A 144,179-nucleotide genomic window follows, 5' to 3' on the forward strand; every position below is an offset into this window, starting at 1 on the left:
GGGTTGAAGTTCAATCACAAGTTGCACTTGATTGATAAATCCTCGAAACTTGGATCTGGTGCAATCAAACTTCTCGGGTAGGGCAATTCGTGGTTCTCTAACATTTGAAGGGCGTTCCATCATAGGAGAAAGGACATGATTTGGTGCAGATGTTGAAGCAGCTCCAACCATTTCTATATCTTCACTTTCTGCCAATTTTGTTGCTCCTTGTGGTGGTAAATTGAGTTGATGCATTGCACGCATTAACTCCCTCAATTGCTCTTGCATTTGTGCCATTGCACACTTCATTTCAAGAAGTTCTGCCATGATAACTCTTAGAAGAGAGAAGATGTCTAATATCACTCAAGACAACTAGAAGAGAGGGCTTGCGGACAAAGAAAATACTAAGGACAATATCAGTTTAGAAGAGGGTAATCCGTAACTTCTAATACGCTTATATCTTATCACGAAAAAGGGGTAATCCACTCTTAATCAAGATTAGACAAAGCTCTGATATTGTAGGTGTACTCTTGTCAATCTGTCAAGGATATAAACTCGATGAAAAAAAAATTCAGATAAGTGAGCCTTCACTCAAAGAAAGGTAACAAAATATAAATAAACAAGTATGTATATTGAAATTGAAACTTGAATGGCTATTGCCAAAAGACAAGAAAACTAGAGACCCTTGAAACTAGACTAGAAGCAAGAAAGGAGTTGACAAGAGTGAAGAAGCCTTCACTCTTGTTTCTATATATACTATTTAACTAGGGGCTACGTGGCGACGTTCTATAGGACCTCCAATATGTGTTGACTTTGTAGGACACATGCCTTGACTTACAAGGCAAGTTTTTCTACGTGTGAGCCACATAGTTAGCTTGATCTTCAAGCTAACAATATGTGTGGCACATGGCCAACTCGTTGACCACGTTTCTAATCCAAAAAGTCAATTAAAGACACCTATGAAGTCAAAGCAGCGTCTAGGAAGTTTCTAAGAAGCTTCCATATTAAATATTATAGAATTAACTTACTTTTACCTACTTTTACTTACTTCTACCTATTTCTATATGTAATTATTAGCTTACATGATTATGGCCGTGACAAATATTTATATTAAAAAAAAAAACCAACTTGCACAAAATCTTTAAAGTCATAGAAATTGGCTATTGTAATGAGTTCTTTGGTATAAAATTTTGTTTATAAATTGAAATATTTGTCAATTATATTCTTGAATATAATTTCTTTGCAATATGCAAGTATTATAGCTTGGTGGTCGTTCTCAATATCTACAATCGATTGATCATTCAATTTAATTGATTCCAACTATATTTTGTGCTAATAGATGAAAATGTATAATAGAGATATTTATAGCCTCCAAAAATTATAGAGTAGGACATTCAAAATATTATTATCACTAACATCATTGTTATAATTGTATTGAATAATAATAGATGTATTGTTAATAAGACCAATAAACAAAGCCACTATCAAACAAACCACAACTTCAACTTTAGTTATAAGTAGTGATGCTAAGATGCTCATCATGAAAGTATCTTGATTTTAAATAAAAGCCTTTATAATTATAAAAGCCATATAATAAGATCAATAGATGACTAAGTTTGAAATGCTATAAATCATGGTTAGACTTTTTGCATTGTACAAACCTTTAATTTTATATATTAAAATTAATAACTAAATTAAGCCTTTGAATTGGACTTTTTATTGATTTAGGAGAATATTGAGCCCTTGCAACCATATCACAATAGTAGAGATTACTTTTTCAATATTGTTGTGAATAAGAAATATTATCTATTAAGAAGTCGAAGAGATATATGTAGGCTAGTTTTGTATAAGATACATATAAATTATTGTATACCTTTATTTCAAAAAATCAAATAATTTCTTCATGAACGACCATTGTATGTCTATAAATTTTAATCATATACAAGCTATCTTCTCGATGAAATTGAACTATTAATAAAAATAAAAATGATGTCTGTCAAGATATTAATGAATTAGTTGTTATATAACTTAATATATTTAGCTTGAACCACAAGGCCAAATTGATGTAGAGCATATCACATCTATAAACCTCAATTAGTAGCTACCTTCACCATCTTTGTTGCAATGCCATAAATCCACCTTATCATCATTTGCTTCCCATTTGTGTTTATTCCAACAACTTATATCCTCCATTTTAGAAGAATAAAATCTAAAAGTTTCTAATTTACAACAAAATTTGCTTTAATTGTCTTACAATCAAAAAGAAGAATATCAAGAAGATGGAGGTTGTGCAACTTAAATTGATACTTGAATCAAATTCAAAAGTCAATGTACAAGATGCTTTATTTTGAGCTGACGTCAAAAGTATGTAAAAATATGTATTAAATGTGGAAGATCTCTATGATCTTTTATAAGCTCATAATACAAATCATTCTTATAAATAAAATCCCATGTTATTCTTTGCACTCATTAAAATAATTCATATACAATATAAGGTCATAGTAGAGAGAACTTGCCTCAAGAAAGGACTAGAACTCTAGTTGCTACTAATTGCTCAAACAAGTTGTAAGTTTATAAAATATAAATATTATTTATAGCTTATCTTCAAAAAGACAATTATATCAAATATATAAACATAGGTGTCATAAATATATACATGTAAATCAATAATTACCTATATGATTAGATAAAAGTAGATAAAAATAGATTAATTCTATAATATCTTCTACAGAAGCTTCTTAGAAGCTTCACAGATGCTACTTTGACTTTATAGGTATCTATAACTGACTTTTTAGATTAAAAACATGATCAATAAGTTGCTACACATGTTGGTAGTTTGAAAAACAAGCTAATTATGTGACCCACATGTAGAAAACTTACCTTGTAAGCTAAGGTATGTAAGCTGCAAAGTCAACACATATTAGAGGTCCTATAGAACATTGCCACATAGCTTCTACTTAGATAATATATATAGAGGCAAGAATGAAGCCTTCTTCACTCTTATCAATTCTTTTCTTGCTTGAAGTTTAGATTTAAGAGTCTCTAGTTTTCTTATCTTTTGGCAATAGATATTCTAATTTCTTTTTAATATACATATTATTTTATTGCTAATTTGTCACTTCTCTTTTAATACAAGTTTTTTAGGTTTATGCATCTTCTTTCGATTTATGTCTTTAACACATTGACCATAATACACTTGCAATATTAGAGCTTTTTCTTTTCTTGATTAAAAGTGGATTGTCTTTTTTTCTTGATAAAATATAAACATATTAGAAGTTGTAGATACTCTCTTTTAAACTAATATTATTCTTAATACCTTCTTTATTCTTAAATCTTCTCTTCTACTTATCTTAAGTAATATTAGATATTTATTTTCTAAATATTATCATGGAAAAGCATATTGAAATGAAGAGTGCAATGACACAAATGGAAGATCAATTGAGGAAGTTAATCCTTGCAATGCATCAACTTAGTTTACTACCACAAAGAACAACAAGAATGGTAGAAAATGAAGATATAGATATGATTGAAGCTGCTTCAATATTTGTAACCAATCATGTTCCTTTTTTAATGAAAGAACATCCTTCCAATACTAAAGAACTAAAAATTATCTTGTTTGAGAAGTTTGATGGCATAAGATCTAAGTTTCAAAGATTTATCAATCAAATACAACTTAATATTGAATTTCAACTCCAAAGCTATCTAATTCTAAGATCACAAGTTAGATTCATTGTTACACTTCTTTTAGATTCAATATTACCATGCTTTTTATTTTTTCTTCAATGACGAGATCCAATATTGGATAATTTAGATTTTTTTAAAGTAGAGTTTCAATCCATGTATAAAAAACATGATGCAACTTGTGTTACAATCAATAAGATTTATATTTTACAACAAGACAATCAATCCATATTATTATATACTTCAAAATTTTGACAACTTGCAAGTGATATTAAGTGGGATGATGTTGTACTTATAAGCAAATTTTTCTAGAGATTATAATGAGGTAAAAAATTGATGCTCAACTTACATGATCTTCAAATATTGAGTCAAGCAATTGACTTTGCTATAAAGTGTGATAATCAACTTTTCAAATTTTGATGTGAGAGTCAAATAAGTAGACCTCAATATTATTATAATTTAATGGCAACACCAATACCTCCTTAATACATACATTTAAAAGTAGAGGATATGAAAATTGATGTGATACATTTCAAACTTCTTACTAAATAAGAAAAGACTCATTGTCATGAAGGATTGTGCTTATATTGTGAAGAACCTAAGCACACTATTCAACATTGTCCAAAAAAATCACACAATTATAAAATGAGGAGAACGAATGTCAAAGAAGATAATATGCCAAAAAATGAGTTTGTCCAATTATAATATGGACCATTATCGTATTAAGTGTTGGTTTACTTAGGAATGCATCAGGCACTTAGCTGTGGAAGTTGAGATTATGTTTCTTAAGTAGCCAAGAAATCCTAATAGGTTTCACCCATACGAGAAGAATATAATCTGAATTTCAATTCAAAAGTGCTTAAAACACTCTTCTTAGTAGTCTTAACCATACATAAATCTCAATTACTTTTTATTTTCATATTTAAGAAATTTAGATTTTTCTTGTAAGCCCCAACCTAATCAATGAGCTTTAACAAGCTGTAACATCCAATCCAACCATCTACTTGATGTGAAATTTTGCATGCAATTGTCAATGTAAGTCTTCTATATGCTCAAGAAATTTTAGCCCAATCCAACTCATAGGTTGTGAGATAACCTCCAAAAATTGCACTAATGTCACTCGGCCGGCAACTTAAAAAGTGAAGCAAAAATCCCAGCAATGATTTCTTCCTTTTCAACTATTAACTTTATCTCAAAATTGGTGTATAGCTTGATCTTCAAGTCTTCTAATACCATGCCAATTTTCACCTTAATTTGACTGATAGATATTTAGATATCATAGAAATCCTATCCAACCTTAAACTACCACCTTATGAAATCCTCTTGTGCTAAAAACTAGATATCTCTAAACCATATTGTTAGATTATCACAAACTTTTGTATAGACTTTGCACACCCATTAATCCAAATAGTACCAAATTTTCAACTATAAATGTGATACCAATTGCACGAACTAGTCAAAATTGCTATTTCTAATTATATTATATAAAATCCAAATCACTAATACAAACCCTGACTTTGAACAACTATTGCTAAGTCCTTTGAAACCCTCTCAAAATAATTCTTATGTTTCTAGAAAGAACTTCAAGCTAGCTCACAAATTCTAACCTTCGATCTTCAAATAAAATCCTATTTTTCCCTAGGTCATTGTTTTAGTGGCCAAAGGTATGATTTCGACCTTGTCTCACAAACAGTCGATCCCTGGGTATCAATCTATCCTATCCTAAGGATTTTTTAGTCCAACCCTATTTTCAACTTAACCCTAGTATCAACTATACTAATTATTTACCTCTTTTAATCTAATTTCATCAATTTATGGTCTTTCTAAGGAAGTAGAAGAGTCTCTACAATCTAGAAGATAAAATTACTAATTAATCTTCAACCTATTAATTATTAAGATAAAAAAATAACCTAAGAGGCTTTTATAAAAGCCATGATTAGATACCTCAAATTATAATTGAATTAAGATAATTAGATATTAATTAGAAATTTAATTTTGATTATAATTTCACTATATAGTCATATTACATTACAACACTATGTAGTTGGAACCTTATATAATACCTAATAAAGGTCCTATTCTCTCTTTAGAATCCTCTCTTTGTTTTACATTAAACATTATTTTAGGACCTATACATTACAAAGACTTTGCCTTGTTAGATTTAGGAGTCTCAAAATGTTTCTTAGATGAAGAATTTACTAAAAGAATGAACATATCTTTAATAAGAAAAACTAAACCTATTCATATAGAAGTCAAAGATGGTCGTCTATTGTCTTCTAGAGATGTTACTTACAAAATCCTTCCTATAAAAGTAATAATTAATGGTCATAATAGCTTTGTTGTATTTAATATCATTAGATCTTTCTATAATCTAATCATTTTAGGTTTGTCATGGATAAAAAAATATAACACTTGAGTAGATTGGATTTCTAATACTCTCAATTTTTCTAAAAATATAACTAAGAGTATAGTTAATTAAGTAAAAAATTACAATCTAATATAATTAAACCTATGTTTACAGATGCAAGAGCTTTTTTTTCATGTTGTAAAAGAAGGGTCATCTTATGTCATCTATGCCACATCCATTTCTAATGATACAAAGACTTCAAGTGGCATTCTAAGCCAATATTAAGAATTTTAAGATGTATTTGAGAAAAAAAAATACAAATACTGTTCTAAAACATCATCTCTATGACTGCTCAATTGACCTTTAAGAAGGAGCAAAACAACCATTTGGATCAATCTACGATTTATCAAAAAATGATTTGGCCAAAATCAAGGAGTATATTGAAGAAAATCTAGCAAAGAACTTTATACATCATTCCAAATCTCCAACAAGAGCCTCAATTCTATTTATGAAGAAAAAAGATAGATCATTGCAAATGTGTGTTGATCATCAAAGACTCAATAAGATCACCATGAAAAATAGCTATCCCCTATTTTTAATATTTAGACTTCTTGATCAGTTGAATGAAACTAAGATCTATAGAAAAATAGATCTACGAGGAACATACAATCTAGTATTCATCAAAAAAAGAGATGAATGGAAGATTGCATTTCAAAATAGATATAGTGTCGTGTTGTAATACAACTATATGGTAAAAGAAGATAATATGGATCTTATTATAGAGAGCCAAATTAAAAAATAAAGTAGAAAAATATGGATAAAAAGATAGTAAGGTAGTAAAACTTTTAGTAGTGGTATTGTCTTTTTATAAAAGTGACTTCTATTTACTTTATAGGACCATAAATAAGACAAAATAAGATAGATTAGAAAAATAAATGATATAAGTATCTTTAAGAAGAATTCAAGAGTAAATTCTTAAAAAATTACCTAAAAAAACTAGATATTGATATCCAAGGAGGGTTGGTTATCAACTTGGGTCGAAATCACACCTTGAGGCACAAAACTGAGGACCTATAATAACTCGGAGGTTCTTTTGTAGATCAAAGAGTGGGATTTGATAGAAAAATAAATAAAATTTCCATGAGCATTAATTTTGGATAATTTGGATTTGTAATGACTTTGTAAGAACTTTACAAAATTAAGTTTGTTTTCAAATGACTTGTATTTTATGAAATAAAATTGGATTGACATTTTTAGTGATTTAAAGTATTTTGTAATAGATTTACAAGTGAAATTTTGTGGATTAATGGTCATAGTTGTGCTTAATATGTGTTGTGAATCTTAACTAGATCTAACAGTTGAATTGAGGATTATTGAGGTTTAAGTGGGTCAAGATCTCAAAAAGTAGAAATTTAGGTCTAGTAAGGATTTTTAAGATTTCTTGCTATCTATTGGTTGGATTGAAAAGAAATTTACGTGTAAGGATATTAGACTTGTTTTCCTATGTATAAGAAAATTTTGAGATCAATCGAATGGTGAAAAGGAGAGATATTGGCTCTAGAAGATCAACATCAAGGTTGGAGAAGGATGCCAACCAATATCCAAACACGTTTTTGAGGCTATCATCTATTTAGTAATCTTGATCCTTTTCAAATTTTTTTTACTTGTTTTTAACTTAATTTTTAAGAAGTATGAAAAATTTGAGTTAAAATCGATGATTCATTTATTAGTAATTGAGGTTTAAATCTATTGTAAGAATTACTAGGATTTAATTTAGGATTTAGGATTTGGTTTAGGATTTGATTTAAGATTTGATTAGAGATTGATTTAGGATTTAGGATTTAGTTAGGATTTTATTTAGGATTTAGGATTTGATTAGGATTTGATTTAGAATTTTATTAGGATTTGATTAAGGTTTGATTTAGGATTTAGGGTTTGATTAAGATTTTATTTAGGATTTAGGATTTGATTAGGATTTGATTTAGAATTTGATTTTGAATTTAGAATTTTATTAGGATTTATTTAGGGTTTAAGATTTAATTAATTTTTGGCCTAAAATTTGAATGAAGTCCAATAGGATTTTAACTAGGATTAAATTAAGATTGAATTGAGATGTATTTGAGATATATTTGTGATCATTCTAATATTTCTTTAATATTTTTTATTATTTCTTTATAATTTCTTTGAGGTTTCTTTGAATTTGATTAAAGCTTTTTTAATATTATTATAGTATAATTAGATTTTAGTTAGTATTTTATTAGAGTTAGGATTTTATTATTGCAATTTCCATTCTACCTTCCATAGCCAAGTGCACGGAGCATTCTCAAGCAAAACTTCACGTATTACAATAATGGACATTTTGAATATAATGTCATGCCTTTTGGACTTATAAATGCACTAGTAGCTTTTCAACATCTAATGATTGATAATTTTTAAAAGTTTTTTGATAATTTTATTGTTTATTATCTAGGCAATATTTTGATTTATTGTAAAAATATAAAAAAACATGAATTTCATGTTCATCATGTATTACAAAAATTAAGAAATGAGGGATTCTATGCCAAGATAAAAATATATATATTCCACACTACTCAAGTTAACTTTTTAGGTTACATCATTTCAAATAATAGACTTATGATAGATCCTAAGAAAGTTCAAACTATTATGGATTGGAAGATTCCAAAAATGGTCCTAGATATCCAATGTTTTTTTGGGATTTACCAACTACTATTGGATCTTTATTAAAGACTTATCTTAAATTGTAGCTTCACTTACACGTTTGACTTGTAAAGACAAACTTCAATGGAATCAATAAATAGAAACAACATTTGAAGCTTTAAAGATAGCCTCTATTTCTACACCAATTTTTTATCGTGTTGATTTTTCTAAGACATTCTTTATAGAAACAAATGCATCAGACTTTACTTTTGATGCCGTATTATTACAGATAGAAATAGATGATGAACTTCACCTAGTAGCTTTTTATTCCAAAAAAAAATTTAACAACTGAGATTAACTATAAGATCCATGATAAAGAGCTTTTTGCAATTGTAGATTCTTTTCAAGAATAGCATCATTATCTAGAAGGTGCTTCTAGTCCAATTACTATGAATATGGATCAAAAGAACCTTGAGTATTTCATGTCAACTCATATTTTGAATCATCACTAGGCTCATGAGAGTATATCTTTGTCTAGATTTGAGTTTAATATTACTTATTGCCCAAGAAAAAAATAAGGTTTGTCCAGTGTCCTTTCTAGACATTCTTATCTTGTACCTATAAAAACAGATGCACCTTTCGATCAACAAAGGATAATTTTATTGAAGCCAAAATAATTTCATCTTCAAGTAGTGAAATCAACATTGACTATTAATTCAACTTTTTTTAAACAAATTCAATCAAGTATGTCCTTTGATCCTCTTGTTCATGATATTAAGAATACTTCTTTTAAGTCTTGAGATGTTTCTAAGTTCAAGATTAAAAAAAATCTACTTTATTTTGAATGATGCCTATATTTGTTAGAAGGAGAAGTAAGTTTATATGTTCTTTGAGCATATCATGACTTTCTAGCAATATGATATTTTAGATACAATAAGACTTTGGAGCAAATATCTAGAAATTTTTGATGGCTACAAATGTAGAAGGTTGTAAAAGAGTTAATTCCATCATATGATATTTATTCAAGGTCAAAAACTCTTCATTATTGAACTTATGGACTTCTTCAGTCATTACCTATTCCACAACAACTATTGTCTTCTATTTCTATGGATTTTATTATGGATCTTTCAGACTCTAGATCTAATAATTCTACAACCAAGTTTTAGAGCAATACGTAAGGCGTACCATCAATTATCAACAAGACAATTGGAGAACCCTCTTGCCATTGACAAAGTTTGCTTATAATAATATGATGTATTCTTCTATGCAATAAACACCTTTCTTTACAAATTATGGTTATCATCCATGACTTGATACTTTTGACTTTTTAAAAATTGATAATCCTATAGCGGAAGGTTTGATAAATTCTTTATCTAAGCTACATGTAACAATGAAGGTGCAATTAAAGGTAGTTCAAGAATGACAAAAGATCAATGTGAATGCCTATCAAAAGGAACAACCACAATTCTATGTAGGTAATAAGGTATGGTTACTTCATCATAATATCAAGACTACTCGTCCTTGTGATAAGTTGGACCACCGCAAGCTTAGACTTTTTTTATTTATAGACAAATCAATCTAGTTGCTTATTGATTATATCTACCAGAGTCAATGAAGATCTATCTTTTCTTCTATGTCTCTCTTCTTAAACCATACAAGACTGTGAACATACCAAGAAGAAGATAAGTTCTACCTCCCTCTATAGAAGTAGACAAAAATTAAGAGTTCAAAATGGAAGAAGTTCTAAAGTCAAGGCACCGTCAAAATAAATTAGAATATCTTGTCTATTAGTACAAATATGATATTAGTGAATTCACATAGGAGCTAATAAAAAATCTTGTAAATACAAAAAAGATGATAGAAGCTTTTATTGACGACATCCATCAAAACCAAGATGAAGAATAGTAAGTCTTTGCTATAAAAGAAACAAGGTCCAAAGAAGATTGTATTCTACCTTCTATCTTTGTTTGTGATTTTTGTATATTTGTGACACCAAGAAAATAAAAAACCAACAACCAACATATTTGGCTCAAAAACCTTCGTTAGCTAACTTGTCGATGAAGACATTATGATTGTCACAACCTTCAAGATGACACAATCAAAATGAAGATCCTCAAGAACAACATGTTCTTCCTTGAATAGATGGCGAGATACAATACGTTTAGTATTACAACCTTGGAAGGAACTTTACTAGAAGTAAGAACAATTCTTGACGGTGTTTTAAATATTTTATTTGAAGAAAGTTATGAAGGCCTCAAAAACAATCAAATAACTAGATGATCTTTCTACATTGGTATGGGATACTATTAATGGTTGAAAAGTCCTATCAACCATCTTTTAAGAGAATAAAGATTAGAGTATGTGGCAAATACCATTTGCCGCATCTTAGATTTTTTTAACATATGATGACTACTCCTTGTGGAACTTATGCATAGAAGGGAAGGTAATATCACGGACATACACATGTAAACCAATAATCATCTATATGATTAGATAAAAATACGTAAAAATAGATTAATTCCATAATATGTTCTATAGAAGCTTCTTAGAACTTTCATAGACATTGTTGTATTATGTGGCATTTGGCTTGAAAATGCACTGCGCACTTGGTTGTAGAAGATAAAAGAAAAATTACAAAAACAAGTCTTAACAACTCTAATAGATTCTTAAATTAATTATAACTAAAGATTAGTAAATATAATCAAACATCAATAAAATTTAATTAAAATTTCAAAGAAATTATATAAGAAATACAAAGAATTCCTAGAAACCTTTTAAAGAAATCATAAAGGAATAACATAGAAATTCAAAAAAATATATATTAAAATAAAAAAATAATGAAATATTAAAATAAAAACCTTAATTAAATTCAGTCAAAATCTAGTCAAATCTTGGTCGAATCCTTATGAAATCCTAATCAACTCCTAAACAAGCTTTAACCAAATCTTAAAAAAATCCTAACCAAATCTTAATCAAATCCTAAACAAATCTTAACCAAACTTTAATCAAATTCTAAATAAATTCTAAACAAGTCCTAAATAAATCCTAGTCAAATCCTAGACAAATCCTAGACAAATCCTAAATAAATCCTAATCAAATCATAGTCAAATCTTAGTCAAATCCTAATCAAATCTTAATCAAATTCTAATCAAAATCTAATAAAATCTTAGTTAAATTCTAATCAAACTCTAAATAAATCTTAATCAAATCTTAAACAAATCTTAGTCAAATCTTAGACAAATTCTAACCAAATCCTAATCTAAATCAAATCCTAACCCTAATTAAATCTTAAATCAAATCTAAAACCTTAATTTTAATCCTAATCAATTTTTAATCCTAATCAAACTTTAAATCAACTCAAAATCCTAATCCTAACTCTAAATAGAACCTTAATCAATCTCAAGTAATTCCTATAGCAGATTTAAACCTCAATAACTAATGAATGAATTGTTTATTTTAACTCAAATTTTGCACACCTCTTAACAATTAAGTTGACAACAAGTACAATATTTTTTAAAAAGGATCAAAATCACCAAATAGACGATAACTTCAAAAATGTGCTTAGATATCACCCGGCCTCCTTCTCCAACCTTCATGCCAATCTCTCAGGGCCAATTACTCCCGATTGAACTGTTATTTTGATTCAAAACTTTACATACTTATTAGAAATCAAGTTGACTACCTTTATAAAAACTTTATACTCCAATCTAACTAGTAGATTGATAGAAATCTAAGAAAAGCTCACTCGTCCTTAAAACTCTAAATTTTGAGACCATAATCCACAAAACCTTCATGCTTTTCAATCTAACTATTTGAACAAATCCAAATTCATAGCATACATCAAACACAACTATATCTACAATCCCAACAAATTTTACTTATAGATCTATTGTCAAACTTACAAAATTCTCTTAAAAGTATCACCCATTTTATTTTTCAAATCCAGAGTCACCCAAAAGAAATCTCAACTTTGCAAAGCTCCTACAAAGTCAATACACACTCAAATCACTCTAAATTAATGCTTTAAGAAATCATATTAAGTCAACTCCTAAATCCTAATCTTTGATTTCCAAAAGAACCCAGAATCGTCATTGAGGCTTGATTTTGTACCTCTAGGTCTGATTTCGATCCTAGTTCATAACTAGCCTTCTTTAGATATCAACCCTTGGATTCTTAAGGTAATTTTTACCACAAACTACTCTTAACTTCTTTCCAAAGATACCTATATTTTTTATTTTTCAAATCACCTTATTTTTTTCTTTTTGTGGTCCTACAAAGTGAATAGAAGTCTATTTTGCAAAAAGATACCATTAGTACTTTTAATTTTTCTACCCCTTGACTATTATCTATTTTTTTAAGATAATTTGTTACAATATTTTTGAAATAAGATCTTCAAAAATATGATATTTTCTTCACCATTTCACCTATTAGCTGTTTTACATCACAACAATGCTGCTTTGACTTTATAGGTGTCTATAATTGAATTTTTAGGTTAGAAACGTTGTTAACAAATTGGCTATGTGCCACACATATTTATTGGTAGCTTGAAGAACAAGCTAACCATAAGGCCCATACATAGAAAACTTACCTTGTAAATTAAGGCATGTATGTTGTAAAGTCAACACATATTAGAGGTCCTATAGAACATGGTCCTATAGCTCTTACTTATATAGTATATATAGAGGTAAGAATGAAGCCTTCTTCATTTTTATCAACTTCTTTCTTGCTTTAAGTTTAGATTTAAGAGTTTCTAGTTTCTTTGTTTTTTGTTAATAGCTATTCTAGTTTCTTTTTAATATACATACTATTTTATTACTATTTTGTCACTTTTCTTTTAACACAAAATTTTCAGATTTTTGCATCTTCTCCCAATTCATGTCCTCGACAATAGGATGCACAAAAGTACCTAAGATGTGATTAGATATTCTAAAATCACTTTTACTCATGTAATGATTCTTTTCATATTTGTATCACTCAATAACTTTGAATCTAACCATCCAATTGGATTCAAAATTTATTACAAATTAACTTATATTTTTAACTAAATCCACACAAAATATCAACCGTAAATTCATTATAAGTCTTTAGATATTGCCTAATTTCTAACAAGTACTAAACATATCAATTTTTAAGCATCCATGCATTAATTCTATTATATTTCAAAAATCCAATGTTTAAATATCATGAATTTTTATAAAAAACTTATTAATATAATTATATAAATATGAAGAAATTTTTAGCCAAAAATTCGTCCAAAAACTCAAGATATGGTCCAAACCAAAACCTCTATTAAAAAAAACTCACTTATAAATCCTAGTTTTGAAGCACTGATTTCCAATAGCTCTTTTTTATTTATTTTAAATTTAAATATATTAATTTCTTTGCATAAAATATAGCTCTTCAAGTTAGCTTTTGAATTTTATTTATTTTTATTCTTGAATATCTTTCTACAATTCTTTATATACTTAAAAGAGTAACAGTAAGTATCAAATTCACATCTTTACTTCAAAGAATCCTATCTTATTCATCAAAACTCCAAATTATACATCTTTATTATATATTAATAAATATTATAACTTCTAAATTCAATTATAAAAATTAAATAAATTAGATAAGTATTTTATTTTATTTTATTTTATTTTATTTATTTTATTATATTTTTAATTATAATCCAAAATTTTATAATATTTTATGTTATTTTTACATGTTATATAACTTTCTAATATGATAGTCTTGATAATATTGATAAGATGTGCAACCATTTGAAATAAAGCTCCACATTAAACAAAATTAATGAAAAGATAAAAAAAATACAAAGATTTAATCTTCGCTTTGTATGCTTTGCAGTTTAGATTCTACTTTCTACCTACTTTAACTTGACCGTTGTTTGTATCTTTGAATAGCTTAAAAATCAATAATACCTATTCATGTATTAATGCAGATTCTTTATTATTGGCATTGAATAACATGTCACTAATAACTATGTCTACAATGTTTTAATTGATTGTAAACATGAATGTTCTTTTAGTGTCAAAATAAGCTACAATGATATTCTTTTAACTACTTGAGGCATCAAGAAGGGCATTGTACTTTGTCCATGCCTTGACACGTTGCAACTTCATGTGCTCTATGATGTTGTTAGTATAGAAAGGAATTGTAAAAAAATTCTCATTCATCCTTTACTTCCACTTACACCTTGTAAGATTGATATCTTTGTGATCAAGTTTCTCATAAAAGAAATAGTACATTATTATGTAATAACACAACAATATGATAAAAGAAAAAAATGAAAGATTATATTATAGAGGAACTTTAAAAATAATACTTTAGCAAATTATCTTAAAAATTTAGATAATAGACAAGGACGTAATAAAAATTAATAAATGTTAATACTACCTTCTTAAAGAAGGATTTTTTTTTTTTACTTTATAGAGGCATAATTGAGCCAAATCCAAATAAATGAGATAAATAATTAATATAATTATTTTTAGAAAAAAAATAAGAATAGGTTTTAATACAAATCACCTCAAAATATGAAGAATTGATACTTGAAGAGGACCAGTTATGAACTAAGATTAAAATTAGATCCTAAGGCATAAAACCATGCACCTATGGCAAATGTAGGGTATTTTGATTGATCAAAGAATAAAATTTGAAAGTAAATTAGTAACAAGATTTTTGAGAATTAATTTTATGTGATTTGAAGGCACATTGAGGTTTTGAAGGCTTTTCAAAGAAAGAGACTATTTAGTGGATTTGGATTTTGAGAAATAAAAAGAAATTCACACATTTGAGGATTTTGTGAATGTCATAGCATATTTGTGGGTGAAATTTTGTCAACCTTTCATTGTATTTATGTTAAATATATTTTAAAAATTCGATATTAATTGAATGGTTAGGTTAATGGTTATGAGAGTTTTTGTGGGTTATGGTCTTAGATAATTGAAATTTAGGGTCACTGAGGGTTTTGCAATTTTACAACATTTGTCAATTTGATTGAAGTACAAATCAATGAGAGCAATTTAGATTTAAAAATCTACACACTAATCAATTTCTAAAATAATTTAATAATTTAACAAGAAGAAATTAGTATTAGAAGATCAACATTTAAGTTAGAGAAGAAAGGCATATAATATTTGAGAGATTTTTGTAGCTATTCTTTTAATTCTTTTATTAAGGTTGTTAAAAATTATTTAGAATTTAATTGAGATTTTATTAGACTTGGTAGAATTTTGTTATTGCATTTTTTTATTTATCTTCCACAACTAGGTGCTTGGTACATTTTCAAGGAAGAATTTATATTATACAATAGCATTGAGACAACTTGATCCATGTTTTCATCTTACGAGTTTGACGTGAGTTCAAACTTTGTCCCTATAAAGGATTTTTAGGAAATTTGCAGCTCTTCTATTATTCTGAATTCAATGTACATACCTCCATGTGATTGCTGTGACTACAAATTGCATCATGAAGTGCCTCATAAATTGTGCAAAGGAATATTGTTCGTGCCTTATTTTAGGGCATCTCTTAAATCTTATTCTAGGAAAATTAGGATTTTTTGCCAAAAAGCCCTAATCTAAAGTAGACTAATATTCATTTCTTAAATACATTATACCTTGTGATGTTAATATACTTCACAAGTTCTAATAATGAAGGTTAATTCATACCACCATGTTTGTTTACAATATCTAGTCAAAACTATTTACAAAGTTTCAGGTGAGGTATAATCAATGAATTCTTTTTGGTCACATATAGCATTCTCTCAATGAATTTAGCCAAATTGATTGCAATATGCAATGTAGATTTTAGTGTAGGTTGTACATGTTGCTATCATTGTTACATTTAAAATTTTAAAAATAAAAATTGTTATATGTTCAAACAAGTACAAAAGTTTACAATTCAAAAGAGATTTTTGTGAATTTCATAGGCTAAGTTGTAAAGTTTACTATCATAATTAAAAAATAGGTTCAATTATGACTTTTTATGGATAAAGTGATTTGGTAGTACATCAAATGATTTAAACTTTGGCAATAAAATAAATTACTATATGTGTATTCATATATATATATATATATATATATAAAATTTATATTCTTGATTCAATGTTATATGTAAAATTGTATTTAAAAAATAAATATCCATAAATAATTTGCTTTGTTAGTAACTTGTATAGAAAAAGAAATGTCTTCAATGAATGCGTATATATATATATATATATATACATGATATTAAAGAAAAAAATTATAAAAAAAAATGATAAGAGAATAGTGAAAGAAAGAGCTATGTCAAAAAGTTAGTTCTTATATCAAATATGTAGATAATCTTCTTATTGATTTTTGTGATTGTTTTCTACTCATGGAGTAGACATGGAACTCTTAATGGCAATGACCAATTCAAATTATTACAGAGATAATAAATTCTATGAAATATATAATCTAGTGACATTATGTTTTTAATTAGTTGTGAAATAAAATAATAAAAATATTTAAAGTTTTTTATTAATCATATATATTAATACATTTTCTACAATATACTTGGATGATGCACAAAACATACATATGCACAATTATCTATAAATCATGTATGTAATGAAATTTTAATTTTATATTTGGAATACAATTTTAGCACTCTGAAATCTTTAATTTTATTTCCATACTAAAGTAAAACTTCATTTTTTTTTATCATCTGTTATTTATTGTTCATATAGTTTTATGGAAAATAGTTTTAATTGGGATTGTATTTTCCACAAGACCAAAACAAAACAGAACAAATATGAATTGCAAATTTCATCTTAATGAGCTGGTAACTACTTGAGTTTGAGTTAAAGTTATAAGTGTATGTATGTATGGTATGATATTATGATCCACAATTCATATATTATTCAAACTACATTGGCTTGTGTATGTATGTATGTATGTATGCATAACTTTGTACCTGAGAAGAAAAATGAAAAAAAGAAAAAAAGAAGTGAAAAGTAGCAGCAATTGTGACTAGTATTTTATGTATCTAACAATACTCATTGTAAATAACATCAGAGCAAATAAGTTTTTTTCATTTATTTATTTATTTATTTTAACAATGCGCCCTCCCCCAAAAACAATAACAGCAACAATATTTTGTTACTCATCATCCATTTTTTTTTATTGTTATTATTATTATTATTATTATTCATATAAACATTTTTTTACATAATTTTGACAAATTGCACTATGTTGATGGGAAGGTTTTATTGTAAAATTATGTGTTGAATAGATTTACAAGCTTCTAACCATTTATTGAAGGCTATTCCTAATGCCATCACAATTTTTGTTGTTGTCAACACAATGCACCACATATTTGTCATATTTTCATAGTTTTAGTTTTTGGTTTTTTAATTTTTAATTTTTTTTTGGTTGATTCTACTAATGTTGTTAAATTTTGTCAATTTCAACAAAAAAAAAAAAAAAAAAAAAAAAAAAAACATTAGTGATCATTATTTTTATTAAAGCCAAGTTTACTTTCTGTACAATTTGATAAAATATCATTAACAATACTTTTTCATGGGAATGGGAAAAAAAAAAACTAAAACTAAAACTAAATAAATATATTGAGTGGATTGCAAGTTGCGGTGGCAGCAGCAAAAAGTGTGGTAGCATTAACAATACCCTATGTTGAATTGGGTTGCAATCAAGTTTTTGCAAAAACGGTTTGTTTGTTTGTTGGTTGTTTTTTTCTGGTGAGCTCTATTTCCCATATCTTAGAAATAAATAGAAACAGATATTGAAACTGCTGAGTTGGAGATGCCTTCTGAACCCTAAATTTAGTTCAGCTGCCTTTCTTTAACCCCTCCCCCTTTTTATCTGCTCATTTTTTTTTATTAATATTACTATTAATGTGTGTATGTGTGTTTGTTCGTTTGCTTGCTGCTGGAATAGTACCCCCCGTGGAAGGGACAGAGTCAGAGAGCACGGACTGCAACGTGCGACCAGCCATGCCGTGATGGGGTCATCCTTCATCCTTCCTTGGCCACGTTCCTCCTATTTTTTTGTTTTTTCATCCCTCTGAAATTATACAAATATTAAAGTTAGAAAAAAGATAAAAGGAAGCACCAATACCCCTTCAGGGTGGTGGTTAATAGTGGTTGGTTGGTTGAAATAGAGACTGCCCTTCCCTCCCATTTGCTCCTCTCTCCTCCTCCTGCTCTGTCTATCTGTCAGTCAGTCGCTCCACCACCATCCGTTCCCTTGGTCCCCATTGGATGGATAAACTTTACTCCTTGCTTTTTTGCCCTCCTTTTCCTTTCCATCGTCCGTTGGCCGTTTGTTGATGTTAGCACTAATTCGTAAGCTGATTAATGGATGTTCCAAAACATCCTTCCATCCATCTGTCTATCCATCCTCGTATACTCATCCATCCGACTTCGGAGGGAGGCCACGCTGAGTGTGGAGCCATGGAACTAGTCGTCTCGTCTTTTGCAAAAGTGGAAAGAGAGTCGGCATTTCTATTCCAGAGTGGCTGAGTCACCCTAACGGTCCCTCCCTCCATATTTCATTCCAAGTTCCTATCCTTCTTTCGTTCTTTCTATCATATGTATGTATGTATGTATGTACGTATCTATGTATGTATACACATGACAAATGAACCTTCCTTCCTTGTATGTACAGTATATTATACGGCATATGCATACATGAGCTCCTTCTGGGTGAGGTGGGGGGAGCAGGAGGAGGGAGGAGCATTATCCCATCTGGACCCATGATTGATCGGCTCCTCTACCCCCCCCCCCCGAATCCCGAGGAATTCCCATTGCCAGCCTGGCCCGGCCCCACCCGCGCCATTCCCCAGCCTCTACCACAATACATGGAGAGAGAGAGAGAGAGAGAGATGGGTGGGTATCTTCATTTCTAATAAAAGTATATGTGTATTTTACCTATACATCTCGTATATTTTCATACTTATGAAAATTGTTCCAATTATGACTAGTTTCCACTCTTTCATTGGCGGAGAATAAGAAGAACAAGAACAAGGAGAATAGAAAAAAAGAATATTTTGATTGAAATTACATTTCTAATATTATCAATGTAATTCCTGCCCTAATATATGACAGAGATCAAATGACAAGGGGCTTTAAAAAGAAAACAAAATAGGGCAGAAGGTAGGACATTCCCCCCACAAACACCTACACACCTTGTGATTGTGATTGTGTGTCCACATGGAGGGGTCCTCAACCTCATCCTCCTCGACCTTGTCCTCGTGGGTTTGGGTGGAGGATGTCTCTGAGCATCATCCATTTTCCATCTGGTGAGCAGCAAGTTTGTTGTTGTTGCCACTCAACTCAGTCTTGGCTTGGCTTGCCCTGCTACCCAAACATATATATGTATGTATATATATATATATATATATATGTGTTTGTTTTGCCCCTTACCCAGCCTGCCATGTTTGCCTCTTCCATCTATGCTATTTATACAACTCTATGTAACAGTTCAAAATATGTACTATATGTTATGTAATGGAAAGCATGTGTAAGTATTTACAGAGTTTATATTTAACACACCTACATACACATATGCAGATTTAAAATTCAATACAGTTATTTATTTGAGTTCACAAAATTAAATTTACAGTGCTGTTGTAATGTATTTTCAATTATTGGTTGTAACTATCAATCTTTGGAATGAATTTTTGTACATAGGTTCAATTTCATTTAAATAGTATATATATATGATTTTGAAGGTGAGTTTTTTATCTCTCAAAATGTTCATATGTATATTTTTTAATTAAAACAGTTAATAATGAAAAATAAAATTTAAATTACTATAAATTATTATATAAACCTAATTCATACAAATCATTAATAATATCCTTTAATCTTTTTCAATGGAAATAATAGAATTGTTTTATTTTGTTTTGTTTTCCCTTCTTCTGATTTACATTTGATCATTGTGTTTATTTATGTTTATTTTCATTTTGTTATTTTAGAGACAACAAAGAGGATCTGAAACATAAAAAATGGCTTCACGAAATGTAAACTATTTCTAAGAAAAAAAAATTGTAAAATATGTTATATAAAATATGGTGCAAATTTACATTATAAAAGAAAACTAAAAAATATTCAAAGTCGATCAAAAATATTGAAATAAAAAATTAATAATTATCATTATTTATTAAACTGTGTATTTTATGAGTTAAAATAATAATGTTATTGAAAGCTGAGTTAATATTGTTTTTGACCAATATTTTTCTGGAGTCTTCTAAGAAAAAATTGAATTTTTTAAAGGTTAAGTCCAAAAGTTTTTATTTTATTTCAAACCCAAAAATAAATAACTCACATGCAATATTTAAAATTATATATTACATGTAAAAATGAAAAGCAACAATAATAGAATGTATTCCAGAAACAAACATTAGAACTTAAAATTCTAGAGCCTATCATATGATTTTGAATAAAACATCCACATGAAATCTAACCAATACAAATTCTTAACGAATTAACACACTAGAATGTAATTGTATAAAATAAAAAGAATCCAAAAATAGTACATATGATATTCAGTTGAAGCATATGTCAAAATGTAAGTGCATTCGTAATTTAGGCTATCAACAAGAATGTACAACAAGAACCATTGTAGATTTATGTACGTATTTATTTATTTTTGTGTATTGTAATTAATCAAAATATTAATATGTTAACAAGGAAGGAATGATGATCAAAGAACTTGTTTACCCATTATCCATTAAACAACAATCTTTATTTTAACTCGAGCACATTCCTCCTACAAAACGTTGAGTAGCATACACAACTGGTTAAATTTTTTCTTGCAACTTCTTTGAATACAACTAGTTTTTCATTGGATATCTTTCATTATTGGTTCAACGTTCCAAACTCGAATTTTACGAAAACATGTGCTGTCTGCTCAGAACATGAAGGTTTTCTCAACATCCTTTATGAGTGAGGAGCTTCGGAATCAAGTTGTCAACAGTGAGTGGTGTGCAAGATCAGTAGCATCCTCTGGTGCATGTTGAAAGCCAAAATCCATCGACATGCAGCATGGGCACGGTTTGCGAGCAGCCCGCAAGGATGAAGACTTTCGGTTGAAACAAGTAAGGCCACGACAGTGTTAGCCATGGGCCAAGGTGAGGAAACAGAGGAAATAGATGACGCCTGCATCCTTAAATCCAAGGCTATCGTGAGCAATACGCTAGAAGACAGCATCGCCAGGAGGAACATGAATGGTAAGTGACCATCGCTTGAGCCAATAGGCATGCCGACAACAGGTATGCTTCCCAGGATTTTACTTGCAAGTGAAACGCAAGCCGTAAAAAGATCGCTGTTCTACTCTGAAGGAAATCTCAATCTAAGATGGTCTTGACATGGCCTCTTCAGACGACTGAAACTTCAATCCTTTCTTTTACCACTTGATCCGTGTAATGGGAATTCTACAAAGGAGAGAAAACAGCCTCAGATTGCCAACTTGTTGTCGATCACCAGATTAGGCTCATGTAGTGCTCAAAGTTCCTTTCCTGTCTGCTTCATGAATGCGCTCTCGAGCTCAATTTCCGGAAGAAGTTGATGGAGGAAGAGATTGGGTTGCACCGTCCATGTTTTCTGCTAATGTGATTTTAAATCATGGTGGACTTCGCAGTTACAATCTTATCCAAGTCAGGTATGATATCAATTTTGTCATAGTCAATAAGAAATGACACACCGGCCCTCAGGAGACGGGATCGAATGTGAGATGATAACTTTCGAAATAGTTGGAGCAGTGCAAAGATCCTTCTGCCTCATAACTTGTAAGTGTACATTCCATCACTCATTTCCTGATGAATTAATCCTTCAGCTTTGCAGTTTGATGCTGATTGTTGGTTTCCTTGTCCTGAAATTCGAATGCCTGTTATGGAAAACTGCCACCCTTTTTAATGCCCAAATTAGAGCCACTCATCGAACCAACAGTGCCTTCAGATGCCTGAGGTCATTTGTTTTGATTAACGGCAAAATATCGAAGTGGTCGGAAATCAAAGAAATAGAAGTGGAAGGAGCTTCCATGACAGAACTTGAACGCAGGCGACCGCCAAGGAAAAATGAGGGGCATGGACAGAGGGAGTTCAGCTGGATCGTGAGAAGGGGACGTTCTAACATCGCAGGCGCATATCCTACGCATCGAAAAGGACTAGCAGCACAATGTGGCTATTGGGAAGCCAGTCTGCCCTTTTCTGTGCCACTGTGTGGGTGCTACTGAATACTGCTTAATGGGTTAGTGTCCTTGAAGTCAGACCAACCACCATCTACGCTCCGACCACGCGTACGTACTGTAGGAATGATGTCAGCCTTCTGTTATGGGATTGAGGGACTTAACAAATAGTCCGTGGTCTAGGGAAGAACAAGACCACATTCCTCACCGTCCAGATACAGGAGATTGCTATCGTGTATGCCTACCAAATAATGCGTGGAGCATCGCCTAGGAATGGATCCCCTCCCGACACCAATTTAGCAAGACAACTATCATACATAAAATCTGAATCCAGATCAGGTCCACACGACGAAAGGATCTATCGGGAGTTCGGAGGACTTCAACGAAGTTCGAGTGCCGTTTCAGAATTGATGGTGCAAAAGAGGTATTGCAGACAAATCGTTTCCTGTGCTTCCATGGCTGCGGATTCAGCGTCAGGATTTTGCAAGAATAAGTGGTTTTCATTTGCGCGTTACGATTCTCGCTGGAGGATCTGGCATGAAAAATGATTTCTATCCGGCTACACCACACACTTCGTCCTGACAGCAGGGCTTTGGCAATCCTTTACGATGCCCAGAGTAAAGGCCTAAATTCTCATGGCCAGGTAAAATATTGCCATATTTACAATCTCAACCAGGTGCTGTAATACCGTCAGGTTGTTTGTCGCGTACTCAAGAAGATCCAATGCGGAGTCCACACATTTCACCAGCAATCAGCGATCCATGGTCCATTAATCTCAGAGTAGTATACAAAATACATATAGATTTTAAGAACGATGGTCGTATGAAAGATTATCTACAAACTCCGCTAATGGGTAACTAAGGCTATCATAAACCTCGTTGCCGAGTTATTTATGGAAAACATCGCTTTCCTCCAAGTACACACTTTTGATTTGCGACACTGACCATGTCTACCGAATTGCACACAATGAGACTGAAAGTGAGATTTCAGTACAGGAGCGATACTGCTCTTTCGAACGCGATACGGAGACTTCCCATGCGAGCTCCTTGAACAGGGGCAGGGGATTACTCAAACTCGCAGAATACTCGGAGGAGGTGACATTCATTCCACGAGTCTTTGATGTGCGTGTAATCTCACGCTCAGCAATCTATGGTCTGAAAGGAGATAAGCGAGAACATCGATGATCCACTTTGTGCAACGGTAATGAGCTCCGGTAGCAGACAGTGAGTGAGTGCAGCTTGTTTGGCGTGTTGTCAAATGCGCGGGGAAAGGTTGGTGCCAGCTCAATTTGGAAGACTGCGCGGTAACAAGACTAACACTAGCCGTTCAAGTAGTTCAGTATTTTTTTTTATTGCTACTTCTACTTTGTTTGTGATGTCTTTGTTTGTTAGTCGTTAGTATAAAAGAATCCAACATATAAGAGATCAAGAGCTTATTGTAAACTTTTCAAAGATATGTAAAAACATTAATACATACGATTGATTAATGCTCATTAAATTCTCAAATGAGAATGCTATCATTATTGCTATCTGGTTTGTTGATTATTTTTTAAAACATATTATTTTAACATATTATTTTATTTTAAAAATGATATAGTAATATAATATTTTAATTTTTTCCCTTCTTTTTTATTTTATTTTATTACAAGTCTATTTAAGATATTTTTATTTTTTTAGAAAAATAAAAAATTTCTAGATGTCATAAAATATTTTTAGTATAAAAAATTAATTTTTTTTATATAAAACTTATAGATAGATTACTTTTATTTTTTAGGAATGTAACTATCAAAAATTTAAATCTAGAAAAAACTTAAAAGACAAAATATTCATGTGTTAATAAAAAAAAGAAGAAAGTAAAAGAAAAAGAGAAATTTTAGAAATAAATTTGAATAACTATTATCAAATATAAAAAGACTATAAAGACTATAATCAAGATTGAAATATAAAATGGTATCAATAAGGTTGAAAATTACCCCATTCTTATCTCTATGTATATTTGATATTTAAAAAACCTTATAGATGCTTCTTAAGAACCACAAGACTTATGGCCCAAATATTAAGTTTTAGGTTACTTCTAAGGTAGTATTTTAAAAGTAAGAAACTTATAGAGCAAGTTTTAATAGACACATGGCATATGTTTAATAATGCAAAGACCTAATTTATGTCTAATAACTTTTCTTGATATTTCTTAAAAAATATATTATCTACTTAATATGCTTTGTTTAATTATAATTACTTCTATTTACTTCTATTTACTTAAATAATATTGAAATCCATTGTTGTATTATTACATGACTATTAAAGAAAAGAGTACATAAAGACCAACATTATAAAAAGACTTTATTGAAAATATAATAGAAATCTACTTTAGAAATTATAAATAAAAATTATAAAGGTAGTAGAAATTTTAGAGCTAATGTTATCGTTGTTGTTGTTGTTGTTGTTGCTATTTTTATTTATTATTTATTATTTTATTTTCTAAAAGAATTTGTATTTACTTTTTAAGGCTACAAATAAGACAAGATAAGATATATTAGATATAAAACTACCATAGATATATTTAAGTAAAAATAAAAGATAATTTTTAGAAAAATTTATCAAAGAGAAGCTTAAGTTGATACTTGAGACAGATTACTTGTGAATTTGGATTGAAATCAAACTCTAAGACATAAAATTGAATGTCTTTGGAATATATAGTTTTTTTTTTTTTTTTTTTTTTTTTTTTTTTTTTAAATTTTTATTGAAGAATAAAGTTAGAAAGAAAATTAGAGACATATTCTAATTCCATTAATTTTGAGCACTTTGAGTTGCCAATGAAATAATAAGACTTATAATTGTATTACATGTATGTTATGAATTTGGGCTTAAGTAGATGGTTAAACTAAAATTTATTGGAAATCAAGTGGCTCAAGATAATGAAAAATAGAGGTTTATAAGCCATTAAGGATTTATAAGATTTGCAACAATTTTCTAATTTCATTCTAATAAAAATTAATAAACTAATAATTGACATAAAAACCAACATCTATTCAAATTTTAGGAAAAAATTCATAATGCAAGGAAGAGATCTTAAAATTGTGAGCTCAATTTTAAGGTTCAAGATGAAAAGTGCTTAATATTTGAATAAATTATTTATCTTTCTTCTCAATTAATAGGTGCAATTTTTATCAAATTTCTTGTACTTGTTGTCAATAAGAAGTTTGAAAATTGAGAAATTTTAAAAGTAAAATAAAAAATCAATTAGAAATTTATAGATATTTTAATCTATTGTAGCATCTATTTATAATTAAATAGGATTTTTTAGGATAAGATTAAATTTTGTATTAGGTTTTTTTTGAATTTTTTTGAATTTGATTAGGATTTCTTAAAGATTTTTTAAAGTGTGATTAAGATTTGATAAGTTATATTTTGAATTTTTTTAACTCAATAATATTTAATCCTAAAATATATCAAATAGAGGTCATAATTTATGATCTTGAAAGAGGTTTAAATAATGATCAAGTAAGGAGATATTAAAAATATCAATAAGAAACTATTATAGTGGATCAAGAAGTATTAGTAGAGGTCATATATATAAGCTTGAAGGACACTCAACCATAATAGAGATGAATAAAAGGCATCTAAATAACTTCAAAAATTATATAATTAATTTAATTTAAAGAAAATATTAGATCTTACTATATTATTTTCTATATATTATTATTAATTTTATAAAATTTTAAAATAACTTAAGTACTTTATTTAGAATTTTTATAAATGATAACTCTCAAAATGAATCTATTGGATATTAATTCTTTATCTTACTAAGAAGTTCTAAAATTTATATCTTAGACCAAATATTTTTTGTATTATATTATATTATTTTTAATTATTGGTCATTATTTTGATGGATATTTTCAATGAAAAAAAAAATAACACATTTGTAAAATTTTCACATTGCTCTTGTATACATTCACTAATATCATATATGTACTAATATACAAGATATTCTAATTTATTTTGGCATTATCTTGAATTTAAGACTTCTTTTATTTTAAGCTCTTAGATATTATTTATTTTACTAAGTTGTATTGGTAATTTTTTTTCTTCTAATATATTAATTATAATATAATATTCAATAAGAAATACATAGAATAAAAGATAAATCTTCAATAAATATAGTAATTACAACTAACATGCAACTAGACTTATTTATTTTTTAATAAAACATGAATGAAGTCTATGAAAATCTAACTTGTTATAATAGAAATCACATTATAATAAAATCATCATATCTTATTAATAAGTTTATTATCATCATATCTTATTAAATAAAGATTATTTTTTGTTTTTTTTTGTTTAAAAATGAATAAAATTATATTATCTTTTTATAGTTTTATTTCTTAAGCTAGTGAGATAATTAATATATATGAGGCAGATTTTTGTAAAAAGTCTAGTACTAGTAACACTTACACTAATTATGAGTAATAAACTTTGTTTAATGCATATACTCAAAATACATAGCCTTTGATCCAATGCTATTTTAATAAAAGCTGACTTTGTTTATTTCCAACTTACATTTTATAATAGTTCACAATTGCTAATGCAATGACTAATCTATCCTTATGTACATTGTCTTTCCTAGTCCAAATTCAAGTTGTCCCTCTAAGTTTACTGAGGGCATTGTAAGTGTCTCTCCTATTTTTTCTCAATCATTGCTCTTGTGCTTCTACTGACCTTGTGCTATCTTTGATAGAAAACATATTCTAACATATTTATTAATTATATCTTTAATTCTTTTATGTAAAGGTAAAATTCATCTATAAATCCAAATTAAAAAATAGGTTTAATTAAGAGTATCTTGTAATTAGTAGTATAAAGTGAGAGATAAAATTAATAAGAAATTAAAAAAAATACAAAAAAAAAATGAAATGCAATTAAATAATTATACATTCTAAAAATTAAGCACAATTTGATTATCAATTTTTTTTCAAATAAAAAATTAAAATAAATTAAAATAAATAATATATTTAAGATAGGTAGTTTTTTTTTAATCTTTTTAATAATGTAAAAAATATGAAAATTTAAGTTATTATGAATAAGTAGCAAGAATAAGAACTCAAAAAATGTTGATAATTAAGTGAGATATTTTTCAAAAAAAGATGATAAAAAAATAAAAAATAATAATAAAATATATGAAAAAAAAATTAAATGGCTATTGTTAAAGACTATAAAACTAGAGACACCTGAAATTAAATTAGAAGCATTTTTTTTATGAGAGTGAAAAAAACCTTATTTTTATCTATATTTATATTATTTAATTAAAATATATATAGCAATATTTTATAGAATCTCTAAAATATGTCTAAATATTAAGGACATGAATCTTGAAGAAAGAAATCCTCAATACACTCTTATGCCATTGAAAAGAATTAGAAATTCACTCAAAGATGATACAATATTGAATTAGAATGGCTATTGCCAAAAACAAAAAGGCTAAAAAGTCTTGAAACAAGACTAAGGACTAAAAAGGCATTGACAAGAATAAAGAAGGCTTTACTTTTGTCTTCATATGTACTTTTAACTACAAGCTATGTGGTGATATCTTATAAGACCTTCAAAACATGTTGACTCTGTAAGACACATATCTTAACTTGCAAGGCAAGTTTTTTATATGTATGCCATATAATTAGCTTGTTTTACAAGCTACCAATACATGGTTAGTTTGTTGACTAAGTTTCTAATCTAGCAATCAGCTACAAAGACATATAAAATCAAAACAATATCTATAAAGCTTCTTTAAAAAATATTATAAAATAACTCTATTTTTACTTACTTTTACTTAATCATATAATTAAAAATTAGAATAAATATATATGTCTGTGATATTATTCCCTCTTTTAGGAAGAAGTTCCATGAAGAGCAGTCATCATATATTGAGAAAATCTAAGATGCGGCAAATTGTGTTTGCCACATACTCTGATCTTTATTCTCTTCAAAGATGGTTGATAAGTCCTCTCAGCCATTGATAGTATGCCATAGTAGAGAAGAAAGACCACCCTATTATTTGGTTATTGTTGAGGCCTTTGTAACTTCTTTCAAATAAAATATTTAGAATAGTATCAAAAATCGTTCTTATCTCTAGTAAAATCACCAAATATCTGGAGTCTTTTTTTAAGTTGTGATATCAAACACATTGTATCTTGCCATCTATTCAAGAAAAGATATATCATTCTTAAAGTTCTTCATCTCGATTACATTGTCTTTAAGGTTGTAACAATTATAATGTCTCATTTGATAAATTAACAAGTGTTAGCTTTTGAGTTGAATCTACTGGTTGTTGGTTCTCCATCTCCTTAGCATCACAAATACACAATAGTTATAAACATGAGTAGAAGGTAGAGTGTTATCTTCTCTAGATCTTGTTTCTTTTATAGCAAAGATTTGCTATTCTTTATCTTGGTTTTGATGGATGTTGTCAATGAAAAGCCTCAACTCTCTTTATTACATTTTCAAGATTTTTTACTAGCTCTTATGTACATTTAGTAATATCATATCTATTATCATGTGGTGTAATTCTCTATCTTGGAATACAATAGCTATCCAACTATAGAAAGTTTAACTTTAACTTATTAAACAAGTTCTAATAAATAATACTTTTTTATTATAAAGGCCAAAGAAATATAATAGTATTTAAAGATATTCTATTAATAAAATCCTTTTATATTTAAGAATTTTTATATATAAATCTTTTTGAAGGATTTAAAAATTTCCTAACATCCTTTGCTATACCAAATCATAACTAACTATTTGCCGATAAGTTTGATTTTCCATAAGTTTAAAGAAAATCCATAATCCTCTTTCAAATATCTATCTTTATATCATAATTATTTCATAGCTCTATATCTCCATCTTTAACATATATATAAAGTCTTGGCTTTCAAATATTCCTTTATTTTGCATAAAATATCCAAATTGTAGTAAAAACCCTTTAAATCATTTTTTTCCAGTAAAAGATTTTTTCTTTTCAAACTTTAGAAATTCATAGTTCTTTATCCAATCGTTTAATTTTTCTCAAATTTTTAGACAATATAGGCTATATCCTTAAGTTTTATAAAAAATCAAACTATAGATCTAATACAAATTTTTTGGTATCTTAAGAATCCTATCACGTACTTTAAACCCTAATTTACAAGCATCCAAACACTATTTTATCCATATTTCAAATATTCAAACTTCAAATGCCACAAAACTTAAGTATAAAGTTTTTTAACATAATAACACACATTCTTGGAATTTTTTAGCTAAAATCTTGTCAAATTACTTAAGATATGGCTTAAAACACAACTACTAGTAAATTAGGTGACTTACTACCCTTAGATTGTAAGTATTGACTTCAACTTCATATAGCTCTCTTATTTTAGCTTAGAATTCTTCAAGCTACAAATAAAAAGTGTAGAAAAAAAGTGCTCTCTCTAATCCTAGTCGTTGATCCTTCATTGCATTCCAAACATGCATGTTATGTCGACAAGAATGATAGTAGATATAAAATCCACACCCTAACTTTGAATACCTATATCTTTCTAATATAAACTCCAAATCATCTAAAATTTTTACCAAAACCATAGCCAAAAAACTTAACTTCCTGATTCTAGTCTCTTAAGTTCAAATGACCTTGAAAGAATAACCCTAATTCTTAGTAAGGCCTCGGATAGCCTCCTTGAAGTCCATTGCGCATGCCTTTTGGTCAATAGCAATGGAGATTTTTATCATCCATCTTCATTCATCCATATGGATGTCTTAACTATTTTTTTTGCTATCAAAACCTCTCTCTAACCATTTTTCTTATAAGATTTATATAATATATGCCTTAAACACCAAATAAAAGAAATAAAATATGATTTCAAGAATCACAAATGCCTAACAAAGGTGGCTCTAAATATATAAAACTATTATTAATATAAAACCAACTTCAATAATAGTCCCTTCAAACAACCACTTTAAAATAGTAATCTAACCATATTTTATAATTAATTAAAATCTAATAATATGGTTCTTACTATATTATATAATAAATTATACATTAAATATTTATGTGCATTATTTTCACATAGTAGCCAAACCACAATACAACACGACATCAATGAATAAGTTATTCTAATCTATTTTGGTATTGCCTTTATTTTAAGACTTCTTCAACTTTAAACGCTTAATTATTATAAACTTCTATGGAAAAAAGTGGCATTTGTCTTCTTCTTGAAATGTTGATTATTTTATATGGCTCAAAAAGAGACATGTGAAATATAAAGTGGATCTTCATAAACTCTAATAGATGTAATTGATAAGTAATAGGATTGGCTTATTTATAGATAGAAAAAAGATTATCAACTTTTAAAAAGTAAAAAGTATTAAGTTATAGATGATAACCATAATTGGAAAAAAAAGATATTTGTTAAGTAGAAGAATTTATAAAATTATTGTACACAAATTTTGTCAATGGTAAAAGAGTTATCCAATCATCTTGATGATAGTTGATAGTAAACCTCAAGTATTGCTCCAAAACTCAATTCATCCATTTCATTTACTCATTAGTTTAAAGATGAAAAGTCAAAGACAACTTTATATCCACCTTTAATATCTTAAAAATATTTCTTCAAAATCTTCATATAAATTGAATTCTACTATCCGATATAATGTCTTTAGGCAATCTGTAATAACAATAGATGTTGTTAAAAAAAAACTTATCTATTTTTTCACTTATGATAGATTTTATATATAGTATAAAATATGCCATCTTAATAAAATGATCTACTATCACAAATATAGAATCATTCAAAATTAAGACTAGAAGATCTATCATAAAATCTATAGAATTGAAGGATCATAATTATTCTAGAGTAGATAATGCCTAAAGAAGTCTATAAGATTGATGGCAAGGAGTTTTAGATCTTGAATAAATACCACATGATTGTACAAAGTCTTTGAGTGCCTTTCATATTTCAAGCCACCAAAAATCTTTCAATATTAGTTCTAAACTCTTATTGTATTTAAAATGTCCAATTACTTGAAAGTCATAATGAGTTTGAAGAACATATAATTGTACTCCACATTCTGAAATATATAATTATCCCTCAAAATAGAATAGGTTGTTCTTGAACTTAAATTTGGAAGTATGATGAGACTTAAAAGAATTATTCTTGATATCATGGATAAGAGGATGTGAAGACATATTTGATTGAACTTGTTTGTCAAAAGTTGAATCAATAATCAATGTTGATTTTATTGTTCAAAGATAAAAATGCTTCAACCTAAAAAAAATTATTCTTTCTTGATTAAAAGATGCATATTTTTTTTGGTACAAGATAAGAATGTCTAGAATGAGTTTCCAATAAACCTTGTTGTTTTCTAGATTGATAATTGATCTTGAAATCAAATCTTGATAAAAATATACTCCAATGAACTTGGTGAGGATTCAAAATATATGCCAACATGAAGTATTTGAGGTTCTTATGATCTATATACATAGTGATTGGACTGAAAGTGCTTTCTAGATAATAACACCATTCTTGAAATGAATCCATGATTACAAAAAGCTCTTTATTATAAATCTTATAATTAATCTTGGTTGTTAAATTTTTTTTGGAATAAAAAGCTACTAGATGTAATTTGATATTTGTTCCCATTTGTGATAATACTGCATCTAAAGCAAATTTTGATTCATTTCTTTTTATAAAAAATGCGTTAAAGAAGTCAATATGATATAAGATTAGTACAAAAATAAACTCATTTTTTAAAGCATCAAAAAATAATTTGGCTTCTTTACTCTACTCAAGTTTGTCTTTATAAGTCAAATATGTAAGTAAAGCTACAACTTAAAAATAATTATTGATGAAAATTTGATAGTAATTGGTAAAGCTTAGAAAGTATTGCACATCTCTTATTGTTCTTGGAATATTTCAATCTATGATAGTTTGGACTTTTTTCAGATCTATCATTAGTCCTTTGTTGGAAATGATGTATTTTAGGAAGTCAACTTGAGTAGTGTGGAATACACACTTTACTTACTTGGCATATAATCTTCCATCTTTAAATTTTTGTAATATATGAAAAATAATAATTTTATGCTTTTTTATATTTTTAGAATAGATTAAAATATCATCTAAATAATTGATGATAAAATCATCAAAAAACTCATTAAAGACATCATTCATTAAATATTGAAAAGCAGTTGGTACATTTGTGAATCCAAAATATATGACATTATATTCAAAATATTCATACTTAGTTTAAAATATAATTTTCTATTCATCTTAATCTTTTATGTATACTAGATTATATATTCATAGTAGATCTATTTTTGTATATATCTTTACTTAATTCAATTAATTAAAAAGTCTTAAAATCAAGAGTAGAAGATATCTATTCTTGATGGTGAACTTGTTGAGTCTTCAATAATCCATATACATTTGCAAAGATCCATCTTTTTTCTTCACAAATAAGATAGGAGCCTTGACTAGAGATTTAGAATGGCATATGAAATTTTTAGCCAAGTTTTTATGAATATATTTCTTGAATGCAACCAATTCATTTTGTAACAGGCTATAGATTGGTCCAAAATGATGGTTAAGCTCCTTTGTGAAGATTGATGGAACAATCATAAAGACAATACTCTACAAGAATATCTGTATTTTTTTTTCAAAATCATCCTAGAAATCTTGATATTGGCTAAGAATATCACTTGACATCTTTTCACCATCAGAAATGGGCATGGTATATATAACAAAAGATGACTCTTCTTTTGCAGTATGCATGAAGGCTCTTCTATCTACTAGTAAGGATTTGGATATATAGACTTATGTATTTCTACTTCACTAATAGGATTTTGGATTTAACTATCAAAAAATTAAGGTTACAAGAAATCCAATTTATTCAAAATTTATATTTTTTTAACCAAGATAATCTTAAAATAACTAGCTAAGACAGAGATTTTATTACATTAAATATTACTATACTATTATAATCTTTAATTGTTACATCTAAAAGAATAGTCTCATGCATAACATCTCCAAAAGATATCAAATGACTATCTATGACTTCTATATGTACATTTTTAGTTTTCTTAATTAATGATACCTCTTATTTTTTGATAAAATCTTCATCTATAAAATAAGCTGAGGTTTTTGAATCTAACAAAGCTAAAACTTTTTGATTTTTTGGTCTTAAATAAATTTTTCTTATAAAACAAGGTAAGAGGTCTAAGAAGAGAATAGAACCTTTACTAAGAGTTATGTAAGATTCTAGCTGTACAATCTCTATTATAGCTAAAAAAACTTATTTTTTAACATATCATCTTCTTTGGTAACCATGTTTTTCATTTTGTAGTTGTATTGTTTCTTTGAAAAATATTGAGTAGTATGTTTAGCTTCTCTACAATATAAGTATAAGCCTTCTTGAGATTGTCAAGTCTTTTCATACTCTGTAAGAAATTTAAAACATAATGTATCAATTTGCATTGATTTTGGCCTTGATGAATAAATTTTTGAAAACTTATAAGCTACTATCATTATTGATTTATTTCTCTCTAATCAAGTCTTTGTTCTTGATATCTTTCAAAGAATTGATTGTTGCATACAATGGCTTAAACAATAAATTATTTTAAAGATTTTACCTTTGGTATTGTTAATAATAAATTTTTAATATTATTCTTCAACTCATATTTAAATTAATTGATAAGGGCTTTGTCATTTGAGTCTACATTGCAAGCAAGGTTTTGGAATTTAACAATATATATGGTAGTTGACTATGATCATTGCTGTAAAGATAAGAGCTTGATCTCTACTATTCTTTCTCAATCACTTTTTTTGAATATGGCCATAAATACTTCTAAGATTTAATTCAAATCATAAAAGAATTGTGAATCTTTTCCCATTAAAGGTACAAATCAAGAAAGATCACTTCTTTATAGAAGTGCACCTATGAATTTGACTTAAGTAAATCCATCAAAATATTCAAAGAAATGCAATCTTAGATAGAACTTGATTTGTTATAGAAATCTTCAAAATTTTGATCTTATTCCATCAAACTTCTCAAGCGTACTAATCCTTATCCTTGTTATACTTGTAGAAGCAAAACTTCATAGATTTGGTTGTGAGATTAATCTATTTGCTTCTTTCAACTGTACAACTTCTTGACGTAAACTCTAAACTTTTTTCATATGAGTAGGAATAGTATTTATATGATTCATGTTGGAAACACATGAAATTTCTACTCTTAGAGTGTTGACAAATTCATGAAGATTTGTAATAGTTGCAAATCTATTCTCACTTCCATTGACAGTAGTATCCATAATTTTTCTTTTCACAAACAACTCAAACGAATTCAAAAAATTAAATTAGAGGAAGATAATTTGCAACCTCTAATATCAAATAAAAATTTCCATAAAAAAGATAATCTATTCTTTTTAAGAAAAAAATAGTTTTAAAAAATAAGATTTTTTATTTAAAGATAGGTAATTTGTAACTTTTAAAGCACAACAATAGAAGTGGGGTAATCTACTCACTTTTAGAATAAGATAAAAAATATTATGAAATAAATCTACTTTTATCAACTTCTACTTAATCATATAAATAAAAATTAGGATAAATATGTATGTCCATGATATCAACTTGCAAAAAATATATCTAATTTATAAAACAAGCTTTTTATATGTGTGCCACATATTCAACTTGTACAAAAAATGGCCAACATGTACAATATATGGCTAATTTATTGGCCAAATTTTTAACCTATCAATCACCTATAGACATGGATAAAGACAAAATCATATCTATGAAGCTTCTAAAAAGCTTCTCTATAAGTTATTATCAAATTAATATATTTTTATATACTTCTATTTATTCATAATATTTAAATAATTATTGAAATAAATCTGTATGTGACATTACTCCTTCTTTTAGATACAATTTTCATGATGTGTATTAATCATATACTCTAATTTTTGTTTTCTTCAAAAATAGTTAATAGATTCTCTTAGCTATCAATAATGTCTAATATTGAAGTGCATAGATTACTTCAATATTTGATCATTGTTGAGGTCTTCATAACTTTCTTCAAATAAAATATTTAGAATACCATCAAGAATAGTTCTTAATTACAATAACATCAAACATCAATACTTTTTTTGAATTTTGTGATATCAAATATATTGTATTTATTCATCTATTTGAAAAAAAGCATGTTGTTTTTGAGGATCTTCATTTCTATTAGATACAAATAAAGATTTGATTGTACTAGACTTATGACTCTCTATTTGATTAATAAAAATCTTAGTTGTACTTTGGAAAAAAATTAAGACTACTAAAAATCTAATTTAAATAAAAAATTTAATTTATAGCCACAATGAATCTAAAATTGCTAGATTAGATGAGTATATAATGATATTTAATATCACAAAGCTATTATGAGTACATGCTGCTATTTCTATAAAAAAAATTATAAATAATATCTTCAAAAGACAATAGATAACTATCTATGATTTCTATATATGTTTAGTTTAATTTACTAAAAATATAAAATATCTTTTAACAAACTCTTAATTTAAAAAAAATTCAAGCTTTTGAATCTAATATGATATTCTATTACAAGAAGACTTACTTGAAAATGTATCGAGCACCTGGCTATAGAAGATAAAAAGTGTATTGAAAAAAAAGATTTTAATTCTAATAAGATCGTAAATAATTTCAATTAAATCTTAAAAATGTTAATCAAGCTTTAATCAATTCAAAGAAACCTCAAATAAATTACAAAAGAAGTATGAAGAAAACTTAAAGAATTTCAAAAAAAGTATTGTCACGGACATACATATAATTACCTATATGAATAGATAAAAGTATGTAAAAGTAGATAAAAGTAGGTTAATTGTGTAATATCTTCTAGAGAAGCTTCTTAGAAGCTTCATAGACGCTGCTTTGACTTTATAGGAGTCTATAGTTGACTTTTAGGCTAAAAACTTGGTCAACAAGTTAGCCATGTGCCAGACATGTTGGAAGCTTAAAGAACAAGCTAACTACGTGGTCCATCCATAGAAAACTTGCCTTGTAAGCAAAGGCATGTGGCCTAGAAAGTCAACATATATTGGAGGTCTTATAGAACATCGCCATGTGGCTTCTAGTTAGATAGTATATATAGAGGCAAGAGTGAAGCCCTCTTCACTCTTGTCAACTCCTTTCTTGCTTCTAGTCTAGTTTCAAGGGTCTCTAGTTTTCTTGTATTTTGGCAATAGCCATTCTAATTTCTTTCTTAATATACATATTTCTATTTTGTCCTATTTCTTTGAGAAAAGTCTCACTTACTCTTTAGCTTTCATCGAGTTCTTGTCCTTGACAGATTGACAAGAGTACACTTACAATATCAGAGCTTTGTCTTTTCTTGATTAAGAGTGGATTACCCCTTTTTCTTGATAAGACATAAGCGCATTAGAAGTTGCGGATTACCCTCTTTTAAACTGATATTGTTCTTAGTATTTTCTTTGTTATCAATTCCTCTCTTCTATTTGTTTTGAGCGTTATTAGACATCTTCTCTTTTCTAAGTGCTACTATGGCAGAGCTTGTTGAAATGAAGAGTGCAATGGCACAGATGCAAGAACAATTGAGGGAGTTAATGCTTGCGATGCATCAACTCAATTTACCACCACAAGGAGCAACAAGAATGGTAGGAAGTGAAGATATAGAGATGATTGGGGCTGCTTCAACATTTGCACCAAACCATGTCCCTTCTCCCAGAATGGAACACCCTTCGAGTGTTAGAGAACCGAGAGTGGCCTTGCCCGAGAAGTTTGATGGTACCAGATCCAAGTTTCGAGGATTCATCAATCAGGTCCAATTAGTGATTGAACTTCAACCCCAGAGCTATCCAACTCCAGGGTCACAAGTTAGATTCATTGGTACACTTCTTTCAGGTTCAGCATTGTCATGGTTTTCATCTTTTCTTGAACGACGAGATCCAATATTGGATAATCCGGAGGCTTTTTTGGCGGAGTTTCGATCCATGTTTGGAGAACATGATGCAATTCGTGTTGCAACCAACAAGATCCGTATTTTGCGACAAGGCAATCGATCAGTAACATTATATGCTTCGCAATTTCGACAACTTACAACTGATATCAAGTGGGATGATGCCGCACTTGTGAGTCAATTTCTCTACGGATTACAATATGAGGTAAAGAAATTGATGCTTAATTTACCTGATCCTCAAACATTGAGTCAAGCAATTGACTTTGCTGTGAAGTGCGACAATCGACTTTTTGAATTTCGATCCGAGAGTCGCACAAGTAGGCCTCAACGTTACTACAATTCAATGGCAACACCGACGTCTCCTCAACACATACCTTCAGAAGTAGAGGATATGCAAATTGATGCAGTACGTTTCAAACCTCTTACTGAGCAAGAAAAGTCTCGTCGTCGACAAGAAGGATTGTGCTTATATTGTGGAGAACCTAAGCACACTGCTCAACATTGTCCAAAGAAGCGACGTAACTACAAAATGAGGAGTACGGCTGTCAAAGAAGACAGTATGTCGGAAAACGAGTACGTCCAGCTACAATAGGGACCGTGCGGCTGGAATCTTGTACAACTTCTAATGAAGGTCCTATCCTCTCCTCAAAACCATCTCCTTGTTTTATAATAGATGTGCGTTTAGGACCTAATAATTACAAAGCCTCTGCCTTGGTAGATTCAGGAGCCTCATCTTGTTTTTTAGATGAAGAATTTGCTAGATGTCATAGAATATCATTAATACAAAAAACTAAACCTGTACACGTAGAAGTCATAGATGGTCGTCCGTTGTCTTCTGGAGATGTAACTCACGAAACACTTCCTGTAGATGTAGTAATAGATGGTCATAGTAGTTGCGTAATTTTTAATATAATTAGATCTCCCCTTAATCCAGTAATTTTAGGCTTATCATGGTTAGAAAAGTATAATCCTCGAATAGATTGGATTTCTCGTAAACTTGATTTTCCTCAGAGGATTAGTAACAGTTCTATTAATCAAGTAAAAAACCATGAGTCTAGTATAGTAAAACCCGCACTTATAGGTGCAAAAGCATTTATACACGCAGCAAAAGAAGGATCAACTTTTGCTATTTATGCTGCACCTATTTCTGAAAGCGTAAAGACTTCAAGTGACATTCCAAGTCAATATCAGGATTATCAAGACGTTTTTGAGAAAAAGAATGCAGATATTCTTCCTGAGCATCGCCCATACGATTGTTCAATCGATCTCAAGGAAGGAACTCAGCCACCATTTGGACCAATTTACAGTTTATCGCAAGATGAGTTGGCTGAACTCAAGACATATATTGACGAGAATTTAGCGAAGAATTTCATACGCCATTCAAAATCTCCAGCAGGAGCTCCAATTTTATTCGTAAAGAAAAAAGATGGATCTTTACGAATGTGTGTTGACTATCGAGGACTCAACAAGATCACAATCAAGAACAGGTATCCATTACCTTTGATATCAGGACTCCTTGACCAGTTAAATGAAGCTAAGATCTATACAAAAATAGATCTAAGAGGAGCATATAATCTAGTACGGATCAAAGAAGGAGATGAATGGAAGACTGCGTTTCGAACCAGGTACGGGCATTTTGAATATAATGTCATGCCTTTTGGACTCACGAATGCACCAGCTGCTTTTCAACATCTCATGAATGATGTATTTCGTGAATTCTTAGACAATTTTGTCGTCTGCTACCTAGACGATATCCTGATTTATTCTAAGAATGTTGAAGAACATGAAATACATGTTCGTCAAGTATTACAAAAACTTAGAGATGCAGGATTGTACGCCAAGATGGAAAAGTGTGTATTTCACACTACTCAAGTTGACTTTTTAGGATACATCATTTCAAATGATGGTCTTATGATGGATTCTAAGAAAGTCCAAACAATCATGGATTGGAAGATTCCAAAGACTGTAAGAGATGTCCAATGTTTCTTGGGATTTGCCAATTACTATCGGATCTTCATCAAAGACTTCTCACGAGTTGCAGCTCCACTTACACGCTTGACTAGTAAAGATAAATTCCAATGGAATCAAGAAGCGGAAGCAGCATTTGAAGCCTTGAAGACATCGTTTGTCTCTGCACCAGTCTTATATCGTGTTGACTTTTCCAAGGTATTTTTTATGGAAACAGACGCATCGGATTTTGCCTTGGGTGCAGTTTTATCACAAATGGGAACAGATGACAAACTTCATCCGATAGCTTTTCATTCAAGAAAATTCTCAGCAGCCGAGATCAATTATGAGATCCACGATAAAGAACTTCTTGCAATCGTGGATTCCTTTCAAGAATGGCGTCATTATCTAGAAGGTGCTTCTAGTCCAGTCACTGTGTATACAGATCACAAGAACCTTGAGTATTTCATGTCAGCACGCGTGTTGAATCGTCGTCAAGCTCGTTGGAGTATGTCTTTGTCAAGATTCGAGTTCATTATCACTTATCGACCAGGAAAACAACAAGGTTTGTCCGATGCCCTGTCTAGACGTTCTTATTTTGCACCAAAAGAAGGAGATGCAGCTTTTGAGTAACAAAGAACGGTCCTCTTGAAACCGGAGCAATTTCATCTCCGAGCAGTGAAATCAACATTGACTGTTGATTCAACTTTTCTCAAGCAAATCCAGTCCAGTATGTCCTCAGACCCTCTTGTTCATGATATCGAGAATAATTCTTCCAAGTCTCATGATTCTTCTAAGTTCGAGTTCAAGAATAATCTATTATATTTTGAAGGACGCCTATATGTTCCAGAAGGAAAAGCACGTTTGCGTGTTCTTCAAGCACGTCATGACTTTCCAGCAGCAGGGCACTTTGGATATAATAAGACTCTGGAACTCATATCAAGAGATTTTTGGTGGCCACAAATGTGGAAGTCAGTCAAAGACTTTGTACAATCATGTGATATTTGTTCAAGATCAAAAATTCCTCGACATCGACCTTACGGACTTCTTCAGCCATTACCTATACCAGAACAACCATGGTCTTCTGTTTCTATGGATTTCATCACAGATCTTCCAAACTCAAGATCTTATGATTCTATATTTGTGATAGTAGATCGTTTCACCAAGATGGCACATTTTATGCCATGTACAAAATCTATCACAGGTGAAGAAACAGCTAAGCTTTTCATTGATAATATCTATCGCTATCATGGATTACCTAAAGATATCATATCGGATAGGGGAACTCAATTTGTGTCGAGATTTTGGAGGACTCTTTTCAAGATTTTAAAAGTGGACATAAAGCTATCTTCAGCTTTCCATCCTCAAACTGATGGACAAACAGAGCGCGTAAACCAAGTCTTGGAACAGTATTTAAGGTGTACCATCAACTACCAACAAGATGATTGGACAAACCTTCTGCCATTGGCAGAGTTTGCTTATAATAATACGGTACATTCCTCCACGCAACAAACACCTTTCTTTGCCAATTATGGCTATCATCCACGACTTGATACTTTTGATTTTTCAAAAGTTGATAATCCTGCAGCAGAAGATATGGCAAATCGATTGTCAGAGTTACATGCAATAATGAAGGCGCAGTTGAAGAAAGCTCAAGAACGACAAAAGATAAATGCAGATGTATATCGTAAAGAGCAACCACAACTCAACGTGGGTGATAAGGTATGGCTACTTCGTCGCAATATCAAGACTACTCGACCTTGTGACAAGTTGGACTATCGTAGGCTTGGCCCCTTTTCTGTTTCTGAACAGATCAACCCAGTTGCATATCGGTTACATCTACCGGAGTCAATGAAGATCCATCCTGTATTCCACGTGTCTCTTCTTGAATCATATAAGACAGTGGATATACAAGGAAGAAGACAAATGCCACCGCCTCCTATAGAAGTAGATAATAATGAAAAATTTGAGGTGGAAGAGATATTAGACTCAAGGCGGCGCCGAAATAAGCTGGAATATCTTGTTCATTGGCGCGGATATGATATTAGTGAGCGCACATGGGAGCCATCCAGGAATCTAGCAAATGCATCAGCTAAAGTCAAAGTTTTTCATCAACGACATCCATCAAAACCAAGATGAAAACCTCTCTTATAAAAGAGACAAGATTGAGGCAAGATAACATTCAATACCCTATCCTTATTTGTAACTTCTTTGCATTTTGTGACGCTAATTAGATGGAGAGCCAACAACCAGCGGATTCAACTCAAGAACCTTCGTTTGCTGACTTACCGGATGAGACATTGCAATTGTCACAACCTTCAAGACGACACAACCGAGATGAAGACCCTCAAGAACGACATGTTCTTCCTCGAATAGATGGTGAGATACAACGCGTTTGGTATCACGACCTTGGAAGAGATTCTCGATGTTTGGTGATATTATTGGAAATAGGAACGACTCCTGATGGTGTTTCAAATGTATTATTTGAAGGAAGTTATGAAGGCCTCAACAGTGATCAAATAACAGGGTGGTCTTCTCGCCCTGGAATGGGACACTATCGATGGCTAAGAGGACCCATCAACTATCTTCGAAGAGAACAAAGATCAGAGTATGTAGCAAATACAATTCGCCGCATATTAGATTTTCTCAATATATAATCACCGCTCCTCGTGGAACTCGTCCCTAGAAGGGGGGGTAATGTCACGGACATACATATAATTACCTATATGAATAGATAAAAGTATGTAAAAGTAGATAAAAGTAGGTTAATTGTGTAATATCTTCTAGAGAAGCTTCTTAGAAGCTTCATAGACGCTGCTTTGACTTTATAGGAGTCTATAGTTGACTTTTAGGCTAAAAACTTGGTCAACAAGTTAGCCATGTGCCACACATGTTGGAAGCTTAAAGAACAAGCTAACTACGTGGTCCATCCATAGAAAACTTGCCTTGTAAGCAAAGGCATGTGGCCTAGAAAGTCAACATATATTGGAGGTCTTATAGAACATCGCCATGTGGCTTCTAGTTAGATAGTATATATAGAGGCAAGAGTGAAGCCCTCTTCACTCTTGTCAACTCCTTTCTTGCTTCTAGTCTAGTTTCAAGGGTCTCTAGTTTTCTTGTATTTTGGCAATAGCCATTCTAATTTCTTTCTTAATATACATATTTCTATTTTGTCCTATTTCTTTGAGAAAAGTCTCACTTACTCTTTAGCTTTCATCGAGTTCTTGTCCTTGACAAGTATTAAAATAAAATCTAAAATATATCTTAAATAAATTCCAACCAAATCTTACTTTGATCCTAGTTAAAATCCTACTAGTACTTACTTAAATTCTAAGTCAAATCTTAACTAAATTCTAAATAAATCCTAATTCCTAACCAATTCCTAAATCCTAAATCGATCTTAATCAAATTAACCTAATTATGGGGTAGTTTAGAACTTCAATATGTAATAATTATACTATTGATCTTGCTTAAGATTTTATACACCTTTCAATAACTAAGTAAGAAACAAGCACACAAAATTTGAAGAAGATCGAACTTACCAAATAAAAGATTAATCTTAAATTCCACTCAGATATTGGTTGGCCTCCTACTCCAATCTAAATGTCAAACTTCCAATGCCAATATCTCCTTCTTGAACCATTGGATTGCATCTAAAATATACTTAAACTTTGGAAAATCAAGTCTAATCTCTATTTAAAAAAAAACACTTCAATCCAATTAACAAATTGCTAAAGATCTAAAAAATTTGCACTAACCCTCAAATTCCAATTTTTGAGACCTTGATCCATAAAGACCTTCATACACTTTGATCTAACCATTTAATTGACTCCAAAATTTTCACACACACTAAAAACTAAGAACACCAACATATTGCCTAAAATTCACTTATACACTGTGCAAAATTCAAAAAACCCTTAATTTTTTAAACATAATTTTATTTTTCAAAATCTAATCCAACCAAGAACATCACTAATTTTGAAACTCTCTTCAAAACTGAATATTAACTTGATTGACATAAAACTAATGCTATAAAATTTCTTTTCTAGTTTTCTCTCAAATTCTACTTTCTAATTTATAAAAGAATCACTGTAGGTATATGGTTTTGTGCATCACGATCTAATTTTGATCCAAATTGACAACTAGTCCTCTCTGGGAATCAATATTTGATAAATTGAAGTAATTTTTGCTTTAAGCTATTGGTAAGTTCTTTCTAAACATATTTATATCAATTACTTATCTCATTTACTTTGATTTGAGGTATTTTATGCTCCTATAAAGTAAATACAAGCTCTTTTCTTAAAATACAATATTAACACTAAATTTTTTAGTACCTTCTTATTATTTATCTTTGTCTTTCTATCACATCTTTTTACTAGGATCTTCTATAACAACATCCATGTTATTATTTTTTATCATATAGTCGTGTGATTTTTAGGTCCTATATAAACATCTATTGTAAAAAAAAGAAAAGATTCTAAAGAAGAAATAAGACCTTTACAAATAATTAAACAAGATTTAAGCCATATAGTCTTTATTATAATTGAATAAACTCATTTTTTGACATATTATCTTCTTAGATAGCCATATTCTTTATTTTATAGTTATATCATTTTTTTGAAAAATATTGAGTAGTGTGCTTAAGTATTCTACAATATAAGCACAATCTTTCTTAACAATTTTGATTCTTTTCTTATTTGATAAGGAATCTAAAACTTATGGCAATAATTTGCATATTTTCTACTTTTAGATATATATTTTTAAAAAAACTTAGGTTTTATTATTGAATTATAAAATTATTGAGGCCTATTTATGCAACTCTCATATTAAAATTCAAAAAGTCAATTGTCACACTTTTCAACAAAGTTAATTACTTGATTCAATGTTTGAGGATTAAATAAGTTCAATATCAATTTTTTTTTACCTCATATTATAATCTATAAAAAAATTGACTAATAAATGTAGTTTTATCTCACTTGATATTAATTCGAAGTTGTTGGAATTATAAAACATATAATGTTATCAATTTTTATATTACAAAATATAAATCTTATTAGTTGTTATACAAATTGCAGCATATTTATCATACATAGATAAAAACTTTGTCAAATAAGCCTATAAATTATTTAATATTTGATCACATTGTTCAAAAAAAGATAAAAACTATAATAAAGTATAACTTGAAAGTAGTGTTTTAATAAATATGACTTGTGAATTTAAAATTTGATAGCTTTAGAATTGAAGTTTAATTACTAGTTTTCCTTGATTGATGAATCTTCAAAACTTTGATCTTATGCCATCAAACTTCTCAAATAAGAAAATTATTTTTTCTCTAAAGCTTGAATAATATACAATCCTGAGAGAAGTAATATAATTTGGTGTAGATGTTGAAGCAACTCTAATTATTTCAATATCTTTATTTCTTACAAATCTTATTGATCTTTGTGATAATAAATTGAATTAATATATTTTAAGGATTCACTTCTTCATTTTTTCTTGTATTTGTGCTATTGCACTTTTTACTTCAAAAGAATTTACTATGATAACATGATAAAAAAATAATATCTAATATTATTTAAGATAAATAAAGAAAAAAGCTTGAAAAAAAATTAAGAAAAATATTAGTTTTAGAGTAGGTAATCCACAACTTCTAATAAGCTTATATCTTATCAAGAAAGAAGAACAATCCACTCTTAATTAAAAAAATACAAAGCTCTTGTATTATAAGTATATTTTTGTTAATCTATTAAAGACAAGAATTCAAAAAATATAATTAATCCAATGAGTTTTTTTTCTAAGAAAGATGATAAAAAAGAAAATTAGTAAATATATATATTAAAAAGAAATTAAAATAACTATTGCCAAAAAGTTAAAAAAACAAGAGTAGAAGCAAGAAATGAATTGATAGGAGTGAGAAAGGCCTCACTTTTGCTACATTATATACTATCTAACTAAGAGTTATATAGCAATGTATCAAAGACAAGAACATGATAAAAACAAATAAACAAGTGAGACTTTTCTCAAAGAAAGATGAAAAAATAGAAATAACTTGATATATATATATATATATATATATATATATATATATATATATATATATATATATTAAAAAAAAAATAGAATGGCTATTGCCAAAAGCTAAAAAAAATAGAGACCCTTGAAACTAGACTGGAAGCAAGAAAGGAGTTGACAAGAGTGAAGAAGGCTTCACTCTTGTCTCTATATATACTATCTAATTAGGAGCTACATGGCGATATTCTATAGGACCTCTAATATGTGTTGACTTTATAAGATACATGCCTTGACTTACAAGGCAAGTTTTTCTACGTGTGGGCCACATAGTTAGCTTAGTCTTTAAGCTCACAACATGTGTGGTACATGGCCAACTTGTTGACCACGTTTCTAATCCAAAAAGTCAATTAAAGACACCTATAAAGTCAAAGCAATATCTATGAAGCTTTTAGGAAGCTTCCATAATAAATATTATAGAATTAACTTACTTTTACTTATTTTTATTTACTTCTATCTATTTATTTGATCATTATTGAGGCCTTCATAATTTCTTTCGAATAAAACATTTGGAACATCGTCATGAGTTTTTCCTATCTCTAGTAAAATCACTAAACATCGGGAGTCCCTTCCAAGGTCGTGATACCAATCGTGTTGTATCTCGCCATCTATTCAAGAAAGAACATGTTATTCTTAAAGATCTTCATCTCGATTGCGTCGTCTTGAAGGTTGTAACAACCATAATGTCTCGTCTGGCAAGTCAATAAACAAAGGCTCTTGAGTTGAATCCGTTGGTTGTTGGTTCTCCATCTTCTTAATGTCACAACTACAAAGAAGCTATAAACAAGGATTGAAAGTAGAATGTTATTTTGTTTAGATCTTGTTTCTTTTGTAAGGAAGGTTTTCATCTTGATTTTGATGGATGTCATCGATGAAAAGCCTCCATTGCCTTTGTTGCATTTATAAGATTCTTTACTGGCTTCTATATGTATTTATTAATATTTTATCCATACCAATGGTTAAGATATTCTAATTTATTTTGGTGCCACCTTGAATCTAAGACTTCTTTTTCTTCAAATTCTTTATTATTGTCCACTTCTATGGGAGGAGGTAGAGCTTGTCTTTTTCTTGGTATGTCCACTATCTTGTATGATTCAAGAAGAAACACGTGGAATACTAGATGGATTTTTATTGACTTTGATAGGTATAAACGATATATAATTGGATCGATTTGTGCAGAAATAAAAAAATGGTCCAAGCCTTCGATAGTCCAACTTGTCACAAGGACGAGTGGTCTTGATATTACAATATAATAACCATAATTTATCACCCATGTGGAATGGTGGTTGTTCCTTTCAATAGACATCCGCATTGACCTTCTGTTATTCTTGAGCTTCTTTTAACTGCACCTTCATCTTTGCATATAGCTCTGACAAATGAATTGCCAAATCTTATGCAATAGGATTATCAACTTTTGAAAAGTCAAAAGTATCAAGTTGTGGATGATAACCATAATTGGCAAAGAAAGGTGTTTGTTTTGTAGAAGAATGTATCGTGTTATTGTAAGTAAACTTTGCCAATGTCAAAAGAGTTGTTCAATCATCTTGTTGATAGTTAATGGTATATCTTAAATACTGCTCCAATACTTGATTAACATGCTCTATTTGTCCATGAGTTTGAGGATGGAATGCCGAAGATAGTTTTATATCTACATTTAAAATCTTGAAAAGAGTCCGCCAAAATCTTGATACAAATTGAATTCCCCTATCTAATATAATATCCTTAGATAATCCATGATAGCGATAGATATTGTCAAAAAAGAACTTAGTTGTTTCTTCACTTGTGATAGATTTTGTATAAAATATGCCATCTTGATAAAACAAACTACTATCACAAATATAAAGTCATAAGAACCTGAGATTGGAAGATCCGTGATGAAATCCATAGAAACAAAAGACCATGGTTGTTCTGGAATGGGTAATGACTGAAGAAGTCCGTAAGGTCGATAACGAGGAGTTTTTGATCTCAAGCAAACATCACAAGCTTGTACAAAATCTTTGACTACTTTTCACATTTGGGGCCACCAAAAGTCCCTAGATATTAGTTCCAAAGTTATATTAAACCCAAAATGTCCTGCTGCTAAAAAGTCATGACGAGCTTGAACAACACATAATCAAGCTTCACCTTCTCGAACATATAGGTGTCCCTCAAAATATAGTAGATTCTTCTTAAATTCAAACTTAAAAGTATCATGAGAATTTGAAGGATTTCTCTTAATATTACGAATAAGAAGATCAGAAGACATACTTAACTGAACTTGCTTAATGAAAGTTGAATCAATAATTAATATTGATTTCATTGCTCAAAGATGTAGATGCTCTAGCTTCAAGAGAATTGTCCGTTGTTAACCAAAAGTAGCATCTCTTTCCTTTGGTGCAAGGTAAGATCATCTAGAGAGTGCATCTGATAAATCTTATTGTTTTTTTAGTTGATAAATGATCTTGAATTCAAATCTTGACAAAAACATACTCTAACGGGCTTGGCGACGATTCAAAACACCTGCTGATATAAAATATTCAAGGTTCTTGTGATCTATATATATTATGACTGGACTAAAAGCACCTTCTAAATAATGGTGCCATTCTTGAAATGAATCCACGATTGGAAGAAGTTCTTTGTCATGGATCTCGTAATTGATCTCGGCTACTGAAAATTTTTTGGAATGAAAAGCTATTAGATGAAGTTTATCATCTGTTTCCATTTGTGACAATACGGCACCTAAAGCAAAGTCTGATACATCTGTTTCCATAAAAAATGGCTTAGAAAAATCAACGCGATACAAGATTGATGCAAAAATAAAGCTTGTCTTCAAAGCTTCATATGCTACTTCAGCTTCTTGATTCTATTGAAGTTTGTCTTTACAAGTCAAATGTGTAAGTGGAGCTACAACTTAAGAAAAATCTTTGATGAAGATCCGATAGTAGTTGACAAATCTCAAAAAATATTGGACATCTCTTACCGTTTTTGGGATCTTCCAATCCATAATAGTTTGAACCTTCTTAGAATCCATCATAAGTCCATCATTTGAAATGATGTATCCTAAGAAGTCGACTTAAGTAGTGTAAAATATACACTTTTCTATCTTGTCATAGAGACCTGCATCTTTTAGTTTTTTTAATACATTATAAACATGAAGTTCATATTTTTTTATGTTCTTAGAATAGATTAAGATGTCGTCTAAGTAACAGACAATAAAATCATCTAAAAACTCCCAAAAGACATCATTCATTAGATATTGGAATGCTGTTGGTACATTTGTAAGTCCAAAAGGCATGATATTGTATTCGAAATGTCCATACCTTGTTCAAAATGCAGTCTTCCATTCATCTTTTTTTTTTGATAAGTACTAAATTGTATGCTCCTCGTAGATCTATTTTTGTATAGATCTTAGCTTGATTCAATTGATCAAGGAATCCAGATATCAAAGGTAGTGGGTATTTATTTTTTATAGTGATTTTGTTGAATCCTCAATAATTGACACACATCCACAATGATCCGTCTTTTTTCTTCACAAATTAAATTGGAGCTCCTACTGGAGATTTGAAATGGTGTATGAAGTTCTTGGCCAGATTCTCTTCAATATACTCCTTGAGTTCAGCCAACTCATTTTGAGATAAATTGTAGATTGGTCCAAATGGCAGTTGTGCTCTTTCTTGAAGGTCAATTGAACAGTCATAGGAACGATGTTCTGAAAGAGTATTTACATTCTTCTTTTCAAATAGATCTTGAAAATCTTAATATTGGCTTGGAATGTCACTTGAAGTCTTTCTACTAGTAGAAACAAGTGTGGTATAAATGACACAAGGTGATTATTCTTTTGCAGCATACAAGAAAGGTCTTACATCTATAAATATAGGTTTAATTATATTAGACTTATGACTTTCTATTTGATTAACTACACTCTTAGTTATACTTTTAGAAAAGTCAAGACTACAAGAAGTCTAATCTATTTTTGGATTATATTTTTTTAGCCATGATAAACCTAAAATGACTGGATTAAAAGGAGATCTAATGATATTAAATATTACAAAGCTACTATGACCATTTGTTGCTATTTCTATAAGAAGGTTTTTATGAGTAACATCTTCTAAAGACAACGGATGACCATCTATGACTTCTACATAAACAAGTTTAGTTTTCTTTTTTAGAAATAGGCTATGTCTTTTAGCAAATTCTTCATCTAAAAAATATGCTGAGACTCTTGAATCTAGCAAGGCAGAGGCTTTGCAATGTTTAGGTCCTAGAATAATATTTATTATAAAATATGGAAAGGGTTCTGAGGAGAGGATAGGATCTTCACTAGGCATTGTATAAGGTTTCAGCCACACTATCCCTATTGTAGCTGGACAAATTCATTTTCTGACATGTAATCTTCTTTGATCGCTGTACTCCTCATTTTATGGTTGCACTGCTTCTTTGGACAATGTTGATCAGTGTGCTTAGCTTCTCCACAATATAAGTACAATCCTTCTTGACGATAACAAGTCTTTTTTTGCTTAGTAAGAAGTTTGAAACGTACCGCATCAATTTACATATCCTCTACTTCTGAATGTATGTGTTGAAGAGATATTGGTGTTGCCATTGAATTATAGTAATGTTGAGGTCTACTTATACGGTTCTCACATCAGAATTCAAAAAGATGATTGTCGCACTTCACAACAAAGTCAATTTCTTGAGTCAATATTTGAGGATCAAGTAAGTTGAGCATTAATTTTTTTACTTCATATTGTAATCCATAGAGAAATTGGCTAATAAGTGCAACATCATCTCACTTGATATCAATTGCAAGTTGTCAAAATTGTGAAGCATATAATGTTATTGATCGATTACCTTGTCATAAAATACATATCTTATTGGTTGCAACACAAATTGCATTATGTTTTTCATACATCGATCAAAATTTTGCTAAAAAAAACCTCTAGATTATCCAATATTAGATCTCGTCATTCAAGAAAAGATGAAAATCATGATAATACTGAACCTGAAAGAAGCGTACCAATGAATCTAACTTGTGATCCTGGAGTTGGATAGCTTTGCGGTTGAAGTTCAATCATAAGTTGTACTTCATTGATAAATCATCTAAACTTTGATCTGGTGCCATTAAACTTCTTAGGTAGGATAATTCTTGATTCTCTAATAGTAGAAGGGCGTTCCACCATATGAGAAGGGACATAATTTGGTGGAGATGTTGAAGCAGCTCAACATTTCTATATCTTCACTTCTTACCAATCTTGTTGCTCCTTGTAGTGGTAAATTGAGTTGATGCATTACAAGCATTAATTCTCTCAATTGCTCTTGCATTTGTACCATTGCACTCTTCATTTCAACAAGTTCTATAGTGATAACACTCAGAAAAGAGAAGATGTCTAATATTGCTCAAGAAAAACAGAAGAGAGGACTTGAGAACAAAGAAAATACTAACGACAATATCAGTTTAGAAGAAGGTAATCTGCAACTTCTAATATGCTTATGTCTTATTAAGAGAAAGGAGTAATCTACTCTTAATCAAGATTAGACAAAGCTATGATATTGTAAGTGTACTCTTGTCAATATATCAAGGACAAGAACATTATAAAAACAAATAAACAAGTGAGACTTCTCTCAAAGAAAGATGATAAAATAGAAATAACTTGATATGCAGATTAAGAAAGAAACTGGAATAGCTATTGCAAAAAGCCAAGAAAACTAGAGATCCTTGAAACTAGACTGGAAGCAAGAAAGGAGTTGACAAGAGTGAAGTAGGCTTCACTCTTGTCTCTATATATACTATCTAACTAGGGGCTACGTGGTGATGTTCTATAGGACCTCCAATATATGTTGACTTTATAGGATTCATGCCTTGACTTACAAGGCAAGTTTTTCTACGTGTGGGCCACATAGTTAGCTTAGTATTCAAGCTAACAACATGTGTGGCACATGGCTAATTTGTTGACCACGTTTCTAATCCAAAAAGTCAATTAAAGACACCTATAAAGTTAAAGCAGTGTCTATAAAGCTTCTAGGAAGCTTCCATAATAAATATTATAGAATTAACTTATTTTTATATATTTTTATTTACTTCTACATATTTATACGTGTAATTATTGGCTTACATGCGTATGGCCATGACACAATGTTTTATAGAACCTCCAACACGTGTTAAACTTACAAGATACTTATCTAACTTGTAAGATAAGTTTTTTATATAAGTGCCATATATCCAACTTATACTATAAGTGATTAACATGTGTGAAATGTAACCAATTTGCTAACCAAGTTTTTAACTTATCAATTATTCATAGACACGTATAAAAGCAAAGTCATATCTATGAAGTTGTTAAAAAAAATTCTATGAGATATTATTAAATTTATTTACTTTTACACATTTCTATATATTCATATTATTTAAGTTATTATTAGAATAAATATGGATATTTGTGATACTAGATGAGAAGTACTTATTTTTAAATATTACTATTATTTATCAAAATTTTATAACTATAAAAAGTTATTTATTATAAACTTTATAATTAATATTACTTACTCAAAAATATTCTTAAATAAAATTATATTCAATGCTAAAATAATTTGTATCTATTTCTATATATAATTTTTTTTTTAAAAAACTTGACAATATTTAATTGGTGCCAAAAAGAGAAGAAAAAAATATTTAAGAATTATTTTTGTACCTAATTATGTTTAAATTTATCATTGCTAATTAATTTTCTAAGTTAAAAAGTAATTTAAGAGAAATTCTTGAAAAATATTTTATAATAGTTTTTAATTATAAAAAATATTTTATAATAGTTTTTAATTATAAAAAATATTTTATAATAGTTTTTAATTATAAAAAATATTATACATTAGATATTATTATTATATTATAGAAATCATAGCTTATAAATGTATTATTCATTTAATTATAGAGGAGATTTATTAAAATCCTAAAATAATTTTTATAATCCAAAAAGATAAATGAGGTGTTTAAATTTTTTTTTAAATATCCTTGATTTTGCTTTAAATTCTAAACTCAAAATATTCTAAATACATTCAATTTCAAATCCAAATCCAAGTAATCTTTTTATTTATTTTATTAATTATAAATTTTAAATCCTTTCAATAATAAATATCAATCTAAAAACTTCTAAAAGATCTCAAGTATACATCTTAAACAAATTCTATAAAATCCAAAAAAAATCTTATTAGATCTTAAAAAAATCTAAGACAATCCTATCAAATTATAAGAGAATATTTAACATCAAGCAACAACTTCAATAAGTTATAACTTTTGATTTTTATTGATTGAATCTTCAAATTTTACGTCCTTCTAAATGTTATAATTCTTATAAAATATCTCTTTTCTATAAGCATGATATTTTTTTCAACCATCAATATACCAACTATCACTATTTTATTACACTTAATTTTTAATGACTATTGAAAAAATTAATATATACATGTCCAAAGACTTAAACAAAAATTCTTTTATATCTAAAAATAATTTAAAAAAACAATTAAAAATTTAAATTCTAATTTTATTATTCAAAAAATATTTTTGTATTTTATAAAAATCAGCATGGGAATGTAAAAGGCATGTGGTTGTGGAGTGATTTGATCTTACCTTGAAGTTGGATTTGAAAAATAAAAAAAAATGCATAAGGTGTTTAAAAAAAAACCTTTTCACGAATTATAAACAACCTAAGTAAGCTTCTAATACTGCCAAATAACCTTTGCCAATCTTATAAAAATCCTAGCTTTTTTTATCACATTCTAATTAGTTCTAAAATAATCTTAAAAAATCTTTAATAATAATAGATAAATCCTAAAGAAATCATAAAGAAATAATAATGAAAACTTAAAAAAAAAAACCTTAAATAAAAAAATTTCCAATTTTAAAGAAATCCTAAATAAATTATAATTAAAACCAATTTTTTAAAATAAAATACTAATAAAATTTTAAATAAATTCTAAAAAATCATAATAAAAAATTATAAAAAAGAATCCTAAAAATATCTAATTAAATACTAATTAAATCATAAATAAACTCTAATAATTTATAATTAAATTCTATATAAACTTAATATCAAATTTAAAATCTTAGTAATTATAAATTCAATTATTTATCTTGATTTAAAACTTTTATTCTATTAAATCTAATATTAAAAAACAAAAAAATAAAATTTGAAGAAAATTATCTTACAAATATAAAACAAAATATTCCTAATTTACTTAGATATTGGAAATTTTTATTTTACAATCTTGAATTTAATCTTCCATCATTATTAGTTATATTTTACACCATTTATTAGCTCTAAAAATTTATATAAATTTTTGAAACTAATTCAAATATTAGCTCACAATAAATTATTTCAATCCAATTGGTAGATTACTCAAAATTATAGAAATTATTACTAACATTTAAGATCCAATTTTTGATACACTTATCTACTTGAATTTTAATAATCTTTGCTTTTATTGTTCAATTGAACTATGAAGGACATGAATCTTAAAAATAAAAAAAATAAAATCTCAATATACTCTTATGTCAATTGAAAAGATTAAAAAATCATTCAAAGATGGTAATATTTTGAACTAGAATGGCTATTGCCATGGACAAGAAGATTAAAAAGTCTCAAAACAAGACTAAAGACTAGAAAGGTATTGACAAGAGTGAAGAAGACTTCACACTTGCTTCCATATATACTATCCAACTAGAAGCTACATGACAACTTCCTATATGACTTCCAATATGTGTTCAATTTGTAAGATATGTGTCTTAACTTACAAGGCAAGTTTCCTATATGTATGCCACATCATTAACTTGTACCACAAGCTATCTACATGTGCAACACATGGCTATCTTGTTGGCCAAGTTTTTAACTTACCAATCAACTATAAACATGTATAAAGTCTAATATGCATCTATATAGCTTCTAAGAAGCTTTGCCACAAAATAATATCAAATCTACCTACATTTACTTTCTACCTAGCACTTCTTATTTAGATAAATGTTTATGTCTATAACATGAGCCCAATTTCACAATGTATATTTAATGTAACTATATTCACAAAGCTACAAATTTTAACTATATATTTGATGTAAAACTTATATAATTGACCAAAATACTATTTTATATATTTTATAAAAAAAAATATCATCTAAAACAATCATGAATTTGAAAAGTTCTTATAAAGTCATTATCATTTTTAGTTCCTAAAAATAACATCTAAAGATATTTTTTTATCAAGTTTTCTTCAAATTTTGCTTTTTAATCAAATACAAAACTTAAAATTTGTTGTAGATATGTTGTTTTGTACATCTAAGTTTGGATTTGATCTTAATTCAAAACCAATCTTCTCCTAGTATTAATATAAGATTTTATTAGATAATTTTTAAGACTATAAGATTTTAGTATAGATCTATTTTAGTATCTTGGCTTTACTTAGTAGATCAAGAAGTCCTAACATCAAATATAAAGAATAAAATTCTTAATGGTTAATTTATTGAATTTGTAATAACTTACATATATTTGAAAAGATCCATATTTTTTCTTCACAAAAAAGATTGATCTACTTGTATAAAATTTTGAATGTGAAGTAAAATTATTTGCATGATTTTTTTTAATAATATGTTATTAAAATATAAAAAATTATTTTATAAATGTTATAAATTTATTAAAAAGATAATAAATTTTTTTGAAGGTTAATCATGCAATTATGAGATTATTATTTTTGCAATATATCAACATTTTTTTCTTTTCAAATACATCTTGATATTCTTTACATTGGTTTCACATTTTGTTATAACTTCTACTTGAATGGAAATTTGATATTGTATAAATAGTAAATGGATCTATTTCTTATATAGCTTGTATAAATTTTCTAGCTTCTACAAATAAAGCTTTTACTTTTTAAGACATAAGATATATTTTTTTATTTTGAGGTTTTTTTAGAAAAGGCAAGAGCAAACTTAACACTACAAGATATTCAATGTGTCTATGGATTATATTTTTCTAATCATAATAATTCTAAAACAATAAAATTATTTGCAGATTTTATTATATTCGATATTACTAGACCTTGATAAACTTTTATAATTACTTCTAATAATAGGATTTATGGATAACATCTCTTAATGATAAAGGTTATCTATATAGAAAGTCTACATATATGGATTTGGCTTTTTGTACCAATAATATCTTAAGATATTTTTTAAAAAAACTCATTAATATTAGATTCTGAGTAGTCTTATATTAAAAATGTTTAGAAGGTACTATAAGGCCTATACAAGATAATGTGGTACAGGAATTCAACTTCTACTTCCTTATTTTATCAATCAAACGTGTTTTTTGATATATTATCATTTTTTAGACTTGTACTCTATGTCTTGTGAGTTTTCCACTTTCTAAATAAATATTGAGCAATATTTTTTATTTTCTATAATAGAAGAAGAATACTTCTTAATAGTGTTAATTTTTAAATTTAATTTATCTAATTTAAAAAAATTATAAAAGATCTAAAACATACAACATCAATTTGCATGTTTATTGTGTTTTTTTTATAGATCATTAGTAGTAGAAGTATTTACAACAAAATTATAGAAGCTATGAGGTGCTAACACACAACTTTGTAATTGAAATTCAAAAATTAGTTATGGTGTATAACAAAAAATCAATAACTAGATTTAAAATTTAAAAATAAAAGAATTTGAGCAATATTCTCTTTACATGTTCTAACTTATTTACACACACCCACATATATATATATATATATATATATATAACTTGTTATAACATGTAAAGAAATTATAACATGTAATAAGCTTTAAGATATAATTAGTCCAAATGGTTATCTTAAAAAATTTTAAAATCTAACTATTGAGAACAAAAAATCTTGTTTCTTTCCAAGACATGTTTATATTTCTAAATATTATTTATACTAGACTTATTAAATTAAAGAGGAATAGCTCTCAAAGAAAATTGCAAATTTTGTAACTTTTCATTGTTTAATAATTGTAGTAATTGAAACAATTTTAATTTTTTTAAAATTATAGAAACGATTGTTGTGTTGTCTTTATTGATTATTTCATTATTATTAGTTCTTTGATTTATAGATATTTTGATAGATGCAATTAATTTATGAAAATAAAATAAAAATAGTAATAGAGAAACAGTACTAATATAAAAAAGGGTACATCTAAACTTTTTTATTTATTTGTTTACTTATTATTGCTATTATGGTTTGAAAAAAATAAAAAATAAAATGAGCTATCTACTAGTTAAAAAATAATTTTAGAGATTATATATTTTTTTTAATATTAATTCAGAGTAATACAATCTATAACAACAACATTATTTAGATAGAGTTGGAAGAAAGAAAAAAAGGTAAAATTTATTATTTGTCAAAAATAGGTCAAACTTTTGATAGTATGGTCGTTGGACTTGTCAAACTATTAGAAATATGATTCTGTGCAAATATGTTAAAAGTCAGTTAATATATGTGAAATTAAAAATAAATTATTCAATTAAGATTTTGGTTGTCAAAAAGTCTGAAACCAAGAATAGTAAATAATTGAATTTTTACCAAGCATATATATATATATATATATATATGTGTGTGTGTGTGTGTATGTGTGTGTGTGTGTATGTGTGTGTGTGTGTATGTGTGTGTGTGTGTGTATATGTATGTATTTGTATATACATAATATCTAATAGGATGATGAATAAGCTCAAAAAGACTTCAGAGATAATGGGAAATTAAGAAATCGGTAGTAAGTTTTAAATGATTTTTTTTTTTTTTTTGATAAAAACATTTTAGTTGCATTTATGAACCTTAATAGATCTAATGCTCATCTATAGAGCTTCTAAGATATGTTACAAAGAAGATATTTCTAATCTAACTTAGTTCTGTAAATTTTCAATTACTCATATTTTTTAAATTATATACACACATATATATATTTATAATTGAATGTACTTCATTACACATGTTTTTATTATTATTTATTATTTTATTCTTTTCATAATCACCCTCAAAATTCGAGAAATAAATCAATAGCTACAAACATTTTAAATTTTATTAAGGAGGAAAAGAAAAGTAACATGGTTGAATGATACAAAAAATTGATTATTTTTGTGAATTGTGTCAGAATCCTAAACAAAATGTCTTAATTTAGAACACGCTTTCTCTTCTGCTCTTGTCGAGTCAAAATTAATAGGATAAACAATATATTGCAAGAACATGTTTTTATATATTTTACCACATCTTGAAAAAACGTGCATCCCTCGCATTCCAAGTGCCATGCCAGTGACGTGGCACGCGGGTGATGGAACAACCCGATCTCGGTATAGTCAGCAAGCACCGTGGACCCTAAACCCTAGAGCAGAGCAAAGCAGATGCTGAATGAGCGAAGAAGAAGCCCTAAATAAGACTAAGCAAACGCAGCGAAGGTCGTTGTTGTCCTCGCACCGTCTTTGTCCATGCTCCAATTGTCGTAGTTCTGCTGGCGGGTGGAGATTCCTCGCGTCGTTTGTCACTCTTGCAGGCTCAGTTGCAGGCTTCCCCCATGGCGGACGAGGAAGCTGCAGCGCGGGCGGCTGCAGCTCACCACGCGAAACAGAAAGCTGAGGCCGGTGAACTTACCATCTTCGACAAGATTATTTCGAAGGAGATTCCTTCCAAAATCGTCTATGAGGATGACGATGTGCTCGCATTCCGTGACGTATCACCGCAAGGTCCCGTGCACATTATCCTCATTCCCAAGGATCGCGACGGTCTCACTCAGCTTTCCAAGGCAGAGGACCGTCACGAGAAGATTCTCGGTCACCTTATGGTGACGGCTGCCAAGGTCGCTCGCCAGGAGAAGCTGGACAAAGGATTCCGTCTTGTTGTCAACGATGGCCCGGATGGCTGCCAGTCGGTGTATCATATTCATCTGCACCTCATCGGAGGCCGCCAGATGAAGTGGCCTCCCGGCTAATTTCCGCCTCTTGGTTTCTGCAATCTATCTTGAGGTGATCGATTCTGGTACGTAGTCAGTGTGCTATCAGGTTGGGTTACTTTTGAACTACTCGTCGTCTGGCTTTGTACTGCGATACGCACGGCTGCACCTAATTTGGTTGTTTGATGGCCAATCATGCAGTGCGATGAAGGGTTCCGATGAATTTGTGTTAGCGATGTGAGAAATGAACGTGGTTTTTTGCAATGCTGGACCTTGAGTATCTCAAGGTTTTGGTGTATGCATGTAATTAAGTGCTGTGTATCAAAATAAGCTTAACATGCATTCATATGGTTCACATAGCTCGATCCCATGCTGTAAAGGAGAGTGTCTCATTTTGCAAGGATTACCTTGTCTGATTTGAATGTGGCAATATTTACTACGTGAAATTCAGTTTGAGCTATTTTATGAAGTGCATTGATCTCGGGATCGAGTGCATACTGTAGGGATGTTGATACTTCAGAATTATTCCGTGAATCAACTTTTGTACTTTGTTGCCCTTAGAGTGCGAACTTACGTTGATTTCCTCGTTTCTGAGGTTGAAGGAACAGATTTTGCATATTAGTTGACTGAATTTTCTTAGTATCCAAATAGTAGGAACTTCAGATGATCTATTTCCACCATTGAAATGTTTGTGAGTTAATCCAACATCATATGGTAGCCTTGGAATAAAGTTCTAACAGAATTTTCTAGCGTTACTTATCTGCCGGTCTTTTAAAGAGATTGTGCTGCTTTCACCGTTGTAGATACTGCGTCTATTGATGAGCTGTGTCTTTTTTGAACCGTGACCGCGTTATTTCAGTGCGCACATGTATTATCCTTATTTCTCAGCAATACAGTACTTCATAGCCAATGTTATGACACTATTCAGTCTAGGGTAAGTTCATAGTCACACTCTGCTTTTCATTGAATTTCGGGCAGCAGAACCTGTCATTAGCTCCAATCGGAAGATCTTATGCACAAGTCTTTCAAGGTTTTGAACATGTGGTGGGGACGTGCGTGTGGCTCTTATTGTTATATTCACCAGCTAATAGATTTTTATTTTTCGTTTCAGACCCGGACCCTCCTTCTATGCAGGGGTGCTGTGATGCGAAATCTCTGTTAAAAGCGCAACATTCATGATCCTTCGTTTAATAGTGTCTTCAGCATCGAAATGCTGCAACAACGTATTTAGGACACCCCACACCTTCAAATCTTTTGGGATACTTCCCAACTCTCTCCTCTCCTATCCGAATTCCCACGTTCAGCATTATGCTCGACTGAGGAGATCGATGTCTTACAGCCCATGATTCGACTTTGTTGTAATTGCTGGTCTAGATATCATCGCCACACATGTTGCCCGTGAGGTGGTTGTCTAGGTTGCCCATTTCTCAAGGCTGCAGGTGGTGTTCTCAAGTCACAATTGGATTCACTTCTGCCCATGGTTCGCTTTTCTGTTTCTAGACGTAAGTCAGCATCAACTGTGGGGTAGCTTCGGGGAGTGGAGTTGTTTCTCCTCTCTGTAGGCCTTGGCACCTGCGTTTCAGAGTGCTGGTGGAGTTACGGTTCTTCAAGCTCACACAGAGAGAACGTTGGTTGCAGGGATGATCGAGTTCGTGCACACACAAAAGTTTATCTGATCGTTCACTCGAGCACCGCTGACGGACTGTCATGCTTTCATGGTACTCACCGAATGGCAGCGTCAGGATAGATTTTATTTATTTTTTATTTTGTATTTTGTAGAGAAAAGAGAAGTCAATTGGAGAATGTAGCTTGATAATAGGAAAGGAGGAAGATTTACTTATTTGGAGGAGAATTCGTCTTATAGCATTGTAGGGGCATGGGCTCCATCCGGTTTACTTCGTCCTTTTGTAGTAAAAAATAGGTTTTATGAAAACTTGTTATTGGAGGTATTAATGCTGGCGATGGTCATTATTGATTAGAATTTTACCAAGTTTTCGTTTTTTGTGGCAAAACTTACATGTTGCTTACAGTTCTCATGTTTGTGTGGTTTAGTTTTCTATAATAGATTGTAGTGACCATTGTTTGTGGGGTGGCAATTTTGCTTACATCTATTGGTTGTTGATCAGCTAATCTATACATTCTTAAAACATTATATTTTGGAATATAATAATTTTAGTTGTAGCAAATCTTTGATTGAGGTATGAAATTTTTAATATATATTAATTAATAATAGATAAATAAAACACATTTTGTAGTGGATCTTTTATTCTAAAGTTATGTAATGTTAAAATTACAGAAAAAACATTAATCTTAGTATAGATAATTTTAAAATTTATAAATCAATACATTAAAGCTTATAAAATAAAACCAACACAAATAATTTTGAATCCTCTTTAATTTAAATATTTAACATTAAGTTATGGAAACCATTAGGTGGACACCTCCTTTTTACTATGTTGACACCTCCCAATGCTACACCAACAATATACCATTGCTACAAGTTTTTCGATAAGCTAGACACTAATAAGACTGAAAGGTATAAAAACAATAATAAAAAACAACAACTCTCAACACAAAAATATAAGCAAAACAAAAACTAATGAAATAAAAAAAAAAATAGTAAAAAGAGGGTGTCTACGTAGCAAAATTGCTATATAGACACCCTTCTTTGATTATTTTTTTTAATCTTGTTTGGCTTTTATATTGTATTAGGGACATAGTCCTTAGAACCTTCTAGAGACAAGTTTCTAGAACCTTCTAGAAGCAAGTCTTTGGAATCTTCTAGAAGCTTCTTAGTTGATGGAAATTACTTGGGAAACTTCCTAGTTGGTAGAAGATGTTAGGGACATAGTCTTTAGAACCTTTTAGAGACAAGTTTCTAGAACCTCCTAGAAGCAAGTCTCTAGAACCTTCTAGAAGCTTCCTAGTTGGTAGAAGTTGTTTGAGGAGCTTCCTAAATAGGAGTATATATTGGAATCGAGGCTGAAGAGTTCTTCAGTCTCAACAACACATCTCTTGGAGCTCTAGTTCACCTCTCTGGTGTTGTTCTTGTATTCATCTGATTAATCTAATTCTTACCAATTCTTCTTGAACTTCTTGTTAGATCTCGAGTCTGTGTTTTTGTGTCCGTGACAGTTTGTCAAGACTTCACTCACCTCAGATATCAGAGCTAGTTTCTTCCTCATTAGAGTGTGGATTATCCCTCTGCTTAGAAGTGTATTAGCATTTTAGAGGTTGCAGATTATCCTCCTCTAAACTGATACTTCTTTTGTTACAATATTAGAGTCTTATTCTTCTTGGAGAGAGTGGATTATCCCTTTTCTTGAAGCTCTTAAGGCATTTTAGAGGTTGCAGAGTACCCTCCTTTAAACCAATATTGTCTTCTTGTAGAGTCATTTTTGTCCTTCTCTTAGAATGGCCGGAGGCCAAGACATTAGTATGACGAAAAGTTCGGAGTCCAAGTTGGATGCTATCATGAATGCCCTTGCTACGTTATCACAAAGAACTGCAGAGATTGAAGGAGTCGTGGCAAGGCTTCATAATGATGGAGCATCTGGTATGGCACAATCTAGGTTATACCAGCCTCAAACTTCTGCACTTGGAGAAGCAACTTTGCCTCAGGTTTGACAAGCACCGCTGGTTCTACAACATAAGGAGCCCCAAGTTAGCCTTCCGGATAAGTTCAATGGTACGCATTTCAAGTTTTGAGGATTCGTCAACGAAATCAGGTTGATAACAGTTTTACAGTCCAAATACTATCCAATGGAGGAGTCATGTGTTGGGCTTGTTGGAACCTTACTTACAGGGCAAGCTCTATCATGGTTTGCTTCTTTGTTTGAAAAATGATCGTCCATACTAAACAACTTTGAAACCTTTTTGGAGGCATTTGCGGAAGTATTTGGTGAACACGACAAGGTTCGATGGGCTACAACAAAGATCTGGTCACTACGACAAGGAATGCGCTCTACATCAGTCCATGCATCGGACTTCAGGCAATTAGCATGCGACATCAATTGAGACGAAGAAGCGTTGATGAATCAATTCTATTGGGATTTAAGGGATGATGTGAAGGATTTGCTATTAACTCTTCCTGATCCGCAAACGCTCAATGAAGCTATTAGCCAAGTTGTGAAGTGCGATAACCGCCTATTCCAACGCCGTCGAGACCAACGTTCAAGACAACATATGGTTCGCCACATCCCAACTATGTCGGCAAGCAGCATGAATTCATATTCAGAGGTAGAGGACATGCAAATTGATGCGGTACGTGTCAAATCCCTTACTCTAGAAGAAAAAAAGCGGCATATGGAGGATGGTCTATGTTTGTATTGCGGTGAAGAAGGCCACAAAGTTGGAAACTGCCCTAAAAAGTAAAATCGACGTATTGTCAGGACTAGGGGCGTGTTTCTTTAGGAAAACGAGGATGCCCAGCCACAATAGGAACCGTGCGGCTAAATAGTGAAATATCGCAACAACAACTAGGTTCTTTTCTTTCCGCTCAACCTGCCCTTTGCTTTACAATCCCTTTGTTTATTGGCCCTCAGAAACTGAGAACCTTAGCATTATTAGATTCAAGAGCATCTGTTTGTTTTTTAGATGAAGAATTTGCGAAGCGTCATAAGATCCCTTTAGTACAAAAATCCAAACTTGTTCACCTTGAGGTCATAGATGGGCAACCTTTATTGTCTAATAGTGTCACCCATGAATCAGAACCTATAGAAGTGACGTTTAAGGGCCATAGTAATCATATTATTTTCAATATTATTAGAATCCCATCAAATCCTGTTATTCTTAGTCTTTCTTGGTTAGAAAAGCATAACCCATCTGTAGATTGGAAGTTGCGGAAGATGACCTTTCCCACAAAACCACCCAAGAGCAAGCCTAGTAGAAAACCCCGAATAGAGAAATCCTTATTCATTGGAGCAAGAGCGTTTATAAGATCGTCCAAGGAAGGCACACCGTTTGACATTTATGCGGCTCTAACTATCGGAGAGAAGATCTCGACAACAAGGTGTCACGGACATACATATAATTACCTATATGAATAGATAAAAGTATGTAAAAGTAGATAAAAGTAGGTTAATTGTGTAATATCTTCTAGAGAAGCTTCTTAGAAGCTTCATAGACGCTGCTTTGACTTTATAGGAGTCTATAGTTGACTTTTAGGTTAGAAACTTGGTCAACAAGTTAGCCATGTGCCACACATGTTGGAAGCTTAAAGAACAAGCTAACTACGTGGTCCATCCATAGAAAACTTGCCTTGCAAGCAAAGGCATGTGGCCTAGAAAGTCAACATATATTGAAGGTCATATAGAACATCGCCACGTGGCTTCTAGTTAGATAGTATATATAGAGGCAAGAGTGAAGCCCTCTTCACTCTTGTCAACTCCTTTCTTGCTTCTAGTCTAGTTTCAAGGGTCTCTAGTTTTCTTGTATTTTGGCAATAGCCATTCCAGTTTCTTTCTTAATATACATATTTCTATTTTGTCCTATTTCTTTTTGAGAAAAGTCTCACTTACTCTTTAGCTTTCATCGAGTTCTTGTCCTTGACAGATTGACAAGAGTACACTTACAATATCAGAGCTTTGTCTTTTCTTGATTAAGAGTGGATTACCCCTTTTTCTTGATAAGACATAAGCGCATTAGAAGTTGCGGATTACCCTCTTTTAAACTGATATTGTTCTTAGTATTTTCTTTGTTATCAATTCCTCTCTTCTATTTGTTTTGAGCGTTATTAGACATCTTTTCTTTTCTAAGTGCTACTATGGCAGAGCTTGTTGAAATGAAGAGTGCAATGGCACAGATGCAAGAACAATTGAGGGAGTTAATGCTTGCGATGCATCAACTCAATTTACCACCACAAGGAGCAACAAGAATGGTAGGAAGTGAAGATATAGAGATGATTGGGGCTGCTTCAACATCTGCACCAAACCATGTCCCTTCTCCCAGAATGGAACATCCTTCGAGTGTTAGAGAACCGAGAGTTGCCTTGCCCGAGAAGTTTGATGGTACCAGATCCAAGTTTCGAGGATTCATCAATCAGGACCAACTAGTGATTGAACTTCAACCCCAGAGCTATCCAACTCCAGGGTCACAAGTTAGATTCATTGGTACACTTCTTTCAGGTTCAGCATTGTCATGGTTTTCATCTTTTCTTGAATGACGAGATCCAATATTGGATAATCTGGAGGCTTTTTTGGCGGAGTTTCGATCCATGTTTGGAGAACATGATGCAATTCGTGTTGCAACCAACAAGATCCATATTTTGCGACAAGGCAATCGATCAGTAACATTATATGCTTCGTAATTTTGACAACTTGCAACTGATATCAAGTGGGATGATGCCGCACTTGTGAGTCAATTTCTCTACGGATTACAATATGAGGTAAAGAAATTGATGCTTAATTTACCTGATCCTCAAACATTGAGTCAAGCAATTGACTTTGCTGTGAAGTGCGACAATCGACTTTTTGAATTTCGATCCGAGAGTCGCACAAGTAGGCCTCAACGTTACTACAATTCAATGGCAACACCGACGTCTCCTCAACACATACCTTCAGAAGTAGAGGATATGCAAATTGATGCAGTACGTTTCAAACCTCTTACTGAGCAAGAAAAGTCTCGTCGTCGACAAGAAGGATTGTGCTTATATTGTGGAGAACCTAAGCACACTGCTCAACATTGTCCAAAGAAGCGACGTAACTACAAAATGAGGAGTACGGCTGTCAAAGAAGACAGTATGTCGGAAAACGAATACGTCCAGCTACAATAGGGACCGTGCGGCTGGAATCTTGTACAACTTCTAATGAAGGTCCTATCCTCTCCTCAGAACCATCTCCTTGTTTTATAATAGATGTGCGTTTAGGACCTAATAATTACAAAGCCTCTGCCTTGGTAGATTCAAGAGCCTCATCTTGTTTTTTAGATGAAGAATTTGCTAGATGTCATAGAATATCATTAATACAAAAAACTAAACCTGTACACGTAGAAGTCATAGATGGTCGTCCGTTGTCTTCTGGAGATGTAACTCACGAAACACTTCCTGTAGATGTAGTAATAGATGGTCATAGTAGTTGCGTAATTTTTAATATAATTAGATCTCCCTCTAATCCAGTAATTTTAGGCTTATCATGGTTAGAAAAGTATAATCCTCGAATAGATTGGATTTCTCGTAAACTTGATTTTCCTCAGAGGATTAGTAACAGTTCTATTAATCAAGTAAAAAACCATGAGTCTAGTATAGTAAAACCCGCACTTATAGGTGCAAAAGCATTTATACACGCAGCAAAAGAAGGATCAACTTTTGCTATTTATGCTGCACCTATTTCTGAAAGCGTAAAGACTTCAAGTGACATTCCAAGTCAATATCAGGATTATCAAGACGTTTTTGAGAAAAAGAATGCAGATATTCTTCCTAAGCATCGCCCATACGATTGTTCAATCGATCTCAAGGAAGGAACTCAGCCACCATTTGGACCAATTTACAGTTTATCGCAAGATGAGTTGGCTGAACTCAAGACATATATTGACGAGAATTTAGCGAAGAATTTCATACGCCATTCAAAATCTCCAGCAGGAGCTCCAATTTTATTCGTAAAGAAAAAAGATGGATCTTTACGAATGTGTGTTGACTATCGAGGACTCAACAAGATCACAATCAAGAACAGGTATCCATTACCTTTGATATCAGGACTCCTTGACCAGTTAAATGAAGCTAAGATCTATACAAAAATAGATCTAAGAGGAGCATATAATCTAGTACGGATCAAAGAAGGAGATGAATGGAAGACTGCGTTTCGAACCAGGTACGGGCATTTTGAATATAATGTCATGCCTTTTGGACTCACGAATGCACCAGCTGCTTTTCAACATCTCATGAATGATGTATTTCGTGAATTCTTAGACAATTTTGTCGTCTGCTACCTAGACGATATCCTGATTTATTCTAAGAATGTTGAAGAACATGAAATACATGTTCGTCAAGTATTACAAAAACTTAGAGATGCAGGATTGTACGCCAAGATGGAAAAGTGTGTATTTCACACTACTCAAGTTGACTTTTTAGGATACATCATTTCAAATGATGGTCTTATGATGGATTCTAAGAAAGTCCAAACAATCATGGATTGGAAGATTCCAAAGACTGTAAGAGATGTCCAATGTTTCTTGGGATTTGCCAATTACTATCGGATCTTCATCAAAGACTTCTCACGAGTTGCAGCTCCACTTACACGCTTGACTAGTAAAGATAAATTCCAATGGAATCAAGAAGCGGAAGCAGCATTTGAAGCCTTGAAGACATCGTTTGTCTCTGCACCAGTCTTATATCGTGTTGACTTTTCCAAGGTATTTTTTATGGAAACAGACGCATCGGATTTTGCCTTGGGTGCAGTTTTATCACAAATGGGAACAGATGACAAACTTCATCCGATAGCTTTTCATTCAAGAAAATTCTCAGCAGCCGAGATCAATTATGAGATCCACGATAAAGAACTTCTTGCAATCGTGGATTCTTTTCAAGAATGGCGTCATTATCTAGAAGGTGCTTCTAGTCCAGTCACTGTATATACAGATCACAAGAACCTCGAGTATTTCATGTCAGCACACGTGTTGAATCGTCGTCAAGCTCGTTGGAGTATGTCTTTGTCAAGATTCGACTTCATTATCACTTATCGACCAAGAAAACAACAAGGTTTGTCCGATGCCCTGTCTAGATGTTCTTATTTTGCACCAAAAGAAGGAGATGCAGCTTTTGAGCAACAAAGAACGGTCCTCTTGAAACCGGAGCAATTTCATCTCCGAGCAGTGAAATCAACATTGACTGTTGATTCAACTTTTCTCAAGCAAATCCAGTCCAGTATGTCCTCAGACCCTCTTGTTCATGATATCGAGAATAATTCTTCCAAGTCTCATGATTCTTCTAAGTTCGAGTTCAAGAATAATCTATTATATTTTGAAGGACGCCTATATGTTCCAGAAGGAAAAGCACGTTTGCGTGTTCTTCAAGCACGTCATGACTTTCCAGCAGCAGGGCACTTTGGATATAATAAGACTCTGGAACTCATATCAAGAGATTTTTGGTGGCCACAAATGTGGAAGTCAGTCAAAGACTTTGTACAATCATGTGATATTTGTTCAAGATCAAAAATTCCTCGACATCGACCTTACGGACTTCTTCAGCCATTACCTATACCAGAACAACCATGGTCTTCTGTTTCTATGGATTTCATCACAGATCTTCCAAACTCAAGATCTTATGATTCTATATTTGTGATAGTAGATCGTTTCACCAAGATGGCACATTTTATGCCATGTACAAAATCTATCACAGGTGAAGAAACAGCTAAGCTTTTCATTGATAATATCTATCGCTATCATGGATTACCTAAAGATATCATATCGGATAGGGGAACTCAATTTGTGTCGAGATTTTGGAGGACTCTTTTCAAGATTTTAAAAGTGGACATAAAGCTATCTTCAGCTTTCCATCCTCAAACTGATGGACAAACAGAGCGCGTAAACCAAGTCTTGGAACAGTATTTAAGGTGTACCATCAACTACCAACAAGATGATTGGACAAACCTTCTGCCATTGGCAGAGTTTGCTTATAATAATACGGTACATTCCTCCACGCAACAAACACCTTTCTTTGCCAATTATGGCTATCATCCACGACTTGATACTTTTGATTTTTCAAAAGTTGATAATCCTGCAGCAGAAGATATGGCAAATCGATTGTCAGAGTTACATGCAATAATGAAGGCGCAATTGAAGAAAGCTCAAGAACGACAAAAGATAAATGCAGATGTATATCGTAAAGAGCAACCACAACTCAACGTGGGTGATAAGGTATGGCTACTTCGTCGCAATATCAAGACTACTCGACCTTGTGACAAGTTGGACTATCGTAGGCTTGGTCCCTTTTCTGTTTCTGAACAGATCAACCCAGTTGCATATCGGTTACATCTACCGGAGTCAATGAAGATCCATCCTGTATTCCACGTGTCTCTTCTTGAATCATATAAGACAGTGGATATACAAGGAAGAAGACAAATGCCACCGCCTCCTATAGAAGTAGATAATAATGAAGAATTTGAGGTGGAAGAGATATTAGACTCAAGGCGGCGCCGAAATAAGCTGGAATATCTTGTTCATTGGCGCGGATATGATATTAGTGAGCGCACATGGGAGCCATCCAGGAATCTAGCAAATGCATCAGCTAAAGTCAAAGTTTTTCATCAACGACATCCATCAAAACCAAGATGAAAACCTCTCTTATAAAAGAGACAAGATTGAGGCAAGATAACATTCAATACCCTATCCTTATTTGTATCTTCTTTGCATTTTGTGACGCTAATTAGATGGAGAGCCAACAACCAGCGGATTCAACTCAAGAACCTTCGTTTGCTGACTTACCGGATGAGACATTGCAATTGTCACAACCTTCAAGACGACACAACCGAGATGAAGACCCTCAAGAACGACATGTTCTTCCTCGAATAGATGGTGAGATACAACGCGTTTGGTATCACGACCTTGGAAGAGATTCTCGATGTTTGGTGATATTATTGGAAATAGGAACGACTCCTGATGGTGTTTCAAATGTATTATTTGAAGGAAGTTATGAAGGCCTCAACAGTGATCAAATAACAGGGTGGTCTTCTCGCCCTGGAATGGGACACTATCGATGGCTAAGAGGACCCATCAACTATCTTCGAAGAGAACAAAGATCAGAGTATGTAGCAAATACAATTCGCCGCATATTAGATTTTCTCAATATATAATCACCGCTCCTCGTGGAACTCGTCCCTAGAAGGGGGGGTAATGTCACGGACATACATATAATTACCTATATGAATAGATAAAAGTATGTAAAAGTAGATAAAAGTAGGTTAATTGTGTAATATCTTCTAGAGAAGCTTCTTAGAAGCTTCATAGACGCTGCTTTGACTTTATAGGAGTCTATAGTTGACTTTTAGGTTAGAAACTTGGTCAACAAGTTAGCCATGTGCCACACATGTTGGAAGCTTAAAGAACAAGCTAACTACGTGGTCCATCCATAGAAAACTTGCCTTGCAAGCAAAAGCATGTGGCCTAGAAAGTCAACATATATTGGAGGTCTTATAGAACATCGCCACGTGGCTTGTAGTTAGATAGTATATATAGAGGCAAGAGTGAAGCCCTCTTCACTCTTGTCAACTCCTTTCTTGCTTCTAGTCTAGTTTCAAGGGTCTCTAGTTTTCTTGTATTTTGGCAATAGCCATTCCAGTTTCTTTCTTAATATACATATTTCTATTTTGTCCTATTTCTTTTTGAGAAAAGTCTCACTTACTCTTTAGCTTTCATCGAGTTCTTGTCCTTGACACAAGGATACCTGAGCAATATAAGGATTTTAAAGACGTGTTTCAAAAGAAGAATGCCGACATGCTACCGGAACATTGACCATATGATTGTGCCATAGACTTGCAAGAAGGAGCACAACCGCCTTTTGGCCGAATCTACAATCTATCGCAGACAGAATTGGTGGAGTTGTAGAAGTACATCGACGAGAATCTAGCCAAGAACTTCATCTGTCATTCAAAATCGTCAGCTGGAGCACTCATCTTATTTGTGAAGAAGAAAGATGGCTCGTTGCAGATGTGCGTGGACTATCGAGGCCTCAACAAGATAACAAAGAAGAATCGTTATCCGTTACCTTTGATTTCTGGTCTCTTAGAACAACTTGGACGTGCCAGGATCTTTACAAAAATTGATCTAAGGAGAGCTTACAACCTCATACGAATCAAGGAAGGAGATGAGTGGAAGACAGCGTTCCGTACAAGGTATGGCCATTTTGAGTATAATGTCATGCCCTTTGGTCTTATCAATGCTCCAACGATCTTTCAACATATGATGAATGACATTTTTTGGAAGCACCTTGACGATTTTGTTGTCATCTACTTGGATGTTATTTTGATATTCTCCAAAAATGAGGAAGAGCATGAAAAGCACGTTCGTTTGGTCTTGGAGAAACTACGTGAGTGAGGACTATATGTCAAGTTGGAGAAGTGTTTGTTTCACCAAATAGAGATGGAATTTTTGGGATTCGTTGCGACTACGGAAGGCTTGAAGATGGACCCCAAGAAGGTGGAAGCAATCGTATCTTGGGAGGTTCCGAAGACGATTAGAGACGTATAATGCTTTCTTGGTTTTGCCAACTTCTATCATATCTTCATCAAGAATTACTCTCAAGTTGCTGGTCCTCTCACTCGGTTGACATGTGAGGATAAGCTAGAATGGGGACCTCTAGCAGAGAAGGCGTTTCAAGACCTAAAGACCGCATTTACTACGGCTCCAATCTTGGTACATCTAGACTTTACAAAGGTCTTTTATTTAGAAACTGATACTTCGGATTTTGCTTTGGGAGCTATACTTTCACAAATGGGAGAAGAGAAGAAGCTCCATCCGGTTGCATTCTATTCTCGAAAGTTCTATGCTGCTGAAATCAATTATGAGATCCACGATAAAGAACTTCTTACTATAGTGGATTCTTTCCAAGAATGGCATCATTTTCTTGAAGGAGTTGCACATCCAATGATCGTATACACAGATCACAAGAATTTGGAATATTTCATGTCAGCTCGAGTTCTAAATCAATGTCAAGTTCGATGGAGTATGTCACTATCTAGGTTCGATTTTGTTATTACTTATTGACTTGGAAAGCGGCAAGGACTATCTGATGTCTTATTGAGGAGATTGTATCTTGTACCAAAGGCTGGAGAAGCAGCGTTTGATCAATAATGTACAACGTTGTTGAAGCAAGAACATTTTCGGCTTTGCGCTACTATTGTGCCAATTGATGTTGACTTCCTGAATCAGGTACATGCCGTGACCATTGAAGATTCAGTAGCCATTGATATCAAGCAACGTGCCAATGACGACAAGTTCAAGGTGGAAGGAGATCTTTTATACTTTGAAGAACGGTTGTATATCCCAAAAGGACCAGCACGACTCTAAGTTCTTCAATCTCGCCACGATTTTCCAACTGTAGGACATTTTGGATTCAACAAGATCTTAGAGCTTATTTCTTGAGATTTTTGGTGGCCTCAAATAGAGAAGGATGTGAAAGATTTTGTCCTCTCTTGTAACATTTGTTCAAGATCTAAGAATCCTCGGCATTGCCCTTATCGACTCCTTTAGCCATTACCGATTCTACGTCCACCATGGTCTTCAGTTTCCATGGACTTCATCACGGACCTGCCATCATCGAACTCATTTGATAGCATCTTTGTCGTGGTAGATCGGCTTACAAAGATGGCGCACTTTGTCCCTTGCAAGAAGACATCATCCAGTAAAGTCACAACAAGGCTCTTTCTCGATAATGTGTATCGATATCATGGACTACCAGATGATATCGTATCAGATCGAGGAACCCAGTTCGTATCAAAGTTTTGGAGATCTCTCTTTGAGATACTGAAGGTGAATATCAAGCTTTCTTTGGCTTTTCATCCTCAAATTGACGGCCAAACGAAATGGGTGAACCAAGTCTTGGAACAGTACTTATGATGTAGCATCAACTATCAGCAAGACAATTGGACCACATATCTGCCGATAGCCGAGTTTGCATATAACAACACCCTCCATACGTCGACTCAATACACACCATTCTTTTCCAACTATGGATATCATCCGAAGCTTGATTTATTGAGTCCGTCAACAAATAACAATCCAGCAGCTGAAGGATTTGCAAAACAACTATCAGAGCTTCAAAATATGTTGAAGCTTCAATTACAATCCGCTAAAGAATCCTACAAGGCGTCTATAGATAGATTTCGGAATCAAGTACCTACTTTCAAAATTGGAGATAAAGCATGGCTTCTTCAACAGAATATCAAGACCAAGCAACCATGTGATAAGTTGGACTATCGAAGATTGGGACCATTTATCATTCAGAAGCAAATCAATCCAATGGCGTACCGTCTGGAATTACCAGCTTCTATGAAGATACATTCAGTCTTTCATGTTTCTTTGTTGGAGCCTTATCGAGAGTCGTCTTTTCCTAGAAGAGTGCAATGTCCACCACCTAGTATTGAGATCGAGAACCACAAGGAATATGAGGTTGAAAAGGTGTTGGATTCACGACGAAGGTGGGGCAAGTTGGAGTATCTTGTTCATTGGTGCCGCTACGACATTAATGAGCGAACGTAGGAACCAACTGAAAATCTCGCCAATGCGCCATAAAAGGTACAGGAGTTTCATCAACAACATCCTCATAAACCTAAGCCGGTTCGACGATAGCTTCCTTCTGAAGCTTGTTCACCCAAGAATATAAGAAAGGAGAAGAGCACCACCAAAATTCGTAGTTGATGTAGTTATTTTTTCCAAAATAAAGTAGAATTTTTTCAATAGCCATAGTTTGGTCTTCTGATATGGATAGCCAAGAGATAGATACTATGCCAGTCAGATTATCTCAACCAACTAGCTCACGAAGGCGACCCCGAGATGAAGAACTGCCTACACCACGATGATGACAGAGGATACCGAGTAACCGATCATTGGTGATTGTATTTGAGTTCGAGCCTGCTTACGATGGTCAGCCAAAAGGCATGTTTGCAGGACAATTTCACAATGAGGATATGAAAGTTCATGCTTGGTCAGAAGTCAAAGGCGTGGGCCACTACCGTTGGCTTCAAGGGCGAATGAATCACTTGCCTTGTAAACAACAATTGGAGTTCATAACAGACGTTATGCGACATATCTTCATTTTTTTGCATTGGTACTGATTAACAACAACATTGCTTATCAGAGACCTCGAAGCTAAACGAGGGGGTGATGTTAGGAACATAGTCCTTAGAATCTTCTAGAGACAAGTTTCTAAAACCTTCTAGAAGCAAGTCTCTGAAACCTTCTAGAAGCTTCTTAGTTGATGGAAATTGCTTAGGAAGCTTCCTAATTGGTAGAAGATGTTAGGGACATAGTCCTTAAAATCTTCTAGAGACAAGTTTCTAGAACCTTCTAGAAGCTTCCTAGTTGGTAGAAGTTGCTTGAAGAGCTTCCTAAATAAGAGTATATATTGGAATCGAGGCTGAAGAGTTCTTTAGTCTCGACAACACATCGCTTGGAGCTCTAGCTCACCTCTCTGGTATTGTTCTTGTATTCATCTGATTAATCTAGTTCTTGCCAGTTCTTCTTGAACTTCTTGTTAGATCTCGAGTCTGTATTTTTGTGTCCGTGACATATTGCTAATGTTTTTGTAGTGTAGATTGTTTTTTTTTTTTTTTTCATTTATGTTTTTAAATACCTTTTAGCTTTATTAGCATCCAACTTGTTGAAAAACTTATGGTGGTCATATATTGTTGTCATCACATCCAAAGTGTCTATACAGTAAAGGGGAGGTGTTCATCTAGCAATTTCCTAAATTATATGAATAATATTGTTATTAATTGTAACACTTGTATTCTTGAATATAGCTCAAAATATGAAGTAATTATATATTAATATTTTGATAATTGGAAAATAATTGAAATGGCTACTATCTTATACAACCAATTATAAAAGACTATAAAAGTGTATATATATATATATATTATTTAAGATAAATCATAAGAATAATAAATAAAGATATCAATAAATATAATAATACTTTTAGTACAAAAATCTTTTGAAAAAATTTCTTGCAAGGAGATTAAATTTTTATTATAATGTATGTGTGTATATGTGTATGTATATATGTTTGTGTGTGTATATATATATATATATATATATATATAGATTCAAATAAAAAAAATTTAAAAAAATATCAAACAAAATAAGAGCCACATGGATGATTGTATAATTTATCATGCTAAAAATCTTCCTTGTGTTAGTTGATAATATGTTATTAGATTTTTGTACCAATATTACAAAGATTTAATAATTTAGTTTTTATAATTATATTTACTTAATAAAGAAATATTTTAATTATACCTGGTTTATGAACCAAATCTTGTATATGTGAAGATAAAAATAAATATTCTTAACCTCCAACAAACATTTCTTATAAGAAGAATATATTTAAAATACTATTCAACAATCAAAATAGTTTGATTGCATTGTTCTCATCAAATATCCAATTCAATATATTTGATGTACATTAAAAAGGCTATATATATATATATATATATATATATATGAAAAAAGACAAATATTTCGTTTTTTATATGTTTTATACTTAGAAATAAATTGAATATGCTTTAATGTCTAACAAAAAATAAGTATGCTGTAAAATTAATATTTTTCATAGTGTAACTCTACTTGGAAAAATATGTTTTTTTTTCCATTTTTGAAGTGTATTTGCATACTGTTTAAGAGCCCGTGTGCACTCTTATGTTAATAGTGAACCAGAGAATAAATAATCTAGAAATGAATTACTAAAAGAATTGTTTAAATTTTATTTTTGTAAGATTTTCCACTAATTTTGTATAAAAATGAATATGAAATCGTTTGTAAAATAATTATCATCATCAAACTCTTTTGATATCATATTTATGGGCATAAATTAGCCAATCAACTCAATACACTACTTTTTTCAAAATACTGTATAATACGGTTTTTTTATTTACACAAAATATTCAGATTACTTTTATATAATGAGCTAATAATGATGATAATAATATAAGTCTCAATAATAATAATATAAATAATCCTAAGTTTCTAATGAGTCTGAAATTTCAAAAGTTTTCCCCTGATACATGTGATATTCAAAGAAGATCTCATGATTGTATATTTGTCATATAAAGTTGAATACATCATTTCTAAACATCGTATTTTTCACTTTTATTTTTAAAAAGATATGAGAAGTTATTTTTTCAGAGGGTATGTTACTATGTTACCACTAAAAAATCAATTTATTAAGATTATTTTTAAAGTTAATTAAAATTTTACCATTACCAAAGCATGCTGTTGTAGTTAGTGCATGATACCACAAAGAAATAGTGTGATACCAGTTTCAATGGAAGTTGTATTAAATTGCTGTGTTTAATGCCAAGCCATGAAATTGATATGATTAGAGTTGTGCAAATCAATAAAATGAACACTTTCATTTAAAACAATAACTAATTTGTATTAATCTTTAACTTTTAGCAATTCATAGAAAAAACATATTTTTTGGCTGTTTTACTGAGTAACCATTTAGTACAACATTTTATCTTCAAAAACACTCTTCCTGAATATTATGTGAAGCATATCCACATTTTCTTGGCTTCCTTTTTTTATTTTGAAATTATCTAAGTGTATGCATACATACATACACCTGAATCAAATTGTTATTAATACTTTGATTCCAAATTCCTTTGACATCTTGCATCAATTTACATGTATTGTAGAAAAAACGAATTGAATATTTTTAATATTATTACCATCGTCACTTTCATTGTCATGAACGTAGTGCAGACATGAAGTTTTGGTACAATATACCTGCTTCTATGATCCATATTACCTGAATTGATTTATCTAATGTAATTTATATATTTATTTAGTTTCTCTTGTATACAAAAAAATTCAATAGTTTTGAAGCACCTGGAAAGAAGAAAATTTTGAAGAGTGAATTGCTACACAACAGAATTCATGACAATAAGAAACACATACTCAAAATTCTGCAGGAAATGGAATCCTTTGTCTTCAGTTTATTTTAGCAAAACCAACATGAAACAACTTGGCTCATACCTCAAATAGTTTACATAAACACACATTGTGTGGGAGGAAAATCTTGAAGCTCACCTCCAACATCCTTTGCAAGAGGCTTAATGTTCTCCTTGGGAACAATGCTAATGGCTTAAATTCTCCATGCCTTTATTGGGGGGGGGGGGGATTCTGATGGCCACTCTGCTCTCTGCACACAACCAGGCTTATGTGGAGGGCCAGGTCATCATGCCAGCATGGCAGAGTGAAAAGAGTAGACAGAGTTTGGGGGAGGGGGGGCAACACTTACAGCATTTGTCATTCATTCACTTGGAAGAGGGGGATCAAGGGTGTGGGTAAGTAAGAGTTGTACTCACGAGACAGGAGAGAAGAGGCATAGAAAGCATGACTACCTCATCCTTGTTGCCAGCTCACCCAATTTATCTCCACATATACAACCCTCCTCCCTTATGCTGTGCATAGAAAGAGAAACAAAAAATATACAAACATTTAGGATTTTGTGGCTTTACAAACTTAGGGATACTTCTCCAATATGCATTTGAGGGCATTAGCTGCCAACCTTTTTCGGTTTAGTAGTTGCCTTTATTTTGTTACAACTAAGATGAGGGAATTTGAACTTGTCCTAAATATTATGTATAAAAAACATGAGATCATGGTTTTTTTTATGTAAAAGACGAAAAGAAAGTTGGTGTATTATGTTGTGATTGAAAATAAAAATAAAATAAAATGAAATAAATTAATTAATATTTTAAGGATTAGAAATCAAAATCTTTATTTTGGTGTAAACTTAATCATTGTCTCTATATCAAGGATATGAATCTCAAAGAAAGAAATCCTTAATACATTCTTATATTACCCAAAATAACTAGAAAATCATTCAAAGATGATATAGTATTAAACTAGAATGGCTATTACTAAAGACAAGAACACTAGAAAAAGTCTTGAAACAAGTCTAAGGACTAGTAAGGCATTGACACGAATGAAGAAGGCTTCACTCTTATCTTCATATATACTGTTAACTAAGAGTTATGTAGTGATGTCCTATAAGACCTCTAAAATGTGTTGACTTTGTAAGATACATATCTTAACTTGTAAGACAAGTTTACTATATGAGCACCACATAGTTAGCTTGTTCTGTAAGCTATCAATATGTGGCTAACTTATTAACCAAGTTTCTAATGTACCAATCAACTACAAATACATGTAAAGTTAAAGTAACATCTATGAAGCTTTTAAAAATCTTTTTTTAAAATATTATGAAATAACTCTACTTTTACCTATTTCTATTTAATCATATAGATAAATATTAAAGTAAATGTGTATGTCTATAACATTATCCCTCCTTCTAGGAATGAGTTCCATGAGGAGTGGTTATTATGTATTGAAAAAATCTAAGATGCGGAAAATTATATTTCCTACATATTTTGAACTATATTCTCTTAAAAAACAGTTGATAGGTCTTCTCAACCATCGATAGTGTCCTATACTAGGACAAAAAGACCACCTTGTTATTTGATTTTTGTTGAAGACTTCGTAACTCCTTTCAAATAAAATATTTGAAATATTGTCAAGAACAATTCAATTCAAGAGCTAATAAAATCACCAAACATTAGGAATCTCTTCCAAAGTTGTAACATAAAACACATTGTATTTCATTATCTATTTGAAGAAGGATATGTTGTTCTTAAGGATCTTCATCTTGATTACATCACCTTGAAGGTTGTAATAATTATAATATCTCATCTGATAAGTCATCAAATAATAGCTCTTGAATTGAATTTATTAATTGTTGGTTCTCTATCTCCTTAGTGTCATAAATATATAAAAGTTACAAACAAAAATAGAAGTTGAAATGCTATCTTTTTTAGATCTTATTTCTTTTATAATAAAGATTTACTATTCTTCAATTTAATTTTAGTAAATATTATCAATGAAAAGCCTCAACCTTCTTTGTTGCATTTACAAGATTCTTTGTCACAAAGATGATTATTCTTAATACTATGATGAAGTAACCATATCTTATCACTTATAATGAATTGTAATTATTTCTTGTCATAGGCATCTATAATAGTCTTTTGTTGTTCTTGACCTTCTTTAACTATGAATTTATTATTGCATATAGCTCTAATAAATAATTTTCCAAATTTTTTGCCACAAGATTATTAATTTTTGAAAAGTCAAAAATATCAAGTTGTAGATGGTAACCATAATTAGCAAAGAAAGATGTTTTTTGAATAAAAAAATGTACCAAATTATTGTATATAAACTCTGCCAATAAAATATATATATATATATATATATATATATATATATAATCATTTTAATAATAATTGATGATATACCTCAAATCTTGCTTCAAAACTTAATTTTTCTATTCTATTTGTCTATTAATTTGAAGCTGAAAAGTCAAAGAGAGTTTTATATCTTTCTTTAGAATATTGAAAAAAAAATTCTAAAATCTTGATACAAATTGAGTCCTTCTATCCAATATAATATCTTTGAGTAATCTATGATAGTAATAGATATTGTTAAGAAAAAGCTTAGCCATTTTTTCACTTGTGAAAGATTTTATATATGGTACAAAATATGCTATCTTGGTAAAATAATTTACTGTCACAAATATAGAATCATATAAGCCTAAGACTAAAAGATCTCTGATAAAATTCATAAAAATAGAAGATTGTGATTATTTTGGAATATATAATGACTAAAGAAGTCAATAAGTTTGATGATGAGGAGTTTTTGATCTTAAACAAATATCAAATGATTGTACAAAGTCTTTAATTGCCTTCCATATTTAAGGTTATCAAAAATCTATTGATATTAGCTCCAAAGTCTTATTGTATTCAAAATATTTGGCTGCTGGAAAGTTATGATAAGCTTGAAGAATATATAATTGTGATTCATCTTTTCAAATATATAATCATCCTCTAAAATAAAATAGATTATTTTTAAACTCAAACTTGAAAGTATCATGAGACTTAAAAATATATATATTCTTAATATCATAAACAAGAAGATCAAAGAACATACTTCGTTAAATTTGCTTGATAAAGATTGAATCAACAAACAATATTGATTTTATTACTCAAAGATGAAAATAATTTTGCTTCAAGAAAATCTTTCTTTATTGATAAAAAATTATGTGTCTTTTTTTTAATATAAGATAAAAATATCTAAAAATGACATTTAATAAATCTTATTATTTTTTGAATCAATAAAAAATCTTGATAAAGACATGCTCCAATAGGCTTGGCAAAAATTTTAGACATATATTGACATGAAATACTCAAGGTTCTTGATATTTGTATATACAATGATTGGACTAAAAGCACTTTCTATATATAATATTATTCTTAAAATGAATCTGTAATTGTAAGAAGCTCTTTGTCATGGATCTTATAATTAATCTTAGTTGCTGAAAATTTCATAAATAATACTCCCTTGTATGACAAAATATTATCTATAATAAAATCTAATGCGTTTGTTTTTACGAAGAATACCTTTGAAAAGTTGACACAATACAAGATTGTTACAAAAAAAAATGTTTTCTTCAAGGCTTCAAAAAATGCTTCAAATTCTTTATTCTACTCAAGTTTGTCTTTACATGTCAAGCATATAAGAAGAGCTGCAACTTGGAAAAAGTTCTTCATGAAGATCTAGTAATAATTAGCAAATTCTAAAAAATATGATATATCTCTAATTATTTTTTGGATCTTCCAATCTATAATAGTTATGAATTTTTTAGGATCTATTATAAGACCATCGTTTAAAATGATGTATCCTAGGAAATCAACTTGAGTAATGTGAAATATACACTTTTTCATCTTGACATATAATCTTCTATCTTTTAGTTTGTGTACTATATGACAAATATGAAATTTATACTCTTTTCTATTTTTAGAATAAATCAAAATATCATCCAAATAATAGATAATAAAATTATCAAAAAAATTATAAAATATGTCATTTATTAAATATTAAAAAATTAGTTGGTACATTTGTAAGTCCAAAAGTCATGACATTATATTTGAACTACCTATACATGGTTTGAAATACAATTTTTTATTTGTCTCTTTTTTTAATATATATAAAATTATATGCTCCTCATAGATCTATTTTGATATAGATCTTTTTTTGATTCAATTGATTAAGAAGTCCTAAAAACAAGGATAGAAGGTGTCTATTTTTGATGGTGATCTTATTGAGTCCTTGATAGTCCATATACATCCATAGAGATTTGTCTTTTTTCTTTACAAATAAGATAAGAGTCTCGGCTATAGATTTAAAATAGCTTATGAAGTTTTTAGCCAAATTCTCATCAATATATTCTTTAACTATAGCCAACTTGTTTTGTGATAGGCTATAGATTGGTCCAAATGATAGTTAAGCCCGTTTTTGAAGATCAATAGAATAATCATGAAGATGATGCTCTAAAAGAATATTTGTATTTTTTTTTCAAAGATGTCTTAATAATCTTAGTATTGGCTTGAAATGCCACTTAAAATCTTTTTTCCATCAATAATAGGTGTCGCATATACAATAAAAATTGATCCTTTTTTTGCAGCATGCCATGAAAGTTTTTACATCTATTAATTATGGTTTAGATATATCAATCTTATGGATTTCTACTTGCCAAGCAGAATCTTGAGCTAAACTATAAAAAAAATCAAGATTACAAGAAATTTAGTCTATCTAAAATTTATACCTTTTTAACCACGATAATTCTAAAATAATTAAATTAGAAGGAAATCTAAGTACATTAAATATTATTAAAATATTATAACAACTAATAGCTACTTCTTTGAGAATAATTTCATGTACAACATCTCTAGAAGATAATAAACAACAATCTAATACTTCTACATGTATAAGTTTGATTTTCTTAATTAAGAATATATTCTAATATTTAACAAAGTCTTTGACTAAAAAAAAAGCTCAGGTTCATAAATCCAAGAAAGTTAAGACTTTGTGATTTTTTGATTCTAAATAAGCTTCTATTATAAAACAAGGTGAGGGATCTAAGGAGAGAATAAGACCTTTATTAGGAGTTGTATAATATTCTAGCCACATCATTCCTATTGTATTCAAAGAGACTTGTTTTCCTACACATTATCTTCTTTGGCAACCATGCTCCTTATTTTGTGATTGTCTTGCTTCTTTAGATAATATTAAGCAGTGTATTTGGATTCTCCATGATATAAGTACAAACCTTTTTGACAACAATGAGTCTTTTTTTGCTTAGTAAGAAGTTTAAAATGTATCATATCAATTTGCATTAGTTCCGACCTTGATGAATAAGTTTCTAAAAACTTAAGAAATGTTGTTATTACTTGATTTGTTCATTTCAAGTCAAATCTTTATTTTTGATGCCTTTCAAATAATTGATTGTCACATACAATGGCTCGAGCAATAAATTATTCCAAAGATTTTACTTTTGGCATTTTCAATAACAAATCTTTGATATTGTCATGCAATCCATATTAAAATTGATTAATAAAAACGTTCTCATTCTAGTCCATATTGCAAGCAAAATTTTGGAATTTAGCAGCATTTATGGTGGCTGATCGTGATTCTTGTCATAAAAAAATAAAAAAAAAAAAAAAAAAAACTTAATCTTTGTTACTTTTTTTATCACTTTATTTAAATGAAGCTATAAATACTTATAGGAATGAATTCAAATCATAAAGGAGTCATGAATCATTTTTCATCGAAGATACAAATCAAAAGAGAGCACTTCTAAATAGAAGTATGCCTATAAATCCAACTTGAGTAAATCCATCAAGATATTGAAAAGAATACAATCTTAGATAGAGCTTGACTTGTTGCAAAAATTCTCAAAATTTTAATCTGGTTCCATCAAACATCTTAGGCATACTAATCCTTGTTCCCATTGTACTTTGTGGAAGCAAAACTTCCTAAATTTGGTTGTGATGTCAATCTTCTTACTTCTTTCAACTACACAAATTCATAATATAGACTTTGAACTTCTTCTATGTATATAGAATTAGTATTTTCTTAGTTGGTACTAATATTGTGTGAAATTTCCATCCTAAGAGTGTTAGCAAATTTATAAAGATCTCTAATATTTGCAAATCTATTTTCACTTTTGCCAAGTATAACATCTATAATTTTTTCTTTTATTTCAAACAACTTGAGAAATCCACAAGTCAAATTAGAAAAGGATAATCTACAACTTTTAACGTCAAATAAAAATTTCTACAAAGAAAGATAATCTGCTCTTTTAAAGAAAAAAAAAATAAGTATTAGAAAACTAAATAATTTATTTAAAGGTAAATAATCTAAAATCTTCAAAATATAATAATAGAAGTAGAGTAATCCACTCATTTTTAAAACAAAACAAGCACAATGAGCTAAGTCTCTTTTCAAACTTTCAAGGATATGAATTTCAAAAAAAAAAAAAAAAAAAAAAAAAAAAACCTTGATACATTCTTATGTCACCCAAAATAATTTTAAAAAAAAAACCACTCAAAGATGATATAATATTAAACTAAAATGGCTATTTTTAAAGACAAGAAGACTAAAAAGTCTTAAAACAAGACTAAGGACTGGAAAGGCATTGACAAGAATGAAGAAGGCTTCACTCTTACCTTCATATATACTCTTAATTAGGAGCTACATGGCAATGTCTTATAGGATTTCCAAAACGTGTTGACTTTGTAAAATACATATCTTAACCTGCAAGGCAAGTTTTTCATATGTGCACCACAAAGTTAACTTATTCCACAAGCTATCAATACATGGTTAATTTGTTGACCAAGTATCTAACCTACCAATCAACTACAAACACATGTAAAGTTAAAGTAACATCTATGAAGCCTTTAAGAAGCTTTTTTTTAAAATATTATGAAATAATTCTATTTTTACATATTTCTACTTAATCATATAGGTAAATATTAGAATAAATATAAATATCTATGATATTCTATTAAAAAATATTTTTTATATAATAACATGATTGTAATTTTTTGATATTTAAAAAATTTAAAAAATCACTAAATAAGATAATAATTATCTTATAATATTTAAATAAAATAATTACTTTTTAAACTATTTAATTTAACTTTGGTCCTTCTAAATTAAAATATTAGTTGATTATATAATTATATAAAAAAAGAGTAATCCTAAAAATAAAACATATTGATAAATTTTTTGTTTCTTCATAATATAAGCACAGTAATTATTACAATTTTGTATTCTTTTTACTACTATACAAGTTTTTAATTATCTATTGTTTCTTCTAATATACAAGTTTTTAATTAAATAAAAAAATATTTATATTTTATATTTAATTAAGAAATTTGACTTAAAGAATTCTTTTTGCAGAAGTTACTATCATTATATTTTATAATTAAAACTAAAAAAAATCAATCTTTGCATTTTACATAAAATTCAATTCCTGGATTCAAAATTCAAAGATAAAAAAGGCTGGAAAAAAAAATTCTTAACATTATATTGTAATGCAAAAAATAATTTGTTAACAAGTGAAGCACCACATTGCTAAAACATTTATTGTTTTTAATAATTGCAACTATGTTAATTTGTTATTAAATAGTAAATGGTCTCAACCTTTGAATACTAATTTGTCACAGTATTATTTAGACTTAATATATAAAAAGATAAACAAACTTTACATCCAACTGAAATTGATATGTATTTTATTTTCCAAAATTAAAAATTTATATTTTTACTGTTATTTTAGGATATGATTTTATTTATAAATTTAAACTGTGATTTTTTAAAAAAACAATGAAGAAAAAATCAATAGTTAGAAAAACATTTAAAGGAAGATTTACAATAATATGTTTTAGAAATAAATAATAAATGTTAATGTAAATAATTTTCTTTCTTAAGAAAATATGCATCTTATTGAAATATCAACTCTTTCCATGATTAATTTGAATAAAACCATAGAAAAAAATAATTTCAATAAAATGAAATTATATATAACTCAGAAAATATAATTTTTTTCACCAAAAAAAAAAACCAAATTGTAGCATTTATTTATTCTGAAGAAAAAAGGTATAATTGATCTTTATTAAATTACTTTAAAAGTTGAGTACGACCAAGTCTATACTCAAAAAATGCACAAAAGAATTATATGTATATGCATACATACACAAACACACACACACACACACATATGTATATATATATATATATATATAATGATTGAGTGAAAATCCGCAAAAAAATTATTATAAAAATAATAATTCAAATGTTGATTAATGTTATAAAAATGCATCAAAATAAAGTTCTTATAGAATAATAAAGTCCTGTATTATTAAAAAGATATAAGATATATATATATATATATATATATATATATAAGTAAAATTTTAAAATAGCTATTACTCAAATTTAAATATCTTTACTCAAATTTTATAGCTTTTTTATTTATATCAAAAATAATTATGTATTCAGTATTAAAATCTTTTAGAGATATTGAAAGTCTAAAAAAAATGGTGCTATATTTATTATATCTATTATCTATTTTAAAATGTAATATTTTACTAAATCTCTTCTTTAATCATACCAAATTTTAAGTTTTCTTTAGAATTCTAAGTTTTTTTTTTGAAGAAACTTTTGGCATTCTACTATCTATTTAAATATTTACGTATGGTGTTTTATGTGGCAATATAAAAAAAATATTGTACAACAAGAATTAGTTTTTTTTCTCTTTTAACAAGAAAAAAAAAAAAAAAAAAAAAAAAAAAACAACTTTTTGTTAAAAAACTTCATTTCTTCTAAATATTTTGTAGATAAAAGAAGTATGATATATCAACAAAAATAAATACACACACTCACACACACACACACACATACATATATATATATATATATATATATTAAAAAATATATATATTTTTATAGTTTATAATATTAATTTTATTTACTGTTCTTTTGTGTTTTTTATGAATAACATATCAAGCTCTATTTTTTGCATGTCAATATTTGTTTTAATTGTAAAAGACATGAAAGTAGAAATATACTTGTTTATAATTGGAAAAGAAGAAAGAAGATATTATAAATGTGTATTAGAAGATTAAAAAATATTAAAACAATTGATGCCAAATATGTAGAAATTAGTAAGTCTTAAAGTAAAACTTGAATATAAAAAATTGCAATGATATGATTGAAAATAGCCTTAGTTTTAATTTCAAATATTATGTGAAAGGTTTTTTTTTAATAATATAAGGCTTGCAAGGTAAGAGTCTAAGTTACAAGACAATTCTATAATAGCTTTGTAGAGAAAGGAAAATTCTTTAAAAAATTATTATAACTATGCGAAAATTCTATAGATCTAATTTTCATTTAAATAATTGTATATTCATTCAAGAAGATATTATCATTCTAATCTATTTTTACTTGTTTTTAATTTAATTGAGTAGTGTAGATATCCATAATATATTGTGAAATATTATTGAGGTTACAAAGAAAAAAAAAAAAAAAAAAAAAAAAAAAAAAACTTTGTACAAGAATTTTTTTTAGTATAATAAAGAATTAACTATGTAATATGAATATAATTTAATTAAAATTCAAATTATAAAAAATTGAGTGCTAAATAACCTTAAGAAAAAACTTTGGATTATAAAAACAAAAATCAGAATACAAAATGGCTCTAGTGTTGGCATGGACTTGGAATATATATATATATATATATATATATATTCAAAGTCTAAAAATATATTAAAAAGAATACATGATTTATAAATTAATGCAAGTTGTATCATTTTTTTAAAATGTTTTTATAAAAACATTCACGTTAGATGAAGTGGGTTAGAATAGGTGCAAAAAAAAAGTGCAAGAGCTATGTAAGTATTAATAGATTAGTTTGATAAAATATCGTTTTTAAATCATTAAATAAATTTCTAAATTTTAAGTACAATCCATTAGTATTGATATGCATATTATATTACTATAAAAACTTCTTTGTAATACTTATTAGAGTTAATAAGTTGTTATAGAAGTCTTTTGTAATTAGGGCACTGATACCACAAATCTTATGATTCTCATAGAAACTTCTACATGAGCTTATATCTAATGTATAAAAATGTAAGAATAAGGCATATTTAGTATCATCAAAAAATTCTATTGTATCCCAATCTTTTATGTTAGGCAACATCTATTCTAATTTTTATTGTTATCATTATTTTTATTTTTATCACATATTACTTGATTTTGCAAACTTGTTTCTATTTTCATGATTAATAACAACGAATCTCTAAGTATATTTTTAAAAAAGGATGACAATTCAAAAACACCATATTTTGCAACTTCAATAGAACCAATTGGCTACAGGATACTCTATTCCATTTTATTAAGTAGGCAAAGCTAATTTTTAAACAAATACATATCCAACACATTTCTAATGCACAATAAGATATTATTGTACTCTGCTGCAATATAAGAAAAATGAGAATATAAAAAAATTAATTATCTTATTTTTTTATTACTGCGAATATTCCTTTCCAACAAAATCAAAACAAAAATACTGGGTTTTTTTGCTATGTTTTCATTTCTTGTCATAGTTCTTTGACTTCAGGCATGTATTCCTTACACTACTTGTAATTGTTCTACTTAGGTAGTTTAGAAATAGTTAAGATCCAAAAACCAGTAACCATGAAAAGATGCCCTACAATTTTAATCTTAACTTGATTTAGAATTATTATTGGTATAAAACTTCTAGGCACAGAATATATCATCTGTCTTACTAATATAAAATGTAATGGAGGCAAGGCTTTACTGATAACCAGTAAAAAACTACCTAATCATTTATTTTCCAAACCATCTATACACAACAATGTTATGACCATATAAATAATAACCTAATTACAAATGGTAAAATCATCATTTTTATTATAAGTAATCATTTTTTTAATATAATTAACTTCAAATCCTATGTACGGAAAAGGAAATTAAACTGGTTTTCTTAAATAACTACATATATAATTTAAAACCAGTTTAATTTCCTTTTTTCTATATCACTTTCACTACATCAATTTTAAATAGCTGTATATATTTTCGTTTCCTTTTCATTTTTCTACACATGATTTAGAATTTCTAAAATTCTAATTCCAAAAATGAGTCTTCTGATTAATACATCAGAACATTGATAGAAATATATATATATATATATATATATATATAAACATTATTTATGTATATACTCATTTCAACGAAGTGTTGTTTTCTATAAAAACAAATACACAATAAACTGAGAGTTATGGCTTTTTGCAGTTATACATATTATATCATTTCAACAGATATGGACTGGGTTCACCAGGTGCTGCCTGAGAGTGAAGGGCAGCAGAATGTGGAGTGAAAGAAAGCCACAGCATCTCTGGTATGCTTGCATAGCAGGGACAATACCATCACATCATTGCATTGGTAATAATAAATGAAAATAAAATTGGGAACTCTAATCCACTTTGAAGAAGAAGAAGAAGAAGAAGAAGAATGTAAACCCTAAGGCATTCCCTAATCCATAGACTGTGATGCATTATCATGCTTTTTTGTAATGAATCCACCAACTTTACACTTTTCACAAAATGAATATCAGAGTATGAAAAATTTATAAAAGTAAGTAATCATTTATTCATTAATTAATTTATTCATTCTTGAAAGTGGAGATTTAAGAAACAGCTTTGGATAATGTACATACTGGCTTTGTTGAAAGCCAATGAATCAAGTTTCACTTGCCAAAAGCCTCTGGAGTTGAATAGCCCAGATAGGTGGTGCTAGATTAGAGGGCTAAGCTTGGGTGTTATGAGCACATGAATGCATACCAAGTGGACATTCATTCATCTAATTTTCATTCATCCACGAATTCATCCATCCATTTTGGTACATTCGATGAGTTACATGCAATCCCATGAATTATTTATTACCACTCACAAACATACAGCCCTGTTTACATCATCATCGCCATCGTCATCTTCACCATTACTAATTTACTCGTTCATTTAAACTTTTACCTCTCCTCCTTTATGCTTTTCTTTATTCTTTATTCTTTTTCTTTTTTCCAAAATTTGTGCACCAAATCCTGAAGCAAGTGTGGTCTTTCCAACAAACAAGCAAAGCAGCATTAAGTTGGTACCACCCATAATTAAACAAGACAATCAAATAGAGATTTAAAATTCCATTTACAAATTGGTTGGACAAAAGAGTGATGAATATAAAAAGAAATACAAGATGTCAAATCAATTTCCCTTCTCCATTGTTTTTTATTTTTATTTTTAAATATTACTAATTTACCATTCTTGTAGCCTACATAAGATTGTTCTCCTTTGTATATGGCTTCACAGAAAGTGCTCATGACAAGTTGAAGATGTTGAATACAACTCTCTTTTGCTCTCCACATGTATGTATGTATAAATATATATATTGGTATTGTTGAAAATCTTAAAACCTTAAAAAATATTATGTAATGTTCAAAAGGTGCCTGCTAACCTCACCTAAACACACATGCAATGTCTGGGTTACTGGGTTCTAAATCACGTTTGGCCTACTTCCACTTGGCCTTCTTGGGGCACATGATGAACAGCATGAAACTTTCACTTATGTCACATTTCATTGTTCCTAATGATGAATTTGTAAATACTTTTATACTGATTAATTTTTAATTTTAGCATGATGTTGGTAATCCTCGTTTCCCCAAGTGGACTAATGAGAGACTGTAGATAGGAATAGTACCATGCAATGTTTGATATCAAGTCCGCCACTGACTCACTGTGACTGACTCTGTAAATTCTGACAGCATATCTTTTATATGTGTCTCGCTTTTCCACCACCCTGAGCTCTTTTGCCCTCCAGCCTGGTTAGAAATGATTCTTGTGGAGTGCCACCCCTTTCATGCTTCATGACACACTCCAACTGACACTTAGCTCTACTGGCCCTTGTATCCAGTTTCAAAGTCTGAAACATCATAAGATAACAGATGCAATAGACATGCACAAAAGAGTAAAAACAAGGAAGATATATATATATATATATATAAGAGAGAATTATAATCTTCTTACCTCAATAGCTTCAAGCACAGTAGATTTAATCTCCAATAAACTTAATAGTATGTGTGCACTGGACTCCACATAAAAGGCAAATACTATGTGCATTTGCTGAGAAATCAAGAGTCTAAAACACCATTTACCATCCTAAAACATACATTAAAATTAGATGATGTCACTGATGCATCTGAAAAGACAATTTAAGTAATTCTTATTTTTCAAAATTGTTACAACAAACTTATTCATAAACAAGATAAACTTCCTGTTGGATAGACATAGAAGCAGATACCAGTTTGTTTTTGTCTCTTGGGCAGACAAGCAACTATCTGTTTGTCACAATTCCATGCTCCAGAACTCAAAGCCATGTGAACATATATTTCTATGAATTCCAGTTCAGCAGTGCCACCATGGCAACACCTGTTGGGCTAAGCAGATGCCAACTGTCCTGCCACTCATTTTGTAAGTAACCGCCACCTGTCAATAATGCCCACTCCGCCATTTCAGTGTGAAGCCAACAAAAAGCATTAGTAGTTGCAGCAGTGGTCATAGTAGTAGTAGTGGAAGGAGCTTCACTTACTCCACTGCAGCTTTGGATTAAAGAGCACTAAAGCAAAAAAGGAACAAGTGCTTCAATGTTTCCGTTTCCTTCAAGGTGTTCTTCTGCACATCCTGGCATTCATGAAGAGTTACTAACCTTTTGTTATTATGACCCTCATGCACATCATTTTTTTACCACACCTAACACTGTTCTTTTTGTTTATTATTATTTATTATTATTTATTTACTACTGTAAACATCAGGTGTTAAAAACCTACACAGAGGAAGTGCCTTCAGATTCCCCTCCTGCCTGACCCCAAGGACCAATGAAGGGTCTGTCTGTCTCTGTTTCTCTGTTTTTCTCTCTCTCTCTTTCTCTCTGTTTCACTCTCTCTTCCTTCATCTTTGTCTATACAAATTGGGTGGAACATCTGGATCTGAAGATATTGTTCAGGGACATCATATCAGAGCCTGTACCACCACCAATACCACTGGAAAGAAGGTGGGTTTGTATTCTTCCCAACGGGCAGCCCCAAAAAATATATATAAATGTCAAGAGTAGAAGGTTCCCTGGCCTTCTCTCTTCTCTCTCTCTCTCTCTTTGAGTCCACACACAAATGAAGTGGGGCAGGGGAGATTGACTGGGAGGATACAATTCCTAGACTCTCCCCTTTCAGTTTGCTTCCATGGAGGTCCCAGTTACCTACTATTCCTGGATTTGGATTTTGTTGGAACTTGAAATTTTGAGTTGAGTGGGTGTCTCCAAATGAATACATGTACCCCACCTCTTTGATTATTTTTTGATTTGTTTTTATTCTTTATTTGAACATGTGAGAGTTGGTTGGCTCACACTGTGATGAATATGTGGGAAGGGCTCTGTTTTCTTCAAATTCCTCTCTATCATTTCTTGTGTTGGTTCCTCCAACAGACCAAGCAGGTGCAAGATACACATACATACATACATACATACATAGTTTCTTACAAAATAAGAAGGATAGTAAATTTTTTAAAATCCAAATCTCTTCTTCAGATGGATAGTTTCTATCTTATATCTAATCATTGTTTTTCATGTATTTCAAGATGATTACACATTCATTTTTCACAATTCACACATTTAAAAAAGTACTAAAAATGTAAAAAAATATAAAGATATTAAACTATATATATATATATATATATATATATACTGTGTGGAAATTTCTAAGAAGGCACAAGAATCCTTTAATTGGTCTAAAAAATCCATTGATTTTTTACAATTTATTAAAATCTAGTTGGAATTGTTTTGTGCATACTTTCAAGTAGATGTTATTGAAGAAACTTGCATTTTTAAATTATTGTTTGGAACTCTTAACAATTTTAATTTTTTCATATTAATTAAAAGTGGTGAAGCTTTCTATGAAAATAATACACTTACATGAAGGATTCTTTAGTTCACACTTATTCAACAAAATATATATATATATATATATATATACATATACACATATATTAACTAACACATGCTGTCAGACTAATTTTTGCTTTAATAAAATTGATGAAATTAATAGGATCTAAAAATCCAAACAACAAATATCATCTTAAAGTAATAAATTTATATTCAGACTATACAATGAGTGCTACTTTAATTTTAAAAATCAAGAAAATAATTACAAATAAATATAGTAAAAAATCACAATCTATATTTTTTAGGTGTCAACTAACTGTTGGTGTTTACATTTATGTTTATGTACATATACAAATGTCAAAAGAAAAAGAAGAAGAAAAAATATTTAGTTGAACAAAAATATCCACCATGTTGTGTAAACAAAGATTGTTATGCACAACACATTGAGTGCTACAAACCAATCACAAAGTATAAAATCAAAATCAAATACAAATACACGACCACAAACTTTCAAGGAAAGTTTATAAATCTACACACAAATAAGTTAAGCTATCTCTCACACTGCAAAGGGAGAATTTAAGAGTGCAAGTGTGAAGAATAGAGAAAACCCTAAAGCTTTACTAAAATTGCTAAATCACCATTGCCAAGCAAACCCTTATAGCAAGTTTTTTCTCTCCCAAAATCACTCAAAAAACTTGACTTGACAAAAATGTCCAATCAAGGGGTTTTTCCACCTAAGTAATCAAACCCTAATTGACATTAACAAGTCATCTAATGAAAAAAACTAACATATGTAAAAACCACTAATTCACATGAATCCAACTTGGTTTGGCACCCAATGCCACATCACGAGACAACCTTTATTTTAGACATCCAATCATTTTTAGAAGCTCTGCAAAAAAAAATCAAAAATCAAATACAACAGATAAAGCAAAGATCTCACCCTAGTTTGTTTGGATTTGAGCAGTCCAATTGTGGAAATATATATATATATATATATATATATATACATCTGAAGGTGTGTTTGTATGTAAATATGTTTTTTAATTGACAAAATGAGGTTGTGCTGAAATGGAGACATGAGACATGTGTTGGCATGTGTACCAGCTGGGAGTGAGATTTGTATGGAGATCCAGTAACTACTGGTACCTATGTGCAGGATTGGGCAGCAGTTTAGGGCAGGGCCGGGCTGCACCCATCAAAATTGCAGGTGAGAAAGACATGCCAACAAAGACCATCCAGGCTTCAACCCAAACCCTAATTCCTAATTCTCCAACCAGTTCAGATTTGCTTAGAGCTAGGACTCCTACCCACACTAGTTCAAGCCAGTGCACCTCATACTGGTATCCATGTTATTCATGTAATGTGTTATAATACCCATTTTGAAGCTGTATATAATCCATGGTGTGAGGAGTACAGTTGGTAACCATACTGTACACAACAATACCATTGTAAATTCAGTGGTGGGAATAGTAGTCAGCTGCAATAAACTGGGGCACATCTCCCTTCTTCATTCTCAAGCATACACATAAAAAGTAAGGATGATGAGTAGAATGATTACTCCACACTTTTAAATCCTTATTGGTAATTGTATAAGCAAGAGGGCAGAAAATATTTTTTGTTGAATGGTTGCTCTCTCTCAGACATGTGAAAAAAAAATTAGAGTAGTTTTATTCTATTTGGATATTGGAGGGATAGGACTTCAGATTAGATTGCATTTTTCACATGCTCAAAAAGTCCTAGAAAATCTTATGCTATTTGCAATTTGGTAGATAATTTTAAGGATTCATGTAGTCTTTGTTTCTTTTATTTTCTTTTCCTTCGACATGTTTAGTGCAAGTGAAATGTGAGAAGATCATTTTTTTTAACATTTTATGGTGTTGAATACTTTTTTTGCATGCAAGCATTTATATTGGACATTTGCTTTAAAATTTTGTACACATGTACCTCATTTAATTGATTCCCATTAACTTATATTCCTTGTTTGCCTGATAATATTTCTTGGAATGGAGGTCAGTCCTAGGTTGTTAACTTATATCCCTTAATTACTATTTCTCAATCAATTCACAAAAGTAGGATACATTTATATTTAAAAAAAATAACTTTTTCATGAAAACTAAGATAATCACTTATTAGAAAGAATAATAAAAATGAAATGTTTAAAAGCATATCAAAATACTTTCTTCTTGATATATATATATATATATATATTTGTATTACAGTAGGTGTTGACAGGTGTTAAATATTTGAATATTTGAATTACAGTAATTCAAAGATTTGAGTATTGCAGTCTCTTAAATTTTCATTTTTATTTCTATTTTTACTTTTACTTTTACTTCCATAATACATTACAATATATAGTTGGAAAAATGTGTCTTTGTATTATTTTGAGTGCCTTTTGTATTTGCATTTTATACTCATTTTGCAGCTTCCTTCGTAGTTTAAAAGATTATGTACAAATTCCAACTTTTGGATAAATCAGTTTAATAACTACACATTTACAATCAGATAAAAAAATTGATAACAGTAATTAATGTAACCTATATTTGAACTTAGATGATTTTTACAACACATTGAAAGTATGAATTGAACACTTGAGAGCCAAAATGCAACTAGTGTGTCTTAACTCATTCTTGTCAAATTGTCGATTGGTTTATTATATCCAAAATTATAATTATAATTATAGTCTACGTATGCCTGTATGTAAATAGATATATGTGTATATATCGAAATGTATGGAGAGAGAAGTTTTGAATCTATTTAATATATATTTGATTTTCTGGACATTATATCCTCATGACAGGAAAAAAAAGATTTGATGACAAACGAAAGAATCATAAGGGGGATCGCAGAAGTGCCTCCCTTTATTAATATGAAAGGTGAGCCTTGATGTCAGTCAGGTTTGCTTCCTTACGTGGAGATGCCAGGTGCTACATTGGACTCCCACGTCGTGACCTGTGCAGCAGGTATAATTATATTATACGGTTCAAAATACATGTGTGTATGTTTAAGTTGAAGGAGAGCAAAAAAAATAGAAAGAAAAAATGGAGTGCCACCTCGTCCTTCTTATTGTAAACCTTCCCTTGTGCCCTTTCCCTCTCTTGTCCTTTTTAATACTGCTTTTTCCTTTTTAAAGTTCCTATACCTCACCCATCATGCTCTTCAATTCAAACTTGTGGCAATTTCAAAACTAGTGTTGAACTAAAGTAAAAGATAAAGGTTACAGTTACAGAGAAAATGATTTCCCCACTTAAGGCTCAACACCATTAATTATTTGAAGTCCAATCAATGAAACTAACTGTTGTTGTTTCTCTCATGTTGACTTTATTACTTTTCTTCAAACATGGCATATGACTTGAAAACCTACTTTGCATATCCTTTAGGATTACTCCTCTTGATAGTATGAATATTATACAGAAAAAACAGAGAAGAACTAGAAGGATTGTTTTTTGATTCACAGGAGGGATGGCTGAATGCACCATGAGGAAGACAATCCAGCTGAAGTCAAGTGGATGGCTTCCATGAATGAATGAATGGAAAGGGGATGAGGTTGGTTGGTTGGTCACAGGGGGCCATGAGCTTCCTTGTGCTGGGGGACAAGGAAGGAAAGACACTCCCCACCCCACCCCCCTCCCTTTCATCTGTAACTTGTGTTAGGCTCATGTCTTGCCAGAGGCTGCAACATTACCCACCCTCTCTTGCACCCACTCCCCTAGATGAATGGATTAGTGAATGGATGAATATATGACATTAGATGGATGATTAGAAGTGCCATGAGTCCAGGATGCTCCATACCTCTAAGTTTGATGTGGTAGTATAGCTGGGGGGGGGGGGGGTTCTTCTTCATCACCCACCAACTTATGTTATCACCCAGATGCAAACAAACCTACCAAGTGTTTGTTCCCAGGATTGTTTACTTGCTCTTCATGGATGAAAATGGGGGGGGGGTGACTGTGCAAGCTTGATTTGTTTTTCAGCCTACAAGGGGAAGAAGCAGATTCAGGTGGGAACAGCAACAGCAAAGCCATGGCTTGCTTCCTTCCTTTCCAGAGCGCATGTCCTGGGCTGATTCTATGAGATTACACCAACAAAGCTTGAACAACTTCCTGTTGGTTGAAGTCAATGCTTGTTGTATAATAAACTGTCCCTCCCTCTCTCTGTTTATTCAATTCAAAGGGGGATGGAAGCTTTCATCAGAGTGAGTACAATTTACTGCAGTTTACGGGTCTGAAAAGTAAAGAGCAAAACAACCATCATATCAAATTTAATTGTGTATTTGGTACATCTTGTACTCATCATGATGAAATCATGCTCACAAAAGCTTTGGGATGATTACAGTGTTTAGGGCTCTGTCTGAGGCCAAGAGTTGTTTTTTTTGTTTAGATTGTAGATTTCTAGCATGAATTTAGGAATTAAAATAAATAAATGAATAAAAATTGATGGGTTTTGAGGTGGGTGTTTTTTTTTGTGATGATAAGGTTTCAGAAATCTTAATGGGTGATTGAAATAAGTCTATTATATTCATTTGAAAGATCTGAACTTTACAATGAGTAGCTTCTAAGTATTCATGTAATAATGTACCCAAATTATTCACTTTAAAATGAACTTAGTTGTTGGAGAAAAAACCATGAATAAATAAAATAGTAGTATGAGGAATAAATAAATTGGAATCCAACTTGTTACATGGTTTACCACCTTTGATTAAAATGCTAATGTTGGAAAATTGAAAGATGATCTTTAAATACCACATGCAGTTGATGGCAGAGGTGATAGTCAAGTTTGTGATCTCCTTAAATTACATAAAAAAATCAGCACAAATAAAAAATTGGAAGCCAATTGAAACCATCAAAATTGGTGACATGCACAAAACACATGGTTTATCATGGTGAAGCACAACAATAAAGTGAGTAATGATATGTGATTTTATTATCTCTGCATGGTTGTTACTACTTGGCACATGCACCTCACATTCTACTTTGAGACAATCAGATTTGTGAGTCAAGACTTTGAATTGAACTCTATTTTATCTTCACAACTTAGATGCCTTCATAAATTATTGACAAAAACTATACTTGAAAGAATTGAACATGTGTTTGGTTTTGGAAATACTTATACAAACTCTAAAAAACTGAGGATTCATTTTTACTAAAAATTCAAAACAATCTAAACTTAGTAGTTTTTGGTTTAAAAAGAAGCTTAAACACAATTCTTAAACGATATTGTAGAATTATTTAAAAATATATTATTTTTCAATACACTCTCATAAAATTATTTGGTACAAATACATACTTATTTTTTCATTTAAAATTAAATATCCTAGAGTAGGAAATCTCAAAAAAAGAAAAAAATAAAAAGAAAAAAGAAGAAGATAAATTAGGGATCACAATTTACACTGTACATCATATTTGTGTCAATATTTGGTTGAAATATTTCGCTATCTCACCCAATTATAAACATTTTGCTCGTACTTGATAAACATATATATATATATATATATATAGATATATTTGGCTTCTACCTGACACATGTTCACAAATGAATTGAGTGAATATCTTAGAACATTATCTTTTTGAATTACTTTAATTATCTACATTGTGGCTGAAAAGATAAGAAAATATAATATTTTTTTACCAATTATGAGTAGCTTGTTATAATATCAAAATGCAAAATTCCAAATCATCAAAATGGTGTATCGATGTTATTTAGAATGAATTTAATAGTCTACTTGCAACAATCATCTGGTTTATTACTACCTTGTACCTTCAAAAACAGCTATACATTTTTGACGTAGTCAGTTCTCTAATAAATCAAATTAATCCTTTAGATTATTATTAAAAATATAGTATTTAAATATTAAAAAATTCCTCTACAAATCATTTAAGAATGTAATGCCCGTTTTATCTGCTGAATATTTTGTGGGCTGAACCAAACTTTTACTTTAGTTGTGGTCCACACAATACTATTTGTTTTTATTTTATGTTATTTTATTTTATTTTTTAATGGAATTATTCTATATTTTAAAGACATTGAAAAAGAAACAGTAATTATATATAAGTCAAAAAGGCTATTGTAGATGATTTTAAGATTAAGAGATGTAAAAACCAAGATCAAATATTTTGGATTTAATCTAATGCATTCAAGCTAAGAACTTTGTTCTTGCTTTTATATTGAGTGTCAGCTTATTAGTAGCATGTGGGTTTATTTCAAATTATTAAGAATTTCATGAGGTTTATATAGAAAGTGTGTTGATTTATTGAATTTCAAGAACAAACATTTAGTTTACATTATCTATTTCAATTTTATGTGTTAAAATTTTAATTACTTAACTATTGGTTTGATTGAACATTTTATTCTAAAGATTTATGCTAATAATATTATGAAATATTAGAATACATATACATATATGGTGAAATTTGTTGAGGCTGATGAATGAATTCTTTGTAAAAAGAAAAAAAAATCGACACATGAAATAGATATAACAAGTATGTAGAGTGAATTAATAATTCACAAAAATAAATTATTGTTATATTTGGCTATTCCAAGAATAACTTATACATTCATATTAACAAGTCATAAGCAATATTCAAATAGTACAATTTTCTATATTTAAATCAAATATTAAATATTTTCAATATGTTTGAAAAACCGAGTTCATAAAATATAGTATACTTGTAATTACATTTAGCAGTACATCATCAACATTCAAATTTCCTCATTTAGTGATTTTCTTTACTGCTAACATCATAAAATAACACTCAAGCACATCAATTAGGTTTTACATTGATAATTTTTTTTACACTAATTAGTTTATTTGTTCATTCATTCATTAAATTAATATATTTTAATATGGTTTCACATGTGTTTATTATTATTATTTGTATTATTGCCACATGTTATACAACGTATCAATCATTGAAACACATGCTATTGGTGTTATATCAAAGTGCAAATTTTGTAAAATAATCACAAGGGAGCAAATAATTCCATATAAATCTTTTTTTGTTATTTTTTTGATACACTTAATATATTGTTAAGACGGAAAATACTGTCCACTGCAAAACCTCACATTGTCAAAATTTTAAGTTTTATGCAGTTTACTATGTACATCTAAATTCAACTGAAAACCAGTGTTACAAAGTTAATTAACTTTTTGAAACAACCAACACAATACCCACAACCGAGGATAATTTCTACTGCTACATAAATCCCAATCATAAACTTTACACCAATTGAAACATCCAATCTAAGACTTAGTAATTTGCAAGATTAAATTCCCTCTTTCCCTTTTTTTTCTTCTTTTGTTTCTATTCTGTAAATTGCAAATATTCGTGAATACAACACAACTCCATCAGAATATCACAATAACACTATCATTAATGTCATTTCTATTTTATCTATCTACACGTCAAATGTTTACACTCTAGAACTCTATGACGTGAGCCACACTAATCTGGATGTTAGTGTAAGTGGGCGGGCCTTGGAGAAGCATGTATGTGTGGTGACGCGAGCGATGGTGGACGATGGCAGTGATCTCGCTCGCTGGTTCTGGCGATGGTCTGATGGTCTGTAGTGTCTGTGTCGTAAATGCCGTGGGGAGGAATAGGAATAGGAGGAGGAAGAGGTTTAGGGACGAAGGATTAGGAGTAAGAGTAGAAGCCTCTCCTTCCTCGCAGGCGTTTCGTTGCGGTGCGGTGCAGCTGCAGAAACCAACGGCACTCCATGATGACCGACACCAGCTCAATCGCTTCCTTTTATCTTTTCCTTTTCCTTTCCTTCCTGACTTGGTTTTCAAAGGTACAATCAATGATCTTACATCCCGAAATTCGAGTGAAAAAATGAGATCATACGTCGAAGGAAGGAGGAAACCGCAAGGGACTTGAAGGATGGACGTTAGGCAGGTGCTGCATGTAATGTGAGGTCGAGCGCAATTGTACCGCCGGTCCGGTCGACTTCCTGCCTGCCTGCGTTCAGCGCTGGCTGGCTGGATGGCTGCTTGCCTGCCCTCCCCTCGTGTGTTCTCTCAGCCAAACCCCGCCACATTGCTAAGTCCACCATTTGATTTGTTCACTCCTCTTCCTTCCTCGTATGTTGCACTGAATCTCTCTGTGTGTCTCTCTTTCTCTTTTATCATCTTCTCTTCCTCTCGCTCTCTCTCTTCCTGGTGGTCTTTGTCAGTCCGTTTGGCTGTGAGTACGATGTAGTCGGTTCCCATTTTTCGGGCTGCCGCTGTAGAACTGAGCATCAAAACCATGCACCCCCCCCCCTCCCTCCCTCCCTCCCTCCCTTGGTTGCTGTCAAGCTGTTGCAGGTGGAAGGTTAGCTCATGATTGTCATCATGAATGGGCTGGCCCTACCGCTCTTTCTTCTGTCTTCCTTTTTGTCCATACTCCAGAGTGCCCACCATCTCTCTCACTCCCACATTAATTCAGTGCCTAGCTAGCTGCACGTACAGGACCTTCATGTCCCCGATTCCACTTCTTAGTCGGCTCTATACCTGCATGCAGCCTGCGTAGGCAGTATTAAGGAAGTTGCTGAATAATCCCTCTACTGGCCTTCAACTGCTTCTTAAGACAGTGTTCAATGTTGACGTTGTATGTTTCTGTGGGTAGATTGGCGAGGTAGTAGACCTAGTGTTACCACTTCTCACTCATTCTTGGTGTTAGCTCGGCAGCTGGCGAATGAGGCTGACCATGATTCCTATTTTCTGGTTTGGTTCCACACGAGAACTCAATCCAAATTTCCAAGCGCTGTAAACAATCTTCTCGAGTGAAGAGTAGCGGAAACAGATTTCATGGAGTAGACTGCTATTTGATAGGGAAGGGGTGTAGAAAACAAGTAACCGACGAGGCGGATCAATCAACCGGCGCAAGGAGACCTCTCTTCTCTTTCGCGGCCTGAATATTGCAAATCATGCGTTGTTTTGCAGTCGGTTGGCACAGCTTTGGAGTACTGTGGGTAGAGATTCATTTCTGCAATTTCGTTTTCAAGTGCGCGGAATGCAGTTTCATTGTTAACAGACATCATTAACATTTAGAGTTGGCCAGGAAGTGCCAGTCAATGGAAGAGGGACGAAATGCCTTGCATGCTCGCTACAGGGCTCCTACTCCCTGTCATGGCGATTAAGACTGCACACATGCATCAGGAGATCCATGACAAAAGTAGTGCGGTGCTGGTTGGTTCGCTGTAAATGATGAGAGTAGACCTGAAGGTCGGCTTCAACCCTGTGAGAGACAACCACGCAAAGTCTGAGACAATGTCAGGAGGTTATTGGTTCGCGCGGATGTGGTTGTTTAGTTTCTTGCTCATTATCTCTTCATCGTTCTTGATCTTAAAGTGCTCAGCCACGACAATTGCCGATGAAGGTATAAGTTTCTCAAACAATTGGTTTGATCTTTCAACTGACTGCAACTTTATTCTGTTCCGCCATGGATCTCTTATATACTACGGGGAACAGAAAAACGTTCCTCTTGTTGCAAAATATTTCGCGGTTAGTTTATGATACTTTGATAAACATTTTTGTCATGCTGCACTCACGCGAAGCTCTCAGTCCGAAAACTCAGTGTGTTATTCACAACTGCAACCCAATGCAATGTGTTGTACAGCACGTTATGAAAAACAATAGATGGTGGATACGCAAAACCTAAGTCTAGATTCGGATCAGATGTTGCGCGCGGGGCCCCGATTTCTTCGTATGAATAGTCAAGTGCATCGATTAAAGTAAGCATTCAAGGAAGCATGAACAATGTTGAGACGAGTAAATCAACTTCAGATAAGGAACCGCGCTCCTGAGCGTTTACAATTCTTCGTGTGTTGCACTTCGAGAATCTAACGTCGAAGTAGATAGAAGAGACGAAGAGGTTCTCATTCGTTTGATGACGTGAATTTGAAATGCGCAGTTGCCGCATTGATCGAGCTTAAGAATGGGTTTGAGAACGGCGAGATTGAGCTGTTTGACTGGCGCGAGGGAAGCCAGAGCCCATGCTTCTGGCGTGGCGTTACGTGCGATAATACTACCTTTCTGGTTACCAACTTGTAAGCCAACACTCTCCTTAGGTTACGACTTTGTCATCATGACTTTCAGCAAGTGAGCAGATGTTAAGACTCCTCTTCAGTTCAACCTCCCTATGAGCATACCATTTTTGAAGTCGTACTTGTGCTCTGTGAGTCTAAATTTCCTCGGTTTCCTTAAAATAGTCTTCAACCATTTTCATATTAAACTCAATGTCGTTCGTCTCATTTACTTTGAACCGTGTGAATTTGTTTTTCACTTTCAACCCACTGTAGTAGCGCGATATCGAATGATTCCTAAATACCTCAGTAACTTGTTGCAGAAATATCTCAATGCTTGCGCTCACTGGGGAAATATCTCCATCAATTGGAAATCTACACAGTCTACAATATTTGTGAGTACGACTGTATCCATTTGGTGCAGGAACTTAGTCGACACTGATAAACGTTATAGTTTCCGTCACGCTGTATTTTCTTTCGTGACGTTTTGGTGTCATACAGTATCGAAAACATTCTCGTGCTAACAAACTTCTTTTATATCGTTTTTCAAGATTAACAATGACGTGAGTTCTGGCTGCAGGGATATGAGCGAGAATAATATTTCTGGGCAGCTTCCTACAGAAATCAGCAATTGTATGAGTTTGGTTCACTTGTAAGCCCTTTGCTGCACTCAAGATGTAAAACTGTAGATTAGGTTAACATAAAGTAAAATGTGAACTCACTACACCTCAGATTTTGTGTTTGGTACTCAGATATCTCAAAGAAATTCACGTGATATGTGCACTATGTGTCCCACACATTTGTTGAGAATCTGAGAAATATATCCGATTCTGGCAGGGATTTACAATATAACAACTTGACTGGAGAAATTCCGTATCTGATGTTGCAGCTTCAACAGTTAGAGTATTTGTGAGTAACTGCAATTTCAGCATTAGCTGTCTTCTGTGTTCAAAACATGTTCTACAACTCTGCATCTGATACAGCTAGACAAATGTCGAATTGCTCTGTGGTGCACAAATTTGAGATCAAAGCATGATGTGCAGAGCTTTGGGATACAACCATCTAATCGGCCCAATTCCATCAACTTTTTCAAGTCTTACAAATCTTAGGCATCTGTAAGCAGCTCGTTCGCTACACTATGGGCAATGATTCTCTGGATTAACATGGTGGATGCGTGTTACGTTTGCTGTAAGATGTGTTGGCATGATGTTTTTATCAATCTTTCACTGAGAAAGGTTATGTGGAGTCACCAGAGATCTGCAGATGAATGAACTTTCCGGACCTATTCCGGCCTTAATTTTTTGGAGCGAGTCCCTCCAGTACCTGTAAGTCCTTGGCCCAAGATATCTTGAGATTCGTGTTAATCTTGTAGAAAAATTGGCTTGTGAAAAAAAACTCCCAAAAGTAAGATGCATTATTTGAAAGAGTCGTCGCTATGGTACTCAATCAAAGACCTGTATGTGGCCTTTGTGCAGCATGCTTAAGGGGAACTATCTAACAGGGAGTTTGTCCGCCGACATGTGTCAACTTACCCAGCTTGCCTACTTGTGAAGCGTCTAAACCAAACTCTCGCTATTCATTGGTCTCAACTTAAATTCCTTTTTTTTATACGTAGATTTTTTTTTTCTTACTTTCAAAAGATTCAAAAACTTATTTGCAGTTAATTCACTTAGCTTCCGAACTATTCCTAGCCGATTGATAGGTGTTTGACCTTGAATATGGTGTATTATGCATGCCAGCAACGTGCGCAACAACAACCTTACAGGACCAATACCAGACGGAATCGGAAACTGCACATCTTTTCAGATCTTGTATGTTCTCCAAAAACTTTCAATTTGAATTGGAGTTGGCTTTCCCGTCGTGTCTAGCACTCTTTAGCTGCAATTTTCATTTTCCATTATCGATGTGGGTTGTCGGTTCTGAATTTGGCGGAATTGTGATATTGGGGAACAGGGACTTGAGTTATAATGGCTTATCTGGAGTAATACCATACAACATTGGCTACCTCCAAGTGAGCACTTTGTGAGTGAATCAATTACAAACTTGGATCTAATCAACATGCTGTTTTGACCTTGATGAAATATATGTTTTTCTGAACTTTAATGAAATTTATTCGTTAACCGAAATCCAAAACCCTTTTCTCAACCCATTCCTAATGTTCCTCACCAGTAATTTTTTCTGCACATTGTCATCTCGATTCACCAAGTCGTTTCGCCATTGTTACTCTCTAAAGCCTTTCTTTTATCTAAAGCATGCCTAGTATTGCAGGTCTTTGGAAGGTAACAGGTTCAGCGGCCGAATTCCAGAAGTACTTGGGCTAATGCAAGCACTAGTTATACTGTATGTCACAAGCTCTTAACTGCATGCTCATTAATTGGAAGTAGATGTGCCAGCATAGCTATTTTGGAAGAAATTATTGCTTGTATGCAATCGGGTAAGTGATCGTTACTTGTTTGCTTGTCTCAGAGATTTGAGCTCGAACCGTCTTGAGGGCCCAATTCCACCCATCCTTGGAAATCTGACTTCAGTAACCAAATTGTAAATCCTTCACCTAGTTAAATTCTACAGTATTTTTAAACGGTTGGTTCATGCTTTTCTGCAAACTAGTACTGATAAGCTCTGTTTCATATTTTAGCGCTCATCAAGTAATTGTCAGTCTGCACTCTTCTAATTCAGATATAGATGGTGTTCACCATACTTTTAATGATCAATTTGTGGTTGGTACATCCTCCAGGTACCTCTACAATAATCGCTTGACGGGTTCGATACCTCCAGAGCTTGGGAATATGACCCGGTTAAATTATTTGTAATTTACGACTTCATATCTTTGTCCCTTCATATCGTGCATCGTGTTTATGCACCAATGAAAGAGATTACCGTGAAAGGCTTGCAGTATGAGATCTATTTACATGGTACATGTGGTGCGTTCATTGACGTAACCTTCTTCGGATTCCTCTCCTACCTATAGCGTTCAAGCTCTTGACATCCCCTCGATGTGGCCATGTTTCTCCAGAGAACTGAACAACAATGAATTGACCGGCAGAATACCTTCCGAGCTTGGCTGCCTGACTGATTTATTTGAGTTGTAGGAACTTTCTATCTCTTTCAAGCCCTTTTTGTTCATGTCATCAGCTAGATTCCTTAGGTTTTAAACGTTCATTCTTCTGAGCACTGGTTTCAGATAACAAATGACTATTCAAGAGTTTTTCAATGTGGAGAACAAATCCTCACGAAGTAGCTCTTTGTTGCATTTTACGAAAATTCAGCATAGTCTGCATTTTCTGATGAGGGTTTAAATGGTTTCAAGGTTTTTCATGGTTTTACTAAGTGTAACCCGAGTATATCTTCTTTAAAATGAAATTTCTCGGGCTTTGTTCTAATGATTCCTGTTTGAATGACAGAAAGTTGTCTGAGAATGAACTAACAGGTCCTTTACCTGGAAACATAAGCTCCCTTGCAGCCTTGAACCTATTGTAAGTCGAAATGTTCACCCATTTCCTTTGTAAAGTTCAGTTAAGTGTTGGAACTTACGTAGGTCATCATGCGGAGACTTAAAATGCACTTTTATTGTAAATCAACAAATATGCTCAGTTGCTTGTGAGTGTCTGCGCAGGGATTTGCATGGAAACAAGCTGAACGGCACCATCTTACCTGAACTTGAGAAACTAACCAACCTGACAAACTTGTAAGTGACATTTGACTCTTCTTTTGATAGCTTCACAAAGATGAGAAACACGCGAATATCTCTCTGAAGTCAAGGCCGGTTCCACAACTTCTACGCAGTGGGTACACCACTTGGGACCAACCCAGATGATAGAGAAAAAATACTTTCTTTTCCTTTCAGACTTGTTCTCTGTCCTACTCCTTCACTCAAGAAAAATGTATTCATTTATATTATGACCATGTGAAAAATACTCCCACATATAGTCTTTGATTCCTTCAAGTTTATCTTTCATGCTTACGTAATATCATCAGTTATGTGGTGCATACAAGAATGTTTGTGGTTTTCATTTGGAATGTTGGTTTACAATAATCATAACCAACCATGCCCTGGTGAACTGAAGTTCTTGACACGTTTTAGGAACCTCTCGTCGAACTTTTTCTCGGGGAATATTCCGAACGAGGTTGGACTTATTTTCAACCTTGATAAATTGTGAGTCCTCTTCAACCTTCTCAGAACATTGTCTACACTAAAGCACTTCATAATCTCAACAAATACACTGCTTCCTGGTAATGTATTTAATAGATCTTTTGTTTAAAATTAAAATGGAAGAGTTCCTCATGAGTGAAAGAAGCAGATCACAAGGTTTACGTTTCTGAAGCTTCTGGGTTGAGCAGAGATCTATCGAAGAACAATCTGACTGGCCCTATACCACGCTCCATTGGTAGGCTTGAGCATCTGCTTTACTTGTAAGCCTTCTAATTCCACAGATTGTAGTCGAGACCTTGCTTCAGATTTGGAAGTGCTCTCAGCACGGCAAGCTGTTTTCAACTGCATACAGAAGTGAAGCATTTCAACTTATGCAATAGGCACCAAACTTTTTGACATTCCACTTGTCGGTTGTGAGGGCTCGACAGGGACCTGCATGACAACAAATTGAGCGGCCCAATCGGTGTACAAGTGGGCACTGGTAACTCCACCGCACACAGTTACCTGTAAGTTCCTATTTTCTTTTCGTTTGGTTTCCCTCTCGTGAGTCATGAGTTGCTTCTCAAAGTAATACTTGGTTAGAGAGTACGATTTTTCATTTTCTGAAAGTTTGTGCCAAGGCAGTTATTTCTGCAGTTGCGGATTCGACTATATCTAACGAGTTCTACTTGATGTGTCTTATTCCCAGAGAGTGTTCCCACCTGAATTACCTGTAAGTCTTGAGTCCCTTTTCAAGCTACTGTCTTCATTTCAGGTCATGTGCTAGACAGATTTGAGAAACCAGACGTAATGACCCATCATGAAATGCTTGAGTGGTTTATGCGATACAAAAGTATTCGTGCTACAATCTGGATGATATCTTACTTAGAAGTTCTGTTTCAGCGATCTTTCACACAACGCTCTATATGGACCAATACCTATTGAGCTCGGCCAACTTGAGGAGGTGAATTTCATGTAAGAACAATTTCATTCAGTGTGGGTTCTATGCCCAAGTCTTGATCCGTTTAGTCAATGAAGGTCTAATAGATTGGTGTTTATCACCTATCATCTGACAATTCTGCTGACTTTTGTTGTTTGGCAGAGATTTTTCATTCAACAACCTCTCAGGTCCAATTCCAAGGCAGCTGAACAATTGCTTCAACTTGAAGAACTTGTAAGCTGCGCCCATTATATTTCAAGTGTGCAATTCAGTTTATATTCCCCTGCACTGCTTTTCAGCTTTTAGGTGTAGTTTCTTAGTGAAACATGCTTCTTGTTGCAGGAATCTATCATATAACAATTTGTCGGGGGAAGTTCCTGTTTCAGAGGTCTTCGCGAGATTTCCTCTTAGCAGGTAATTTCGTCCACTTTCCCCAAGTTCCAGTTCCGGTGGCGGAAGTACGTTGCATCCTTGGTACCATCGAAAAGTGGTCGATTGCCTCTAGTGAGTCGGTTACTAACTGCTAACTCCTGTATTGATTGTACGGATGTGGGTGTTCGGTGTGGTTGTCGTAGCTACTTTGGCAACCCACGGCTGTGTCTCGCAATCAATAATTTATGTGGGTCGACGCTGCCTACGGGTGTATCTCGAACGAATGGTAAGCTTTCAAAGGTCCCTGAGAACTCACTTGAAAGGGACATATCATGGAAGAGCTAATGAGCTGTGTGATGTAGACTGCAATTATGCAGCTAGAGCGATCGCCACCGTAGAGTCCATTGCGGACCTTGTGACGTGACACTCGTATGAAACCTCTATCCCACTCGAAGCACCAGAAGAAGGCTTAAGTCTGAAAACTAAGCAAGCGTTAGTTTAATGCTCAGGTCCATTGGGAGCAACAGCTGCCTGGGGGATTTCGATCTCTGCTATTTGTCTCCTTGCTCTTTTGCTTTTTGGGGCTATGCGTATCATGCGACCTCGTGATCTCCTGAAAATGTCCAAAGCACCACAAGGTATGACGAGAATTCTGAATGACCATAATCGTATGCACTACCCATGTGTTCATTCATGATTAAACCGTGCTTTTCAAGGGAAGAAGTCACTTTGGATTATTCCTACAGTTTTTTTGCAATAGACTGTAGTTCCAGAATTAGACTCTGTGGCTCACTATCATTTACATTTCCACTATGAGCAGGGCCACCAAAATTAGTGACATTTCACATGGGAATGGCGCCACAGTCTTTCGAGGAGATGATGTGTCTAACTGAAAATCTAAGCGAGAAGTACGTGGCAGGGAGGGGGGGCTCTAGTACTGTGTACAAATGCACCCTTAAGAACGGTCATTCAATTGCAATCAAGAAGCTATTCAATTACTATCCTCAAAACGTTCGCGAGTTCGAGACAGAGTTGAAGACACTAGGCAATATAAAACACCGGAATGTTGTTAGCCTGCGTGGTTACTCTATGTCGTCAGCTGGCAACTTTCTCTTTTACGATTTTATGGAATATGGTAGCTTATATGACCATCTTCATGGTAAGAACTGCCCTTCGCAGCCCCCCCCCCCCCACTGAACTCATCTTAGAATTAGATTCCATGTTGATTCCTGTTGATTCGAAAAAAATGAATAATTTTTGCACCGCACCAAAAATACGGTTTGATTGACTTATAATTCAACGGTTCTCAAAATTGATTAGAGTATTGAATTATTCTGATATTGTGCACAGGACATGCAAAGAGGTCGAAAAAGATGGATTGGAATACGCGTCTGAAGATAGCATTAGGATCAGCTCAAGGACTGGCATACCTGCACCAAGACTGTACACCTCAAGTTATCCACCGAGATGTGAAATCGTGCAACATACTTCTAAATGCAAATATGGATGCGCACCTTTGCGACTTTGGCCTTGCGAAAAACATTCAACCTACCAGGACTCATACCTCTACGTTTGTGCTGGGGACAATAGGATACATCGATCCAGAGTACGCTCAAACTTCTCGCCTAAATGAGAAGTCTGACGTCTACAGCTTCGGTATTGTGCTGCTGGAGCTTCTCATGGGAAAAAAGGCTGTTGATGATGAAGTGAATTTACTCGATTGGGTACGTCTTTTATCAGAGTTGAAGCTTAAATCTTACATGCTCGGCTTTGATCGTCATTCTGGGAAAAAAAAACAAAAACGCCTTCAAGAAGGCCAACTAGTAATGATTTGATCATACTTCTTTGTTGGAATTCCCAAGTCCTCTTAGAAGCTCCTCACGTTTCTGTTCCACATGACTAATGTCGTTGTCTCTCAGGTAAGGTCCAAAATTGAACAGAAGAACTTGCTGGAATTCGTGGACCCATATGTGCGATCAACTTGCCCAAGCATGGATCACCTTGAGAAAGCGCTGAAGCTAGCGTTGTTGTGTGCGAAGCAAACACCTTCACAACGACCTACCATGTACGATGTGGCTCAAGTGCTGAGCTCGCTGCTACCAGTGGTGTCACCTCGCAAACCTCCCAGTTATCCTTCTCCAGGTTCCAAGCACCGGCGTTACGTCGACACATATAGCGCCAAGCCAGCCGAGGGCATGATTGCCAGTAGCAGTACTTCTGGAGGTGACTTGTTAGACCAGTTCGAAAATGTGATAAATTCACGAAACATGTGAGAATTAAGAGTCCTGTTCAACTTAAGACTCCACTCCACTTCCCATTCTATCCACCCGTATATCCTTTTGCAGTCGAAGAGAGAAATTGAACTGGGAGGACGGGCGTTGTTTGTGGGAGGGGAAGAGGCTGTATTGAGTGTAAATATTTAGTGTAACTTGCATTCTTTCTACTGCCGAGAGAACTCATACAAGTTGGATGGCGACTGCGGGCCACCCAGGGATCCCATTCGAATCACTTTTCTCACTTTGGAGACTGATTAAAAAAATGTAGATCTCACATTTTGCACCAGTCACGGAGTGAGATTGTAACTGTTTCTTACAGCAATCAGCAAAATTGGATTCTGTTGCATGCAGAGGTGTGCCAGATACCATTGGGCCTTACCATTGGGCTGATGTGAAACATTTAATACTTTCATGAAGTCATTATTGGCCTTTGCATTCATCTTGGCATATGTGATCTAGTCCGCTGTACACACAACTAATTATTCACATAGTAGCTGGGTTGGTGAAATGTCAGACGAAGAGTGGCATTCACCTAACATTGTTTGATAAGATTACACGCTTGCAGGTGAATTATATTCACTGCTGCAACTGACAACTGTTGAACTTGGAATGCTTATTAATTTTTTCAAAATATATACGAAACTTGTCTAGGTTGTCATTTTTGTATCTAACACCTCACATATTTGAACACTCCGTCACAACTCAATAATCGCAGACAGCCGGAGAAAAAAGAGCTTAGAAGTGCAAAGGGAAGTGATCTAACTTATGACATTCAAAATTCAGTGCTCTCTACCAATTTACCTTTTCCTACTGCTACAAAGCAGCTTTAGCGACTCTTACCTAGCTGGACCTTCCTTCTACGTCTAATTATTTCATGCTCCTGCGCAGGCTACCACCTGCTAAGAGCCCGCACCCTAGCCCAAAGCCCCAACCTAGTTCCTCTATAATTGTACACATGTACAGGCGTCGCAAAAGCATGAACAGGTGACTTCCTATCATGCGCATGCAAACGAATCACTTCCCCAACTTCATTTTAGTGCTGGTAAACTTGTGTCTAATCTGCGAAGCCAGAGCAAAACTAAGAGATTGAGTGCCTCCGCGGTCTTCTTCCAAACCCACTTCGTGAACTAGGGTCTGGGGTATGAACAGGCTTGCCACTCCCGTTACTGGAGCTCAAGTCCTTCGAGTCTCTGCGAGCAAAAGGGTTCAATCTGCTTAATTTCCTACCAACTGTTGACTTGGAACTCTTGATTGGTTTCTCATGTATGTCTTGCTTCATTAAGGCGTGATCTTTTTCCAGGTCAGTTAATCGCATTCGCATGCGAGCCAGTTCCAACTTCAATTCTCGGTTCTCTCGTCGAATGACCGAGTAATTTTCTTTTGGTGAATGAGAAGCGCTCAAATTCTCACTGCCCAATCGATGCTGATAGTGTCCACCACCAGAGTCTACTGCATCGACAAAAGCTCCTGCTGCTAGAGCATTTCGCATGCGCACCTGCTCGAAGTAAAGAACTTGAACAACCACTTGCACCGGTAGTCTTTCATTCTGGGCTGCATGTGTGCAAGCCTCCTGTGATAGTTTCTGGCAATCCATCAACTTGCATATTTTCTTTCGGTCTACCTCCGACAATGCCGGATGTGCCTGGAAATCAGAAGCACGTAATTTAAACTTGGGAATATGAGAAAGAGAACTAGCTGTGTGCAATAAAACTCACGAGTAGTTTAAAAATAAATACTTCGTGAACAAGCAAGGTCTTGTAACAAAACAGTATTTTCCAAAAATCCAATGGTACAAATGCTCTCTAAATCACTTACATTCAGACAAAAAATAAATTGCAAGGCAAGTGACTTCGAGGAGGTTAGCAAGGATATGACATGAGAAAATGCAATTGACATTTATGTAACTAGAATCGTGAATTTCTCTAAAACTAAATATAAAACAAAGTCCTAGCATTTAACACTCATCCAAATTAATTGTATAGCACCGAGGTCCATCTAGTGTAGTATGAACAACAGAAAATGAACAGCTGAAGGAGAACTTCCAAGATTCATCAACAAACAATGCAATACAACCAGTGCGTAGGTATAATACAAAATGAGGTCTCAAATAGGATCATCATTGGCCGCAATACCTTGAGATAAATATCGATTGCTCTGTATAGTCCATCGTCCACAACTCTTGCGTAATCAGGTAAGATTTCAGCCAGAGCAATGAACTTGGAGAGCTTAAGGTTTGCATCAGGTGCAATTTCAGCTAGATAGCTATCAACAAGCTTTGCTACTTTCATCATTGCACTCTGAGAAGGAGAGCCTCCACCATCTGAATCGTACATCGGATGAGCAACCTAACAAAACCACCCATGCTGTCTCAGACAAACATCAACGTAGACAAAACTACATAGACTCTCACTGGTCATTTGACGCTATAAAGCTTGGGTATCGACATTAGCTGTCATACTAGAGAGTGGATGAATAAGATAATCGTTCAACGGTAAAACTTTCAAAAATTAAAGCCAATAGCTCTCTTTAATAATGTAGCAATAATATTCGAAAAACACGTAAAAGAAGAGAAAATATAAACCCATGCAAATGCTAATAAGCCAACGCTGTCGGTTTAAAAAATGTACTTGTGAATCTTCGCTGTCATCTTGTTGCAGAAAGTTGACAACGATACGATGAACTATGTCATTGTCGAACAAGGTATCTCCTGTGTAGGAGAAGGAAGGAATTAACAAATCATCCAAAGTAGCCTGCTCCAGTTGCATCCCAATTCGCTTCTCGAGATCTAGTCTGCATGCCAAGGTTGTATCTAAAATGATTGCTGTTCGGAGTAATCCAAACAAGAAGCTGCACGACGCTGTGTTTTTTTCAGGAGGCAGCAAGCTGACAATAGTTTCCACCAAAATACGTTGTTCGTGCTCCATTGCTGTAGAAGTATCATGAACCTGCGTTGCAACAAATGTGTTCACGGTAAACAACCTGGTAGCACATATAATCTACCTCCAGTAAGAAGATTGACAACAGTAACTACTCGTGAATTTCTGGTACCTTCAAAGGTCAGTAAACAAGGCACATAAAAAATGGTTACTAAATATTGACTACATCTCATTGCCTTCACAAAACGCTCGCTCGCTGCTCAAAACTAATCCGAATCAGATGCAGGTGAGGAATTATTTCAAAGGTTTAACTTCAAACATGCCAATAGGCATAAGGGATAATACGGTAGGATACAGTAGATATAGAAAAGCTCCGCGGCTAGCTTAGCTACATGTATTGCTGCTTGCAATCCTAGAACGCATCTTACAAGGCAAAATGTAAAACATTCAGAGGGAGATGGCACCTTTATCTTTGGAGGTTTCAAATCGCTTCGCCCGTTTTGTTTTCTGTTAAGTCCTTTCAAAGATCGTTGAGCGAAATGCATGAGCGCCCCTCCAATACTCTCTACCCGTAAGCCCTTCATTCTCATGGCAGCTAGAACCCTTTGATAAAAATCAATACGCAGAACAGCCAAGTCTTCGGCCCACCAGTCTGCCATGGGAACTTTGCTGGCATGTGAAAGGTTACTGCTACTGGAAAGCTTAAAATTCTCAGAACGACCTGAGCCCCCAAATTCAGAGCGACCAACGGCATTGCTGTTCTGTTCCCTGCAATTCAGGGCCAATAAACTCCAGTTCAAACACAAAAGAAATATCTACGGCCATTTGCTACTGAAGAAGAGAAAGAGAGAAATTGAGAGAATTCTGAGAAGGAATCCAAAAATAAAAAATTGTCAGTTCACCCTTCAATATGTTTCATGGCTAAGGTTTTCACAGAGGCTGCTCAATAATTAACCCAAATGAATAGACTGGAACAACCTTAGAGACGATAACCTACCCAAACCAAGTCTGCCGAGAGAAAGATATCATTAATCTAGCGCTGAAGGCATGAAAAAGATAAACCCCAGGTGTCACGTGTTAAAGTACTATGAAACACATCATCACCTGCAAGCTTTCGTTGCTGCAGACTCTATGCACCTGCTCACAATTCCCAGGTCTTCTGCAAGTGGAAGAAGATTCTCACAGTTATGTAGAACAGCAATGGAGTCCGCCAAACTTTGTAAGACGACCTCTGAAAGAAAGGCCTCAGTTCGTGCCACCAGGTTGTTTTCTCCGTAAGATTCTGTCATATCTAAATACTCCGCAGCACATCGCAATACAGCTACATTTGACGTTGTGATCTCAAAGTTGATGCCGTAACAAAACTTAGCAGCTAGATCAAAAGCTTCGGCACCACCAGGTACATCTGTAAGCTGCAGCAAATTGGGATTCTCGCTGTCTGCCAAATTTGCTACAAGTTTCCTTATACGTCCACTCCTTGCAACCAATGGAAACTGAAAAAAAAGCCATTTCAATGTTGAAAAAGTCAATTCCCAAATCACCATTATGATGGAGAATAAAAGGGTGAGAATAGGAAAAGAAGCAAAATCATAATAATAATTTAAGAACAAACAAACAAAACAAAAGGTGCTTCAAATTCTGCATATTCTGCTGGTGAGTTCCATGCAAACGCACTAAGTTAGCTCCCTTTACAGAGCGAAATTTCAATGTTAAGCTGTTTTGAAAAATTCAGTCGAACATTACAAGCACTTGGCAAAAGAATTGTGAATAGATAACAAAGTGGAGCACCACTTTGCCCTTCTCCAGAGAGCGTGTAACCGCCCTCTTTACAGATGCAAATACTGTCTGCTGCAAAGGACAGTAATGACATACTGTAGCAATCAACCAGAAGACATTTAATAGTCTGTCAAGGTCATCTGCACCTAGTTACCACATGTGGATTCAACTACGGAGAGGAGCTAGAGAGTGAAAGATCTTTGATTTTCGAGTTACCAAGGAAAGATGTACCACTGCTAACCTTGTGTAACGAGAAATTCATACCCCCGGCTTCGACAACTATGTCGCTAGGAACATCCGTCGTTAATACCCTGCACCAGGTATGAGAAACTATTAGGAACGTACTCGCTAACAAACATAGATGCGTCTCTCCACACGACTTTGCCATATTCTTCAAGCAATTCAACCTCGAACATTGTCCTAATAAAATACCGTCGTACTTAAAACCTGTAACGACGAATACGAGACTAATCAGGTGAGTATTTATTAACGTTGAATACTTGGCAGCTGCACATGATGAGATTGTCGATGCTGATTAAAAAAATGAAATAAAAATCGAACCACTTTCCATACTTTCCAGAAAAACTACACTCAAAAGGAAGGACATTTGTGCACTTCAGTCCCTCTCTCAAATATCGATCCGCAACTGAACCCATTTTAGTTCCGCTGACATCATCTCGTTCGTCAAAATCGAAACCAAATACTTTCATGCGTTCTGAATACACATCCCGGCACTATTTGCTATAGGAACAAAAAAACGTAACGAGAATCTGGTGGTGAGCCTATAACGCAGAGTGCCCTGCTTTCGAGCACAAATTAACCAAACTTCCTGAATACTGCACAGCAACCTAGTCAAGTAGCCTTTCCGAAATTTCTTCAGCAGTATAATTTACCAGGTAAAAGCTTCACTGCACCCTACCAGCCTGTTAGCTATCACAAAAGTGCAGAATCGAAGACGAGTACGATTTTACGAAGGCATTTTTGGAGTGAAAGAGAGTGGAAGAGAGCTGAGGGGGCACTAAGGATATTCGGCGTCAAGATTCGTATGGCAATCTCGACAAAAAACTGCAATGTTAGAAAGTGGTAGAAGAATGTCAAGAGAAGAGATCACGGAATAGGACAGGAAGAGATGGTTACCACTCATTCGTGCGCTTCATAGAGAAGCTAGCACGTGAGGTTCTTCGCCCTGTCACGATGTCAAGCGAGTGCCTCCGGGCGGGTAGCGGCTTCAACGTATCAAACTTTGGCGTTACCGCCATGTCTGCACGCGTTCTCGCTAACCAATCCGATTTTACTCCTCTTTCTTCCAGCTTGCCTTCTCTATAGTATCCCCTGCAACTGCAATTTCACTTCTTCGCCAAGTCCTCCGACTCGTCTCTTAGAGTGAATCCGCAGCTTTTAAACCAGCCCCGACTTCAACTCTGTTTCCCTCTTGTTGTCCAAACTCCTAAACTCTGAATCTGTTTTGTGATTCTACACCCTTCGAACGACCTAATCCCCGTCGTATCGTGCTCTCGCCTCTTTCTATTAAGGCTCCTCAAGCATAATCAGATGCCGTGCAAGCCAGTGCTCATGATGCACCCAAGAGGAAAAGCGTCAGCGTACACATGAACATTCTGCAGAGCACCGAAGGGATGAAGGAGAAAGAGGACCACCAGATGGATTTCGCCTGAGGCAAGACCCCTTCCGTATGACTGCCAGAAATGCCTTGCCGTATTCAACAGCAGCTCCGGATTCCTCCTCTTCTGCAGAACTTCACAAGCTGGCAGAGGTAGGGAGGCTTGGAGGGATGGAGGGATTTGGCAGATGTAAAGTTCGTACTCGGCTGAGAAGGGCTATGCTGCTTCAATATGAAACCTGTGGCAGGACAAAAGAAGAGACGGAATGTGATTCTTACAGGAGGAAATGTCAGAGTTCGCTAAAAAGATGTAAAAATATAAATTTCTCGCACTAGGTGAAAAGACCAATTGTCCAGCTGCAACCTGAAACGACGAGAGGAGGAACTGAGAGAAGACAGACAACAGCTCTGCAATGAAAGGAGGAGGAGATCCAGGATCTCTGTAAGAAGAATCTTTACCGTTATTTACCAACGCTGAAAAAGCCAGTATTACAGCACGTGAAGAGGCGGAAAATCAAGTGTAGAAAATCAAGGGTAGAAAAAACAGATTCACCATGGCAAGTGAGCAGGAAGTGCGTTGCGGTACATCAATATTGCAGATGCCATGGAGAACTGTGTGGACTTGCGAGGGACAGCTGCAGCAGCAAATAGGAAGCAGATGACAGTGCATTCTCTGAAGAGAATCGTGGATTTCGACCCCCAGTGGTAAAAAGGGTGCAGAGCCTAGGAAGAGCCCTGAATTTCCGGCTCCGCTAACGATAAGGGTAATTACGTACAAAGGTGGGGTATTCTTTCTCGCCGGACCGTCGCAAACCAAGTGCGACTTTCCCCAACGACAACGCCTGCGGTAAAGTGCGCATAGTCACAAGGGAAAATCCAACTGCCTGGATGGGAGGGGGGGGGAGGTCGGGGTGGGCAGCGCGGAAGCTGGGATAAGCGGCAGTTGCAGCCATGAAGGCGCGGCGATTGAAGGGAAATGAATGAGGGCCACATGAAGGTGCTGCTGCAAGGGATCTCGGAGCCCCCGTATCTCGGATGGCCAGCACCCCACACCACTGGCGTGTCTGCGGCCTTGCGTGCTTGCCCTTGATTCCCCCACCCTCCCCATTCAACACCCCCTTTCTATTTCTGTTTCTACTTCCATTACCCATCTCTCGCTCTCTAGCTCGCTCACACCCCCCTCCTGGATCAAAACCACATAATAAGTTTAAACGGGGGGGGGGGGGGGGGGGGTCAGCCGCTGTAAAAAGAAATGCAGAAAAACCAGCGTGGGATATAACAACATGCTGGGAGTAAGATGATGATGATGCACAGGGGGAGATTGACTGATTGATAAAATGAATGCCCCTCCATCGTGCCCCCCCCAGGAGGACAATACATATGCTTTATTCATAAATAAATGGTAAAGTAATCAAAATATATAGAATTATGATAATTGAATACTGCGTGTGGTCCTTGTTGAAAAAATGGAAAATTACAAAACTTTAATTTAGGAATCGTCAGTAGTTACATATAATGCCAATTAATGCATTTAAAAAATAGAAATTCTAATTCATTGTTTAAATACTTGAGTGACTGTTTGACACGATTTAAGGAATAATAAATCTTCTGAACAGCTATGCTAATAAAGAATCACCAAGTTTGTTTCTTATAATCTCACATACTAAATTCTCAATATAATCAACATAAACTAACACAATTTACCTTCAACAACTGGGTTAAACCTCTTTTACGTAAAATTCTACATTCATGTTTGGATTTTCAAGTCGTGTTCTCAATGCATAAAATGCCAAAAGTAATAATTTTGCATGGTGTTGGTTGTTCATGTTTGTGTGTATGTATGAAAGAATTTATACATCCATATATTTAAAGGAGACAAACTTGAGAATATATTATTTACAGCAAGTAAAATGTGTGTGTGTGAGAGAGAGAGAGAGAGAGAGAGAGAGAGAGAGTTTTTGTTTTTTGCAACTCTTGCAAAGTAGTAAAATTTACTCACAAAGTTGTACAATCTCAATTTCGAAATGAACCCCACAAACACATGTAAGTATATAACTAAACTCAAGAAAATTTTAATTAACAAACAAATTCAATTGTAAATGTTACAACAAACACTCAGAATGATATAGGAGATACAAATATTTTTGGAATTCATTTTTATCGTAAATAATAAATTGAACTTTTTTAAATTTAGACGTACTAAATCTATTCGAACCACTAACAACAACTCACGTGACAAATTTAGATTAATTTATCATATTCAATGCCTACAAATTAAAAGTACTCACATCAGTACAATAAGCTTTACAGCCACACAAATCATTGAGCACAAGTAAAAGTTAAAACAAGAAGCTTTTATGAAAAAGAACGTTTGTGGCGGAAAAATTACTATAACAATTTCTTGTACTTTTCATGTACAAGTAAATTGGACATTTACACAAACAAAAATATATATTACAATAAATCATATAATTGTCATTCATACTTCATGTAATTTTTGTGAGTTATGTCATGCACAACTTGTTTATTAGGAACTAGTCAACAAAATAGAATATTCGAGATTATGCACACAAGTTTTTTCAGAAATTCACTAATGCTCATTTCCAATTCAGAAAATATCATTTGAAAAATTATTATTCTTGAAACTAAAGTATTGTAGAAGCTATTTTACATATACAGGTTATCTGTAATTTCAATTGCAAAATAATTATATACAATATCAAAAGAAATACCAAAAAAAAGAATACATCTTTAAGAATAAGTAATATGTTATTTATTTCTTTTTCGGTTTTATTCATTTAAATCTTTAAGCACAGATTATTTTACCTAACAATACCTCACTTCTGTTAAATAAATTTCATCATTAAATGCTACCATATTGGTATTTAATAAATTCACTCACAAGTTTGCGGATTTAAAAAGAAAACTCAAACATTTCTTATGTTAAAACATGATACCTCTAGAGATGCTTTGTAGTCCAACAAGTTTCTTGAGTAAAATAAACAACAAATAATATACAAAATTATTTGTGTTATTGAAATATATATAAATGCCTTGAAACCTTTATGTTTTATGTGATTATATACATATAGAGTTGCTCAAGCAATACCCTCATGTTTTAAATTCTTGTTTTTTACTTGAAAAATCAATCTTTAACCCCAAAGCTTTCAACCATTGATTTTACACATGATGTCTATTTCAAAACACATACATAATTTAAATTCCAGTTGGAAAATTTCAGGTTCCAAAGATATACAAAACATAATCAAGTGATCCAACAATGTTTAAATTATATTAAGATCTTTTATCTTTTAATTGCAATTAGAAGATTGCAATGCAACATCAACAACAATTTAGTCACAAAAAATAAAAATAAAAAAATATATATAAATAAAAATAATGTCTCTATTCAAGATTATAGTTGCTATTCACAATGATAAGAAACAAAAAAAGAGGATGGAGGGGGGGACCAAGATGGGAGACAAGAGATGAGGGGATAGGATTGAGAACATGGACTATATGGAGAGGGAGTGAGGACATGGGACAAGGACTTCAAACAAAGACAAGAGAGTTAGGACAGAGAACAGTGGACAGGGGCCAAGAAGTAAGGAGGGGAGATGGAAGATAAACTAAATTAATCATGAGAACCTAAAGGGGTGTTGAAATAACATGGGGTTGTTGCTTTAGCATATATATATGTATATATATATCTTAAATATTAAAATAAATTCGTATTATTATATTTAAGATTTTGCTTATTAGCCCAAACAATACATTAGTAGCAAGTGTGTATTTTATTGTGGCTTACAAATTAGGAAATATATATTAGATATTGGTTTTGAGTACCTATTAATGATGTGAGTAGCCTCCATTTTTATCACACAGTGTCAAGCAATTGCAAAAATCAGTAGTTGTTCACAGACCCAAGAGTTGTAAGACTTGATATCAACAATATTAAATTTACTGACAATACCTTGTACCATTGAAATATATCAAGAATCTAATCATAGGTTGAACATCTTTTGGCACCTCTTTGAAGGAAAACCCCTCAGGATAAATTTACATCATTTTTCAGTGTGGTATTTGTGGATGAATCTCCAATCTATATTTTCTCATTCATTCACATAACCCCTCCAAGGATTTATCATTCTGTCTATTCTAATACATTGCCACCTATCCAGATCAAAACGTCAAAGTGAAGAAAAAGGAAAAAATGAACTTCCTTGAAAGTTCCCTAAGGAGTTTGCTAGAGTACAACCCTGGAAAACAGTTCTCCAGAATGAGTCCAAAAGTTTTATGGCTGGTTTGAGTTCTTTTGACACAAACTTCTCACTGTTGTTTGTAGCTGTGAGCTGTATTTGTGCACTTTTAGACTTTTAAGTTAATCTAGTTCTCATGTAATTTCGACCCTGTCATTCTTTTCCTTCTTTCCTTCATTCTTACTTGTTTATATCAATAAATAAATAAATAAATAAATATATATATATATATATATATACATGTTTTATTTTTCATTTCATCACCAATAACCTACTAATAAAATTCATCAATTCATGACCTGGCTCTACATGGTGAAGGAAAACCAGAGAAATCTAAGGTTTATGCTGCTCAATTTATGGACAGTTGCCAAACACCGATTGTATGGCTCATAGTACCTAATTGAGGGATCAGTAGAGGAGAACATGGGAACAGACTTCAGATCGTACCAGAATTGCCGGATGACATGGCACACTGTGACAGGTATTCAGAATCTCTTATCCATTAACAAAACTTCTGTGGCCCACCTCACTGTGAGCTGCTTTCACAATGCAAGCTGTTCAGAGTTGCTTACACTACTTTTTCTTTTCATATACTTTTTGAACTTTTTCGTTTTTTATTTTTCTTTTGTGAACTGGAATGGATTCAATATAATTCTATCCAACCAGTATCGTCTGGTCATCCTGTTGTGATCAATTCTCATGGCTTTTGGCTTTTTGATATGAAGACTGAGCTGTGATAACTCATCACCACCACTGGTTTTCACTCAAGCTGGATCCTGTGTCACAATTCAAATAGAAATGGACACATAAAATTCCACTATATTTATTTGGTAAGTTTGATCCCTTTCCCAAGTATTTTGAACTCCATATGCATGAAGTGTATTTTGATCAATTTCAAGGATGATATTTGGTGTGTTGTTGTGTCACCAGTATCTCACTAGTTTTGATTTTAGTAACTTTTTGGAATCAAAATTTGAATAAACAATGCTACCCAAAATTGTGTGTGTGCATACCCTTCTAATTAACCTCTTTCTCTCTAGCAACCAAAGAAGCAAAGTTAAAACATGGAGCCAGCAAGCATGTAGAAGTTGAAGTAGCAGTGAATTAGGTGGCCATCATCTAATGATGAGGTGGTCATTAACCATAATGTTACATTTGCAGACTTTGTCTTGCAAAGGAAAACAAGACAGGAGGATAATAAGTACCATGTGCCATCAGGCTTCAACCACTTCAAACCCCAGTGGGTATCAACACATAATATTATATTTTAACAACTTTAGTTTCTGTATATCATTTTCTGTTTTGTTTTTAATGTTCATATGTTTTTGTGGTCATTATTCTTAGATTGTGAGGACTGCATATGATATATTTTATGACTGGGAAGCACAGTGATCACCCAATGATCCCAAGGAAAAGTTAGAGAAAGAATCTTCTGCAACTCCTTGGAGCACCAGGCATTGAAGTAGTTTGAACTGCCTTTGTTACTACTATTTCTTGCAACAAAATTCATTGAAACATGGATTTTGAGTGTATGTGTGTGAACAAATTATACATAATATATATATATATATATATATATATACATCTATACACATACAAGATTATTTTGTGAATAAAGTAAAAAGTAAGTGAATATATAGAGAAAATACCTTGTGATGTAAAAGAAATATTGTGAATGAATATAAAAACTCGATATAAGTAGATTCTATAAAATATAGAATCTGCTTCCAAGTTGATGTTGTGTTTCTTTAATTTGGCAACTATATATTAATTCAAATAATGAAAAGTAACTAATAAGTGTAAATTGTGTTGAAAGTACCATTACTACCTTAGACTTTGTCAAAAGATGTCATGAAATGGATATTTTATGAATATGCTTCACATTGAAAAACATTCAAGAAAAGTTACTTTTCATGGCTGTAACAAAATGTTCTTTTAAGCCATATTTAAAAATCTCAACAATGTGTTGTTACCATTTGATTACAATTATAATCAATATAAAATAAATACAAGTAAATTTACAAAACTTTTAAAGAGATTTCAAAAATCACAGAAATGCCTATTGAAGAAATACAACTAGTAAGACATAAGTAAGTAGAAATCAACAAGGTTACACATAAGAGAAGTATGGAATGAGATACCTCCCACTTTCAATACCTTTTACTTATATGTAGAGTTTACATCTATTATGGCTGAACTTTATCTTCATCCATTTTTGCTTCATCCAATGAAACCCTACTCGCTACTTAAAACCCTAGCCGCCACCTTAACCTTAGCTGCCACCTAAACCTTAGCTGCCACCTTAGTTACTTTCTTTCATCTTTTTGTTGCCTATTGACCAATAGCAATGTACGTAAGATAATACTTATTTATTTTAATAATTCCACTTTGCGATTGGTCAAAGGCTATTAATTCTAGTACTTTTATTAACTTTTGATGCCTATCCTTCACTAGTGCTTTTGTGAGCAAATCAACAAGCATGTCTTCCGTTGCATAATACTTCATATCAATCACTTCCATTTCCATTTTCTCTCTTATGAAGTGATGTTGAATGTCAATGTGTTTGGTTCTTGAATGATGCTTTGGATTCTTTGCAAAAACAAGATATTCTTGATTATCACACTTCATTCGAGTTGCTTCTATTTGCATGAGTCCAATATCCTCTAAAACTTTCTTAGCAAAATTGCTTCCAATGCACCATGACTTGCTGCCATGTATTTTGTCTCTATTGTGGACCTTATAATTGTTGGTTGTCTCTTATAATTCCATGAGATTATTTTCACTCCAACAAAAAATACATATCATATTGTTGATCTTCTATCATTTGCATCTTCAATCCAATCCATATCATAATAACCTGTCAGGGACAAGAACTCGATGAAAGCTAAAGAGTAAGTGAGACTTTTCTCAAAAAGAAATAGGACAAAATAGAAATATGTATATTAAGAAAGAAACTGGAATGGCTATTGCCAAAATACAAGAAAACTAGAGACCCTTGAAACTAGACTAGAAGCAAGAAAGGAGTTGACAAGAGTGAAGAGGGCTTCACTCTTGCCTCTATATATACTATCTAACTAGAAGCCACGTGGCGATGTTCTATAAGACCTCCAATATATGTTGACTTTCTAGGCCACATGCCTTTGCTTGCAAGGCAAGTTTTCTATGGATGGACCACGTAGTTAGCTTGTTCTTTAAGCTTCCAACATGCGTGGCACATGGCTAACTTGTTGACCAAGTTTCTAACCTAAAAGTCAACTATAGACTCCTATAAAGTCAAAGCAGCGTCTATGAAGCTTCTAAGAAGCTTCTCTAGAAGATATTACACAATTAACCTACTTTTACATACTTTTATCTATTCATATAGGTAATTATATGTATATCCGTGACATTACCCCCCCTTCTAGAGACGAGTTCCACGAGGAGCGGTGATTATATATTGAGAAAATCTAATATGCGGCGAATTGTATTTGTTACATACTCTGATCTTTGTTCTCTTCGAAGATAGTTGATGGGTCCTCTTAGCCATCGATAGTGTCCCATTCCAGGGCGAGAAGACCACCTTGTTATTTGATCACTGTTGAGGCCTTCATAACTTCCTCAATCTTGTCTCTTTTATAAGAGAGGTTTTCATCTTGGTTTTGATGGATGTCGTTGATGAAAAACTTTGACTTTAGCTGATGCATTTGCTAGATTCCTGGATGGCTCCCATGTGCGCTCACTAATATCATATCCGCACCAATGAACAAGATATTCCAGCTTATTTCGGCGTCGCTTTGAGTCTAATATCTCTTCCACCTCAAATTCTTCATTATTATCTACTTCTATAAGAGGCGGTGGCATTTGTCTTCTTCCTTGTATATCCACTGTCTTATATGGTTCAAGAAGAGACACGTGGAATACAGGATGGATCTTCATTGACTCTGGTAGATGTAACCGATATGCAACTGGGTTGATCTGTTCAGAAACAGAAAAGGGGCCAAGCCTACGATAGTCCAATTTGTCACAAGGTCGAGTGGTCTTGATATTGCGACGAAGTAGCCATACCTTATCACCCACGTTGAGTTGTGGTTGCTCTTTACGATATACATCTGCATTTATCTTTTGTCGTTCTTGAGCTTTCTTCAACTGCGCCTTCATTATTGCATGTAACTCTGACAACTGATTTGCCATATCTTCTGCTGCAGGATTATCAACTTTTGAAAAATCAAAAGTATCAAGTCGTGGATGATAGCCATAATTGGCAAAGAAAGGTGTTTGTTGCGTGGAAGAATGTACCGTATTATTATAAGCAAACTCTGCCAATGGCAGAAGGTTTGTCCAATCTTCTTGTTGGTAGTTGATGGTACACCTTAAATACTGTTCCAAGACTTGGTTTACGCGCTCTGTTTGTCCATCAGTTTGAGGATGGAAAGCTGAAGATAGCTTTATGTCCACTTTTAAAATCTTGAAAAGAGTCCTCCAAAATCTCAACACAAATTGAGTTCCCCTATCCGATATGACATCTTTAGGTAATCCATGATAGCGATAGATATTATCAATGAAAAGCTTAGCTGTTTCTTCACCTGTGATAGATTTTGTACATGGCATAAAATGTGCCATCTTGGTGAAACGATCTACTATCACAAATATAGAATCATAAGATCTTGAGTTTGAAAGATCTGTGATGAAATCCATAGAAACAGAAGACCATGGTTGTTCTGGTATAGGTAATGGCTGAAGAAGTCCGTAAGGTCGATGTCGAGGAATTTTTGATCTTGAACAAATATCACATGATTGTACAAAGTCTTTGACTGACTTCCACATTTGTGGCCACCAAAAATCTCTTGATATGAGTTCCAGAGTCTTATTATATCCAAAGTGCCCTACTGCTGGAAAGTCATGACGTGCTTGAAGAACACGCAAACGTGCTTTTCCTTCTGGAACATATAGGCGTCCTTCAAAATATAATAGATTATTCTTGAACTCGAACTTAGAAGAATCATGAGACTTGGAAGAATTATTCTCGATATCATGAACAAGAGGATCTGAGGACATACTGGACTGGATTTGCTTGAGAAAAGTTGAATCAACAGTCAATGTTGATTTCACTGCTCGGAGATGAAATTGCTCCGGTTTCAAGAGGACCGTTCTTTGTTGCTCAAAAGCTGCATCTCCTTCTTTTGGTGCAAAATAAGAACGTCTAGACAGGGCATCGGACAAACCTTGTTGTTTTCCTGGTCGATAAGTGATAATGAACTCGAATCTTGACAAAGACATACTCCAACGAGCTTGACGACGATTCAACACGCGTGCTGACATGAAATACTCGAGGTTCTTGTGATCTGTATATATAGTGACTGGACTAGAAGCACCTTCTAGATAATGACGCCATTCTTGAAAGGAATCCACGATTGCAAGAAGTTCTTTATCGTGGATCTCATAATTGATCTCGGCTGCTGAGAATTTTCTTGAATGAAAAGCTATCGGATGAAGTTTGTCATCTGTTCCCATTTGTGATAAAACTGCACCCAAGGCAAAATCCGATGCGTCTGTTTCCATAAAAAATACCTTGGAAAAGTCAACACGATATAAGACTGGTGCAGAGACAAACGATGTCTTCAAGGCTTCAAATGCTGCTTCCGCTTCTTGATTCCATTGGAATTTATCTTTACTAGTCAAGCGTGTAAGTGGAGCTGCAACTCGTGAGAAGTCTTTGATGAAGATCCGATAGTAATTGGCAAATCCCAAGAAACATTGGACATCTCTTACAGTCTTTGGAATCTTCCAATCCATGATTGTTTGGACTTTCTTAGAATCCATCATAAGACCATCATTTGAAATGATGTATCCTAAAAAGTCAACTTGAGTAGTGTGAAATACACACTTTTCCATCTTGGCGTACAATCCTGCATCTCTAAGTTTTTGTAATACTTGACGAACATGTATTTCATGTTCTTCAACATTCTTAGAATAAATCAGGATATCGTCTAGGTAGCAGACGACAAAATTGTCTAAGAATTCACGAAATACATCATTCATGAGATGTTGAAAAGCAGCTGGTGCATTCGTGAGTCCAAAAGGCATGACATTATATTCAAAATGCCCGTACCTGGTTCGAAACGCAGTCTTCCATTCATCTCCTTCTTTGATCCGTACTAGATTATATGCTCCTCTTAGATCTATTTTTGTATAGATCTTAGCTTCATTTAACTGGTCAAGGAGTCCTGATATCAAAGGTAATGGATACCTGTTCTTGATTGTGATCTTATTGAGTCCTCGATAGTCAACACACATTCGTAAAGATCCATCTTTTTTCTTTACGAATAAAATTGGAGCTCCTGCTGGAGATTTTGAATGGCGTATGAAATTCTTCGCTAAATTCTCATCAATATATGTCTTGAGTTCAGCCAACTCATCTTGCGATAAACTGTAAATTGGTCCAAATGGTGGCTGAGTTCCTTCCTTGAGATCGATTGAACAATCGTATGGGCGATGCTTAGGAAGAATATCTGCATTCTTTTTCTCAAAAACGTCTTGATAATCCTGATATTGACTTGGAATGCCACTTGAAGTCTTTACGCTTTCAGAAATAGGTGCAGCATAAATAGCAAAAGTTGATCCTTCTTTTGCTGCGTGTATAAATGCTTTTGCACCTATAGGTGTGAGTTTTACTATACTAGACTCATGGTTTTTTACTTGGTTAATAGAACTGTTACTAATCCTCTGAGGAAAATCAAGTTTACGAGAAATCCAATCTATTCGAGGATTATACTTTTCTAACCATGATAAGCCTAAAATTACTGGATTAGAGGGAGATCTAATTATATTAAAAATTACGCAACTACTATGACCATCTATTACTACATCTACAGGAAGTGTTTCGTGAGTTACATCTCCAGAAGACAACGGACGACCATCTATGACTTCTACGTGTACAGGTTTAGTTTTTTGTATTAATGATATTCTATGACATCTAGCAAATTCTTCATCTAAAAAACAAGATGAGGCTCCTGAATCTACCAAGGCAGAGGCTTTGTAATTATTAGGTCCTAAACGCACATCTATTATAAAACAAGGAGATGGTTTTGAGGAGAGGATAGGACCTTTATTAGAAGTTGTACAAGATTCCAGCCGCACGGTCCCTATTGTAGCTGGACGTATTCGTTTTCCGACATACTGTCTTCTTTGACAGCCGTACTCCTCATTTTGTAGTTACGTCGCTTCTTTGGACAATGTTGAGCAGTGTGCTTAGGTTCTCCACAATATAAGCACAATCCTTCTTGTCGACGACGAGACTTTTCTTGCTCAGTAAGAGGTTTGAAACGTACCGCATCAATTTGCATATCTTCTACTTCCGAAGGTATGTGTTGAGGAGACGTCGGTGTTGCCATTGAATTGTAGTAACGTTGAGGCCCACTTGTGCGACTCTCGGATCAAAATTCAAAAAGTCGATTGTTGCACTTCACAGCAAAGTCAATTGCTTGACTCAATGTTTGAGGATTAGGTAAATTAAGCATCAATTTCTTTACCTCATATTGTAATCCGTAGAGAAATTGACTCACAAGTGCGGCATCATCCCACTTGATATCAGTTGCAAGTTGTCGAAATTGCGAAGCATATAATGTTACTGATCGATTGCCTTGTCGTAAAATACGGATCTTGTTGGTTGCAACACGAATTGCATCATGTTCTCCAAACATGGATCGAAACTCCACCAAAAAAGCCTCCAGATTATCCAATATTGGATCTCGTCATTCAAGAAAAGATGAAAACCATGACAATGCTGAACCTGAAAGAAGTGTACCAATGAATCTTACTTGTGACCCTGGAGTTGGATAGCTCTGGGGTTGAAGTTCAATCACTAGTTGGACCTGATTGATGAATCCTCGAAACTTGGATCTGGTACCATCAAACTTCTCGGGCAAGGCAACTCTCGGTTCTCTAACACTCGAAGGGTGTTCCATTCTGGGAGAAGGGACATGGTTTGGTGCAGATGTTGAAGCAGCTCCAATCATCTCTATATCTTCACTTCCTACCATTCTTGTTGCTCCTTGTGGTGGTAAATTGAGTTGATGCATCGCAAGCATTAACTCCCTCAATTGTTCTTGCATCTGTGCCATTGCACTCTTCATTTCAACAAGCTCTGCCATAGTAGCACTTAGAAAAGAGAAGATGTCTAACAACGCTCAAAACAAATAGAAGAGAGGAATTGATAACAAAGAAAATACTAAGAACAATATCAGTTTAAAAGAGGGTAATCCGCAACTTCTAATGCGCTTATGTCTTATCAAGAAAAAGGGGTAATCCACTCTTAATCAAGAAAAGACAAAGCTCTCATATTGTAAGTGTACTCTTGTCAATCTGTCAGGGACAAGAACTCGATGAAAGCTAAAGAGTAAGTGAGACTTTTCTCAAAAAGAAATAGGACAAAATAGAAATATGTATATTAAGAAAGAAACTGGAATGGCTATTGCCAAAATACAAGAAAACTAGAGACCCTTGAAACTAGACTAGAAGCAAGAAAGGAGTTGACAAGAGTGAAGAGGGCTTCACTCTTGCCTCTATATATACTATCTAACTAGAAGCCACGTGGCGATGTTCTATAAGACCTCCAATATATGTTGACTTTCTAGGCCACATGCCTTTGCTTGCAAGGCAAGTTTTCTATGGATGGACCACGTAGTTAGCTTGTTCTTTAAGCTTCCAATATGTGTGGCACATGGCTAACTTGTTGACCAAGTTTCTAACCTAAAAGTCAACTATAGACTCCTATAAAGTCAAAGCAGCGTCTATGAAGCTTCTAAGAAGCTTCTCTAAAAGATATTACACAATTAACCTACTTTTACATACTTTTATCTATTCATATAGGTAATTATATGTATGTCCGTGATATAACCATAATAATCATAATAACAATGTAATGCAACATTATTCCCTCTAAGACACAATTTGAAGTTTAAAGTGCCTTTTAAGTACCTCATGATCATTTTTATGGTTGCACAATGGATTGATCCAACCTTTGATATGCTCTGATTCATAACATTCACCGCATATGTAAGATCCCTTTTTGTACCAATCATTGCATACTGAGTGAGCCTACTACTATCTTGTATGGAACACCTTTCATTTCATCTTCAACCTCAGCAAATTCTTCATTTGTAAGCTTCATTAACTTTAAGTTTGCTTCCAAAGGTGTTTCAATGGGCTTCCAATCCTTCATGTTGAATTATTTCAATATTTCTTCAATGTACTTGCTTTAGGTCATTGTAATGGTCTTGTTACCACAATATCTTATAAATTCCACTTCTAAACAATAGTAGAGTTCTAGTAAGTCACTCATCTCATATTCTCCCTCTAACTTTGTCTTCAATCAATCCATCTTCTTCATAGTCTTACTTAATATGATCAAATCATCAATATAAAAAATGACATGTAATATGAATTCATTTGATTACATCCTATACAAAGAATGATCAGCCTCACTTCTTACAAATTCTTCATTCACAAAGAATGTGTCAATATGCTGGTACCATGTCCTTGATGATTGTTTTAATCCATACAAGGATTTCTTCAACTTACAAACAAGGTGTTGTTTGCCATCTTCAACAAATCCTTGAGGTCGATCCATGTAGATGTTTTCTTCCAACTATCTATTCAAGAAAGCCATCTTCACATCCATTTGATGCATCTCCAAGTCCATTGCTGTACCAATTGCCATAATGGTTCTAATGGTGGTGAATTTGGCCACGAGAGCAAATGTCTCATTGAAATGAACTCCAACAACTTGTGAGTATCCTTTGGCAATCAACCTAGCCTTGTATCTCACAATATTACCTATTACATCTCTTTTAATTCTAAACACCTACTTACAACCATTTAAAGATCGATTTGGTGGAAGTTGAATCAATTCCCATGTTCCATTGTCTATGAGTGATTTTTATTCAATTTCTATGGCCTTCTCCCATTTCATTGCATTTATGGACTTCATTGCATTAAATAAATTCAATGGATCAATAAGAAATATAACATTGGTATGTTCTTTACTTACATGAGAAAAGATGTTGTACTTTCACCATTCATCAAATTATTTTCTATCTCTCAAAGAATATTTCCTTTCATTTGAAGAAGATTCATCTTTTTATACTCCATACTTGCTTCCAAGCTTCTTCTTTCTTAAACCTTGTCTTTTCTTACTCAAAATTTGATACTCCTCATTATTATCATTATCATTATCTTCAACATCTTGAATATCTTCATTTCTCGTATTAGAAATTGTAAGAAACTCCTTCTTCATGTACTTTGCTTCTTCATCTTTATTCATACCATCTTCATTTTCAACATCATCTTATTCTTTCTTTGCTAAAATTGAAGATGTATCCACAAACACACTATTACTTCTACTTGGACACATCTCCAAGTACTCACAAGCACTCTTATTTTCCAAAAATTCTACATCACGACTTTCGATGATCTACTTGGTATTCAAAACCATTAGCCTATATGCCTTGATACCTTCACAATATCCAACAAATATACATTTTGTACCTTTTGCATCAAATTTGGACCTCATACAATTTTGTATCTTTGTGTAGGTAATTTATGCAAAAGTCTTCATGTGTGAAATACAAGGTTTCTTCCTACTCCACGTTTCTTCGGGAGTTTTTGATACAAGTATATTTATAAGGTACATATTCCTTGTATATACTATTATTAGTACGACTTCTATCTAATATTTAAATCCAAGGTTTTATGCATGTAACATATTCCTTGCCATTTCTACAATAGTACAATTTACTCTTTTAATAACTCTATTTTGTTGTGGAGTGTATGAAGTAGAGGTTTGTTTTGTAATACCTTGAATCTTCAAAAACTCATCAAAATGCTTTGATATGAATTCACTTCCATTGTCTATGTATAATATCTTGATCTTGCAATCACATTGCTTCTCTACAAGTACCTTAAATTCTTTGAATCTAGAAAAGTACTTTCTCTTGTATTTAATGATATAAATTCACATCTTCCTAAAAAAAATATCAATAAATATGAAAAAATACCATGCTCCTTGTATTGATGGCATCCTCATAGATCGACAAATATCCGAATGTATAATCTCTAAAAACTTACTGGCATGTGTTGCTATTCCTTTTGGAAATAATGCCCTTTATTGTTTGCATTGGATATAACCTTTACAAGTAAGTGTTTTGGTATTGTGGCTAAATTGACCAAGATCCATCTCACTTACCATCGATTGGAGTTCGTTTATGCTCTTAGCATTCAAATGACTAAGGCATTGATGCCAAATGCCAAACTTATCTTGATGAAGTGGAAACTCAAGAAATATGGCCACTTCAACTCCATTCACTATCTTATATTTGATGAAGTAAAGATTGCTATTTCTAAAGCCTTTTGCAACATCATTTCCATCTAATGTCTTTATAAAGCATCCATTCTTATCAAATTGTACCTTACAACCATGTGAAATTAATTTACTCATCAAAAGGTGGTTTTTCTTGATCTTGAGTACATGCAAGACATCCTTCAATCTGATTCTCATTGTTTGTCCTTTCACAACAATCTCCACTGCAATGGAGCCTATTCTAATAGCTTGTACTATGCCATTGTCTCCCTTAAAGACATTTGTTGCTGAAATTTCTTGATAAGTGTCAAATAAACACTTGTATGGTATCATAAGCTGAGTGACACTTGAGTCAACAATCTACTTAGATATGGTAGCCATTTAGGTGCCTTAATTTGCCATGAATGCAAATTAATCTCCTCCAAATTGCTTATGTACATTGTTGGTATTTTTTCTTTCTCTCTTTTTGGCCTTGTAGAAATTTTATACAAAATCACTTGATTTTCTACAAATGAAGGAAGTTTTGACATTATTTCATTAGTATGATAGGTTGCCCTTGCTTTGACGTGAGCAGAGTGCTTAATCTTCACTTTGAGGTTCTTTTTCTTTCCTCTTGGTCACTTCATGGGCAATTCTTGCCATTAGGTAGTCCATTGTAAGTTCTTTCTACTTAATGGACTCCAATGCTACAATGAGGTAGTTATAGGACTCAGAAAGACTCATTAGTAAGGTCATGACAATATCACTATCTTTTAAAGGTTTGTCAACAATTGTTAATTGATTTGCAAGAGCCTTTACATTATTAACATGAGCTATGAGATCTTCACCTTCTTTCATTTTAAAAGTGAAGAATTTCCTCCTTTTAAAGCTGATTTTGGACAAGTTCTTGCTCTCATATATGTTGCAAAGAGTCTTTCATGCTCCTGATAGTTCTTTGCAAGAGATGATGTGAAAAAAATTGGCTTCATCCAAATTGGTGGAAATTATACCAAAAGCCTTCTTTTCACGTCTTTTGAAGTCCTTCATCTCCTTAGCACTTGCATATATGCTTGGAGCCTCTTTACTTTCATCTACAATGCCCCCAAAATCTAAAGATACCAACAAAAGCTCCATTTTGACCTTCAAGTGGTAGAAATTTTCTCCTCTAAACTTCTCAATGACTCTCAAAACTTTACTTTTATTAGAAGCCATATCTAAGAAGGATTCCATCTAAAAATATGAAGAAAAGGAGTCACTATGAACTTGAAATCACCAAAATAATTTTTCACTAGCAGAATCTCATAATGCCTTCTCGTAAACAAATGAGTGCTTTCTCACTCAAAATACATTCAACTCAAGCTCTGAAGCTTCTAACTAGTATGTATATTCGAATAAACCTCACTATCATGAATTATCACTCTTTGAAATCAACTATTTTATTATACATGTAAGATAAGTAAAAGAACATGAGTAAAACAAAAAGACACTATCAAGGTCTTTCTATAATATCTTAAACTCTCAATCTTAGGAGATAAGAACCCACAAAGCAATATTAGAGATCTATAAGGTCAAAGTTAGTACCTCTTCATGCCTAAAATTTAAATTTCAATCTTAAAAATCCTAACATAAGTAAACATCACAAGATCAATTCCACACAAGTATGACCACAAGAGAATGACACTAACTTACTTGCATGGCACAACAAAGTATATGTGGGTGCATAACCTATTGAAGAAATATAACAAATAAGATATGAATATATAAAAATTAATAAGGTTGTATATAAGAAAAGTGTGGAATGAAATATCTTCCACTTCCAACTTCTTTACTTATAGGTAGAGTTTATATTTATTATGGCTGAATTTTATCTTCATCAACCTTTACTTTATCTAATAAAATCCTAACTGCCACTTAATCTAGCCGCCACTTAAAATCCTAGTCATTGTCATGTTATAATATGACTATATGGTAAAAGATGATAATATGGATCTTATTATAGAAGAGCCAAGTTAAAAGATAAAGTAAAAAAATATAGATAAAAGATAGAAAGATAGTAAAACTTTTAGTAATAATACTATCTTTTTAGAAAAGTGACTTCTACTTATTTTGTAGGGCCATAAATAAGACAAATCAAAGTAGATTGGAAAAATAAATGATATATGCATCTTTAGAAGGAAGTTAAGAGTAAATTCTAGAAAAAATTACCTAAAAATACTAGATATTGATATCCAAAGAGGGCCAGTTATGAACCAAGGTTGAATTCAAACCCCAAGGCACAAAACCAAGCCTCAACAACGATCATGGGATTCTTTTGAAGATCGGAGAGTAAGATCTAGGAGCAAACTTGATAAGATTTTGATAAGCATTAATTTTGGGTGATTTAGATCTCTACTGACTTTATAAGAGCTTTGCAAAGTTAGGGTTTGTTTTGAATGATTTTAGATTTGTGAAATAAAATGACAAATACTTTTTAAAAAATTCCATAAGTTTGGCAATAGATCTATAAGTAATTTTTTGAGGGTTTGTGGGTTCATATGTATCCAATGTATGTTGTCAGCTTGAGCTTGATCGAAGGATTGGATCGAGGTTTAAGTGGATAAGGATCTTAAAAAATAGAGTTTCAGATCCAGTGAGGATTTCTAAGGTTTCTTATTATATATTAGTTGGATTGGAGTGAAATTCATGTATAAAGATAGTAGACTTGTTTTACTATGTATATGAAAATTTTGAGATCAATCGAACTATGAAAAGGAGAGATAATGGCTCTAAGAGATTAACATCATAGTCGAAGAAGGAAGTCGGCCAATACTCAAGCACATTTTTGAGGTTATCGTCTATTTGATAATTTTGATTTTGATTTTGATTTTTTCTTTTCTTTTTGTACTTGTTATCAATTTAATTGTTAAGAAGTGTGCAAATTTTGACTTAAAATCAATGGTTCATTCATTAGTTATTGAAGTTCAAATTTATTGTAGGAATTACATGGTATTGGTTAGGGATTTGGTTTAGGGTTTAGGATTTAGGATTTAGGGTTTAGGATTTGCTTATGATTTGGTATAAGGTTTAGAGTTTGATTAGGATTTAGTTTAAAATTTAAGATTTGATTATGGTTTACTTTAGGGTTTAGGATTTAAGGTTTGATTATAATTTGATTTAGGATTTAGGGTTTTTTGTTGTAATTTCTATTCTACCTTCCACAACAAGATACCTGGAGCATTCTCAAGTAAGACTTCATGTATTACAATACTACCACCTAAACCTTAGCTACCATCTTAGTTACCTCCCTTTACCTTTTTGCTACGCTTTGACCATTAGTAACTTATCTAAGGTAATACTTACTTATTTTATCATATTGATGGTAATACTTATTTACTTTAATAATGTAAAATATAAAAATGATTTAAGCAGTAAAATTCAAAAGAAAAAATGATGACAAAACATATAGCTATACAACTCCATCTACACACATATATATAATTGCTATTGATTGTTACTTTTTATTATATATATATATATATATATATATATATAATTCATATATATATATATATATATAATTCATATATATATATATATATATAATTCATATATATATATATATATATAATTTTTTCTAGGGATAATCATCAATTAAATTAAAATTTTGGTGAATTTATGATCTGTATGAATGAAGGACAGTCATAACATAATACTTAACACACAGTGTTATTGAGACTCTTGTTTACAACCAGAACATATGAAACAATCAAAATCAAACAAATAGAAGAAATACAAAGTCAAGGTTCTATGAGAATACTATACTCTTTATAATACATGTTTAGATATTAGTTTATTCAATTTGTTCTATTTATTTTTCATCTATTTGAAATGAAGTACTCCAGATGACAGAGTTAATAGCACCTACTGCTGAAATAAAGACCACAGATATTGAAGTAGATTACGTTTATAAGAAAGAAACATTTCACTAAACTGTGAAAATTTGTGTCTCCCTGGGAAATGTAAAGTTTAAATGTAGAAACAATATTGCACTTTATTCTGTGAGGGTGGGGGGGGGGGGTGAAGTAAAGAAATTGAGGTAACCAATAAAGATGTGCTTTTATTCATCTATGTGTGTGTGCAGGAGTGAGAGAGTGTGATAGAATGTGAGATGGAAGGAGACTCTTATGCGCTTTAGCAGCAAATTTGGAGTAAACCAAACCATTCCTCTGTTCTCCTACATAGTCTTACTTTTTACCAAGGAATACACAGATGCACCTGGAAGAGCAGAGGATCGTAAACCTGGGATCCATCTCCTTTGTGGACAGAGCCATGGACACGGTGGCGCTGATCCAACTGGGCCCTGACCCCTGAGGCACGTGGCCGTCCCTCCGTCTTCGCGATCTCAATTATTGCCTCGTCAGCAGTGATGTGGACTTTGATCGTGCTCCGTTGGATCCACCTGGGTGGGTCGAGTGAAGAGCTGCTCTATTCACACACAGAGATCGGGACTCCAATAACATTGGGGGGGGGGGGGGGGGTTTTGGGTGATGGCTCTGAGCATCCGGGGTGCTTGGGATGAGCTGTCCAGCTTTTTGCAGGGCTGGGCTGGGTCGGGGCCACGAAGTTCATCCGTCCCGCACTCCACGGAATCTGAAAATAGAATATGCTGAGGAAATTATAATAAAAAGTATTTCAGCAATTGATTTCTACCATCATTTTGAATAGTTGTTGTTACAATGTTTTTGAAAAATCGGAGGATAAGAAACTAATAACAATGAAAATTAGTAACTGCAAATGTAAGGATAAGAATGATGAGCATGCAGAAGCAAGGCTCTAGCTGCCCATCACAGAAGTTCATCATCTTTGTTAATGTAGGATTGCATACCATGAAATTTTATCAATAATTCCCATGGTAAATTGTCATGGTGCAATGGTGTGATGAAAAACAAAAACAAACGATAAAATAATCTTAAACCGTACACACACACAAGATATATATAAATTTGTCATTCATTCACACCCAGATTTTATTTTATTTTATTTTATTATTATTTAGTACACTGCAAAGTCAAACCTTAAGCATATATTTTCATAGTTACAGCAGTATTTATAAAAATATGAATACATGTATAATGAAGGATTATTTTATCTAAAAAATTTATAAAAAATTGGTTAATCCCATTTAATTACAAATGTTTAGCCAACCTTTAAGTTGCCCTTCAATAATCAAAATGGAAGCTAGCACGTGTGGGTTAAATCTCTGATTAAAACAATAGGTTTGACATGAGTATTATACAAAAACTTGGGATTCTGGATGACTTTGAATTTAAATTACAATTTCATTCTTTGGTGTTGGGTATTAAAAAATATTTTGCATACCTTACATATAAATAAATAAATACATACATAATATATATATATATATATATATATATATATTTACATACACTTATAGACATGTATACATTTACTAAAATAAAAAAATATTTTTATTTACTTCAAACCATCTGGATTGTTTCTAAAACTTACTCCAGAGGTTTGGACTTCAAAGTTACAAACTTCGATTTTTTTTTTTTTTTTTTTTTAAATAACCTAACGAACATTTTATTTTTTTATTTTTTAAATTTTTTATGGAAAGATGAGAGAACGTTTTCGGTTCAATATGAAGTTTGTAAATAGAGTTACAAATACTTCATTTAATGAAATGTAGATTATTCCAGATTGAATGAAAGCCAAATTCGATGAATGTGAAATCGTATCATCCGTTACCTTGATCTGCAGATGACCGAAGCTTCCCGAAAGCCTGATCTCTGTGTTTAACGTAATTTCCCGCTTAATTCAAATTATTGAACTTGAAAACGCCCTTAATCATGATCAGCATTGGAGTGAGGAGTTCCGAGGCGATGCTTGTGAAGGGCGCCGGTGCCGAGCTCATCGTATGCTCAATTCGCACACCAATTTGCGAGTAACTGAGGATTCAAGGCGAAGTCAGTGGAGGGGCTGCTATTGCGTTTCCCAATCGGCTGAGAGAAAGGTGCGAATCACCATCACATTCTTTCTTCTTTTGTGTTTCTCCAACTTTCGGTGTTTTAGGTGTTTGATTTTGCAAAGCAATGCTCAAGACTGTGATCAGAATCGCAGTTCCTATGGGTCGACTTGAACTTCGTTTTTGCGCCGCCATTTCTGTGCTGCCAACCCGGAGATCATTGAAGAGGGTTTCTTTTTTCACCATGCCCTACGTTCTCATATTTTCTGAGACAGTCATGACTTAGTCACCGAGAGTCATCGTGATCCAATTGGATCTTATTCCGTTTCACGAAGTGTGCAGACATTGATTTGGATCAATTCCGAACTGATCGGTTTGGTTGTTGAATGTTTTGGGAGTGCTTCTCTTTCCATCTTGCCTGAAACCCTAAACTCTTCCTCACCCTTCCTGCACCACCGTCTGGTACTTTGTTAGGTCTATTGTTGTCAGTCTCGTTACCAAAATTGCTGAATTGATAATTTCTGATTGTGTTCCATGGAGCACCTTGACCTATCAAGGTTGCCAAGTTCTGAAGTTTCGCGTATCAGGAGGCTTGTTACTCTTCTTGGACTTCTGTAATTTTGTGGGGTTGGAAACGAAGAAAGTGGAAGAGAGAGAGACATGGATTTTGTTGAGCTTGAAGGAGGTGAAGGCCATCTACAGCATACGGGCTCGTTGATCGTGGTACGCACAATCTCAACTCATTGTTTTTATTTTTTGTTTACCTTTGCACTTTAATCCTTTTAATTTGATTTAATATATAATAATACAATCATGATTATTTATAAAATTGAAGCTTTGTATTTGTCATGTGAACTGGAGATGTACAAGGTTTGAATGGATTGACAAATATTGTAATCTGATGGTTGTGTGGGTGCAGCCTGCTCTCTCTATGGGCAATGCAGGACAACTGGCCGTTGATCTGTTAATTTCTCATGGTGCTTGCAAATCAGGTTATCTTGATGAGCCTCATGTATTGCCTTGCGTTGGAAACGATCCATTCGGCCCTTCCGCAAATGGAGACCTCGCTGTGGCACTGGAGGGTATGTTTGTGAAACGCAAAAAATATATTATCCTCGAGTATGAGTATGTTTGCTGAAGAGCTATGGTTTGTAATGACGATACTGATAATCAACCTTGGGTGACCAGTTTACGAGGATGCAGAACTAAATGCCAGTATTATTCAGCAGCGATCTCCTGTCATTAAGGTGTTACTTCATCCATTTTGGTTTTAAATAAATTTAAAGAAAAATAGGGGTGTTACTTCATCTATTTTTATTTAAATTTATTTAATTTTTGTTTAATAAGTTCGCATTCACCTTGTTCGGAACCCAGAATCAAGTTAATCGTCACGATGGAATCTCTTTAATAGTTGATTTACGTGCATTTTCTGTGATGAAGCAGGGCACCATGATGAAGTTTTCAAAAAATCTCGCCACGTGGGCAGCTCAAGAGGGTGTGAAAGAGGTCATAATCTTGTCTGGGTTAGATTCTGGAAAGGTTCAACGGAGTGAGACGAACGCGTATGTCATGCCTTCCTGTTGACTGCATTCTATCTTATTTTGAACATATACACTTCTTAAAGATTCTATGGTTGGCTCATGCTTGGATCGTTATCATGAGGATGTGGAGACAAACTGGATCAGCACACCAACACGTATTTGGAATTCATATTTGATTAACTCACGCAGATTATTTCTCCAAAGCAATTGGCTATGTGAGCATTAGAAAGCATTTGAGACTCAATCTTTTAGTTTTTCCAGTCTTACCGTCTTTTTGCTTTGACGAATGTTTGCTCCCATATTTTTGCGTAGTATTCTCGTATGATCTAATATGATCAGAGCTGATTTGCAGTTGCTCTTCAGGTTATGTTTTTTGCTCAGTTACTTGTTTCAATTCCTGTTCGCAGTATGCAATTACAGTATATCTCTACAGCAAATGAAGATGGATCTGACGATCGATGTGAGCAGTTAGGGTGGAAACGACTGCATCACTATCTTCCTTCAAGTGAAGCTTGGCAGGTTCTGGATCATCAAGCTATGTCAGCCGAGGATTCGTTATATTCAGAGATTCCACAATCAGATGATCTATACTTTCCGAGACAGCCCTTTGCTTCACTTTTGGCATGTTGCAAGGTATGGTTTTGATCACTTGGAGTTCCTTCATATTTAATACACATTTAACTGCTTCAAGTGTTCCTGATCATGTAGTTGTTTTGCTTCTGCCTCGTGTAGTTAAATTTTGCTTATCATCTACTTTCTTAAGCTTGTTTAATATTTGTCCTTCATGGGTCGCCTATTGACTTCTAAGCTTGTTGGAGTTATTTGCAGGCACAAGGTTTAAAGGTAGTTTGTATTCTCTGCTTTTGTGCGGAAGGAGATAATGTCCCAGATGCCTTTTTGATCGCCGATGGTTTACACCGCCTTTTATGTCATGAAAAGAAAGAACCTCAGGGTAGGGAATATTTTATTGGATGCTATATTTCATCTTCAGTTTCGACAATTGTTGTTTTTTGCATCCTTTTGCTCAAAAATATCCTCAGAATTCTACTTAATGAATGCTAGTCTATGGATGAGTTTTATTCCCTTTCGACCTACTTTTTCAGGGGTTCTCCATGATACCTTTTCTGCCCATGCTCTCGCTTTTACTGACTTTGCTTGCTCTCTTGGGAATGTGCTGGATTGGCTAGGTTCTGGAGTCACTTGGAAAATTCCGTTGTCGTGGACTACTGTCTACGGGCCACCTCCTGATGATACTATGTTCTGCTGATTTTGGTAGGTCTAGACTGAATGTTTCTGCAAACTCAAGCTTATATCCATTTGGTAGTGATTATGCAAGGTGTATGCTTCCACACCTGAGATGACGGAAAAAAATTATGAGCTCGACATGAATTTAGGTCGAGTTTTTTTGGCATATGAAGTGATTATGTCTGCACACTCATTCCATTTTCTTGTCCCTTTGCTACTTTCGATATCCGTGGTTGGCGTGGTTCTACCGTGTTAGTGTACCGCAAGCATTGACTCCTATAAGTTGGATTGAACTTGGTTGAATTGTCTACTTCTTTACAAAACTTGACTCGGAATGCATGATAGGAATTTTAGTTGGATAATAGCACGTCTAGGCCGCCGAATGGGCTAGTGGCCTCGTGTGTCAACAACGTTCGTTCCAACTCTAAGTGTCAATGATCTTTAGAGAATGCCCAGAGGTTTTAATTCTCTTACCTGGAAATAATTCTTAATGTACCAATTGTTTTAGGGGTGTGTAGGCGTTTGTTTCACAAGAATTGTGTTATTTTTCTGTGGACCATTTGATATGAAAATATTTTTGGACGGCTTAACAATGTTGTATGTTTTACGGAGTTTTCCACAATTTGAGAAACGTATGGAAACGAGGCTCGTGAATGTTGACAAGGTGATATATTTTATGTACTCGGTAGCAAAGGATGCTCGTAAAGATTTCCAAAGAAGCTCCAGATAGATTTCTCGCATGAATAGCAATGACAGTAATAAGAGTTTGAACTTCGTAGTTGGCTGCTCGTTGCCAAGTGCACCAGTTCTGCATCACCATCAGATCCTCTATTCATTCATGTGAGCATCCTCGGATGCTGCGGTAGTTGGATTACTTGGGTAATGAAGCTGTTACAGGAATTCCTGCATTTCCCGTGTAATCAAGTCTACGTTCCTCGTCAGTACACCCAAATCAACGTTAACTGGTTAGAACGGGGAACAGCGCCTATTTTTCGAGACCCGTAGAAGACAAGATGCACTTCGAAGTGCAATGTCTCGAAATGAGGATATTACGAGGGCGATGCCCTAATCAACTGTGCCTCACGCTCTGTTCGCTTGACAAATTAGTGTCGATGATGGAGCAGTGCAGGCTGTGAGTAAGGAAAACCTAGGGCAGTTAGTTGGAGGGAAGCAGAGGGGTAGAGCAATGCATAGTGTGCAGCCCAAGTGGACGGGGTGGAAGTGGGAGAACGCGGTTGCGGGCGGGGTCGCAGGGTTGGCCCCTGTGGTGGCGCTCTACCCGTTCGACATCGTACGCACTCGGTTTCAAGTTCACGACGGACGGCATTCGGGCGTACCCTCGTACAGGAACACGCTTCATGCTTTGTACACTATCAGGCGCGTGGAGGGGTTGCGAGGGCTGTATGCAGGTCTTTTACCGGCGCTTCTTGGATCCAGCTTGTCGTGGAGCCTTTACTTCTTTCTCTATGGTAGCATAAAAGAACGAAACCAGCGGCTGTTTGAGCGGGATGAGCTCGGACCTTTGTTGCATTTGCTATCCGGCGCCGAAGCTGGTTCAACAGCGACTGTAATTACGAATCCAGTCTGGGTGGTGAAGACGCGCCTACAGCTCCAAGCTCCAGGCCATGGTGCTCGTAAGCCGTACGCGAGCTTCTCTGATGCTTTCCGCAGCATTCTGAGAGAGGAAGGGCTGCGTGGTCTGTACAAGGGGCTTGGTCCGGGTCTTATTCTCGTCTCTCATGGAGCCTTGCAATTCATGGCCTATGAGGAAGGACGGAAATTCTTGATTTCGCACCGTAGTAAGAGAGCGCCAGGGCAGCCTTTCGAAATTTCCACTAAAGAGCAGCTTGTGACTTCGCGAGATTTTGCGATTTTGGGAGGGTCATCGAAGCTTTTCGCAGTGATGGCGACTTACCCCATCCAGGTAGTGCGTTCGCGACTTCAGCAACGGCCAAGTAAAGATGGGGTGTCCAGATATGTGAATACCTGGTATACTTTCAAGACCACAATGCGATATGAGGGCTTCCGAGGTCTGTATAAGGGAATTGTTCCACACCTGTTACGGGTCGTGCCCTCCTCGTCACTTCAATTTCTTGTCTACGAGTCTATATTGAAATTCCTCAATTGAAAATCAAGAAATTGACGAGCCTGGATCGATTCAAGGCAAGCAGCATGAATGCATTGCGTCATGTTTGATCCTTCATGAATTATGTCCGAAGTGTAGCCAGGTGGCATGAAATTTCGATTCCACCCCCTGGTAATAGCTACTTCTCTTTCAGTCAGATTATCATGTTGCACAACAACCCCAATTTTAGCATAGAAAATGCGTAAGCAAAGAAATGCTCGTCAGGAGACGTGCAAAAGGACAGGTTGGGAGGTTCTTATATTTGATGAGGTTTTGAACGTTATATATCCGGTGCTACGTCACTAAATCTTGTGATTTTAATTGAGCACCATTAGAATACAGTCAGTCGAAGGAGGGAAATAGCTTGGTAGCCGCGGAAGATGTCTGAAATTGCAGTTTTTGCGAGACGCTTCGTCGTGTTCATGATTTTATGTTCGAGAAGAGTTTCAGGTTTTTACTGAAGTCTCAGGGCTCTTGCTAACTGTGCCCATATTGATCCTTCTTTGCTCATGTACCTCGCTGATTCGCACCGAGCTCATGTAGGTCCTGTCAACATGGTATTAATACTAGTGTTTTTAAAGGCATTTGTGGAATTCAGAGTCACATTTTTTGATAAAAAAAGAGCATGCAACGAAGCTATTGGAACGAAGTGGGAAAAGTTTAGCTGAAATATCCAATCATGATGAAAACATCCTGTGAGATTTGAACAAATGTTCAAGATTCATGTGTTGCTCCAAATATTCAATTGTATCGATGGCAAACCGAAATTTATGTGGAGTAGCAAGTGGTGTTGTGGGTGCGTAGTGCACAAGAGGTTTTAAACACGTCTTAGGATATTCCGAAACAAACTTGACATGAAGTGTGCAGGAACTTCATCACTCTTGTGGCCTGAACACCGCTTTTAGGTGTGACTTGGATCCAATGGATATCAGCTCTTATTCTCAATGTGTGAAGAAGCCAAGTCACAAGGTTCTTCCTTACCGCTTGGCAGCGAATTGGACGATGCTTTATGCTGTGTTGTGATGTTATTGTAGAAGGTTGTACACCGCACATCAAATATATTTGAAACTCATTGCCATGTGAGCATTGTGGTCCACTGGAATAGAAGATTGTTATATCTTTCTGAGAGAAATGCGGAATTCATCACGAGGAGAAGATTTGAAGTAGTCTGACTTGCTGAGCGAGCCCTCGGATCACAACTAGTCCATTGCAAGTGCACGTCTTGGGTGCTGTACCCAATTGTGAGGCGTGTGCTTGGTCCAAGTGAAATAAGATTTGCCACGTGACGTTCTTTTATCACCTTAAAAAATGGAGGTAACCGACGGATGCCTGGACAAGATGGAAGAGATCAACTGTTGTTGAAGACCCCAACCCCAGATTTCGCTCTCTTCCTTCCAAACCTGAACTGCACGGTGCAGCATCATTCAACCCTCATTCCCTCACAACCATGTGCTGTCAAATGCCTAAACCAAGTCTAACCACTCTCATTGAGCCATCTGTAGCGGCACGCGTCAATCTCACAGAAACTTGCTCCTCCATGTCCTGAGCTCACAATGGGTACATAGATTTGTCGGAATAATCTTGTGTCATCAACCCTCTAGTGTGTGTTCAACTCTTGCGTGCGTTTGTACCTGTAGTGGTCGACTTAATTGTGGAGCTTCTGATCGATAGGGGTCTATACTGTGTCTATTTCAACACTCGGCATCACATTTGGATTGAAGGGAGCAATGGCAGGAATTGTGGATTCGGTGACGGCTCAAGCAGCGGGGGCATCTAACCCTTCCTGCTGCCCTTTTGTGCCGTTATGCTTCGACTGTAACACGCGACGCAATCCTTGTTGATCAATCTACTCTAGATGATCATGATATGGACGAACTGAGATCCGGACTTAGCGCCGAACTCTCAGGAACTAAACTCTTGTGCTTAAGACTGCGAACTTACAGTTGCAGAATGTAAGCAATGTTTGGTCATGCTGAAATCACTGTTTTGTTCTTTTTCTCATGGTATCAGACCAGAAGTTCTTCCCCTCTTCATTTCTTGTTTTTCTAACATTGCTTACTTCCCTTGGTTGTAATGCTAACCATTGACTCATTACAGCTTCGTATTCGATACACATTCTCGATCAAGTATTATTTTTTCTCTTCTCCTGATGTCACATGATGTCATCTTGTCACAATGAGTGATATCATTTTGAGATCCAGCAGACTCTCGATTCTTTACAGGCTCTCATTCGTATTATTTTCAGAACTAGCCTTTTTTGCCTAGATCCATTGACCAAGATGAGTAACTTGGAAACAATTTGCTCGAAAGAGCCGATGCTCACTGGTCCGAAAAATTACAAGCACTGGGCTATTACTCTCCAGAGCATATTTG

At 32.9% G+C, this 144,179-nt stretch overlaps 5 protein-coding genes and 1 long non-coding RNA gene across 9 annotated transcripts; 4 read left to right on the forward strand and 2 right to left on the reverse strand.

Annotated features, from left to right (window-relative positions):
• Positions 1-58,279: 58,279 nt before the first annotated feature.
• Positions 58,280-59,114, forward strand: LOC112279173 (14 kDa zinc-binding protein). Its single transcript, XM_090247605.1, has one exon. It carries the CDS (start codon positions 58,381-58,383, stop codon positions 58,792-58,794), a length of 414 nt encoding a protein of 137 aa, XP_090103731.1. The 5' UTR covers positions 58,280-58,380; the 3' UTR covers positions 58,795-59,114.
• A 40,853-nt stretch (positions 59,115-99,967) lies between these two features.
• Positions 99,968-109,373, forward strand: LOC112274326 (LRR receptor-like serine/threonine-protein kinase ER2). 2 transcript variants are annotated; one of them, XM_024503732.3, is made up of 28 exons: positions 99,968-100,724; positions 101,259-101,394; positions 101,694-101,765; positions 101,951-102,022; positions 102,208-102,279; positions 102,414-102,485; positions 102,624-102,695; positions 102,846-102,917; positions 103,110-103,181; positions 103,324-103,392; positions 103,639-103,710; positions 103,837-103,908; positions 104,105-104,176; positions 104,384-104,455; positions 104,772-104,843; positions 104,984-105,055; positions 105,452-105,523; positions 105,709-105,780; positions 105,949-106,026; positions 106,209-106,232; positions 106,403-106,474; positions 106,602-106,673; positions 106,782-106,853; positions 107,015-107,097; positions 107,321-107,449; positions 107,632-107,970; positions 108,162-108,535; positions 108,731-109,373. In XM_024503732.3, exons 1-28 carry the CDS (start codon positions 100,550-100,552, stop codon positions 109,082-109,084), a joined length of 3,057 nt encoding a protein of 1,018 aa, XP_024359500.1. In that variant the 5' UTR covers positions 99,968-100,549; the 3' UTR covers positions 109,085-109,373. The 2 variants fall into 2 exon arrangements, with proteins under 2 accessions (XP_024359500.1, XP_024359517.1); XM_024503749.3 differs by lacking the exons at positions 99,968-100,724; positions 101,259-101,394 and having other exon boundaries at positions 101,951-102,003.
• Positions 109,374-109,685: 312 nt separating this feature from the next.
• LOC112274340 (BTB/POZ domain-containing protein At5g48800) lies at positions 109,686-115,996 on the reverse strand. Of its 2 annotated transcripts, XM_090247613.1 has the most exons (8): positions 115,817-115,996; positions 114,877-115,596; positions 113,981-114,050; positions 113,068-113,456; positions 112,428-112,731; positions 111,715-112,032; positions 111,220-111,432; positions 109,686-110,729 (listed from the first exon to the last, which is right to left on the reverse strand). In XM_090247613.1, exons 2-8 carry the CDS (start codon positions 114,996-114,998, stop codon positions 110,166-110,168), a joined length of 1,980 nt encoding a protein of 659 aa, XP_090103739.1. In that variant the 5' UTR covers positions 114,999-115,596; positions 115,817-115,996; the 3' UTR covers positions 109,686-110,165. The 2 variants fall into 2 exon arrangements, with proteins under 2 accessions (XP_090103739.1, XP_024359528.1); XM_024503760.3 differs by lacking the exon at positions 115,817-115,996 and having other exon boundaries at positions 114,877-115,767.
• Positions 115,997-122,534: 6,538 nt separating this feature from the next.
• LOC149989756 (uncharacterized) lies at positions 122,535-125,719 on the reverse strand. The gene is made up of 2 exons (XR_016500939.1): positions 124,653-125,719; positions 122,535-124,532 (listed from the first exon to the last, which is right to left on the reverse strand). It is a non-coding gene; the product is annotated as an uncharacterized LOC149989756 (long non-coding RNA).
• Positions 125,720-136,767: 11,048 nt separating this feature from the next.
• On the forward strand, positions 136,768-139,847 carry LOC112278746 (uncharacterized). 2 transcript variants are annotated; one of them, XM_024512459.3, is made up of 8 exons: positions 136,768-136,943; positions 137,453-137,618; positions 137,815-137,977; positions 138,084-138,142; positions 138,339-138,457; positions 138,844-139,069; positions 139,265-139,388; positions 139,624-139,847. In XM_024512459.3, exons 2-8 carry the CDS (start codon positions 137,556-137,558, stop codon positions 139,701-139,703), a joined length of 834 nt encoding a protein of 277 aa, XP_024368227.1. In that variant the 5' UTR covers positions 136,768-136,943; positions 137,453-137,555; the 3' UTR covers positions 139,704-139,847. The 2 variants fall into 2 exon arrangements, with proteins under 2 accessions (XP_024368227.1, XP_024368228.1); XM_024512460.3 differs by having other exon boundaries at positions 136,791-137,618.
• A 40-nt stretch (positions 139,848-139,887) lies between these two features.
• Positions 139,888-142,399, forward strand: LOC112278745 (folate transporter 1, chloroplastic). The gene has a single exon (XM_024512457.3). It carries the CDS (start codon positions 140,868-140,870, stop codon positions 141,807-141,809), a length of 942 nt encoding a protein of 313 aa, XP_024368225.1. The 5' UTR covers positions 139,888-140,867; the 3' UTR covers positions 141,810-142,399.
• Positions 142,400-144,179: the final 1,780 nt, after the last annotated feature.

This window comes from Physcomitrium patens, chromosome 2 (genome assembly GCF_059467195.1).
Source record: "Physcomitrium patens ecotype Gransden chromosome 2, ASM5946719v1, whole genome shotgun sequence".
NCBI classification, from domain to species: domain Eukaryota; kingdom Viridiplantae; phylum Streptophyta; class Bryopsida; order Funariales; family Funariaceae; genus Physcomitrium; species Physcomitrium patens.

What these genes read in the sequence shown, in the direction of transcription:
- LOC112279173 (XM_090247605.1), top strand. Translation starts at nt 58,381, where the DNA reads ATGGCGGACGAGGAAGCTGCAGCGCGGGCGGCTGCAGCTCACCACGCG.
- LOC112274326 (XM_024503732.3), top strand. Translation starts at nt 100,550, where the DNA reads ATGATGAGAGTAGACCTGAAGGTCGGCTTCAACCCTGTGAGAGACAAC. An exon ending in AGCGAGTCCCTCCAGTACCT is followed by an intron (nt 102,696 to 102,845) that starts GTAAGTCCTTGG and finishes GCCTTTGTGCAG; the next exon opens with CATGCTTAAGGGGAACTATC. An exon ending in CTGACTTCAGTAACCAAATT is followed by an intron (nt 103,909 to 104,104) that starts GTAAATCCTTCA and finishes TACATCCTCCAG; the next exon opens with GTACCTCTACAATAATCGCT.
- LOC112274340 (XM_090247613.1), bottom strand. Translation starts at nt 114,998, where the DNA reads ATGGCGGTAACGCCAAAGTTTGATACGTTGAAGCCGCTACCCGCCCGG. An exon ending in ATGAAGCGCACGAATGAGTG is followed by an intron (nt 114,051 to 114,876) that starts GTAACCATCTCT and finishes TACCTGGTGCAG; the next exon opens with GGTATTAACGACGGATGTTC. An exon ending in ATGACAGCGAAGATTCACAA is followed by an intron (nt 111,433 to 111,714) that starts GTACATTTTTTA and finishes TGGTTTTGTTAG; the next exon opens with GTTGCTCATCCGATGTACGA.
- LOC112278746 (XM_024512459.3), top strand. Translation starts at nt 137,556, where the DNA reads ATGGATTTTGTTGAGCTTGAAGGAGGTGAAGGCCATCTACAGCATACG. An exon ending in ATACGGGCTCGTTGATCGTG is followed by an intron (nt 137,619 to 137,814) that starts GTACGCACAATC and finishes GTGTGGGTGCAG; the next exon opens with CCTGCTCTCTCTATGGGCAA. An exon ending in AGCGATCTCCTGTCATTAAG is followed by an intron (nt 138,143 to 138,338) that starts GTGTTACTTCAT and finishes GTGATGAAGCAG; the next exon opens with GGCACCATGATGAAGTTTTC.
- LOC112278745 (XM_024512457.3), top strand. Translation starts at nt 140,868, where the DNA reads ATGCATAGTGTGCAGCCCAAGTGGACGGGGTGGAAGTGGGAGAACGCG.